The 138,321-nt window shown below is 37.7% G+C and overlaps 3 protein-coding genes across 9 annotated transcripts; 2 read left to right on the forward strand and 1 right to left on the reverse strand.

The window, feature by feature from the left end:
- Nucleotides 1-3,593: 3,593 nt before the first annotated feature.
- On the forward strand, nucleotides 3,594-22,320 carry LOC131524880 (probable G-protein coupled receptor 149). 2 transcript variants are annotated; one of them, XM_058752262.1, is made up of 5 exons: nucleotides 3,594-4,064; nucleotides 4,143-4,873; nucleotides 5,686-5,869; nucleotides 6,102-6,541; nucleotides 19,172-22,320. In XM_058752262.1, exons 1-5 carry the CDS (start codon nucleotides 3,935-3,937, stop codon nucleotides 19,778-19,780), a joined length of 2,094 nt encoding a protein of 697 aa, XP_058608245.1. In that variant the 5' UTR covers nucleotides 3,594-3,934; the 3' UTR covers nucleotides 19,781-22,320. The 2 variants fall into 2 exon arrangements, with proteins under 2 accessions (XP_058608245.1, XP_058608244.1); XM_058752261.1 differs by having other exon boundaries at nucleotides 3,594-4,873.
- A 7,325-nt stretch (nucleotides 22,321-29,645) lies between these two features.
- dhx36 (DEAH (Asp-Glu-Ala-His) box polypeptide 36) lies at nucleotides 29,646-63,305 on the forward strand. Its single transcript, XM_058752249.1, has 25 exons — nucleotides 29,646-30,171; nucleotides 30,570-30,709; nucleotides 30,827-31,073; nucleotides 31,156-31,194; nucleotides 31,378-31,548; nucleotides 32,000-32,079; nucleotides 40,383-40,457; nucleotides 41,251-41,417; nucleotides 41,706-41,787; nucleotides 42,323-42,463; nucleotides 42,806-42,911; nucleotides 48,106-48,193; nucleotides 48,741-48,796; nucleotides 48,975-49,039; nucleotides 50,626-50,769; nucleotides 54,832-54,949; nucleotides 55,660-55,758; nucleotides 56,303-56,476; nucleotides 56,834-56,920; nucleotides 57,029-57,112; nucleotides 57,209-57,308; nucleotides 58,542-58,632; nucleotides 61,022-61,145; nucleotides 62,869-63,021; nucleotides 63,129-63,305. The coding sequence occupies exons 1-25, from the start codon at nucleotides 29,872-29,874 to the stop codon at nucleotides 63,294-63,296; spliced, it is 3,099 nt and encodes a 1,032-aa protein (XP_058608232.1). The 5' UTR covers nucleotides 29,646-29,871; the 3' UTR covers nucleotides 63,297-63,305.
- A 698-nt stretch (nucleotides 63,306-64,003) lies between these two features.
- On the reverse strand, nucleotides 64,004-119,693 carry LOC131524876 (rho guanine nucleotide exchange factor 26-like). Of its 6 annotated transcripts, none has more exons than XM_058752253.1 (16): nucleotides 119,450-119,691; nucleotides 118,896-118,930; nucleotides 117,560-118,754; nucleotides 105,587-105,638; nucleotides 105,267-105,412; nucleotides 95,432-95,488; nucleotides 92,976-93,136; nucleotides 86,630-86,782; nucleotides 85,273-85,402; nucleotides 84,209-84,283; nucleotides 84,020-84,109; nucleotides 78,785-78,939; nucleotides 72,432-72,641; nucleotides 67,011-67,078; nucleotides 66,610-66,717; nucleotides 64,004-64,161 (listed from the first exon to the last, which is right to left on the reverse strand). In XM_058752253.1, the coding sequence occupies exons 3-16, from the start codon at nucleotides 118,724-118,726 to the stop codon at nucleotides 64,019-64,021; spliced, it is 2,715 nt and encodes a 904-aa protein (XP_058608236.1). In that variant the 5' UTR covers nucleotides 118,727-118,754; nucleotides 118,896-118,930; nucleotides 119,450-119,691; the 3' UTR covers nucleotides 64,004-64,018. The 6 variants fall into 6 exon arrangements, with proteins under 6 accessions (XP_058608236.1, XP_058608234.1, XP_058608233.1 ...); XM_058752251.1 differs by having other exon boundaries at nucleotides 118,896-118,925; nucleotides 119,428-119,691; XM_058752250.1 differs by having other exon boundaries at nucleotides 119,428-119,691.
- Between the last annotated feature and the right edge of the window lie 18,628 nt (nucleotides 119,694-138,321).

Raw genomic sequence — 138,321 nt, forward strand, 5'->3', positions numbered from 1 at the left:
GGCCACACACATTCGCTGTTTACCCTTGAATACACAACCTGACCAAACACATTACATGTCAATCTGCTTTGATTGAATTTTATGGCAAATTCAACAATAATGAGCTACTGTAGGCATTTCATGACAACATCTAATTAATTAAATCTCTCTCTCTCTCTGTCTTCCTTGCTCTATTTGTACAATAGTAAACAATATTGGCCATTTGGAGGAACTTTCTTTTTCCCCATTGTGTTGACCAAGGTTAGATTACGATCACATCCTGGTACCATCTCATGCCGAATAATTAAAAAAAATCAATGCAGTCAATGTGTGCAAGCTTTCTAAGTGGAGCCGCTGATCAATTCTGCCCCTTATTCCAGCTGTGCCTGCGGTCTGCCTGTAGAGGTCATGAGACTGACTTTAGTACATACTGTTGCACATGCAAACTGGCATTTGTGTCAATTACTGCATTACTTTAATTGCGGATGAAATAACAAAACATGCAGAGGCTAAATTCAGCTTTAGGAAGGAATGTATTATGCCTAGTTCTCTCACTGCCCCCTCAAACTGATTAAGGGTGGATATAGGAGTCTGTTTGGAAAACAATGTGATGATTATTTGCTTCAAGGACAAAATAAGCGGACGTCTGAGCTTGTATACTGAAGGTGAAGGCTGATCAAAGTTAAGTATAGGATATCTGTTTGACTCATAAACAGAAAGTCTGGTTTTATATAAAAACATTTTGAACAAATATGAGTTTTTTTAAAGAACATATAGGCATGTTTCTCACTAATTTACTAATATTTTATGCTGTTTATCTTGAATTCTGTGAGCTTGACAGGCATTAAATCACTTTTTTTTTCTAGATCCAATGTTTTTTTAGTTTTTTTTTAAAGATATGTTTGTATTTAATTCTGTGTTCAAGTACAACCCAAATTCCGGAAATGTTGGGACGTTTTTTAAATTTGAATAAAATGAAAGCTAAAAGACTTTCAAATCACATGAGCCAATATGTTATTCACAATAGAACATAGAGAACATAAATGGTTAAACTGAGAAATTTTACACTTGTATCCACTAAATGAGCTCATTTAAAATTTGATGCCTGCTACAGGTCTCAAAAAAGTTGGCACGGGGGCAAAAAAGGGCTGAAAAGCAAGAAATTTTGAAAATATTCAGCTGGGAGAACATCTAGCAACTATTTAAGTTAATTGACATCAGGTCTGTAACATGATTAGCTATAAAACAGATGTCTTAGAGAGGCAGAATCTCTCAGAAGTAAAGATGGGCAGAGGCTCTCCAATCTGTGAAAGAGTGCATAAAAAGATTGTGGAATACTTTAAAAACAACGTTCCTCAACGTCAAATTGCAAAGGCTTTGCAAATCTCATCAGCTACAGTGCATAACATCATCAAAAGATTCAGAGAAACTGGAGAAATCTCTGTGCGTAATGGACAAGGCCAAAGACCTTTGTTGGATGTCCGTGGTCTTCGGGCCCTCAGACGACACTGCATCACTCATCAGCATGATTCTGTCATTGACATTACTAAATGGGCCCAGGAATACTTCCAGAAACCACTGTCGGTAAACACAATGCGCCATGCCATCTGCAGATGCCAACTAAAGCTCTATCATGCAAAAAGCAAGCCATATGTGAACATGGTCCAGAAGCGCCATCGTGTCCTGTGGGCCAAGGCTAATTTAAAATAGACTGTTTCAAAGTGAAAAGTGTTCTTTTTCCAAAGTCCAAATTTCACATTCTTGTTGGAAATCACAGACGCCATGTCCTCCGGGCAAAAGAGGAGGGAGACCTTCCAGCGTGTTATCAGCATTCAGTTCAAAAACCAGCATCTCTGATGGTATGGGGGTGCATAATTGCATACGGTATGGGCATCTTGAATGTTTTGGAAGGCACTATGAATGCTGAAAGATATATAAAGCTTTTAGAGCAACATATGCTCCCCTCCAGATGACGTCCATTTCAGGGAAGGCCTTGTGTATTTCAGCAGGACAATGAAAAACCACATACTGCAGCTATTACAACAGCATGGCTTCGTAGTAGAAGAGTCCGGGTGCTGAATTGGCACTGCCTGCAGTCCAGATCTTTCACCTATAGAGAGCATTTGGCACGTCATGACCACAAACACTTCAGCAGCTGGAAATATATCAGGCAAGAATGTGACCAAATTCCTCCAAAACTCCAGAAACTCATAACCTCAATGCCCAGACTTCTTCAAACTGTTTTGAAAAGAAGAGGAGATGCTACACCATGGTAAACATGCTCCCATCCCAACTATTTTGAGACCTGTAACAGGCATCAAATTTGAAATGAGCTCATTTTGTGCATAAAATATTAAAATTTCTCAGTTTAAACATTTGTTATGTTATCTATGTTTTATTGTGAATAAAATATTGGCTCATGTGATTTGAAATTCTTTTAGTTTTCATTTTATTCAAATTTAAAAAACATCCCAACATTTCCGGAATTCGGGTTGTAGCTGCATATTTATTATTATACTAATGAAGTATGTACATCTACTGAACCCTAAATCACACAGCTAATGCATCGCTACCTTTATGTAAACAATACAGCAAAAGACTGATGTCTAACCCACAGTGCATATACATTTCCCCAAGGAGACATTTTGGATCAATGTCAGCATTTTTCCTTTACTGAACTTATCCTAAGAGTGCAACTTATTGGACAATCCAAACTGTATCCTTTTTGATTTATTTGCCTTGAATTCTCTCAGAATCACAGAAATTGAATTATGTTAGCAACTAAGTTAGAAATGTTGTGATAGCTAATTTGGAAGTATCAGCTATTTAGATCACAATTTACACTGAAAAATATTAGTTGATTTAACAGAAGAAAAAACTATTTAAATACGCTGTTCATACCTTACTATGGTGAAACATTGTATTATATTTAACCACATGAAGTCTAAATTACATTTTATACATTTTGATCAAAACATGTAGATCAAAATTTATAATATATATTATGTCTGATTTAGCTACACCATAAAATAATTTGGATGCAAAAAGTATGCAAGACAATGTTTCTTCTTATTTCTGTTATCTTGTATGCATATTATTATTATATTATATTAGGTGTGTCATGTTGTTAATGTTTATAGCATAACTTTAGTGTTTTGTGTGTTACTCTATTATCTATTATTTTCTGTGTTTGTGTAGCAAAACTGTGTACTGTATACATTCTTATTGTAATTTGATATGTAATTGTATGGTGGTTATTAGTACATTTTATATTAAAAAGCAGATTTTGGGTATCACATATTATTACTATTAAGTTTAAAAACGCACAGACATCACCATGGCATACTGAATTACTGTTTCTTGCAACCGCAGTTGCCATATTTTCCTGTAAATTTAACCAGATTATTTTAGAGAATACATTTTGTGTTCACAATACATACTGCACTTCTGTAATACTAATGAACTACACGTAGTCTACTTTGGATGCGAATAATTTGTGGCGCTACCAGTCTATGATAATATATTCCGGTACCTAACAAATGTAATATACAGTGCTAGTCTTTTATACAAAGCGCACGTTCCTCGTCCAGCAGTGACAGATGAAGGAAGGTGGCTCCACCCCTCTACTAACATCTCCCATCTGAGAGCTCATTCATACTGAAGAAATGTGCTGCACGAGCCACGCTCAACCTAAGCGCGCGCGACACATCTATCCACACATTCTCGGAGAAGAAACCACAATGCCATCGTCGTGCAAGTAGCAGGCTGAATGGAAAATGGTTATATTATGCACTACGTTTGTTGAACACAAGTGCGTAAAGACCAACGGATGGGGAACTATAAGCACTTCGTGGCGCGCTGTACCTGGAGGAAACTTCCATGCGCTCGGTCTGATCACCGGATCCTCTGAGAGGGAATGAGACGAGTGAAGTCGTGAAAGTTAGACTGAAGGAAAATGTCGGCGACACATGCCTCACCTTTGTCCAACAAAACCAACCAATATGAGGATGTGGACGCAGTCGAGGGCAACTGGCAGCTTCTCTTTGGTTTATCCTTCGCCATCGCCACTGTCACTTGCTTAGGAGGTTTGTACTCACTTATGTCGCTGCTCAGGATGAGAAGCAAGTCTTCCCTCTGTCTGATAGTGGCCTCTTTATCCATAGACGACCTGATCAGCGTCGTGCCGCTCACACTCTTCATGATCTTGCAATGGAGGAGCGGAGATGCGAACCGGTCGGGAGCGATGTGCACTCTGTCAGGACTCCTTTACGTTTTTCAAGGGTTGTCAAGCAATATGAAAGCCTGTCTCATAGTTGCCTACACTTTCTACGTGACAAAACGCTTTGGAGTGTATCAGACGGCTAACCGACCCCTCGGGGTGTTTGTGGCTGTTGTGGCGGTGTGGACGGTGAGTCTCACGGTCAGCGTCCTGCCCGTGTGTGGCTGGGGTCGCTTCGCCCCCGCTTCTCTCGGCTGTCTCCCGGAGAACGATAGTCTGTACGTGCTACTGCTGTTCGCCGTTTACTCACTGTGTTTCTGCGGGCTGGTAGTTTGCTCGATTCCTCTTATCTACCAGCTCATGTGCTCCACGGAGGCCCTGAGAACATTTTACCCGAGCTATTTTGAAATTGCCGGGTCGGCTCCGCTGTGTGAGATCCCCTCTCTGTCACGGGATAGCTTGGAGAAAAGTTTGGGAGCCTACAATGAATTCCACTCAAACACTGGCAGTTTTAAGAACAAACCGGAGACGTATTCTTTCTCAAACTCTCCAGCAACCGGTCATTTCCAGAAAGATGAAGCTCAGAGTGCACGGCATTCCCCTGTGTTTTTCTCTCAGAAGCGCTTCTCGATGATTCTGGCCATGGCGCGAATGGTTCTGTGGATGCCAATGATGGTGAGATCTATAAAAGCAATGACTTTTTGCTTGAAAAATCATTTAAGTGATATATTGAAGTATTAATTATTGTTACACTGTCAAAATAAAAAGGTAGGCTACTTGATACCTAATTTGGGGGCTCCTCAGACAGACCATTGCTGATCAATATTGTCAATTTTGCAATTTATTTTTTCTTCAGTATAGTCATAATGCATGTTATGGATTAATGTTGTAGTCTAATGATTGTTGCTTATTGTGTGAAAAAGTGGAGAAAATCGATATTTAAAAATTGGTCCTTCATATTAGTTACTGGTCAAAAAGCAATCACACCATAGTTTGATTTCTACATTAGACTGCCAGAATACTCTGGAGTTCATCATATTGTGTAGTCAAGGAACTTAATATTTCAAGTGCCTCAAAGCCTTTGCTGTCCCCTTACAGTGGGTGACTAGGGAAACTATTGACAGCTTTTAGACTTCAAGCAGGAACTCCGTGATGTAAGTTCCTCAGAGAACTGGCCTTTTTGAAAGAGAGCCTTGTGGTTTTCATAAGGATTTTACTAATTTAGGAATCTGAGAAACTGCGGAAAGTGCCTTATTTACAGTGTGCAACAAAAACCTTGCACCAGTCTAAAATGTCATCTTCAACTGTATTCATAGATATATTTTCTGTTCGACATCAGGGAAGGCCTGAAGGCAATGATACAGGCTGACCTTTAAATATAACCTGTCAATGTAAATGTTTCTTTTCATTTCATTTGGTCTGTTTAAATATCCTGAAATGATTGGTGATTCACCTATATTTTTCTCTGGCAAACGTTGCCCTTGCAGACCCAAATCCTGGTGAGTCATGCTGTTCACATGCACAGCTCGTCCTTGGAGACTCTCTGTTTTTTCCTGACCTTGCTCTCTGCGGCGGTCACCCCTCTGTTCGTGCTTTCGGAGCGCTGGATCCATCTGCCGTGCGGCTGCTTCATCAACTGCCGTCAAGGCTTAGGATCCGAGGTTTCCAACGGTTGGTACACTGATTAAAAAAAAAACAAAAAAACATCAGCCTGATATAGACCATTTTGTTTTAATGGATTTTTATGCAGGTTTATTGAAAGAACCTGGTGGTTTGTTTTAAACAATCCATTTAAAATGTCTTAGGTTGTATAAATGGTATATTTTAATATATGTCTTCCATAAATATATATTATTTGTGTGTGTGAGAAATAGCCACATTATCTTTTATGTGTCCTTTGCAGCAAAGAAAAGGAGATTTGAATTCAACCTCTCATTCCAGCAAGGCTATGGCATTTACAAGATCTCCCACATCAAGTCACCTTCCATCGAGAAACCCTCTTTTAACAGTTTATACAGCTGCAATTTCTCTGAGAGCAGAGTGGCGGTGCTGGACAGTGGTCAGATCGGTAAGTTCAGCACCACGGCAGCGGAGGACAGCTCCCTTCACAGCAAGCTGCTGCTTGAAGAGAGAGCAGACAGCCAGCCTCAGAGCTCCACAGAAAGGGACGGACCGTGCAGTGTCTCACCTCATGTTTCTACCTGCGATCATGAGGATCTTCACCTCGACGACTCGTCTGTATTCGATGGTCCCGAGAGGAGACTGTCCCACGAGGAGTGTCGTAAAATCGAGCTGACTGACTGGGAGTGGTGCAGGAGTAAGTCAGAAAGGACACCCAGACAGGTAAGATCACATCTATTTAACAGACATAAGGGATTTAAGGGGAGTTACTCCATTTAGTTGTCAGGTAACAAGAAAACTACAGTAACAGGAAATTATATCTCAAGTCTCTTGAAAATATCAGATAATTTGAGCTTTTTATAAAGATGTTATGTAAGTTTTTCAAAACTATGAATACTTTTCTAAATAATATTGCATAAGAATTTTAAGATAATTTTAATATTTGCCCTAAATCAATTTTGTCAATGCATATTATCCACCTTATTTTAAACGTAATAGTGGACACAACCAATACTGTTACTGTAGTGTATTATTCTTCTAGTTATTTACCTATAGTGGCTAATGAATTAGAAGCACATTCACAGGAATGTGTAGCTCAATTCCACTTTGGAAAATATGTGAGATCTTACTGTGAATGATTCATCCATAATTTATGTGTGTGTGCGCTTATATATACAGTATGTATATATATATATGTATATATATATATATATATATATATATATACACACACACACACACACACACATTTATATATATATTTTTGACTTAATTTTATAATAGTAATTTATAATAGTAATTTTTCCTAATGTTCAGACAGTACTGTAAGTCTGTTGATATATCTACACATTAAGTGTAAAGCAAAAATAAATTCTAAATCTCTAAGTAACAACCAATGTATAAAACCAAGTCCCTGTACAACATTTTATTTCATTTTATTTAATCTGTCACATAGCCTACGTCGTAATATGGAAGAAAAGCTGTGTCTTTACTTCCGTTTCATCACAACTTTTAGTGTTTTCGTGTTGAGTGTTAATGGAACTGATGAGTTTAACAGAAAATAAATTACCTCATGCTTTCCAAAAACAGATTGATCCAGTTATAATAGAGCCATGCAAAAATAAGCCATTCGATTAAAATTACAATAGTGTTAATGCGTAGACAATCCCTCCAACTGGACACATTATTATGTACATTATTTTCATTACAACACACAAACAAGCCATTTATGTGTATTTCCACACTGAATGTATTGTATCAAGAACACAATCCACACTGGGACAGGCAGAGGCTCTTAGTCTGACACATTGACATGATTGACTGCTGTTTTGCTAAGAAATGCATGCTGGTTTGTACAGGCGTGGTCTCACCATTCACACATCCAATTCACTGTTCCAGTATTGGGTCAATTCTATCGTAGATGTAAATAGACAAGGACAGTTTATTTAATTAATAACTGATGCTACTTTGATGTATGCCCATGTGTGAAAGGTTAATAGATTGTGAATAGTGGAATATGAGGACTGGCGTTGATCTGACTTTCTTCCTCCACTAACATCATTTTGATCTATGTATTATGCCGAGTTCACACTGCACGATTTTCAAACTCGTCGGATCGCTGTTGTTTTCACACTGCGTGACTATCTGGGGAAGCATTCAGTCGCTGCTGTGTTCACATTGCACGATGGATCGGCGACAGGGGCTTTCACATTGCACGATTTCACAATAGGAAGAATCGCCGACAACTCTGTCTGATCCGCAAACTACGTTTCACAACAAAACACAGGCGAGAAGTGATAAGGAAATAACGCGAGAACCTGCGTGCGTCAGCCCGTTGTTCTCAAGCGAGACTGGAAGTATTAAAAAATATAGCCCGCAAATGGTCTGTGCACTGATTTCCAGCTACAAAAAACAAAAACAAATTATGCAGGAGGAGATGCAGGGAACAGGGATTGTGTTCTGCAAAGAGTGGTGAATAATAATTTGCAGTAACTGTTATGCTGATGTTGCGGCTGGTCAAGCGTTTGTGCTCGTTTCTGTATGATATAATATTAAAATACTGATATGCTCTATAACTCCTCACCGAACTTCCCTCTGCCCTGTATCTTTGTCTCTCATTGGCTGAAGGTCATCGTGATGTAGTTTTCAGTCAGAAATCATTGCACACAGCGTGATTGTGAATCGCCGACAGCTCCAGATATTTAGCATGCCAAATATTTCGCGGGCGTCGGCGACGTGTCGGCGATTCTCTCTGATCGCGTCTTTGGTAATTCACACTGCGCGATTGTCACTCGCGTGAACGAGCTCCGATTTGCCTCCGATGTCGGGCATTTGTCGGCGATTTATCAAAACCTGTCGGCGAGTGAAAAATCGGGCTAAAATCGTGCAGTGTGAACTCGGCATTAGCCTTGGAGGCATCTTGCAGGCAAACTCTTATTTAAATTCATTTTTTTCACCTAAATGCATTTTTCATCATGATTCTCAATTGTAGGTTAATAATAATCCAAGCTATGCAACAAGCTGAAACATGATTTCATCTGTTGCTTGGTTGTGTTGTATTTTAAACTTCTTTTAATTCTGGCAAATTTGTCTTTGCTTCTGCAAGGACAAATTAGCTGTCCTACCCGTCTCCCGCACTGTCTTAGGCATCTTACATTACAGGCATTGCAGTTTATTGCTTTGGTCACATCTGCAGTCTGCTGCCTCCCTGCAGCAGGTCTATGGCATGTTCATGAAGGTGAGCAGGGAGCTTGGGCATCTGCTGGGAAAATTTAGTTTTCATGTACATTCAAGCATGGTACTGTAATAGGATGCTATCTTTGCAATAAGTCAGTTTCATCATTTCATCTTTGCTAAGTCTCACATCAAGTACAATGCCAAGCATCAGCTGGATTGGTGTAAAGCAGGGGTCTCCAACCTTTTTTCATTCAAGAGCTGATTTTTCAAAATGAAAGTGGATGAGAGCTACCCATGTTATACAATACTTAAATCTCTTAAATAATGTATCAATCCAAACTGTTATACATAGTATAACATAGTATAATACATGTTAAAATGTGCTAGAAATGTTCAAAAAGTACTGATAAACTGATACACTGAAATCAGTTTCATGTCGAAAACCAACAAAAGTAGCAGCACTATGCACGTTTTGTTTTCATGAACAGTGGAATAAAAACATTAAAAACGTGTTGCGCCTGCATGGGACTCTCATCTGATGTTAAAGGTGCCTTAGGTGATTGTCTTCAGAAACATTTTTTGTTATTCTGGTCGAAAGTCTCTTCACATCCTGATAGCAATCATTAAGTTAAGTGGTATATATTATATATTCTGTGGAAGGTGTAGGACCAAGAAATGTTTGTCCAATTAAAACGCTCGGTCCGAGTGTTTTAATTGTCTTTCCTACCTGCCTGTCGACGTATGTATTAGCATACCTCTGCGCACCCTGTTCGCGCAGACAGGATATGTCATCAGCGCGTTCAGGCACGCTGTGCAGACAGAGTCAGAATGGCAGGCAAACATCAACAACCCGATGTTCCTTCCTGGTATTGTAGTACTTTTACTAACTGTGCTGTAAAGTTTTCTCACCGGTGAATGACACATGATGTAGCCCAGCGCTTTTCCCAGTTCCAGTTCTTGCGTCCCCCGCTCTGCATATTTTGCATGTCTCGCTTATGCCGAGTTCACACTGCACGATTTTAGCCCGATTTTTCAATCGCCGACAGGTTTTGATAAATCGCCGACAAATGCCCGACATCGGAGGCAAATCGGAGCTCGTTCACGCGAGTGACAATCGCACAGTGTGAATTACCAAAGACGCGATCTGAGGGAATCGCCGACACGTTGCCGACGCCCGTGAAATATTTGGCATGCTAAATATCTGGAGCTGTCTGCGATTCACAGTCACGCTGTGTGCAATGATTTCTGACTGAAAACTACATCACGATGACCTTCAGCCAATGAGAGACAAAGATACAGGGCAGAGGGAAGTTCGGTGAGAAGTTATAGACCATATCAGTATTTTAATATGTACAATTATATCATACAGAAACAAGCACAAACGCTTGACCAGCCGCAACATCAGCATAACAGTTACTGCAAAATTATTATTTACCACTCTTTGCAGAACACAATCCCTGTTCCCTGCATCTCCCTCCTGCATAATCTGTTTTTCTTTTTTTAGCTGGAAATCAGCACACAGACAATTTGCGGGCTATATTTTTTTAATACTTCCAGTCTCCCTCGAGAACAACGGTCTGACGCACGCAGGTTCTCGCGTTATTTCCTTATCACTTCTCGCGTGTGTTTTGGTGTGAAACGTAGTTTGCGGATCAGACAGAGTTGTCGGCGATTCTTCCTATTGTGAAATAGTGCAATGTGAAAGCCCCTGTCGCCGATCCATCGTGCAATGTAAACACAGCAGCGACTGAATGCTACCCCAGATAGTCACGCAGTGTGAAAACAACAGCGATCCGACGAGTTTGAAAATTGTGCAGTGTGAACTCGGCATTAGTTAACACACCTGAATCAGATAACCAGCTTGTTAGAAGAGAGCTCCGTGCATGAACTGTGTTCCGATTGACATGCTCCCTACACAGTGTTCATTGCTCCCTACTCCCTGAGCAGGGAAAATCCGTTTATTTCACTTCAGAACATTCACTCACGAATTTGCGCTGCTCCTCACACACAGACGAAAGAGAAGTGTGAAGTGTGACATAATATACCTCTGTAAATAAATACAATTTAAATTCAGGTCTGGCACACTTTAATGCCCTTTGTATGGAACATAAATGCTCGCTTCGAACTGGAATCATGGCGGAATATCTGGTGATGTCCACTTCGCAGGGCACTTATGACTTATGGTCGAATAGAACAATCATCGGACGTGATAAGATATACATATGAAATGTGCAGAGCGGAGAGGGCGCGAGGACTGTAATTGGAAACCATTGATGTAGCCTATTGTAGTAATTTATGTTGTCTCTGACTGCTTGAGCTTATGTGCGTTCAGGGGGCGTGGCTTTGGACGGTGATTGCAGGGAGGGTGGGACGTTCGCTTTCAGTGCGATCAGGCTAAAGTTAGCATTTTCCGAGATCTCCTACTGCACCTTTAAGTAGCAGATCAGTGGGCTTAATGTGGTTGAATATCTAAATAAAACACATCCTCAGTCCCAAACGAAACCTAAAATACTATGTGGAGGACGCAAAATAATTTAATAATTATAATATGACCGCATGGTGTACCTATGAACCGAACTCATATTTAAACACAGTCTCCATGCTATGTACACATATCTATCCTTACAAGTAAAATTTTGTCTGTATTATTTGTGTCCCGTTCAAAAATTGCTCATGAGAAATTTTATGTTTATTGTCCCCCCCTACTGTCAGATGAAATTTACACCCTTGCGCTGATCAAATATGGGTTTACAAATCGAGATCGAATACAAGTATAATGATAATTAAAATACTAAATGAGATTAAATTAAAGCCCCCTGTAGTGAACATCAAGTTTTTTACGTTGTTTATTTGTCTATGTGCTGTTTTAAGTTGCTTTTAGACAAACCATGTGCCAATCCATTAATTAACACCATTGCTGAGTTTTTTTTCTCCTTAAAACTAGTTTCCCAAAGGCAGTCCCAGAAACGAGGTTTGAAACAGCCCTCAGTTTTCTACGTTACAAAATTCAATAACCAATCACGTCAAGGGATATATTCCTATCATTAGCATATCCCTCTCTCCACATAGCACGCATAGAGATCGCATGAAAAATATACCAATAGGATTACCAGCACAAAACCAAAAAAAAAAAAATAGAGCAAAAACCCATGAAGCTGTGGTTTAACGTGAATTTAGAACTACTAACTTGAATAATAACCCAAGGCAACAGTGTAAAAGTAGCCCGGAGTCAGACCCACCTCTCCCGCATTGGCGTCCGCACTTCACACACACATATGCTTGTGGGCGCAAACCACAAACTTGGCTGCATTTTGAGGACACAACATCGTCAAGTAAGTAACTTTAACAACTGTTACAGTATCCACTGTAGTTGTCCACTAGTAAAAACATAGTTTTATCAGTCATTATCTGTGGATCAGGAGGCCCTGGCTGGTGTGACTGAGTGGAGGCGGGGCTAATTTTGTGTAGATCTGCGTGTAGTAAGGGTGTAGAGTTACATTGAAGCTATTTTAAGGCATGAGAAAATTATTTTCACAAGAAAAAAAAACATTTAAATATGTAATTTTGATGATCAGAGATGAGTTTTAAGGGATAAAAGTTTTGACTACTGGGGGACTTTAAAATCATTTCACGGCTGATATGTCAAAACAAATAATTTATTTGCATTGGAGGGGGTGGGACACCTGTCTATATTATCTCACTCTGATTAGATGAAAAGTACATCTTGGCCATGAGCTACTGGTAGCTCGCGAGCAACGTGTTGGAGACCCCTGTTGTAAAGCATGCCACCACTGGACTCTGGAGCAGTGGAAACATGTTCCGTGGAGTGATGAATCACACTTCTCTGTTTGGCAGTCTGATGAATGAGTCTGGGTTTGGAAGATGCCAGAAAAATGTTACCTTCCTGACTCCACTGTGCAAACTGTAAAATTTGGTGGAGGATGAATAATGGTATGGGGCTGTTCTTCAGGGGTGTGGGGTATCAGAGAGCGAATCAGACAATTTAAGATTCGATCAGAACATGGTTGAAACATGAGGAGCCAAATTCCACAAACAGGGCCACAAGACAATGTCATAAATCTGTCCAGATCCTGGCGCCAATAGTCTGAAGCAAGTCCACTAACTAGCAGCTTTGAGCATCTCACAACATTAAAACAAAAGAACACTTATTGACAATTCCAACTCAGGAAGGAGATTGTCAAATTTGGGGCAAATAGCCAAGATTAATGGTCAAAGAGATGCACCACATGGCCATCCCATGTAAATCTGTGATAGAAATCACAAGCTACAGACTTTCTTGGATTGGTTTCCCCCACCTAGAAGACAAAGACTTAGACTGAAATTCCTTAGGAGACCTTTTAACCTCTCTGGTCTTCACAGAACATGTCCTTATGTTCACAGAATGGCACAGAAACTGTCTTCTATGTGTAGATGCACCAAAATCATCTTAAAAGGACTTGGGAGCAACTAATCATTTCTATGCATAACTCCATATTATGTATATCACCCACACATGTGACTATCATGTTCTATTCACTTATTGTGTATGTCTTTTTAATAACTATTGAATAGCTTAAGGGTTTATATTCGTTTGGTATGTATGTGTGTGACAATTCTAGCTTGAAACGCTTCTTTCCATTAATTCTTTGTTAAATGTATATCATATTCTGGTTATGGAAATCACATCCGAAAGTATACTTTGCAAGAGCGTGTAAAGTTCGGACCATGTGACTGATAAGATAACATCATAGATTTATGTATTGGGAGGAGAAACACAGCAACACCCCGAGCTAAGACAGTATCTAATTGGTCAAGACACCAGTTGGGATGTGTCCAAAAGCCGAGTTTAAAAACTCAGGACATCATCAATCCACCCTCTCTTCTCTTTTGCTTTTGCTTTTTGCCACCGCGTTTTGACGCTGCTCTTTGAGCGTGCTTCGGCCTGCACACCAGCTGCTACTTAACACCACAATTAGAAGAAAAACCACCTAGTCTCGTTACATCCTTTCTTTCTTTTACTTTAGTTTCTTTTCTTTTCCGTTGTGAGTTTTGTGTTCTCAGTTTAAGCCAAAACTCCGCCTCTTCAGCCATCGCCCAACCATTGGCTTCCCAAGATATCACTTCAACGATTACTGAACCTCCAACCAATCAGCAACCTTGGGAAACCCCCTTTCTGCAAAGATGACAACAAAAGGGAATCCCTTAACACAAAGGCAACGCAAGCAAGTAACCTCCAGATTTTAGCTGAATTGGTGCATTTAATATAAATTTTAGCCTTATTGAGAAACTCAATGCGAGGGTTAATTAAGTGATTGATGGTTGTTCAGGTCTATGCAATAGCACATATTGCTGTAAACTTGGGATTTCACATTTTCATTCTCTTAAACTCATCCTTTCCTCACTTTCTCTCTTACTGCAATGAGTGAATGTGTGAATGCGTGTGTTCATGTGTTAGATTAGTTTACATGTCTTAGAGTTATCCAATAAAGTCTTATTTATATTGAAAAGAGAAGTATCTTGTGTTTTGTGCTTACAAGTTAATGTCTTAAACTGCCGATCTTGTTACTGTGCTATTTAATAGTGTTTTCACTATATTTTGGATTTTAATATCCAGTGCAGAATTTATGTTATACGGCTCGTTCAGTGAATCACTGGCCGACTCAGTGATCAGCCATGAAACAGTGATCCTGTTCAAATTCCCTTTAAAATCATAAATTATTCTTTTTAAGCTAAATTGACCTGTTTCCCTTACAGGGGTTAGGCTAGGCCCCTTACTTCCAGAAGGGAAATGCTTTAACATACCAAGACATTTTGGACAATACTAAGCTTCTAACTTTGTTGGAAGAGATGGCACTTTCCTTTTCCAGCATGACTGTGCCTCGGCACACAAATCCAGGTCCATAAAGGCATGGTTGGATGGGTTTGGTGTTGAAGAACTTGAGCCCTGACCTCAACACCATCAAATGATGTTTTATTAGCAAAGTTCGGGAGGAGCATGATTTTAAGCATGAAATTAACTTTATTAGCGCAATAGTAAATATATAAAGCCAACTCACCTCTGAGATTGCGAGCCAGGCCTTCTCGTCCAACATCAGTGAATGACCTCACAAATGCTTTACTGGTTGAACAGGAAAGATTTCCACAGAACCACTCCAAAATTCAGAGAAAACCTTCCCAGGAGAGGGGAGGTTGTTATAGCTTCAAAGGAAGGACCAACCCCATATGAATGTCAATATATTTAAAGTGTGTCCCGATATTTTTGTCCATATAGCGTATCCGTCCATCCATCCAACCAACCATCTATCTATCCATCCATCTTTTTTTGTGATCTTGATTTAATATACTGTATACAAATTATAAGAGCAGGTTTGAGTACAGTTTGCACTGTCCTATCATTCAGTTAACAGTACACAATTATTGTTGATGGGTAAATGTGGTCAGCTTAGTTGGTCTTTCTATAGATTGTATTTTTGTAATGATTTCGTAATGATAGTACAGAACTCATTTATTTTAAAAGATCGGAGAAAATTTGTTTAATTATATGACCCATTTAAACACATAAAGCTGATATTTCTTCTGGTTTTCTTCCCTTCTTTTGGTACCATTCGGTATGATGAAAACAATTTTCTGTTTCTCTTTTAAAGGCCTTTTGCTATGAGGAATATATGATTTATGACAACAAAAGCAGTTCCTCTATGTGCCCCGCTGCAGTGGGCTCTACCGCAAGCCATCACTTTGAAACAGCGGGTAATTGGGAGTTGCAAAGAGAAAAATACAGTTGGGTTAGTTTAGGCTCTTAGCATGTTTGGTGCCAAAACAGCAGGTTTATAAAATACTCTCTTGTGACTTGGAAACCCTACTGGGCTGCTGCAGCACAGAAGACTATGACTGTCACTGTGTATCTGATACTAAAAGCAGGACGCTAAATCTCAACTTAGACCTTCAGATTCTCTGGTGGCAATGACCCAGAGTAGAAGGACAGGTCAGAGCTAGCACCTGGGGCAGATTAGTTATTGTGAGTATATTGAAAACTCAGATCATACAGTTGAGGGAAAAAGTTTGCATCCCCCTTTCAGAATTTGCTAAATGTTAATTATTTTACCAAAATAAGAGGGATCATACAAAATTCATGTTATTGTCTATTTAGTACTGACCTGAATAAGATATTTCACATAAAATATGTTAAAATATGTCCACAAGAGAAAATAATAGTTGAATTTATAAAAAATGACCCCGTTTAAAAGTTTACATCCCCTTGATTCTTAATACTGTGTTGTTACCTGAATGGTACGAGTCCCTTGTTTGTCCTGAACAGTTAAACTGCCTGCTGTTCTTCAGAAAAATCCTTCAGGTCCCACAAATTCTTTGTTTTTCCAGCATTTTTGTGTATTTGAACTAGTGCTGTCAAAATTAGCGCGTTAACGCAGGCGATGATTTTTTTTTTTTTTCAGTTTAACATGTTCAAATTATTTAATGCCGTTAACGCAGGGGCAGGGCATAGGGTTGGCCACCCTCTTTTTTCTTGACAAGAAATGCATTTATTCATTCGCAGAACGTCTTTACGAGCACATCAAACAAGAGACATTTGAGACGCGTGCTCCAATTTCACTTCAGCCCAGGCGTGAGTCAAATTAGCGCGGAAACGCAGCGCGTGCTCTTCAATTACACGCACAAAGGCGCCGGCGCGCGCATAGCCTGTAATCATTTCATATCAAATCGTAAAAGAAACTACGAGCATGCAATGTTGTGATCAATTAAGTCGTGAAGTTACCAAAAAGGCGATTAAAGCTGCCATAAAACTGTGCATGCATGAAATATCTTATATATGAGTTACATTAAGAACATGTCACCCCCTGGCTTTTAATGCATGGTTTTTCCTTCTGGAGAATCAGTGAGCATTTGAACCTTCTGTGATAGTTGCATGTGAGTCCCTCAGTTGTCCTCAGTGTAATCAGAAATGGTTCAAATACTCAAAAATGCTGGAAAACCAAAGAATTTGTGGGACCTGAAGTATTTTTCTAAAGAACAGCAGGCAGTTTAACTGTTCAGAATAAACAAGGGACTCATAAACAACTATTACTAAACAAAAAAAAAAAAAAAAAAACACAGCTGTGGATCATTCAGGTAACAACACAGTATAAAGAATCAAGGGGATGTAAACTTTTGAACAGGGTCATTTTTATAAATTCAACTATTATTTTATCTTGTGGACTACATGTAAACATCTTGTATGTGAAATATCTTATTCAGGTCAGTACTAAATAAACAATAACATGTATTTTGTATGATCCCTCTTATTTTGGTAAAATAATTAACATTTTGCAGATTCTGAAAGGGGTATGTAAACTTTTGACCTCAACTGTATGTTTGCTTGCTAAATGTCATTTATGTAAGATTAAGATGAGTTGTTCTGTGAATAGAAATCAGTCATTTCCGTGAATGAGTGAGGCATTATATTTGTGTAGGTGTGACAGAAGATTCATGTGATTGAGCGTCTGCAGCAACACTCCTCACTGCATATTGACTGACTCGCAGGGGAATTATGGGAAACTAGGCCACTCGCACACGTAATCATAAACATCATAAAAAGCCTGGGTCTTGTTTGCATTTGCCATTTTTTCTGTCTGCTTTCCTGCCTTGACTCTGATGTGGTTATTATCCTTCATCGCCCCAGTGCCTCTAACTTATCCGGTGGGTGAACTCACATGCAACTCATACCCTTTCCCCAGTCACATGGTCTCTACAACCTCTGATGAGCATTATTTCATTTGAATGATATGCTGTGTTTTGGGCAAAGCCTGCTGGAGGAACACATCATATTGTTGACATCTCATTCCTCAGCCTTTCTATAATATAACAAGAGATCAGGAATAAAAGAAGGTAGAAAGAGATCCTTATCTATGGCTGCTGTGCCGAATGGTCAGATGACATCAAATCAAAATGCTTCAATTATTCGCAGTCCTCAGTCAAGTGTGGCATTTCAATCTATTACGCGCAAGCTCCATGCCGACTGTGTCTCTTTATCGTGAAAGGAGCATATCAATGATAATGACAATTCCACTAAACTGAAATTCTCTGCAGTGTGACGTTACTGTATATGACTGAAGATGCTGACGGGAGAAAGATGGCACAATAGAGCCATGGGTGTTTGTCATAATTTGACCAGAGCTTTTGTTTTCAACGAGCCTGATATATACACAGGGCTGAAAAAATCACAGAAAACGCCTGGCGATAAGAATCACATTTATTGGACTGCTGTTTAAATGTCATTGACTTTGTGTGTTATTTAAAGCTTTGGACTTTCAAAATTTATTTTATTGTATTATTATTTTTTATATCTCCATGTCCAGCATAGTATCATCCTGTTAAGCTAAATTTCATAATCATTAAACGTCATTGCAGTAGACCACATTAATAAAATGTGTTACCATTTACCCAGATAAACTAAAAGCTCATTTAATGATGAAAGAGTGCATAATAATAATATAATTGGTAGTTACATAGCTGGCACAGTTCAGATATTTGTTTTCAGATACTGTATCTGCACTAGAAATGTTTTCATAATATTATAAACAGGTCCATAATGCACTGATTTTTCGAGGGAAGCCTGAAAAAGGATATCTGGGATGATATCCCAAGTTTTCCATTTGTTTTTAAGAAACCAGCCATAATTGTAATAGTACATGAACCAGTGATCAGCATTTCCATTGCATAGAAAAAAAAGCAGCTTTTAGGTGTCCTCTATGGAAAAGTCACAAGTTTGGAGGGTGGGTAGATAATAAAAATTATTTTTGAAAGGTGCTACTCAATTTAACCATCTAAATGTACCTATGACAATCATGCAATTTACAGATAGAGGTAACTTTAAAATAATTATTATAAAATATTATGTTTAAATTGCATAAATTGCTTTTTTTGACTAATCAATTTTAAGTATTCATAGTGTATGCTTGATTTCTATCAATAATTAAATTGATGACTGTTTCCCTGTAAGCTGTAACTTTAGCATTTCTTTGATTTTTGTTCCTTTAATATTTTCATTATTTTACATTTTAAAGCAGCATTTAAACTTAAGTTTCCATTTTGTTTGTGTGTGTGTGTGTGTGTGTCTGTTTTTGTGTATCATACTGTTTGACACTTGACAGAATATATCTCTGCCTTTTCATTTCCAAACAGAGATCCACAGCTGGGTTGGCCATTCCATTATGTGCCTTCCAGGGCACCGTTTCCCTCCATGCTCCCACGGGCAAAACACTGTCCCTCTCCACCTATGAAGTCAGCAGCGATGGCCTGAAGATCTCCCCCAACAACGCCAAGAAAGTTGAGGTGTACCGCTCCAAATCAGTGGGTCACGAACCTAGTGCTGAAGAGCACAACTCTAGCACTGGGGGTGGTGGAGTTGGAGTAGGGGGTGGAGTCGCAGACACCAACGTAAAAATTCACCTGGAGGTTCTGGAGATCTGCGACAATGAGGAGGCCATGGACAGCGTGTCTATTGTCTCCAACATCAGCCAGTCATCCACACATGCACGCTCACCTTCACTACGCTACTCTCGTCGTGAGAACCGCTTTGTCTCATGTGACCTAGGTGAAACGGCCTCGTACTCGCTGCTGATCCCCACAAGCAACCCGGATGCGGACAACATTAACATCCACATTCCAGATACAGTGGAAGCGCATAGACAGAACAGCCGGAGACAGCACCAGGAGGCTGGAGGTTACCAAGAAGAGATACAGCTGCTTAATGAAGCCTATAGGAGGCAGGCAGGTGATCAGGGGAACTGAAATAACCAGAAACACCAGGATAGGTCAATGGGCTGAGAAATCCCTAGGAAGAAGTATAGAAGGTTTGGATGAAATCTTGTGATGAAAGCTCATAGAGTTGCAAGTTCATGGTAGATTAAAGCACCCACACCTAAAAATATTATCATCTAAGCACAACTAGAGTAAGCAGCAAGATCAGATGTCGCAATGTGAAAATCCAGTTTAAGGAATCACAAGAGAGGCATTTGTCTGCTAAACTGTTTGCTTTAGTAAGCGATTGTGGGATAAAAATGCGCTAGTTGCATGATGAGATGTAGTAAATGCCTTTAGAATTCAAATTCAAGGTTAGCATGCCATAAGGAAGAGCTAGATGTTTTGAAAGGGAAGTGATTTGTATGCTAACATGCGACTAAAATGTGATCAGAGATGCAACAAATCTTAAGATGAGACAGGAAGTTGGTTTGTTCAGATTTGCCCTTGATTGCAAGCCTCAGGAATGATAGATCAGGGGGTTATGACAGTAATGGTTACTCTCGGATGGATAGAAGTGGAGATGTCTTGGTTTGAATGAAGCACTGGAGAATAAATCTGAAGCCCTTGAGTGGATGAAAGTGACGTATATGCTGAAATGAAGGTTATTGGGTACAAAGAAGGAAGAATGGACATAACTCGCTTCTCAGATGTTCTGTCATTTATTGAATGCAAATGTAAGAGCATAGACAGAAAAGCTTGAGGAGAGAGTTGAATAGAGAAGGATAAATACTGTCACGAGTATATGCGTTTGTGGTGAGACAGACAAAGAATGGGATTGTGAGGGCGTGTGTGCAAGGAAAAAACTAAAATAAATACATTTTAGTATTCTAGCTCAGGCAGAAACCATATGGCATACTGAAATAAAACATTCCAAATGTATACATCGCAAATCATTATTTTTTGTTTGTTTTTAATTATGTTGTTCTGCATAAAACAGTGTATTCCATCACTGTTTTGTCTAATGTGTGTGTGACTGTTTAAAGGAATGTTCTGGGTTCAGCACAAGTTAACTTGCACTTGTGGCATAATGTTGATTTTGTCCCTCCTATAAAAGAAATAAATTAAAAAAAAAGCAGAGATCTGGATTACGGAGAGACTTAAAAAATAAAAAAAATAAAGATGTGAATGTTAAAATGTAAATGTTAAAATAATCAACCACAAAATTAAGCAGTGTGATAAAACACAGACAAATCTCTTTTGCAATGAAAACATAACACCTAAAACCTATTTATTTATTTATTTATTTATTTTATTTTCTATTTTCAAAGCAGACATAACACACAGTTTCTGTCAATATCATGTTGATCTTGTGTACCTATAGAGTAGTATTGCATTCTTCATATCTCCGAAGTGTCTTTAGTTTTGTCAGATTTATAAAAGATACGTACAGATGTACCGCTTCTCAGTCGAGCAGTCAAGCTCATAGGGGCATGCTGTGGAATCATAAAACAGGAACAACAGCTTTATTGACTTAAATATGGCTAAAAATCAGATCCAGCCATGTATATCCGATCCGGAATCGGATCCCGACCTTTATGATGTCATAGAGGGCCATACTCGAAAAAACATTCTGAATCTTATACAAACCCTGAAGGAGTGTCTTTGGCACAGAAATACAGAAAAACTCATTTTTTGAGATTTTGGTTGATGAGAATCCAACTCTTCAGCACTGTGAATAAGTCAGAACGCATGAAATAGCATTAGACATCCCCTTTAAAGAAAACTAGGAAAAAAGTGAAAATTAATAATTCAACATGTCACATGTGATGCCACCAATGCTGTTGATTACATGCATTAGGCCAAGACTATTCCTTTAATTACAATCTTAGTATGTATGAATATGTAAATGCTGATAGCTGTACGTATGCTTGCTTCTGGTGTGGTATTTTTTCATCTTTTTTGTTGTGCTAAAGCCCTGAAACTTGCGTTCTGCTTTATATGCATTCCCGACATGACTGCTGAGAAAAAGCGAAAGAGATTCTGGCAATGGAACATTCCACAAATGTAGATGTGAGTGTGATGCATGAGCCTATTTTAGGTGTTAATTTGTGTGCAAATGTTTTTGAGCCACTTAGGAATTTTCAGCGCACTGCTTCTGCAATCAGAAACATGACCCTGGCCACTCGCTTGCATTTAGTTCTGGCATATATTCAGCTCTCAAATGGACCATTCATGGACGATTCAGTGGATCCCAGTAAAATGAAGGCATGATTACGCTGCTTTTCATTTGAGCTCTGCTGTATCAGTATGTGAATATACTATTTAAAAATGTGAAAATTAAATGCAAAGGCCATTCGTGGAGGCTGATGTAGCTCTAATAACTCTAATATCTAAAATAATTCACTGTAGATATGATTTCTTGTTATTTTTAAATGTCAAATGTCTCTGTGTGTGTGTTTATATATGTTTTATGTATTCAGAATAGCAGATTATTTGTTGTAGCCTTGTGTTTTCAAGCAGCAAAATAGCTGAGGCATAATGCTACAAAATATTTTCATCTATCCAGTGTTCTCATTAAAGATTTATTTACAGAAAATCGCCTCATTCAAGAGTGTAGATGGGTTTTATTCCCATTTGTATGCAACAGCTCTTCAATGAACCAACTCCCAATGGTCTCTATATAAATGATCCACATCTGCAAATGGGACAGACATACCCATGTCTGGAAACCTAATGATGTTTTTGAGATAGAAAACTACTCTTGCAAAGTTATAGCTTCCATTTTGTGCAAGGACAGAAACAGTTCAATATCCACTAATGCAGTTCTTTTTTTCTTTTTTTCTTTTTTTTTAATGTCTCCATACAATTTACCATTTGCTTATTGTAGGGGAGTATGGGGCTAGTTGTCACAGTCAGTATCTCAGTAATTACAAAAGTTTTTAGTCATTCTCTTTTGAAAAATAAGTGAATTCAATTGTAATAAATGTATTGTATTTTAAATCTTAATAGTGTATTAAAAAACTGCACTTGCAGATAACGTAATACCAATAAAATATAATTTAGTTGTACTTAAAGAAAGCACACTTTCATGACTGTTTCTTTAAAAAGTAAAATTTTGTAATAAAGTCAAATTAAAAAGATTATTTTAATTTTAACATTTTTAAATTGTTATATTTTAATCATCTTTTTGCTTATTATAAAGTCTTGCTTTTAAGTACTCCTATTTTGATTTACATAATTGCAGTGTGTATTTGATATTTCATTTAAAGCTATAAATGCATTTTAAAGTTCAAGTTCATTTATTTATAAAGCACATTTAAAAACAGCTACAAGACTGGCCAAAGTGCTGTACATAAAAATCAAACCATAAACACATAAAACAGAAAAAATAAAACATTTGAATTTAAAAACCAAAAAGGAATGACAGATAAACATTCTGAAGACAGAGTAATAATCAAGACCATAATACAGTGTAATGAGAATATTAGTAGGCCAGATTGAACAAGTGTGTTTTTAAAATGGATAGGGAAGGTGCCACTCTAATCTCAATCGGCAGATTGTTCCATAACTGAGGCCCAACCACAGAAAAAACTCAATCCCCTCTACGTTTAAGTCTGGACTGTGGGACTAAAAGGAGATTCTGATCACTGGATCTTAGGCTTCTAGTGGGAGTATAAAAATGCAGCAGCTCTGAGAGATAACTAGGGCTTGGTTATGTAGAGATTTATACACCAGTAAGAGAACTTTAAAATCGATTCTACATTGAATAGGCAGCCAATGGAGGGCCCTCGGTATAGGGGTGATGTGGTCACATTTGCGACTATTTTGAGGAAATCTAGCAGCAGCATTTTGGACCAATTGTAGGCGAGTAATTTGTGACTTTGAAATACCGCAATATAGTGAGCGTGGACAGCCATCTCTAACCTTATAACATTTAAAAAGTGTTTGATTTTAGACAGCAAGCGGAGTTGGTAAAAACTGGAACCAATTACAGAAGAGATATGTTTATCCAATTTTAATGACTCATCAAAATGGACGCCCAGATTTCACACACGAGAAGATCTGAAGGCCGATAAGCTGCCCAGATCTAGGCTCGTAGCCTGAGAATGATCAGTAGGACTGAAAACAATTACTTCTGTTTTATCTTTATTTAACGTTAAAAAAATTTGAGCTCACCAGATTTTGACCTTGTCTAAGCACCTTCGTAAAGTACTAAGTGCTGAAGGATCATTTCTCTTAATAGGTAAATAAATCTGGGTATCGTCAGTGTAAAAATGAAAAGACACCCCATGCCTTCTTAGAATGGAACCCAGAGGAAACATGCACAGGGGAAAAAGGGAGGGCACCAATACCGAGCCTTGGGGGAGGCCACAGGTGTGATGAGAAACAGGGGAAGACAAGTTACCTAATTTGACAAAAATAATTCTGTCAGATAAAATGACTGAAACCACTTAAGGACCGTACCTTTTAGGTCCACGTCTGACCCTAATCTAGATATCAGTATAGAGTGGTCCACAGTATCAAATGCTGCTGATAAATCTAAAAGAACCAGGACTACAGAATCATCAGAGTCGGTAGCAAAAAGGATGTCGTTTAACACTCTGAGAAGGGCCGTTTCAGTACTATGAGCAGATCTGAAACCAGATTGAAAAATTTCAGAAATACAGTTACGATTTAGAACTTGGTCAAACAATTTTTAAATTTAAATTTATTTAAAATCTTTGAGATAAATGGCAAAACAGAAATGGGATGGAAGTTATTCAGGATAGAAGGATCTAGTGAAGGCTTCTTGAGAAGTGGAGTGACAGTAGCCATTTTAAGAGTAGCAGGAACAGAGCCAGTTAAAAGGCACTTATTGAAAAAAGACACCAAACCTGGCCCGACAGTGTCAGCAATTAATTAAAAAAATTTAGGATGTATGATTTCATAAGGCAAAAAGGTGGTTTAATATTAGCAATGATGTCTTTGAGTGATTGCAAGGAAATGGGTTCAAAAACATCCCAAGAAACAGGATGCCGAGAAAAAGGAGGGGGTTCAGTGTGAGGAGAACAGAATTTGGGTCTCAAATTAGAGATTTTGTCAGTGAAGTGTCTCAAGAAGCTTTCACATAGAGCATCGGAGGCAACAGGCACTGTATTAACGGAAGGATTAACAACAGAATTAATAACTGAAAACGGTTAATAAATAATTTTAAATCAGAAAAATAATTAGCCTTTGCAGATTTGACCGCAGACTGATAAACTGATAAACTGTCTTTAAGTCCTACTTGGGTCAAAACGCACACAATTCAGCTAATTGTATTAAAACTAAAATTAATATTAATTTGATTGCAATTAACATACAATTAAGTGCATGAAAACATTATGTTCAGTGTGCATTCAAGAAAAAGTATATTTAAAATATATTATTTCCATAATAAGGTCTTCTTTTTAAAAGCATGAGAAAGTGTACTTCTTTTAAACAAAGTTATATTCAACTGCACAAATGTCTCTTAATTAGAATATTCTTAGATTTTAATTGTCTTATTTAGAACTGGAATATAGAATTCCTCAAAACTATAATTTTTATACATTGGCTAAGCAAACAAAAACAAACCTACTTTGAGAAATTTGTGTCTCCCCTATTAAATTTTTCCTTGACATTCATTTTTTTTAATTTTCCTGCAAGACTAAACTTTTACAAGTACCTTTATTATCCACAGGCCTCTCTAAAACTTTCATTAATATATTAAATATAACCACGGCTTCAAGGACCGTGCACATTTCCCCGCTGCAGACATTGTTTTCTGCAGCCACAGGGCATTGGGACTGCAGGCTGATGAGAGTCACTCATCTTTCCTCCATTTGTGTTTCATCTCAGCTATTTACCTTGCCCCCTCCAAAATCTTTTCAAGTGCCTGACATTCAGATTGTGTTTTTAAAGCAATTAACTGTGAGTTACATCTAAAGCTATCAGGGGATGTTGTGTAGTGAGAGAAAGAGTGACAGGCTACTGAAAATAGGGGTGTTAAATTAGCAGAGAGTGACAGAGGTGGTGATTAAAGAGTAAAAGTAAGAACAAGATGCTCCACAACATTAATAAAAAACGATTTTGTGGAACAACCTGTCATACTGACTGAGGGACGGGATGTGTTTATTAAAAAGGTAAGGACACACAAGGAAAATGAAAGGAGTAAGAGATGGATGGATATCTAAAAAAGAAAAGAATGCATTTTACTTGTTAATGGGATTTTTGTGATTTTATATGGTTTCTTAAGTGATGGCAAGTCACAAGTTCCTATTACTTCCTGCCTCTGTACCACATTTATCCTAAAATAACACCTTTTAATCCCTCACTGACAGACATGACACAGACACGCGTACACTCTCTCTCTCTCTCTCTCTCTCTCTCTCTCTCTCTTCACAGGCTGTCACATCCTGCCAAAGACATCAATGTCAGAGACCCCCGACTCCCTTGACTGCTTAATAATGTAAAGACTTAAGCTTCAGAGTAATACCATTGGTCTGTGGGTGGAGTGTAAAGCTAGTTAGCCATGCAGCGTGTAAAGCTTTTTCTCAAGTTTGGACTAGATTGAACTGGACTGGGAATTAAACTTTCACATACTTAAACGCATTTAAAAATGTGAGTCCATCACCATCAGTTCTGCCCATCATATTCCTTTAAAGGGTTGCTTTTGTCGCTCTAAACACATGCTAGTATCCTAGCCATTCTACATGTTATATTTTAGAAGGTGATCTTTTATTTATTTTTTGGAAAAAAATAAGTTTAGGCTATGAGTTTACATGCTGTTAGTTTTGTATAGCAACTGGCTGGTTTTTGTTGTGAAGCTGGATGACTAGGAAGGGAGGTCTAGCTGGTTAAGCCAGAGAGAAGCATCCAAAAACAAAACAAAAGCCTGTGAGCAGCTATGCTAATGTTCATTATAAAAACTCCAATTAAATTTTTAGATTTTATGATGAATATACACTTTTATTTGAATAATTTTGTGGAAAAAGTGGGGGCCTTGGAGTAAAAAAGATCTAGTTTAAAACAGATAATTCTGTCAGGACCACTATCATCAAAGATGATTGACAATTAGCATACAGTTTGGATTGGCGGTATGGTTCTGTTCTGGGCAAGAGCAGTGATAACCCCCCAGGGTAAACAGAACAGAGCCAACGAAAGTATGCAGATATCGTTAAAGTTCAGTAATTTTTGTACATTTTAGAATTAGTCTGATTCAAAGGAGAATCGGAAGGCTGGATCCTGACTGGCGATGGAGGAGGGTAATTAGCTATTGAGCAATGCGAAAACTGCTGATAAACTGAGGGACTTTATAGATGGATGCTTAGATAGGTGTCGTATCCCTATAGGTAGATGGGGATCAGCTGAGAGTCAGCTGATGCAACCTTGACTAACGTGACCTGCCAGAACTAACGCTACGCTTGATTGTTATTTTTACTTTAGAGAATTTACATATTTTCTTGAAAATACAATTCAAGTAAAAGATGTAAGTATGTTTGTGGTAGAATGTGTGGACAGAGCCAGAAAGAGAGCAGAAGAGAAATAATGGTGGGTGTAGGTTCATTTAAAAATGAGGACTTGCTGTGATGGTAAAGATCTAATACATATTTCATGACAGGGTCTGGAAACTTCCGCAGGATAATTCCTCTGAACCTTCCCCACACAATTCTCCCATCACAACGCCACAGGGTTCTAATTATCTCCCTGCTTTCTGTTAAAACAGTTGCTGTTACACCTCCCTGTTAATCCCTGCCTCTGCTCTGCTGCCTTTAAACAAGACACTAATGACAATATGTGCATAGGCCAATTACAGTATAAGCATTCAACAATTGCCTGAAGTCTGACGCTCAATAGGAGTAAACAGCTCATTTTGTTAATTCCTTTTTAATTATTATTATTATTGCGATACAGCAAGTCAAGTCAAGTCAACTTTATTTATTTATAGCAGGAAAACAGGAGACAACTTCTCGACTTGAAGATTTATCTATAAGATTACACAATCAAGGTAGATGCTGTGTGAAGGTAATTAAGGTCTCTAGGTCTTGAGATGAACATTACAAGTATTCACCATGACACTGCTGTTTTGGAAAGCCTTTTATTTTGTGTGTGTGTGCATATATATATATATATATATATATATATATATATGTAGCCTATGTATGTATGTATGTGTGATTTTATGTTATAACAAGAACAATTTGTTACATTAATTGTTAATGGACTATATTCCAGATGATAGTGGGATAAAATGGGGGCTTTTTCAAGGATGTAGGTTAAGGTGATCTTGGATAATTCATTCATTCTCTAAGTCACTTACATGGGTGAGTGCAGCCACTGACCTTCAAAAACAAAATGACATCCTTTATAGTGTTTCAATGGTATTATGATGCCTTAGGCAGTGATTTTAAATAAATAAATAAATACTTAATATCTGTTGGCTAGTTTTGGCCACTTTCTGTTGGTCAGACTGGAAGACCTGCTAAAACTAGCTAAAACCAGCAATGTTGGGCTGGAATAAGCAGTTATTTTAATGTAAATAATAAAAAATATGAACAGAGATAATAATAAAAAAAACAAAATTACGTGGGTCATTCTACAGAAACGTCCACTTTTGGTATGGCAAAATGTCTTAAAATTTGTATTTCTTTTTTACATTTAAACTTAGACCACATTATTAGATTACCTTTTGACTTTATGAATACATATAAATGACAGCTTAATTATATTTTTTTAGCTTTTTTGTGCAATTATTTCAAGACCATATGTATCATTTTTTGTCACTGGTGTTACCTTCTTTAGCAATATTAAAAGTTTTTATGAAATATTATTTCTAAAAAAAAAATTTCAGCACGTGTAGTCAGAGTTACAGAAAAATAATGAAAATGCAAGAAATAAGGAGATTATGTTTTATTTATTTAATGTGACGGACAAAAACAGTACAGTAACACAGCACAGTAACACCAGTGACATACATTAGACCTGATATACTGATCGTCACTGGTGTTATCCATAAGGAAAGTAACACCATTGACAATTTTCATGAAAAATGCATTTTACAAAATGTCTGCTGCAAGGTATCAAGCCACATGTTGTCAATCATGGTATACTCACTAAATTAAGTAGTTTAATCCATTTGTATTATAGTTTTTTTTACATTTCCCTAACAATAAATAGGTCACACCAGTGACATCAACTAAAAGCTTCATATGAAATCATGAGATAAATGAGAAAATTTATCATAACTGAAAAGAAACAGTGGACTAAACTTGGGCCTTTTTTCATAGATGTTTAGAAAATAGGAAGGAGGACATCGAGTGATGTCATCAGTGTGATTTTTTTATTCCAAAATAAAAGACTTTTGTTAAGCGGTAACACCAGTGACACAACTCCAGGGGACCACTATTTTCATTATACATTTTATAATATTTATTTGGCATTTTGTTTTATTATGCCATTTATATCATATATTTGATAGTTATGAATAGACTTTTGTATTTTAAATGGTAGAAAATCCTGTTTTTGACCTCAAAATAAAGCACTTTCCTGCTGTACATGGCTGTAGGGACAAGCAGTTTTGTGGTACTTGGAATTCTATATAATTAATAAAAAAAAAAAAATAATAATAATGCCACATTGATGGCTCAGGAAGGTGTAATTGTTCAAATAACATATTGTTTAATTTTAAAATATAAAAAAATTGTAACCCTAATATGTATTTCAAAAAAAGTGGACGTTTCTGTAGAATGACCCACGTCTATTTTTTGTTACACCTCAAGTCTATCTATAATTGATTAGGAGAGGAGAGGAAAAATTGAGAGAGAATTGATTGGGAGAGGAGAGGAAAAAAATTCAAGTGACAGCAGCGTTGCATTGAATTTGAACTTACAGCGCATGCGCAGCCACCACCAATCGCACTCCAAGACGTCATTATTAGTCGCCTCGGCTAAAACATGTTCGTCATGTATGTACGACAGTACAGATATTTGAGAAAATAACGTTATGTTGGAATGTAAAACGTAGTAATACATGACATTCAGTGGCATCTGAGCACTTTATCATCTTTGAACCTGCATCAGAACTACAACAGCGGCTCTGGTTAATGGGATCGTTGTCCGGTGCTTCATCAGTCCAGCGGCATGAATCATGGGTATGGTAATAGACGTGGTCGGAGAGGAGGGGGTCGGCGGTTCGGAGATGGAGGTTCCAGGTGGGATGGAGCGGCTGGATCCAGCGGAGGTGGAGGATACACGAGGAGCTCCGACTGGGACTCAAGGGAAGAGCAGGGACATGGAGGGGGACGAGGTGGAGGTGGAGGAGGAGGAGGAGGAGGAGGTGGTGGAAGAGGCAAACATCCACCCCATTTGAAGGGTCGAGAAATAGGACTGTGGTATGCCAAATGGGGTGGAATCAAAAGATCTGAGGCAGAGAGGAAATCTGTGAGTAGGAGGCGGTTGCAAAGATTATTGATTATATTTTATGCAATATAACGTTAGTTGAATTACAGTACTTGATAACGTGTTCTATAAGAAAGCTGCAACATCAGTCAGTGGTTGGCATAATAAGTTTGTAATGCATGTTTATTAATAGCAAATAAGATGGACACAACAGTTATGAATAATAATAATTTTAAAAAACAATAATTAAAGCATTTAACTTTATAAGATTAACATTACAGAAGGAGGTCGTGTATACTATACCATTGGTATAAGAAATTCATTCTTGAGCACAGTTCCTATTTGTCTACAAAACTAATTTCAGGTGTTTAAGCAAAAGCCTATTAATCAAAAGTATTTTTAAGATCATGGGAGAGTCTGAGAATGGTGTGTCATTTCAGAGGGCTGTTGTTCAGATGGATGAACAACGAGAGCAGCACATTACTCAGCTGCTGAACTCTGTCCAGAGAGATGCAGGCAGAGACGCACACCCGTCTACATCTCAGAGCTGGAGGGTGAAGGAGGAGCCCAGTGGCCACAGGTGCAAATGCAATATTGTATAATCATTCGAGTTCTCACAGTCATGGGAATCATGGATATATCAAAGAATTATAAAATTGTGTTTTCCAGACTTAACAGAATTGTGTCTGCCTTCCAGTTACTTTGATGGAGATGATCCTCCAGAACCTCAGAACATTGTAAAAGTGCCAAAAATTGAGCCTAAAGAGGAGAAAGAGGAGAAACGGGAGAATGAGGATGAGTTGGGAGCAAGTGTGAAAGAGGAACTTAATGACACTGACCTGGAGTACTTATCCCAAGATGTTGGGCGGATACCCTCCCTGGATGAGGAGCTCAAGAAAGATCAGAAGAAGAAAAACGATAATGCTAGATACCTTGATATGCTGGTGAGACAGACTGAAAAATATTTCACTAAACCTTAACGCTTTTGCCTACAACTTAGCTTAATTGTGGCATTTCCTTTTTCAGAAATTCAGAGAGAAGCTGCCTTCCTATGGGATGAGAGAGGTAAATGTCACCCTTTGTGATTGCTGCTTGTGCGTATACAGTGTCTGTATGTGTATGGATGGTATGCTTTAACCTCTTTGAGTCTTCAGTTTTAATGTGTAAAAGAAGCTAGCTGTTAGCTATCACCCGTTGGAAGTTAAGAGTTTTTAGTTAATGCCCCTTTCTGTCTTTGTCTTACTGTAGGAGCTGATTAGGCTAATCAGTACTAACCAGGTACTGGTAATCAGTGGAGAGACTGGCTGTGGGAAGACCACCCAGGTTACTCAATTCATCCTTGATGACTTCATTGAGAGGGGCATGGGCTCTCTCTGCAGGGTGGTTTGCACACAGCCAAGGCGTATCAGCGCCATATCTGTAAGTACAAGATGCTGTCTGTGTATTTTTGATCAAAAATACAGTTAAAATATTGTTTTATAAAATATTGAGTTATTTTTAGAATTTAAAATAACTGTTTTCTGTTTTAAATATATTTCAGAATGTAATTTATTCCTGCTCATTTGGAAATATTTCTTATTGTCAATGTTGAAAAATCAATGTCGAATCAGTTGTGCTGATTTATATTGTTGTGGAAATCGTGATACATTTATTTATTTTTTTTAGATTCTTTGGTTAATGTAATGCACGAAAGAACAGCATTTATTTAAAAATGAAGTTCTTGTGGCCTCTTTTTCTTCTTTCTCCTTGATTTAGAGGAAAACTTAAAGTAAAAAGTGGCACAGTTTATCCCACTCTTCCTAATTTGTAGAGCATCTGTTTTTCAATTTTTTTTTATAGATGTAAGGCTAAGAGTATGTACTTTGCTTAGGTTGCAGAGAGGGTGGCTGCAGAACGGGCAGAGGCTGTGGGAGAGGGGAAGTCCTGTGGGTATCAGATCCGTCTGCAAAGGTGAGTGAATCAGACCTGCAGGTCATTCTTAAAGGGATCATCGGATCTTCATCAATTTGACAGCAGGTGCTGCAAATGCTCACAACACAAACCTATTATGCCCCTTTTTACAATATGTGATATAAGTCTCAGGTATCCTCAGAATGTGTCTGGGACGTTTCAGCTCGAAATACCCCACAGATTATTTATTATATAAAGGCTGCTCCCCGTACCCTTTAGGTCTATACCCAGATTAGGGCAGTGCCTATACAGCTCGTGCTTTAGATATTCTGCCAAAAAACATCTGTTTGGTTTTCTAAGCAAGAAAGTGGCTGTCATGTGAGTGCTAAACTAAACTCTTTCATGTCTTATTGCGCTTAAACTGTCAAATACACACAATTTTATGTTAAAAACACAGATGATTTACAAACAGGCCCGTAGCCAGCTATAAGTTCACCTTTTTCAGGTAAATTTTTCAGGTTCAAAAATAAAATTTGTTCTCTGAATCACTGATTTGCTGTTTAAAACTCATCATATGAATGTCTGCATGTATGATTCACTTTAGACAGTTTGCAAGGATGTTTAGCATCCGTGGAATGAAAATAATTACTGCAAGATGCTGCGGAGTGAACGAGTCTTGAGAGAGTTGTGTGTGAGGGCACGGGCACAACCTCCGTGTTGCCAGATCCAGCTATTATATGCGTTTTCGGATTTGTCTTTTTCACTTAATTTGACACTTTAGAAAGTTAATAGTGGGAAGTGCAGTTTAGGGTTAGCGATATTATTAATTAAAACTGTAACAGTAATATGTATTGTTGCATGAATAATAAGCAACTGATAAAATTATCCACCCCATAGTAAAGTATTAATACATTTTAATGCAATAAATATGGTTTAAAAATGATCATCCCTCCAAAACAGAAAATATCTTTCACAAACATCTACATGCCTGTCTCTTTTAAAGTGTTTATAGTGTATAATGAGTTGTATTTGTAGGGGTTTTTATAGCACCATTCAACCCCCCCACCCACCCCATACCTCACTAATTTTCAAAGCCTGGCTACGGCCATGGTTGCAAAAACAGTCAGTTATATCTGTCATATACAGTAAATATAAAAATCTGAGCGGCTCGTTTTTTCACTAGCTTGCAGAGAAAGGGTTGATGGATGCACTGGGGACCCGATTATACTGTAGCACTTAAACATGGAAAAAGTCACATTTTCATGATATGTCACCTTTAAATATACTTTTGCTTTTCAGAAAGTTTTCTTTCTCAACTGGCCAGAAACCTAACTGATTTATGTTTTGTACACTCAGAAACTCTTACAGTGAGGAAAATAAGTATTTGAACACCCTGCTATTTTGCAAGTTCTCCCACTTAGAAATCATGGAGGGGTCTGAAATTGTCATCGTAGGTGCATGTCCACTGTGAGAGACATAATCTAAAAAAAAAAATTCAGAAATCACAATGTATGATTTTTTAACTATTTATTTGTATGACACAGCTGCAAATAAGTATTTGAACACCTGAGAAAATAAATGTTAATATTTGGTACAGTAGCCTTTGTTTGCAATTACAGAGGTCAAACGTTTCCTGTAGTTTTTCACCAGGTTTGCACACACTGCAGGAGGGATTTTGGCCCACTCCTCCACACAGATCTTCTCTAGATCAGTCAGGTTTCTGGCCTGTCGCTGAGAAACACGGAGTTTGAGCTCCCTCCAAAGATTCTCTATTGGGTTTAGGTCTGGAGACTGGCTAGGCCACGCCAGAACCTTGATATGCTTCTTACAGAGCCACTCCTTGGTTATCCTGGCTGTGTGCTTCGGGTCATTGTCATGTTGGAAGACCCAGCCTCGACCCATCTTCAATGCTCTAACTGAGGGAAGGAGGTTGTTCCCCAAAATCTCGCAATACATGGCCCCGGTCATCCTCTCCTTAAGTCGCCCTGTCCCATGTGCAGAAAAACACCCCAAAGCATGATGCTACCACCCCATGCTTCACAGTAGGGATGGTGTTCTTGGGATGGTACTCATCATTCTTCTTCCTCCAAACACGTTTAGTGGAATTATGACCAAAAAGTTCTATTTTGGTCTCATCTGCCCACATAACTTTCTCCCATGACTCCTCTGGATCATCCAAATGGTCATTGGCAAACTTGGACATGTGCTGGTTTAAGCAGGGGAACCTTCCGTGCCATGCATGATTTCAAACCATGACGTCTTAGTGTATTACCAACAGTAACCTTGGAAACGGTGGTCCCAGCTCTTTTCAGGTCATTGACCAGCTCCTCCCGTGTAGTTCTGGGCTGATTTCTCACCTTTCTTAGGATCATTGAGACCCCACGAGGTGAGATCTTGCATGGAGCCCCAGTCCGAGGGAGATTGACAGTCATGTTTAGCTTCTTCCATTTTCTAATGATTGCTCCAACAGTGGACCTTTTTTCACCAAGCTGCTTGGCAATTTCCCCGTAGCCCTTTCCAGCCTTGTGGAGGTGTACAATTTTGTCTCTAGTGTCTTTGGACAGCTCTTTGGTCTTGGCCATGTTAGTAGTTGGATTCTTACTGATTGTATGGGGTGGACAGGTGTCTTTATGCAGCTAACGACCTCAAACAGGTGCATCTAATTTAGGATAATAAATGGAGTGGAGGTGGACATTTTAAAGGCAGACTAACAGGTCTTTGAGGGTCAGAATTCTAGCTGATAGACAGGTGTTCAAATACTTATTTGCAGCTGTATCATACAAATAAATAGTTAAAAATCATACATTGTGATTTCTGGATTTTTTTAGATTATGTCTCTCACAGTGGACATGCACCTACGATGACAATTTCAGACCCCTCCATGATTTCTAAGTGGGAGAACTTGCAAAATAGCATGGTGTTCAAATACTTATTTTCCTCACTGTATCTAGGTTTGCCTTAAGCCGGGTGCAGACTGTGTGATTTTTAATAGTCCTTTACGATTGTTGCTTGTCAGACTGTATGATCTATCGTGATCATACTATCATGATCATGTCACACTGTGGGATCTCAGTTGTCATTAATGTCAGACTGTACGACAGTCAAGATGGAAGTTAAAAATGGATGCGTGCAAGAATTGCACATGGGGCTGAAAGATATATAGATATATGAATGGCGGCAATACTGGCGTATTTAAGAAGAAAACAGTGGCACAACCGGTGTTTATCATAGCAAAGGCAACATATCAATATGAATTCTGTGGGCAGAGAGTTTATGGTGGTTAGAAAAAATCTCTACCATTAATTCTGTTCATGGCTTGTCTTTAAAAAACGAAGACAGTTTGACGTTCGTCGTAGGAGACGTCACACTGCAAGACTGCGGCAAATCTTCTGACACTGCCAGAATTTCGTTGGCGGTAAAATTTGATCAAAACGGTCATTAATCAGCTGTCGGTGAACATGTCAAACTAACGATCAAAGACTACAGATTTTAGCCTAGGATTATAGGAATCTTTTAGAATTTCCAAATTTGTCTCAGACAACCAAATCGTGGCCAAAATTGCACAGTGTGCGCTGCGCTTTTGGGTTCAACATTTCAGGTGTTTAACAATAATAAGACCACACTTTAATTAAAAAAAAAATTATAATAAAGTTAACAGTAGCAGTTGTGTAACCGCTGTATTTGAAATTTCGTCTGTGGATTAAGATTTGTAGGGGAATGCTGTAGTATAATGTAGTTCCAGACTGCACAGAATGTTTTAAACGGGGTGAAACTAACAGGCTCACAGAGACTGGCTAGACTGAGGCATTTCGATGAATTGAATAAGAATGATTTCTGCAATCGTATGAATACTTCACAATGAACACCGTGAAAGCACAATGTAAATAAGTGTGTTCAATGTAAATGACTGTGTCATTGATTAGAAGGGGAGTTTTGGTGAAAATGCAGAAATCAAATCATTGATCTGTTACCTCTAATGCAGATAAATTGACATCTCCATCAATTATAAAGAGAACCTTCTTTGATTGCTTTCTGTATATAAAATATAGATAACAGATTACCAGCATGCTATTAACTGAAAGAGTGTGAAGTTAATTGTTTTGTGATAGGGTTGATTAACTAATGAATAAACGGCAGTAAACCCTTAAGTCCTTAAATATTATACCGCTCACAAGGTCGTGATGGCCATGAAATGCAGTTTGGGGTTTTTATATTATGTTATGTTTCTCAAGGTTAGTTTAGAAAGATTTTGCTTGATAAGGGGTGTGTTGAGGAGAACTGTGACGTTGTGATTCTCCCGATTTCAAATCTGGGTAGAAAGATTTATTCATATTTATCTACTGTACCTTAAAGATTTCTTTGTGAACACTGTTTATTGATTGACAAAATGTGTTATTTGAACAGTTAAGATCAGGCTGACATGATCAGGGACCTTGTTAAAAAGAATCTACTTTTCTAACTTTGAGAAGGCTATTTGGAGATACTCCTCAGATAGGTACAACCAAGATACAGCGTTTTCTTTATATCTTATTGTTAGACTAAATACCAACTCTAAAAACAACATTGTCTTCTGGTGTTTAGAAGTAATAATATCTGTCCTAGTTTTCTCCTTGAAAGTGCTTTTTTCCAAGTTCACCAACACTGGATGAAGTGTTGTTGATGTGAAAATGTTTGCTGTAGTTTGTATTTATCCTTATGTTGTCACTGTTTTCTGAGTGTGACGTTTATGCAGCTTAGTTTCAATAATTATTTTGGCTTGGGAATCGTATTTTGAGTTCTGAAAGATATGTTGTTGTTGTTGTTGTTTTTTATCTCCCTGTCAAGAAGGGAGAGATGCAGGGTAAATGTACCAGGATTATATGTTTAGTCTAGTGTAGTTATTTATTTATTTATTATTGCGTGTGCGTTTTCATTCGAGCAAGACTGAAAAATGGATTAAGCAGCAAGGTCACTGGAACATGTTGTGTCCAAGAGCAGATAATTGCCTCTTCTGAAGGGGAAAAGAGAAGACTGATTAGAGCTTGCTGCCAAACATCTCACAACTCTTCTTCTCTGTTCTTTTTTCCCCCCATTTCTAGCTTGTCTTATTATTAGTGACATCCGGGCAAGCATTACAATTGCTGAAGAGAAAAAAAAATTTAAAATGGAAATTGTCATCATTAACTTACCCTCATGTTGTCCTTCCATTGAAAGTCAATTTCACCAAAAATGTAAACATAATCAATACAAACTGTGCAGTTTAACTGAGCAATTTAATTTAGACTTTGCATTTACGTATATCCATGGATAAACACACATTTAATTAGCACATCAAATATGGTAATCACTGAAGTTTAACAGTGTTTGTTTGATGCAAAGCTGTATAGATTTTTCATGAAGAAAAAAATAAAATAAAATATATATATATACATACATACATACATACATACACACAGTCATGACCAAACGTATTGGCACCCTTAGTAAATATGATCAAAGAAGGCTGTGAAAATTAATCTGCATTGTTAATCTTTTATTTAAAAAAAAAAAATCACACATCTAACATTTCATTGGAGAATAAGAATTTTAAATGGGTGGAAATATCATTATGAAATAAATGTTTTTCTCTAATACACATTGGCCACAATTTAACTGTACCCTTTTATTCAATACTTTTTGAAACCTCCGTTTGCAAGTTTAACAGCTCTAAATTTTCTCCTATAATGCCTGATGAGGTTAGAGAACACCTGACAAGAGATCAGAGACAATTCCTTCATCCAGAATCACTCCAGACCCTTTAGATTCCCATGTCGGTGCTTCTTCTCTTCAGTTCACCACTCATTTTCTATAGGGTTCAGGTCAGAGGACTGGAATGGCCATAGCAGAAGCTTGGTTTTGTGCTCAGTGACCCATTTTTGTGTTGTTTTTGAGGTTTGTGTTTGAATTATTGTACGGTTGGAAGATCCAAACATGGCCCATTATAAGATTTCTAACAGAGTCAGTCACTTATTGATTTTTTTATCTGTCGGTATTTGATAGAATCCATGATACCATGTGTCTAAACAAGATGTCCAGGACCTCCAGCAGAAATATAAGCCCACAACTTCAAAAATACAGCAGTATATTTCATTGTACACATGGGGTACTTTTTTTATTCCTGTGTGCACCAAACCCATCTTGAGTGTTTGCTGCTAAAAAGCTCATTTTTTTAGTTTCATCTGACCATAGAAGCCAATCCCATTTGAAGTTCCAGTCGTATCTGATAACTGAATATGCTGGAGTTTGTCTTTGGATGAGCTAGGAAAAATTTTCTTGAAACCCTCCTGAACAACATGTGGTGAAAAAGTTGGTAGAATTTTTTTTTTTTTTTTTTAAGGTTTTCTGAACCCGAGACTCAACTATTTTCTGCAATTCTCCAGCTGTGGTCCTTGGAGAGTCGTTAGCTACTCAAACTCTCCTACTCACCGTGCATTAGGACGATATAGACACACGTCCTCTTCCAGGCAGTTTCGTAACATTTTATGTTGATTGGAAATTCTTGATTATTGCTCTGATGGTGGAAATGGGAATTTTCACTGCTCTAGCTCTTTTCTTAAAGCCACTTCACTAATTTGTGAAGCTCAATTATCTTTTGCTGCACATCAGAAATATATTCTTTGGGTTAACCCATTGTGATGGATGAATAAGGGAATTTGGCCTTTGTTTTCCCTCCTATTTATGTTACTGTGAAACAGGATGCCATGGCTGGATAATTTCATGCTCATAATCACGCTGGTGTGCTCAAAATTGTAAATATGAATGGGAATATACTTCAGAGATATTTTACTTATAAGAATTTCTAGGGGTACCGATAATTGTGTCCACCGTGTATTTAAGTAAAACATTAATTTCATAATGAGATTTTCAATTGTTTTAGTTCAATGAAAGGTTAGATTTTGTGAATGTTTTTATTTATTTTTTAAATAAAAGGTCAAAAGGATTAATAATTCAGGTTTATTTTCAGAGCCTTCTTTGATCATATATACCAAGGGTGCCAATACTTTTGGCCATGACAATGCATCTGGATGTTTTTTGTAAATCTCCTTTATTCTCATTCTCTCTTGACTATAGATTCTCATTTGTTTTGTGTTTTTTCTTTTGGGGTTGCTCTTGATAGCGGCAGATGTCTTTAGAGAAGGGCATACGTTTCCAGACAGATCTGGCATTAAATTTAAGTAGTGCACATTTCTATGCAACAGTGCATCTGTTCGGGGACTTAAGCAGTATATTATGGTAGTACTTAAAGTTTTATGTAATGTTTTAATGCTATTTTTTTTTTATCTACTTCTAATTGGATGATTGGTTATCAGCTTCAAAGTTCACACAGGTCACACACATGGCATCCTTCAAGAGATGAGAAAACGGAAGTAGGGAGAAGGGTGGGTACACTGAGTGAGTCAGTGGGGAATCGGTTGCTTCTGCTGTGCCGAAAGAGATGGAGTGATAATGTGAAAAGGTGTGGATGGGGAGAAAAGAAATAGGTTTCTAAACTTGTCTTGCTGTGGTGAGGAAGTGTGGAGTACTGGATCTGAGAGAATAAGGTGGAAGGGCAGAGGGTGGGAGAAAGAAATGGAGGAGGAGAGAGGTGAAGAGAAGTACAGATGTGAATGGCCTCTGTAAGCCATGAGAGGTTAATATGTGCAGGAACTCTTACTTTTTCTTGTTTTTTTTTTGGTCCTCTCTTCCTCATTTATACATCAATCTAAAGCTTTTGGAGCTCACAGACACCTTTCCCTATTTCCCTAAACTCAGTGTCTGTGTGTCTAACAGTGTGTGGTAGCAGGTGAGGAGGTTTAGCATAGTCTTCTGAATGCTTATGAATTGCTTATGAGTTATGTGTTATGTAAAATAGAAAATTCATTTGAATTACAGACACAAACCTCATTGTTAAGCTGATTTTTCCTCCTCAATGACAGAATAACAAGTCTTGTTCGCTCTGTGTAGTAGTAAAGGGGTAGTTCACCTCAAGAAAAATTCAATCATCTTTTGTTCACCATTGTTTCATTTCAGATTACTAATATGACTTTCAAATGTTGTGTGTTCCATGCAACACAAGGAAAAATATTGAAGAATGTGCTAGACTTTTCCATGCAGCTACAACAACGTAGATTTAAAAAGTACACAAAAGCACTATTAATGTATCACAAATGTTTCATATGACACATTTACCATTTCTTTTTTATTGAAAGCATTTCATTTATTTATTTTCATTAATTTAATTCATTCATATATTTATCTATTCATGCATTGATTTATCTTTATTTAAATGAATTTCATTTTTACTCTGACTTTTCCTATTTTAATCCTCCTCTTCTCCCCCCTCATGCTCTGGCACTGCTTTCCAGTCGGTTACCACGGAAACAAGGCTCAGTGTTGTATTGTACTACAGGCATTATTCTTCAGTGGCTCCGCTCAGATCCGTAAGTGTTCTACAACTCTTTTTCTCCACTCCACTCTGCTGTTTCATTACCCGCTCCCCCCGTCCTCTTATCTGTCTGCTTTGACTTTTCTTTACCCCGTGAGAGGAGCCGGTGTTTAATCAGTACACAGCCGGTGTGCAGGGTGCAGCATGCACTTATACATACTCAAAGCAATGTTAAACATATAATTGCACATACATTCAATATGACTGACTGACTCACTCTAATCATCTCTGCTTCAGCAGCTGCAGAGGGGAGATGCCTACAGTAACGTTCACCATGCCTCTTAGCTTGACTCATCCACTCAGACAGCTTTTACTGCAACCCACATAGAAAACACATTATGCACTGTCGTTTTTTTTTTTCTCTGATCCCTTCTGTTTTACTGCTGACATATTCATACACACAGAAGTCCCAGATAAAAGCCTGTTAGAGATCTGAATGCTGTCACTTAGGGTACGCTTACAGAGTCAGTGTTTGGGATTGACAACAGTGTTTACTAACAGATGCGACTCTCAAATTGCCCTGTGCAGACAGAAGCTTGACCTAGTAACTGATATGAATATTATTTTAGATTCTTGCAATATCCATAAAGTCTTTAACCATGTGTGGCCTTCAAGAAATATCATAGTTGTCAGTTATGAGTAGGTAGCTTCAGATCATCAGGGCTTCAGGAATCTTTCTCATTTTTGCTCTAGTTATTTCTTCTCACCCATTCACAAATATGGAAAGTCTGTCCTTTACTCTAGTTCTCTCTTCTTTTTTTTTCTTTTTTTTTTTTTCTTTCCCTCAGATATCTTTCAAGCATAAGTCATCTGATCCTGGATGAAATTCATGAGAGGAGTCTTCAGTCTGATGTTCTTCTCACCATCGTGAATGACCTGTTAACCGCTCGAGAGGACCTAAAAGTAGTCCTCATGAGTGCCACGCTTAACGCTGAGAAATTCAGCAAATATTTCAGTAAGAGAAATAACATATTGTCTTCAAATAATTAAGATGGCTAAATGCTATATGATTGATTGATTTGCTGTTTTGCAGCATTTGTTTAACTCTGTTTATAATATAATATGTATAATATATAATAGCCTAATAAATCTCTCTGTACTCTTCAAAGGAACATGATATGCCTAGTGTAGTGTAATGACCGGGATAATAGCTTTAGCATTCAAGGGGAAAGTCATATTATGAATGATGGAAATCCAACCAAGCAAGAAGAAACATGCATGTGACCGATTCTTACTCTCACAGATAATTGTTCCATGATCCATATTCCTGGATACACATACCCAGTGAAAGAGTACTTGCTGGAGGATGTGGTGGAATTGCTTAGGTGAGCTCATTTACAGTTTTATGGAATATTTACAAAAGTGTCGTTCTAAAATGTGGGCTCAGTAAGAAGCGAGCAATGAATACATTTATGCAGCAAGGATGCATTCAGTTGACTAAAAGATTTCTATTTCTATTTAAATGTTTTATTTATCAAAGAGTCCTTAAAAAATCAGTAATAATAATGTGTTTCTTGAGGACCAAATCAGCATAATAGAATGATTTCTGAAAGAACATCTGCCACTGATATAATGGCTACTGAAAATTAATCTAATTCATCACAGGAATACAGTTAACATGCAAATTAAAAAATGAATGAAAATAAAATTCCGTATTCAAGCAGCTCTTTTCCATACAGTTTATCATTTTGTACTATCTATGACTGTTTGGATTGACATTTTTGGGATGACTTGGTGTTATCTCCGTTTTAGATTTTCCCATCATGTAGCTCAGTGACTGCAGTAGATGCAATAGTGAGCTTGACTGACTGAACTTAGGAGTAGGAGTATCTAATTGGAGTACCTAACTTTGGTTGTTAGGTTCAAGCCACAACATCAGAACCGCAGACCTCGCTATAGGAGAGGATTTATGCACGGCCAGAATGTACGGCCAGAGAAAGAACAGAAGGAGGCCGAATACCGCGAGAGCTGGCCCTGCTTCGCCCGTACGCTCCGAGATCGGTCAGTCTTTTCTGATAAACAATCTCACGGTGTTCTGTTCTAAACAGGCTGTACTAAATCTATTCCCATATTGAACGACAGCAACCACATTAAAGTTAATGAACTTTTTGACGAATTACCCTATGGTAAGGCATTACATTTACAAACCTGCTCGTCAGCCACTATGACAAATTTATTTTGTGCATTTTAAAAATAAAGTTATTGGTGGGGCTGCAGTTATATCATGTTGTTGATGTTTGTCTTGGAGCTTATAAAGGTGAATTCTAAAAGCAAATATTTACCAGTGCTTGTTGAGTCACCGAGATGTGATGTAGCGTGACTTCTCTGCTGTATGATTGGCAGGTATTCAGACAGCACCATTGATGCGCTGGAGATGATGGATGATGATGACAAGATCAATCTGGAGCTTATCGTAGCATTGATCAGACACCTCGTGATGAAAGAGGATGTGAGTGCTTTCACCGTATGCCTAGCTGTTTTTTTTGGTGTGTATGTGAGTGTGTGTCCATGTGACTTGGCTGAATCAGGGACAGATGGTGAGTCTCCTGTAACATGTTGGCATGAAATGTGTGCTAATAGGACTGCTTAGCAGATGCTCTCCTCTCCTGAACGGATGTGAAATGAACTTCTCTTTATACCTCTGGGTTTGCTTCTGTCCACAGTCAGCTCTTTTATGTGGAAAAATACTGTCACATGATTGCAGAGATATGTCAGAGAGAGTGAGATAAAAGCCTCCAAACAGGAGGTTCTGTTTGGTATCTCTCTCTTTCAATACCACATTCTCATTGTTTTCATATCATTACATATTCATACCCAACATGGATAAAATTAGTCTGAATTCTCAAATATGATAGATATTATAAGTACCCACCCCCCGTGGTGTACTTATAATGTCAGTCATGATTTAGATTAAAACCATTCCTATCTCTGACCCTTAGACTTAAATGGGCTGCTGTGCCTTTAAGGCACTGTCTCAAATGACATTGTCAGCCCTTGTGGTTATCCTCCAAGTCACACTTTGGTGATGTAAATCTGTGCAGACCCATTGGGGCTTGTCAGCATGTCTTTGAGGGCGAATGTGTTAGAAAAATGTACATGTGGAAGAGACTTTAATCGGCTTATTTTTTTTATTGTATTACAAGCAAGAGTTATGGAGTGTGTTTTAAACATACACTTGAATCTTTATTAAAAAAGGCACTTTTTAGGGAACAAATAGATGGTACAGAGTATAAATTGAGACATTGCTGTGGATTTCATGAGCCCATTTATTATTATGCATTTTAAACAGACAGTGGTGGTATAAATCAGAAATTATACAAGGGAAGTATTCTCACCTTTTCATCATTTCATTTCATTTCATTTCTTTTTTGTTTGTTTTTGAGACTCACAATCATTCTTCCTTGGGAAAAAAATACATAAGGTGTACTTTTGAGACTTGCATTTATAAATGTAAAACTTACTTTAGAAAATATGGAGGACTAGGAATGACACTTTAAAATAAATTTAATAAATTGAATAATTCAGGCATGCAAATGGAAATAAATCACTTTTTAATGGGAAATTTATAGGCATATGTAGAACATGTTCATGTAATTCATGTTTTAAAATGTAGTTAGAACAAATATATTTTTATTATTTTTATTTTTTTAGAAGTTTAATAACTACATTTTAAACAGGAATCATATATTTGGTTTTAAATGTCAATTTACATAGATCAGCCACAACATTAAAGCCACCTGCCTAATATCATGTAGATCCCCTTTCGTACTGCCAACACAACTCTAATGTTTTGAGGCATGGACTTCACAAGACTTCTGAATGTATCCTGTGGTATCTGGCACTAAGACATTAGCAGCAGATCCTTTAAGTCCTGCAAGTTTCGAGGTGAGGCCTCCATGGCTCAGGATTGTCAGATTGTATGGAATGTGCTGGAAAAAGCACATTATATAGATGCTCAATTAGTTTAGAGGCCAAGATAACACTTTGAACTCTTTGTAATTTTCCTCAATCCATTCCTAAACTATGTTTGCTGTGTGTCAGATGGCGTGTGCCATTAGAGAACATCACATGCCATGTATGTGTTCTGCAACAATCTTTAGTTGCATGTCAAAGTAACATCCACATGAATGCCAGGACCCAAGGTTTCCCAGCTCAGCATTGCCAATAGCATAACACTGTCTCCACCAGCCAGCCTTCTTCCCATAGTGTATCCTGTTATCTCTTCCCCAGGTTAATGATGCATAAGAACCTGGCCATCTACCTGATCTAAACAAAACATGATTCATCAAACAAAGCAACCTTCATCCATTGCTTGATGGACCATGTTGCCATTAAATGTGTTTTCAATAATGGACAGGGGTTATCTGACTGGTCTGAGACTACAAAACTTTGTACATGGAAAACTGTGATGCACTGTGTGTTCAGACACCTTTTTATCATGGTTTTTCAGCAGTTTGAGCTATAGTAGCTCATCTGTGTGATCGGACCAGACGGGCTAACCTTCGCTCCTCATGTCCATCAATGAGCCTCGGGTGCCCATGACCCTGATGCTGGTTCACAAGTTGTCCTATTTGGCCCTTGTCAAAATCACTCGGATCTTTTTGCTTGCCCATTTTTCCTGCATCCAACACAAGAAATTCAAGAACTGACTGTTTACTTGCTGCCTAATATATCCCACCCCTTGACAGGTGCCAATGTAACAATAAAATCAGTGTTTACTTAAGCAGTCAGTGGTTTTAATTTTGTCTGAATAGTGTATAATTTTTTTTTTTTAAATTTAAATATGATTTATTATATTTTTTACTTCATTTTATTAATTTATCCATTTGAAAAGTTTCCAAATTTCCATTTTTATGGTTAATTTAACAAATTATGAATATGACACCAAAATAAAATGGGCGCTTCAATAGGTTCTGCGGGATCTTTCTTGCTGCACAAATAAAGCCCTGCCTTCTGAATAAAAGAGCCAGTCACTTATGGGTAAAGTCATCGTGTCACTGCAGCTGCCGTTAGAAATTCTGGTTGCTATAGAAACAGTCAGCGTTGGCTGGTCTAGCATGAAAAATAAGCTATTTTAATAAAAATAAACACTATTTGAGCAAAAGAAACAACATTTATGAGACAGTTGTTGTCTTTTTATTGGTGATTTCAAATATGAAATTTAATTGTAAGCTTGGCAAACAGTTTTGGACAATTTGATGTTTCCCCATTTCAAAGAGATGGGAACTGCACTTTCATGCCTGAGAGGTGCTTTAAAGATGGCCACCGAGTTAAATGACTTGCCTTAAAGGGACTTTGGAACAAATGAATACGATAAGACCAAGTATAAATTTCTAGTTGAGCCCAAGTGTCCTTAGTCAAATACTGATATAATGTAAAACATGTATATCATTCCTGAAGTCAGATAATTATATTATTGTAGGTCATTTTCCAGATTGTAATCAGTTGGCGATGTGGCCTAGTGGTACATAAACATATTATACATAGTTAACGTTCTATGACACATTGGTGCCATTGTTGATGAACTAAGCTTGGATCGTTTCTCATTCTCTCTACTTCTCATCATTTCCTGTCTTCTCCATACTGTGTTGTCAATAAAAAGTTGCAAAATGTCCAAACAAGTATAGAGCTGAAGAGAACGCACAGACCCTGAACTGGTTTGTCTTGATGGCAGACAATTTTTCCTAGAGTTATGCAGTCAAAAACTTGAGAACATAATTGCTGTATGAGAAGCTTAAAGTCCTCTGACCCTTACAAGAACAGTGTAGCAAGAGAGAAGAGTTTAACTTGTGTTTATTGGCCTCTGTCAGATACAGCAGTGTGGGTTGTCTTTCAGGAGGAAATTATTGCGATTGGCTAATTAAGAAGCCAAACCATGAAATCACAGATCAAAAGCAGTTTTAATTAATGTTGTCTGGAGATTTAAGCATGCTTGTTGACTTCACTATCTTCAGACTGGCTCTTTACTAAACTTTAGAAGGCAGGAATTTATGTGTCTAAGACGAAATAAGGTCTGGTAACCCCTAAAATGGTGGGTAAGTAACTCTCTTTGTATCGTGAAGTATAAAATAGTCCCATCGCATCAGCCTCAAAGTCTTTTTGTGTATGTCTGCTCTTTTTGTTTGGGGGATGAGGATGAAGAGCAGGTTCATTTTTGTAGAAAGGGGTACTTTCATCATCAGTGTCACAGTCCTGGATGTCACAGCAGAACAGGGAGATTAATTATTCTTAATTAATCGTAACATTTGGGAATACTTGGCTTTTTAATGTCAGGTTTGTTTTGCTCTACACAGAGGAATCTGGGTCACAGAATGCGTTCACATACATACACACACAGTTTCCTTTTGGCATGGACAACCAGCGACATGCTCATGTGCATGCACACATTGCAAGAGTAAGTAGATTCTGTTTAATTTGTCATGTACCCTTGATGTGACGTTGCTGGGGTGTTAAATATAGAACCAGGGCCGCCTGGGAACACTTCATGTTTTATCTCCCCCCTCCCCTCCGTCAACACTGCATTTTTATGAGGGTAAACCTCTCAGATTGCTTTTGCTAACGTAAAAGATTTGATTCACTTTATCTGACATTGGTGGGTGGCCCCGTTTTTAGGACAGAAATTACCTCTCAGATCACAGTGTGGGAATGTAATTTGTGCTTGTGGTGATTTAAGAACTGTCGGAAATTTTCTCTGAACTTGCCTAATGACACAAAATGAAAACACTTCATTAATTGTGTGTTTGTATGCAAGTATGTTTGTGTGGAGCGATTAAGTGGTTAAAAATCACATGACACATGGAGCTGCGGAGCTCATGAGATGCTAGGCTATTGCGGATGCCTGCCAAGGTGTTGTTATGCGGTTGCTAATGTGTTCTTAATGGTTTATAGTGGTTGGTGAGTTTTTGTTTTTAATGCTTTTGAAAGTCTCTTATGCCAACAAAGGCTAGATTTATTTGATACAAAATGCAGTAAAAACAGTAATATCTTGAAATATCATTATAGTTTAAAATAAATGCCAAGTTCTGTCATGAAACTCTAGATGGTTTGCAGGCTGGCGAGTCGTTAACGCAAATTGATAATATTTACAGCGTTAAACTGCTTGGCACAAGCTGGTTGGTTCATACGCAGCCAATGAGCTTACTGCTTTACATTTAAAGGTGCACTTAGCAATATTTGAAAAACGCTTTTGACCACAGTGTCAGACTGAGTCCCGAAACACACTTCAGCGCTCAATTTGAGTTGGAGATTTCAAAATAAGGGCGAGGTACTGTTGGGGTATGGACGTGTTTGTTTTGGTGCTTTCAAATATCAACATTGTTCAGAAGAAAACATTTAGTGCACCTTTAAATGGCTGGTTAGCATTCGCCAGAGATCCTTCATTGTTCAAAAACATATTTTAGTGGATTTCTTTTTTTTTTCTTTGATTTAATAGAAAGTTTATTAGAACAGCATTTATTAAAAATAAAAATCTGTCACATTATTAAGGTTATTAGTGTAACTTTTAATCAATTTAATGCATAGTTAGTTGTTGGATAAAATTATTATTTTTTCAAAAAATCTTACTGACCCCAAATTTTTGAACTTCTGAAAAAAAGAATGTGTATGTACATTTATAGAAACATTGACACTGCTTTTTCTTTCAGGATGGAGCGATTCTAGTGTTTCTTCCTGGATGGGACAACATCAGCACCCTGAATGATATTCTCATGGCTGACCAGATGTTTAAATCAGGTAGATGTTTCAGTCTTTTAGTCACTTAGTCCCTGTTTGTACTATGAAGTTTTACCTGTAAATAAATATGAGTAGATATTTTTGTGTGTCTACATTTCTTGGCTGAGTCTGAAATTAGTCATACCAGACATTGCCCGAGCAGTCGAAGAAAATATGCTAGAAAACTGTTGTCAAAATCGAAACGTGGATGGATGGTGATTGGTGATGAGCATTACTGAAAAGGCTAAACTATTGATGATGATAATTCCAAACAAACTCGGTCGTTTAGACAGTTAAAAAAAAACAACAACAAAAAAACTATTTACATATAGCACATCAATTCTATGTGATAATTAACCCTCTCGCTTTCTTTCTCTGCTTGTGTACATTAAAGAGATAGTGAGAGCACTTTAAGCCAGGCTATGATTGGTTGTTACAGGAACATAAAAATGAATCTACATATATCGCAGCTACATTTGTCTTTACACCGATTTAACAACAAACACATGTATGCTAGTGGCCACATCACCTTGAGTTCTGACTTGCTCAAATCTCGACTCTCTTTCAGATCGGTTTATCATCATCCCACTCCACTCTTTGATGCCCACAGTGTCTCAGACTCAGGTAAGTGTAGACAGCTGTGGCAAGCTCTCTGCCTCCTGCAACAGCTCACAAATGCGATCTTTCCCTCCCATCTGACTGCTGAATTGAATTGGCTAAGCTCCATGTGAAGTCCAGCGCTTCAAACTTTCAATAGTGCTATTATGGTCATGAATGACACCTAGCTTCTCTCTCCCCTCAGGTGTTCAAAAAGCCGCCCTTGGGAGTGCGCAAGATCGTGATCGCTACCAACATCGCAGAAACCAGGTGGGCTTGAGTGTGTGTGCGCTCATGTTTGTACAATTGTTTTTCTCTCTGTGTTTTGTGCTTTTCTGTCTCTTGTACTGTATGATGAATCTCTGTCAAAATTCAAATAACCATTTGTCAGTTTTGTGTGATATTGAATAATTAACACGGTTCTCACTGTTTTTCTAGCTAGCGCCATCAGTATGCAAAAGTTGAGACCATGCGATGGCCAAGTGGCAATAGAGCCAGCTAATTAAAACTGAACTGACTAGCACACAGCTTTAAAACAGACTTCAAGCATCGTCTGTACAAACAAACTCAACAAAGAGTTGAAAGCAGCCAGAATTTGATGGGGTTTCATAAATAAATTCATGAGTGAATCTCTTTTTAATTGCGCTCAGTATCATCATGCTGTTCTGCCATTGAAATGTTTGGTCTCTGGTAATAAACATCTCTGAGTCTATAATAGTGTTGGATTTTCATCAGCTATTAGAGATTCATTATAGTTATACATATATATATTTCATTATCTGTTATAATTTGGAAGGATTCGTTTTGAGCAGCTGCCTCAGTGCATTCAGCATCTGACTTATATTTGGGATCTGAACTATGTGATATGTTACTTTCAAAACAATTGTTGTTTTCAACATCTTCGAAATTAATGTTTTGTTGGCTGACAGCTACTTCATCAGATCCTTCAAACGAATATTTGATTATTTACTTGCTCTTCAGTAAAACACTGAGCCATGTCAAGATGTGCTGTATACTTTGTATTATTATTATTATATTATTATTATTATTATTTATTAGATTTTCCAACATTGAGTGGTAAAAGGTGAATTACACTTAGTAAGACATATGGCATTTAATATTTTTTAATAATAATAATTTAGTGCTGTCAAACGATTAATCGCATACAAAATAGGTTTTTGTTTACATAATATATGTGTGTATTACTGTGTATATTTATTATGTATATATAAATACACACACATACAGTATATATTTTGAAAATATTTACATTTATATGTTTATATTCATATAATTTATATTATATATAAATTTAATATACAAACATTTTTTTCTGAAATATATACATGCATGTGTATATTTATTTATAAATAATAAATATAAACAGTACACACACACATATTATGTAGACAACTTTTATTTTGGATGCGATTTAATCGCGGTTAATCTTTTGTGTGTTTTTTTTTTTTTTTTGGTTTGTTAATAATTAGAGAACAGTCATTATTTTACAGTTGTCTTTTTTTCTTGTTATATTGTTGATAATGAATAGATTGAGGTATGCTAAGAAGATGGAGGTCTAACTGGATGGGTGACATCCCGGGCTGCTAAAGTCAAAAAATAAAACAAGAAAAAAATGAATTTAGTGCACAGTCACATTGAAATGTTCACCATAGTGTAGCGCAAAGCAACGTTCAGTTATCATTTTGATAAAATAATTTGAACTGATGAAACAAGACTAGGGACAAGACCAGTTTTTATTTCATGTCATCTTTAGAGGATATTTTTGGTCATCTATTTCTGTTATATCATTAATTTGTTGTAATATTTGTCATACTTTTAATCCCTGTCTCTTTCAGTATCACAATAGATGATGTAGTGTACGTGATAGATGGAGGGAAGATTAAAGAAACTCATTTTGACACCCAGAACAATATCAGGACCATGACAGCAGAGTGGGTGAGCTTAGCCAACGCCAAACAGAGGAAAGGCCGTGCTGGCAGGTACAGATATTTCTCCCTCTCTCCCTCCTCTCACTCATCCTCTTTTATGTGTTATTCCTTCCATATATCAGCAGCTCTTCCTCAATCCATTCACAAGTATCAAAACCAATTTCAGTCAGAGGAATTACACCCTTTGGAAGAATATCAAACCTCTGAGAATATGCAGTGTATGCTGGTATCACAGGAATGCTGTGGGATAAAACAAATAATTTCGTCCCCCATTTATTTATATTATTTATAAATAATATTTATTTATTTTATTTAGTTATAAATAAATGAATATTTATTTATTCATTCATTAATAAATAAATAATATTTATTTAAATTAATAATAATAATAATAAATAATATAAACTTAAAATAATAAAACAAAACAACATAATGATAGGATTCATGTCATTTCAGTCCTGTATTACTTTTTTTTTTTTGTGAAAAATAGCAGGTCTATGCTATATAAAATTTTTTGAGACTTGACACTTCTTTGTGACCAAAACCACTAAAAACATTTTAGGAGTAGGTCATTTGACGATGACCTAATATCACAATATAAATAATTTTATTTGACAACAACTATATATACTGTATAGGGCTGGACGATATTAAACAATATCATATTGAGATTGCAATAAAGTTTGTCAATAACAATGATAAGCTCTGGACATTTTTACTCAATATGAAATAAATGTGAAAACAGCCAGTTAGTGCATGTTGCATGCTCTCCGTATCTCTGTGTGAAAGAGTGGTGTAGTTTCAGTTACTACTCACTCACGCTCACTGTTTTCAGCATCTGGCTTCTCAATAAATGAGAACATGAACACACAAACCTCTTCTCCAGAGCTGTTCTGAGAGTTCAGTTCACAAGTTTTTCACAATTTCATGTGAGGAAAAACTACCGTCAAATACAAACTGAAACAGAAAGATATTCACGACAGAGCATCAAAATAAAAGTTTGATTTAACTTGAAGAAATTATGACAAATTTATAACTACTGACCTCTGAACCTCTTGTCATTTTGTGTTCTGCAGAATAAGGAAAGCCATGTCATTTTTGGTATATATTAGCACTAAACTGTTGTTGTATTAAAAAGACCTGCACTAAGATTTTCCTTTTTTTTCTACTTAGGAAAAAATCATGCAGATCATATGTTGTTTTGAACAACATTAGGCAACATGAGTAAATAATGATAGTATTTTCATCTGGAGTACAAACAAACATGGTGAACAAACATCAAATATATGTTTGTCTGAATCTAAAAACACTTTTGTATTCATGTCTAGTATGTGTGTTCATGAAAGGTCTGTCTATCTCTGAGCCGAGACTGCTTTTCTCAAGGTTTCACTCTATTTTTTATTTATTTTTTTTTTTTGTAAATCCACACAGAGAGGAAAGATGTGGCCTTGAATAGCTTCATTGTTATCTCAGTCATTTGATAGGAAAGTTTAAAAAAAAATAAAAATAAAAAACTTTCTTTTCTTGAAGTTGAAGGCCACATACAATATCTCACATCTCGTCTCAGATCCTGTTTGGCTCTCTCACTTTGTTCTATCTACTGTAAATGGATGATGCATTTGTGTATATGTAAAAAAAAAAAATAATTATATTGTGTATTGAAATGGCAAACTAAACTGATTTCAGGTATGTTTGTGAGTGAGGCAGAGTGCTTTTTTGTCTGGTGTCTACGTGTTGGGGGTTAAATTGGCAGAGTGACTCATGCTTTTTAGACAGTGAGTGAGTGTGTGTGTTTGTATGAAAGAGGGAGGATAATAAGTCAGGCACTAGCTTCTACATGAATCTACCCTGCTGCTCAGCACGACTCTGACACACCATTCCAATTTCATACTCATTCATGAACGCCCAAATGTATGCCCCCTCTCATTGTACCTGTGCATATCCACACACTGACACGCACACTGCTCCGTTGCCACAGTAACTCCATAGCTCTGCATTATTCATGGGAAAGCAAATTGACTTTCACATCAGCAAGCTTTGACTAGTCTTGCGTAGACAAACCTTTGACTTTTGGCATAAAGTGTGATCCACAATTGCAGCTTAGGATGGCCAAGATACGGAAAAATCATTGTTTCTCCCTGTCTACCTTGCTTCTTTCCTGCCTATATCATCCTTCCTGTCTACATTTCTTTTTCCTTCATATCTAAGGGCTAATTCCAAACAGAAGTGAGCATCCCTATGCCCTACTCCCTTCGAAGGGCAGAGCCCTTGAAGTGTGTTCTTTGAAGGGTGTAGGACATTACTCTCTCGTATAAATGTTTGGAACTTCTTCGTGGAAGGGAGTGACTGACCAAATGTTACCTTGACAACGCTGCGCATGCATGCAGCATTCAGCACTCAGCATGCAGTTCAATCAGTTGCAAATAAATATTTCATATTTTATTCAAATATTGTCTAATTGTATCTTATTGAAGGGGCCTTTTTTTTAAATTTTTTTTTTTATTTTGTACTTGTCTCTGAGGAGGTCTTATGTTAAGACTTTTACACCAAAAAAAATCATAATTTTGAAGTAATAGGCTATTTTCTGTCCTGTTTTTGACCCCTCCCCCCTCATCTAAACGCTGTTTGAATAGGTGTGACGGATTGTAAACTCTGAAGTAAACACCCACTGCTATGATTGGCTAATGCTTGTGTGTACTTCTGACAGCCTACGTCCTTCACAGATGGACGTTGTTGTGATTTAGGTTAAAACCGCATAAATACTCATCTCAAACATCTGATCAACATCATATCAAATATCTGTTTAACAGGCAAAGAAATAGTGATGACGTAATAAAAACAGTTATTCACACTTGTGTGTTGTGACATTACTGTCGGACCCAATATATTCGGCACAGCATTGTCTTTTAGTTTCAACCTTTCTGAAAATCCCATGTCGAAGTGTGCCTTTTTTTTTTTTTTTCATGAATCTGCAGTAAAGTGAAGTGAACAAAAGACCGAGTTCTTACTGACGCAGTCTGGAACTGTTCAACCACAAATAAAGTTCATTCACTCTTTTCTAACGTTGTGATCAGAAGGAAGGAAATGCAAACACGGTTTTTACACAACTTGGCACTGAACAGCGTCTTGTTGTCTTCAGAGTCATCTTTATTGTTTGGTTTCTGCATAGACCTGCACATTCGCCTCTCCCGGAAACACTACATGCGTGAATCAGTGGGCGGGGCTAAACAGGCAGCAACGTAGAAGCAGGTGTTGATCATCTTCTGCAGAGGTGGTGTTTAGTCACACTGTTACATCATAGAGTGGTACATTCCACAAACTGACATTTAAGCAGACTGGCTTCAATATAAGCTGTTTTTAGACTAACAAAGTTTTGAGTTCTGAAACTCTCGAAACTGAAGATTACATGATCACAAACGGAAATTGCTTCCTTGAAGTGACCATCGCATGTTCCCTTCACTAACGGACTTCTGGAAGGGCATTTCGTGAAGGGATTCAGTGATTCACTTTCGTTTGGAATGTCCCTACAAATGGCGTCCCCTTCCCGAAGTGTCCTTAAAGGGCTCAAAAAGCCATTTGGAATTAGCTTTAAATTCCTTCTTTGCTTCCTTCCTTTGTATCTACCTTCGTATTTGTCTTCCTTATCTAACTCATTTCCTGTCTTTATATATACTATCTTCCTGCCTTCATTATATTATATATCTAGTTCCATTTTTCCTTTATAACTTTCTGCTTAATATGTAGTTTCCTTTCTTCTTTCATATCTTCTATGTTTCTTGATATCTACCTTAATTCCTTCCTGCATATCTATCTCTGTTACCTTTTATTTTTCTCTTTCCTTGCCTGAGATTGGAGAATTCATTAAACTGTTAATTGAACATAATGAAATACTAAGGATTTTATTTTAAACTAATGAAGTATGATTTGATTTTTAATGTAGAATATAGGTGAGTCGCTTCAATGATATTGTCTGCTAAATATAGGCCTGAATTCTCAATTAAATTTAGCCGGTAGCAATTTGCATTCATCAAACAGACTTTCCTTAATGTAAGTGGCATGACGTTGTTTCCTCTGTCTCACTTGTTTTGTGTGTGTGTGTGTGTGTCTGGGCAGAGTGTCTCCTGGGAAATGCTATCACCTGTATAATGGACTGAGGGCTAGCCTCCTGGATAACTACCAGTTACCTGAGATCCAACGCACTCCACTGGAAGAGCTTTGCTTGCAAATAAAGGTATTCAATCGGACACTCAGTCTGAGCATTTCTCTGCTTACTTCATTCACTAAAATGCATGGTTGAATTACCCCTCAGAGATCAACAAAAGTATCAATCGATCTAGCTATGTTTGAGTCACACTACACAGGTTTGCTGTCAGCAGTAGGTGTGTATACTGTTAAAATGCAGAAGAATCATGCTTGTTGGCAGTTCTCAGAGAGAGAGCTTCTCACTGCTTTGGTTTTAGGAAATTGGACTGAACATTTCCACCGGTGACTCATTCATGCTCTCCAACACACACACATTCTCTTCATTACACACACAAACTCTCAACCTCTTTCCCCTGAATCTGTGTGGCTCTAATGGGGCCTGGAGGCATAGGTTTCACAAATAGTCTCCGGTGACTGTAAAAAGCGAGCCCACAAACAAACTAATGGATTAAAAGGGACATTAATCACTGTCATTGTATTTGAGAGGCAGTGTAATCGTGTAATGAGGCCTTTTAGCTGTGTCAATTACTGCTTATTTTCACCTCCACATGGCTGCCCAGTCCCAGTTCTCTCTGATGCTCAGCAGTACAGCGGGCAATAATGTAATAAATATTCACTCTCATTTATGCACACAAAGCCTTGGGGTTCATATAATCATTTGTCTGCTTAGATTGTGAGAAGTTCTTTATAACAGTGTGGTCTATTTCTCTCTCCTTTTCTATATATTTTTTCTGTCAGATACTGAAATTGGGACCCATTGCGTCTTTCCTGCGAAAAACCATGGACCCCCCGTCAGACAAAGCGATAGAGCTGGCCATCACACACCTGGTGGACCTGGTGAGAGGCTAAAGTGATGAAAGGGAAGAATAATTGATAGAATTGAAAAAGAGGGTTGGATTCATAAGTAAGGGATAATTTACAGTCAGCCATTAACGTAAAATAAATTGGGTAGTCAGGAACCCAGCGTGAAGCAGCTACATGACTACTTAACGAATAAATTAAACGAACATGAAAGATTACTTTGAGCGTTGCAAACTAGGTAAGGCACAATCTAAAGTCATTATCACGAAATAAACCCTGACATGAAGGTTCCTGGAAACCACTTATTACCAATTCACTAATTAAATGTACATGAAATATTGATTTGAGTACTTTTTGTAAGAGGAAAGAGCAAAGAGTGCTATAAGAAGTGTGAAACACAGGGACATAGGAAATCAATGGCCTGAGACAATGATCCATTACACCGTTATTATGCTAAATTATATGACAGTAGCATGCTGTGATTGATCAGAATCGAGTATTCCAGAAAGCTGTGTAATGACTAAAATCAAAGTACTAAGCAGCAGCACAATATTTTTAAATGTCTTTTTGTATCTTGTAGAATGCTCTAGACCGGAATGAAGAGTTAACTCCATTAGGATTTCATCTCGCCCGAATGCCTGTAGAGCCTCACATAGGAAAAATGATTCTGTTCGGGGCTCTTCTGGGCTGTTTGGACCCTGTGCTTACTATTGCGGCCAGCCTCAGCTTTAAAGATCCCTTCTTCATACCGCTGGTACAAACACACCCTTTTACATGATCACCAGCCCTACACAATTTCTGGCAATATTGTCAACTTGATTGTCCAGCTCTTTCAAATAGTGTCTGTGCAATGACATCACTGAATCAATGATAACTGACTTTAACTGAAAAAACTGTTTACTGTTGTCCTCTTGTAATATCAACACACCTTTTTCCTGTTTAACACTGTAAAGCTGCTTTGACACAATCTGTATTGTATACGGCGCTATATAAATAAAGGTGACTTGACTTGACACCCACCAATCATCAATCCCCCAGAGCATTTAGGGTAATCCCAGAGGGTGTTCTCTAATAAAGGCTTGTTTTTGACTGATGGATTCATTTATCTCAGGGAAAGGAGAAGATTGCGGACCAGAGGAGGAAAACGCTCTCCCAAAACTCTAGAAGTGATCATCTCGCTATTGTCAATGCGTTTTGGGTAAGACTTAAAGAGTTCATCTTCATTAAGAAGTCACTCTTAGATTAGAAGACTGTGTGTGTATTTGTGACAATCTGCTTATTGTTTTTTGTGTGTAATGCATATAAGGGCTGGGAGGATTCTAAGAAACAGGGCAGCAGGTTTGAGAGGGAATACTGCTGGGAAAACTTCCTTTCTGCCAACACGCTACAGGTCAGTCTTCACTCTCCACAAATCAAACAGTTAAACATAGAAGACTCTTTGATATGCACTTAATAAACAAAAACCCATTTTGCTTGTTCCTACCAGATGCTTCATAATATGAAGGGTCAGTTTACGGAGCATCTTTTGGCAGCTGGCTTTGTGAATAGTAAGGATCCTAAAGATCCCAGCTCTAATATCAACTCAGGTAACTCTGACTACTTGTCCATCTAATTAAATATTTGCCTGTTGTCCCAGCTGTCCACTTGCTCACATGGCTGTCTGTCATTTTGACTGCTATTACCGCTGGGACCTTTAAAGATTTGAGCAGTCTGAGTGTGATGACTTGGTCAGCCTAGCTTTGAAAAGAGATGAGCTATTTTTCTAAACCAAAAATTATTTTCTAAACATAAGGTTGACACACAACTGCTCCCAAAAATACATGCTTTACAAATATTTGACAACATTACTTAATGCATTTGGCATTTTCAGCTAACATTGTACAACACTTAATGATCATTTAATTTTAATTTACTATACTATATACTTTAATTTATAATTTACTATTTATTGTTAGTTTTTTCATAACTAATGTAAATTTATACAACTTGTTATAAAAATTAACATTTATCTAGAGTAATAAAAGCTGTTAAAGCATGGTTTATTGTTAGTTCATGATAGCTAATGCATTTAAGAGGTCATTGTACTATAAAATGCAGAATGCAATATTATACAACTTTATAAACGCTGGACCTGTCAATCATTGAATGATTAAAGCATTCGTGAGAGTGCCGAAATCTAGTTGCAGTATCACTGCAATCATCTGGCCAACAGACTGCGACTGTGATTGACTACAATGCTCAGCACTTTAACCTTTTATGCAGTAGTAGTAGATCTAAATATAATGCTGTAATCAGTACTTTTCATGATTAGTTCATCTCTGTAGGTGTAATAGTTAAACATAGCAAAGTCCCTTTAATGCAAGTCATTTCCATCTTTAAAATGCCTTTTGGGCAGCTATTTCAGTCATGCGAGTACAGCTCATGTATCTTTGAAATGGGAAACATCAAATTCTCTAAAGCTGTTCACCAAGCTTATGAACCACTGCACCAAGCAGCTGCAGTGATGCAATGACTTTACTAATTAGCGATTGGCTCGTTTATTTAGAAAGAAGGACTAGTCCGCCATATTACTTGCAGTCTTGCAAGTAATATGAGTTCACTGTCTAAAGGAAGACATACCCCTTTTAAATGGAGTGTTTAAATCAGAGGACTACCGTAAGGGTAAAAATTAGACTTTTTCTATATTATGACCATTTTTGATGTAAAAATTCCTTTGTAAGTGCACCCTAGGAAACATTGTCATTTTTATTTTATTTTTTTTAATTCAGTTCTTGACCCCTGTAACATAAGTAATATTCTCCCTTATTTATGTTACTCAGAGAATGAGAAGCTGATTAAGGCTGTGATCGTTGCGGGTTTGTACCCTAAAGTGGCCAAGATTCGCCCCAACCATAGTAAGAAGAGACCAATGTAAGTGGCAGGTATTTCTCTTATTGCTTGTGTTTCTGGTTGTTTTGGATTATGTGGCCTCCATTCTGTAGCTAATTGAAACGCCTGAGCCCCAACTGAATATTTACTGACTGTCACTGATTACATTATCCCAATTAAGACATCTTCACAGACTTTTGTTCTGTTGGGAAAGATAAAGGGTAGAAAAGCTAAAGAGCAATCTCAGATGATAGAAGCGGCATGAAAGACCTGTATGTATTATTTTCAACCATATTCAGTAAAGAAACCTTGATTTATGTTTAATTTTCTTGTTTTTAACACTGATATTGAGACTAGTTTTTGTCTGGCTCAGTTGTTAGTTATTTTACATTATCACTGGTACAGTGCTGAGGTGGTGTATTCTAGTAAGGTGACCAGTCCCAAAATTGCTTGCATTTTGCAGGACGCAGGGACAAAGCTCACAGTGTCCCTCATTTCAATTATGTTTGTATTTTTTTCCCCTGAAATTACAATACCACAATAAGAAATATAATATAAAATGTGATTGCCATTTGATCTACTGTCCTGCAACAGAGCAATAACCAAGCGGTCACCCTAGTCCTCTAGGGACATTTTGATTTCAGCTTTTACACGCACAGAGTGCATCAGCGCTCTTTCATGGCCCCAGCACTGTGCACATTGTTCACGCCACTCAATCTGTCCATTTTTCACATGGATTCCATTCAGCCTCATTCTGTCTATTATTCTTACACTGTTCTGTTTGAAATTCAGACCTTTACATTCAGCCTGGCTCCGTTCGTTAATGCTCTCCATTCAACTGCACTGCACAGCTTTATATGAGTTGCAGAAGACTGCAGAAGCAGATCTTCATTGAATGTGTACAAATAGGCAGCTGCGCCGCAGTGTGTGTGAATTGTCACACTGAAGCTTTTGTCTAGTTTCTCCTAGATTGAAATATTCATGAGTTACTTCATTTAGCATGAGTGTAGTCTCGCAGACTTTTGTCTCTCTAATCACTCTTAAAATAAATGGTGCTATATAGCACTAAAAGTGGTTCTTTGGCTTGTAATCATAGGGGAACCACTTTTGGTGCTGTAATCTTGGTTCTTCACCGGTTCTTTGGCATGACTGAGGGGCTATATAGAACCGCTACCATATACAAAACCTGTTAAGCTCCTGTGTGGTTCTTCAGTGGTTCTTTGGGGTGATTAAGGTGCTATATAGCACCACTGCCATACAAAGAACCTGTTAAGCCCCTTTTAAAGGTTCTTTACGAGCCAAAGAACCACTGTTGGTGATGTGCCATATTGCATTGTATTTCTTGGTGCTAAACCTCTTATGGTTAGCACCATTTGACAACGGTGCTATATAGCACCTTTAAAGATATGGTGCTATATAGCACCAAAAGTGGTTCCCCTATAACTACGAGCCAAGAACCACTTTTAGTGCTATATAGCACCATTTGTTTTTTTAGAGTGCAGTGTAAAGTCTAACAAAAATATATATTATAAATTTTTACCGTTCAAAAATGTGACCACGCACCAAGGCTGCATTTATTTGATCAAAAATACAGTAAAAACGGTAGTATTTTGAAAAATTATTACAATTTATATAAACTGTTTTCTATTTTAATACATTTTAAAATGTAATTTATTCCTGTAATGGCAAAGCTTTCTTTTTAGCAGCCATTACTTCAATCTTCAGTATCACTTAATCTTTCAAAAATTATTTTAATTTGCTTTAATATTTGGTGCTCAAGAAACATTTCTTCTATTATCAATGTTGAAAACAGCTGTGCTTTTTAAGTTTTATTTATTTATGTTTTTTCCGCTCTAGGCTTATGTAAGTACCAGAAGATACAGAAGTATAGCATTTACTTGACCCCAAACTTGAATGGTAGTCTAAGTCTGTGATCAGGGGAAAAAAAAATAAAACATTTTCCCTCCTCCCCCGAGTAGTTTATTATTGTTTCTGTTATTTTAGATAAACCTGCCCTTAAATGGCATATAGGACCAAAATGAAATATGGTTTGTTGCTTTACATATTGGTCAAAAGGTCACTTCTAAGTGGGCAGTTCAGGTTGAGAATAATGTGCAAACTGGACCAGACTGTATGCCAGTTGTCCAATTGAGCAAAAGTAATTCTAGCCTAAAACTGCCCACTTAGACTGGAATGGACGGGAATGGAACCAAGATGTAAAAGTGACTTACATTTTTATTTTTTTTTCATAAGATACTTGGGTTGATGACACAACAATAGCCCCAGTATAGATTCATATTTAAATGATGTCAAAGCGATCTCTGAGAAGAAATGTCTTAAAATTGTGTATAGACTTTCCATTATTTGGTCGGCTTTATCTGTAAAATTGCATCATTTTTGAAAATTCAATCTTGAAATTATGTTTTTGCAGGCCAGTGAAGGTGTACACTAAGGCTGATGGGAAAGTGTGTATCCACCCTAAATCTGTCAATGCAGAGGAAACTCAGTTCCACTACACATGGCTCATTTATCACCTGAAGATGAAGACCACCAGTGTACGTACATTTTTAATTTACTCCAAAGTGAGGTTTTGTCAGCTTTACCTAACAAAATTGTCCCCAATAAACTCACACATATACACTCATGCAGTGTGTTCATTCACTCATTTCAAAGGGAAGGGCTACTGTATATCATTTTGTTGAAGTGCTCTGTTCAGTTGCGAGACAGGATGTGCGTTTGCAAATGAATGCCACTTATAGTTTAAGTCCATCTTTTATTCAGTTTCTGTGTGCCTTTTAACTGACACCCTCACAAAAGAGATCAAAGCTCCTTACTGAATCGAGGAGTACCTCTCTACTTGCTCAATGACTCTCACGCACTGAGAATGTGATACTGTAGAGACTAACGCTAGAAACAGAGAGTGAGACCAACCTGTTAACGCTATAGTCAGTCTGTGGTTTCTTTCTATTCAAATTATAATAATTTAGACTAAAATGAATATTTCATGCTAATTTATTTAATAGGTTGACCTGTAATAAATAACCCAGGGAGTCTTGCTCAACTCTGTGACAACATTATTGCTTAATTTTTTCGTCTTTGCGTAGTCTTTCTCAGCAGTTGCGGCGCTCCTGCATAGCGATGCAGGAAACACTGGGAGAGAGAGAAGAAAATTACATGTAGAAGGAGGAGAAAGATTTTCAAGAGAGTGCCTGAAGCAAAGTGGCAGATAGTAAGATTGAAGTGTTAGAGAGAGTAATAGTGTGAATGAAGCTTGAATAAACCAGCGTATGGAGAGATTGAGGAAGGGGGCAGAATGAGACTCTAGATTGCAACAATCAGATTGGAAGCTAAAAGGTATGTGTGAAGATTGAGAAAGATTGATTCGCGAAAGTGTTTTGAGGTGAACTGAATTTGAATGTCTGCATTTGGTTCTTGTCCTCATCTCACGTCAGTCTTTACCTCGTTCACTCTCACTCTCTAAGGACACCGTGTCTGGTCAGAACTAACAATGTCCACAGAGCTGACCTGTGACACCTCCCCACTGGGTAAACCTGTGCGGCTCCTGATTAGGATTTAGTACAGTGTTAAGCCAATAAAGAGGCAAGAAGTGCCGAAGAAAAGCTCTTCTTCCTCTTTCTTTTCACACACATTAACACTATTCTGTTTCTGTGTGTGTGTGTGGATGTAAAAGTATTACTCTGCCATAGGACAGGGTGACATTTCCAATCACAAACACACATTGTCTCTCTCCACTCACTGCCTTAGGAAACAGTACATTTAGGGATTGAGACATCCTTAGGGAATCTCAAGATTGCAGGGGTATTTATTTTTCTATTTGCATGTGTGCCTTTGCATGCGTCAATTCAGGGCTAGTTTTACAAAAGCACAAACGGCTTTGAGTAATGATCAACAAGGCTGGTCAGTGACAAAGTCCATGATAAGTTAGTAATGTAGATATGAATTGTAATGTATTAGTCTTGATTTCATCTATTTTGAAAATGTATACACTGCTTTTCTAGAAATGGTTGTTTTAATGCCTTGTAAACATGTCAAGTGGTGTAACCATCAAGTCATATTTCTTCATAAAATAATTCTTTATTATTAAGGTCATGACAATAAAATGATTTATTGTTATGTTGATTAAATGACTTGGCAGACAAATTATACTGTTATTAATATTTTAAAACAAAAACAAGTAATTTTACTTTGTAAAATATTTTCCATTCAAGGGTATCAGCCTTTTGTAATTTTATTTATTTTTTCTCTTTTTTTCTAAAGATCTTCCTCTATGACTGCACTGAAGTGTCTCCATTTTCATTGTTGTTTTTTGGAGGAGATATTTCCATCCAGAGGGACCAGGAACAAGAGACAATCGCTGTGGACGAGTGGATCGTGTTTCAGTCCCCGGCACGCATTGCTCACCTCGTCAAGGTGAGCGTTAACTCACGATTCGTTTCGTTTAAAACTTACGATCATATGCTGCAGAGCACTCAGTGATGGGTTACAGTTATAGTTTGAGTTTATTTTTTTAAATTTAGGATCTGAGGAAGGAGCTGGATATGTTACTGGAGGAAAAGATAAAGAGTCCAAGTCCTGTGGTCTGGAGTGACCGGGGGTCTAAAGATTGTGCTGTTCTCTCCGCTATAATAGACCTCATCACAACTGAGGAAACCCCTGCTGGAGGCCCCAGGAGAGGCAGCCAGTGACCAATAGGAGCTTATTTATTTGAATGACATTCAACTGTGACATACAGAAAAGTGATCTGCTGTCACAGCTGTGTGAACGCAGTGATACTCTTTCTCTGTACTTGTAGGTGTTTGAGTAAATACCTAAACAGCATTAGAAATAAGAAACAGATTTTTGGTCTTTTTTTTTTTTTTTTTAATTTTAGCATTTGCTTGAGTTATTGTAAGCTTTTCTTTACAGTAATTTATTAAATTTGCCATGATGCAATCAATTTGTCTATGGAGCACTTCCATTCTCAATCTTGCTATATACACACATATAGGTTAAAGAGACATAATAAAGTTTAAGCAATGAAATATATTTTAATGTACACATATATATATAATCTCAAATATAAATTGATATGCTGATTATAAAAAGTTTACAAATTGCAGATCTCTAATACATATTTACATTTGGCATAATTCATGTTTACATTTTCCCTGAGTAAATTCAAAGAGTGTACAACGTAGTTGAACATCTCTGTGCTGCCATAAAACTTTCCTTCACTTTAAACAGGGACTCCAATTCCACAAAATGTATTGAGCCCTGAGCTCACATAAAAGCTATTGGATAAAACATATGGTGTATATTTGTCCTTTGTATGAATCACTAAAGTTGTTCCTGTTCTGTAGTGGTTAGATTCATCCAGTCTTCATGTGTTGTGCATTCCTCAGAAGGAGGCAGAGCTTCAGTAATGGCCTCAGACATTGGTCTCTAGGCCTTGCAGACGGTCCATCCTCTGCATGTTTTTCTCGATGGTTGCCTGACAGGTGATGAGTTCGGCGCACTCGGCCAGGAACCAGCCCCACTCTCCATCCCGCAGACGCTCGCCTTCATACCAACCTGAAACCACAACCATATATCAATTCACCTTATGTACACAAACCAGTCACTGATCAAAGCAAAAACATTTAAACTACAACGAAACACAATCTGCTGTCAGAACCATAACTTAGTGGTCACTAACATAAGCTTGTGCCATTTCTTACTCCCCATTCCCCCTTCATTTACATAAACATACAGTGCATTCAGAAAGTATTCAGACCCCCTTATTTTGCAACCTGATACTACAATTGTTTAAATAAATTTTTTTCTCATTAATCTACACTCCTCGTACCTCATAATAACAAAGTGAAAACAGAATTTTAGAAATGTCTGTAAATTTATTAAAAAGAAAAAACATCACATTTACGTAAGTATTCAGACCCTTTGCCGCAACACTTGAAATTTAGCTCAGGTGCCTGCCATTTCTCTTGATCATTGCCGAGATGTTTCTACACCTTGATTCCACCTGTGGTAAATTAAATTGATTGGACATGATTTGGAAAGGCAATGTCCTAGAGTGGCCCAGCCAGAGCCCTGGCTTGAACCCTATTGAACATCTCTGGGGAGATCTGAAAATGGCTGTCCACTGATGGTCCCCATCCAACCTGATCGAGCTTGAGAGAATTTGCCAAAGAATGGCAGAAAATCCCCCAATCCAGGTGTGCAAAGCTTGTTGCGTCATACCCAAAAAGACTCTGGCTGTAATTGCTGCCAAAGGTGCTTCAACTAAGTACCGAGTAAAGGGTCTGAATACTTATGTAAATGTAAATTTATTAAAAAGAAAAAAATCCTGAAATATCACAGACATTTCTAAAATTCTGTTTTCACTTTTTCATTATGAGGTACGGCGTGTAGATTGAGAAAAAATTTTATTTAAACGTAACAAAATTGAAAAAAGTGAAGCGGATTTGAATACTTTCTGAACGCACTGTAAAACTAGCAAAAACGACTAAAAGCACCGTACAAGAGTCTTGAAATTTTAACAATGTGATAAATTGAAGTAGTGCTGAAAAAAACACTGTCCACTTCAAACCGCTTTTCCTTTGATAAGTATTGTGGAGAGTTTATCAAAGATCTCTTTAGAGCAGAATGACATGTTCAAAAATAAAACAGCCTGCTTTCAACTGTCTTTTGTATATTTAATGGCCATTAAAAGATTCACAGGGTCTTTGAAGCCTTATCCTATGAGCCCTGGCCTTTCAACATGAAAGCCAGCCAACAAGAAACAGCCAGAGCGAGACCACTGCTTGACCCTCTGACCAGCACCATCAAAACTGAGACCTTCAGCTGAGCGTCACATTAAAACACATCCCTGTGGTTATAGGACGACTCGTTCTGGTAAAATAATCATAACGCATCAAAAAAAACAAACACAGAACTGTTCTCTGGATAACTTTAACAAGCGGCGAAAGGTCAGATTTGTTTAGAGAATTTGGAAAATAGAATATGCCAAGAATGAGCTTCTACTAAATACTGAGCAAAGGGTCTGAATACTTAGGACCATGTGATATTTTTCTTTTTTAATAAATCTGCAAAAATGTCAACAATTCTGTGTTTTTCTGTCAATATGGGGTGCTGTGTGTACATTAATGAGGGGAAAAAAAATGAACAAATGATTTTAGCAAATGGCTGCAATATAACAAAGAGTGAAACTTTTAAGGGGGTCTGAATACTTTACATACCCACTGTATATGTATATGCGATAAAAATGACGGTTATTTTCGTCTGTATTACTATTTAACTGTAACTGTATGTTACTATGGTTACCAATGTTTATAGGAAGCGCATTAATATAGAACGTGATTAAACTGACCTGGAACTACCTGTGCGGTTCAACGAATGTAATCAACACCTGTCAGCCAATCAGAATCAAGTATTCAGACAGACCATGGCATATATATATATATATATATATATATATATATATATATATATATATATATATATATACACACATATACATATATATACACACATATACACATATATATATATATATACACACACATATACACATATACATACATATATATACACATATACATATATATATATATATACACACACATATATATACACATATACATATATATATATATATACACACATATACATATATATACACATATACACATATATATATATATACACACACATATACATACACACATATACATACACACATATACATATATATATATATATATACACACATATACATATATACACACATATACATACATATATATATATACACATATATATATTTATTTATATTTATTTTTGCCAGATATTCCTTTGTCTGAATTTTGTATTTGTTTCACTTTTTTCCCAAGGTTTTCAAATATAATGGAAAAACAGCATTGGCAATTTAGACAAATCAAATGTGAAAATCAAACTTAATTTTCATGTTGGTGTGAACAGTCCTTTACAGTGAAGAATGTGAAAAAAGGAGGATGTTCTTACCGTCTACGGTCTGGGAGTGTGACACCAAGACCACATCAGCCACCTGTAGAGAGAGCTCATCCGGCTGCCTGGCTGTGTACGTCCTTGTCACCTCAACCTGCATGGTATCTAATGAAGGAAAAAATAAATGAATAATTCACTAAACACTATGACGGTCTGGAACCTAAAACTGCTTTCCCAAGTGTAAGCATTATCATTTTATTATCCACAAAAATCATAAGCTTATAGCAAAACTACACCTCAACATGCAGCATGGCTTGAGGTATCATTCACATTCATGTGTGTTTAGGGTTATAAGCTTAATAATAGTAGTATAGTAGAGTAATAACAATAGTAGTGTTGATGTAATACACTGCATGGCCAGAGGGTGGTGCTGTTTCGCTGAGGCTGGTTGTACTTACTCATTCTGTCATTCTTGTCCTTACTGTTGTTCTGTCCCAGAGCGCTGATCCAGCGGGCTCTCTCGTTACTGTCACAAAGAAAACATACAACACTAACTTATAGCCACTGAAGCAGTTTTTTTAATTTTAATTTTTTTTTTTGACTCACACAAGTGTATGTGATGTCTGTTAAAACCAAACAACACAGAAGCCATTCCTTTATTGTTCTGGACATTCACAGACGCACACCTCTAGACTCTTGTATAACAGCAGGTAAAGTTACTAGGAGAAACTTGACCTTGGTGCTGAAGCATTCATTACATTCAGGACAAGAAGTGTCTGTTCATTCTTGTAAGCTCCTTTGTGTTTGTTCAGTTTCATTGAGAGCATGCCACCAGTTTTACAGAAAGAAAGAATGAAAGGAGAGATGCAGAGGGAAAAGAAAGAGATAGGGGATTGCATCAAATCCTTGACGATTTGAGCTGAAGTACTTGAGTCAAATTCAGCACAAATATCCCACAACAAACACACCAGAGTATTGAGAGAGTAACGACTGTGTCATCTGTCTGAAACTACTTCTCTTTTGTTAAATTAGATTTTCTATTAAAGGGTTACTCCACCTACAGATTAATTTTGTCATTAATCACTTACCCCCATATCGTTCCAAACCCGTAAAAGCTTCGTTCATCTTCGGATACGCTGTTTTCGTTCAAATCAAAACATAAACGACGTAAACAGCATATCCGCGTGACCATATTACGCTGTTCTCCAAAATGGCGCTACGGTGACGAATTGTTGAATAAAGTCGTTATTTTTGTTTTTGAACGACATGGGGGTAAAGTGATTAATGACAAAATTTTCATTTTGGAGTGGAGTAACCCTTTAAGTTGTGAGAGAAAAATACCGAAAATCAGGGCATTTTCAGAGCTGACCTGAAGTGAGTCAGTCGGACTGTGTGATTCTCAGCCCGACTGTGGTGCACACAGACGCCAGTCTGGTCTTACAGTCTGAGCAGACAGCCTGAGCTGACCAGCTGCATGAGTCACGCTTGGCTCATTCCTGTCCCATTTAAAGCTGAAGGGGTCACAAAGGCCTCTCGGCCTGTTCTGTTACTGGGAACATTAATGAGCTTGAGTGCGGTGTGATTCATTCATTGACCAATTAGTGTTTAAAGAGTAATTAGTGTTTAAATCTAATCTAGTCGTTGACGAAGAGGGTAGGAAAGAAGATGAGAAATGCTGAACTCCAGTTACACATGTAATATAATTGATTACAAATAGTAACGTATCTAAAATGACAGACCAGTTTCTTGAGCAACAAATCATATTAGCATAAATTCTGAAGGATCACGTGATCCGCAGAAATATCTGCTGAAAATTCACATTTTAATGACATTTTAAAATAGAAAACAATTATTTTAAATTGTAATAATACTGAACAATATTACTGTTTTTTTATTGTTTATTTTACTGTAGTCTTGTGAGAATAAGAGACTTCTTACATCAAAAAAGTGTGATGTTTTTTTTTTTTTTTTATTATTATTATTATTATTATTATGTATAAAACAGTACTCAAATCATTAATATGTGCCTGAACTGTTGCAATGAGGAAATGACAGGACAATGACACGTGACAACCACGTACACACATCCCTTACACATTCATTGTGCATGTCCAGATATTAAATATACGTGAAACAAACTATGAGAACAAGTATGTTCTGCTGAACCCATCTCCCTCAGCCTCGCTCTGCAGGGTGTGTAGTTAGCATGGGAAGGGCAGCTGTCTATTCACATCCCTGGAATCTGAGCACACATGATCACAACAGGTAGCAAATGCCTTCTTGCTGGTCTGCATTACACCAGCTGAATTACTAGCCAGTGAAAGAACAGTATAGCAAAAAATGAAACATTGCAGCTTTCACTTCCACCCTACATAATGCTCTTAACATTAATTGAACAGTGTGGTTAAAAACAATAACTTGAACAATAACTTCATGTTCGTTATTGGTCAAAAAAATGTTTCTTGGTCAAAAAAGTCTAGTCTTTTTAGTGGTAAAAAATACTGTAACTAGAACTATGAAGTTGACTCTAAGACTAGCAAAGTCCACACTACAACTATTGTGATAAAAACCTCATAAAATCAACATTAACGAAAGAGCTGCAATTGCTAAAACTTTAAAATCACAGACATGATCATAAAACCTGGACAGTTAGACCTTCAACATGAACATCATCATCTGCCCTGGTCAGCTTAATCACCTGACTTGAACATATCAAACCACTAGGAACAGTTTTGGAGAGAAGAGTGGGAAGCAGATTGCTTCCTTCATCGCTGAAACAACTGGCAGATGTTTTGATACTAGACTACTCAAAAGTTGTATGAATGTATTCTAAGGTTGGAAGCTTAAAACACCACAACAGTGTCTATTTCCCAGTCCCGTAACATGCAACTTCAATAACGTGAATCTACCAAACACCAGAATGGCAAGCAGCACCTGGAAGACCTCATATCTCCACTGTCTGGTATCCTGCATGCTGCACTGCTTCAGCACGCTCTCACATGTTTCCTACAGCCGAAGGCCAAAATTCCACACCTATCACCTTTAAAGATTATTTTACATGAGGTGAAAAGTCAATGAAGGCATCAGAGCACCAGTAGAAGGCACGTTTGGGAGTAAATATTCAAACTTGCCCCTGAGGCACAGTAAGGAAACAGAGGAATATCTAAAAAAACATGAAGATGCATCTTGAAGGAGGCTTATTCAGACAAAACCAATGCATTATGTTAACAATTTATACTGCCCGCTTAGTGGGCAGAGAGAGGCCTTTTCGAATACAATATCGATGGTTACTCCTTCGGAATACTAAATGAGGCACTTAGTGAGTCTGCAGGGGCCACTGCATCGAGACAACTCAATTTCTTGAAAAAGTGTTTGGCCGCCTAGCAAAGGATGGAACAATATACCGTTTCTACAATCGACCGAGCATACCACAAATAGACGTAGCTGATTACGTCACAATGGACTCCAAAATCATTTTCTCAGAAATGGAGAGTCAGGAGCTTTCCATAACAATAACATTCATGCATACCCGCCATGGGGGAGAATCGTGCCACTTACATTCAAGAGAAGAGTTGGTTAAGCGGTATCGAGCTGTGTTATTAGATACTCAACTGGGTGGAGCCTGACAGAGGTCCAGAAATGTGGGAGAACTTGTCTTGTGTTGACGAAGTTTACTCAGAAGAACTACAGTCATGTTGACTCTTCACCAAGAACAACAGTAGATAGGCATCTCTGTTATGTAAGTGGATCGGCAACATACTAAGCTATAAATACACTCTCAGCAACAGATAACATGTTATCTCACTTACATGAACAGTCACAATCTACGGCTGTGTTTCGAAACTTAGTGAGCTGCCTATTAATACAGCATCTTTGGGCATTATAAAAGCGATTCTGCATTTAAATTTGCATTTATAAATGAAAGTAATGATCTAACTTCTGCTCAGGGTTATGTGATCCTCAAAATCAAAAAGCTCGATTGAAAACAGATTTAACAGAATATAATGTCATTGAGAAAGTGAAAGAGAGGGAAGAAGAAGAGGGAGAGAAAGAGAGAATGAAAATAGAATAGAGAGGCAAAAATAAGATCTTAGGCTGATGATACATGGGGCAACTTTTTGAGCAAAGTTGCCATCAATGGGCAACCAGGTGAGACAAGGGGGCCACAACCCATCTAAAGTATCCAGATAGAAATTTGTTCCATTCTCAGTGGGAAAGTGTCCAAGCAACACTGCTCTAAAAAGTTGCCCCATGTATCATCAGCCTTAGAGACTTAAAGTAAAATTTCTGCAGACAGTGCGGTGCTCGCTTATGCAAAACTCGGCATTACATGTTTAGAGCATTGTGAGTGGTTCCCGAGGGGGAGTTATATGGTTGATTAGGTGTTCTGAGTGGTTTTCATGTTGCTATGCTGCTGCTAGGGTGTTCTGGGTGGTTGCTAGGTGGTCACTTACTGGCTCAAGTCAACAGAACTGTCCAAGTCTCTCTGAAATTTTGGTCTTTTGATAATGACTCTTGTCTTTTTGAACTGTCATTTCTAGGCCTTCTTCTGTCCAAATGCAGCACTGAGAACTTATCATAAAATTGCATGGAACCAAAGCATATCACTCATTTAACTGGATGTCAAAGGTCTTTAACTGCTCTTTAAAGGTCTGTATCATAAACCTCAGTATCATAGGTTTACAGACACAGTGGAGCCAGACAGACTATATTTAAGTGAACGGGTTATTTACATTATGTCTTAAAGGTACAGAAGCTATGATGGTCTTAATTTCTAAAGGTCAGAAAAGGGGAGGAAGATGATTATGTGAAGATCTTATTTATTTATTGAGAGATGGAGAGTAAAGGGATGATACAAATGTGCAATTCTCTGTTAATTTTTTCATCCCCATTCTTCAGACCTCAGACCTCAAAACAATAGGAAAAACACTGTTGAAGTGTTGTAATGTTTGTTCAACATGATTAATGTATTTAATGAGCAGTTCTTGGCACTAAACACATCACCTACAGCTACAGTTTTAAACAAACCCTGATTCAAAACCACCAACCACTTATTACAAAGGGTAAAGTAGATCTGGAAAGCAAATCAGTACACTGGGCGAATGCCTGAAAAAGGATTACTTTTTGATAAATCTTGTGCTGGTACATTCACTCCTGCAGTGTGATGACTGATGGTGTGGTAAAATACATGGAAACTCCCTTTGAAGGAGCAGTTCAAATCTGTCATTTCAATTAAAGGGTATGTCAGTACATGTCTAGTTCAGTAACCTCAGACATATACAGAATCACATAACTTAAATGACAAATGAATGCGTAAGCATATTGATGTGAGCATAAGCAAACTAAATGCAACAAGTCAGGGTTCCCAGATCTTTGACCAATGAATTTACACAACCACTCAAAAGTTTAAAAAATAAATAATAATAATACTTTTATTCAGCAATGATACATTAATAAGTGACAGTAAAGTCACTGATGTTACAAAAGTTTTCTATTTTAAATAAATACTGTTATTTTCTATTAGTTAAAGTATCCTCCTGTTTTTTTCTTTTCTTTTATAGCACTGATAATAATAATAAGTGTCATCATCATCATCATATAATGACATCAGATTTTTATTTTATTATTATTATTTATATATTTTTATAAATTTATTTTCAAAATTATATTAGTATTAGTAACACTTTAGTTTAGGGACCAGTTCTCATTTTTAACCAGTTGCTTATTAGGATGCATATTACAAGCATATATGAAGCACACATTAATGCCTTAAAGCACATATTAAGTTAATAATTAGTTCGAATAGTGAGAACAGATCAACAAACTAAAGTGTGACCTTTTTATTATTATTATTATTATTATTAAACTGCTGGACTTACAGTAGCTCCACCCCCAAGATCATGGTGACTTTGTCTCCAGAGTGGTTGCTGTGGAATTTGATCTGGAACAGGTGGCTGGCAACGTTCTGCCGTGACGTCAGCATTCCCGCAGTGCCACGGACTGGAGAGAGATTCAGGTCTTCTGCCTGACATGACCCCACATCTATCTGATGTCTCAGTGCGTAGTCTATAACTGTATAACTCTCCTCACTGAGAAAAGACAGACAGAGATAGTCAGAGATTTAGATTAAAGAAATATTCAAGATTAAATCACACAATTTTACTTTCTAATTTTTATTGTATAAAATAAGTGATCATTTCTAGAGCATGGTGGAGAATATAGGTGAACAATACGGAAGATATTAAGTTATTATTGTTATCATATGTCCTTTGACACATCTGTACAAAAACTGTATTTCTGTCTACAGTAAAGCTAAAATATTTTTCTGTTAAACAATGATCTAAGACCAAGTTTGTTCTCTAACACTGACTGTTGACTGTTTGAGTTAGCATGTGCTATTTATAAAAGCATGCACGTGCTATTTATAAAAGCAAATAAATGCTAGTGGTGTGGCATTACTCAGCATGTCTTCAGCTGATAATTAACTGTGTTTGTGTATAGATAATTGAATAAGTGGAGTCAGATCCTCCTGTTCAGTTCCTGGACAACCTCTAGGCTCTGCCCGACACAATAACAATACCATTTACATTCCACAGGCAGAGGATAACAGATTCTACAGACAGAGAGGGACCATTACAATTAAACTGAAGTCTGGAAGAAACACGCTGACCAAGAATGAGTCAGTGTGACAGAGACCAACTAAGATAAGCTATTAGGAAGCTGAATGTTAAAAAGCAGTCCAAAAGTTGTATGTAGATAGATAGATAGATAGATAGATAGATAGATAGATAGACAGACAGATAGACAGACAGATAGACAGATATAGAAAGATAAAATACAAATGCCACGGGATATAGAAAGATAAAATACAAATGCCACGGGAGACAGGAAGTGACATAAAAGTCCAAGACAAGGCACAGAGAACATGTAAGAAAAACAAGAAATCACCGATTTGTGAGAAGAGCAATCACGTTTCTTTTCTTAAACCAAAATAAAACTGAATACCTCAAAATTGCAAAAAAAAAAAAACAAACAAACAAAAAAACAATATCCTTCTAAAAGGTCTCTTCAGTATAACTGATAAATAAAATAATGTTAAATTAAAAAGTCAGTCTAATTGCACTGGATGTGCTGTTTCAGCCTCATTGCTAGCTTCAGTCATGTCCTCATCTCATATATAAAACACCTGTGATTCACAACTACTTGCTAAGGAGCTTGCAGTCATGTAAAGTAGCCTTGTTGACAAGTTTGGGTGAGTAAGGGCAAAACGCACAAGATATAGTATTTTCAGTGCCCTGTAGTTGGTGATATCACATCTTTTGTAGCACAAATAAACTGCTGCAGAAAAGCTAGGTGCTGCACAAAATGTAATATGTAACTGCAACACTCATTACAAATGTAGTGGAGTAAAGAGTACAGATACTCATTCAAAAATGTAGTGAAGTAGAGAGTAAAAGTTGCTAATATCTTTGATACTCAGTAAAACTACAAAGTATCCAAAAAGATACTCAGGTACTTTACACCTCTGATGATTTGTGAACAATGACTCAAAAAATGTTCACTGCAAACTCTGGGCTCTTTCTTTTCAGTGCTGCTAGTCAGCGAAGCAGTACTTTTACCATTTCAGCAGCAATTTATGAAAATGTACTCTTTTGTCCTTTGCATTAACTATGAAACAAATTTTTAATTCATTATTTGTGCAAATAATTCACAATATGCAAATTATGCTTTCAAAGGTGCATTAAATCAATACAAAGTCCAAAACAAAACATGGAAAACAATAGAAGTTTAGTAACTAACTGAAGTTTAATTATGTTTCCCCACAAAGACAATACTACTCTAAGCTTTGAGTAGCTGTGGGACACGAGCAGGACAGAGTCCATCACGTCTCATAGCTTCTTTTGTAGTTCTTTCCCTCACTGAAGCCATTAGGTACACGGTCTTGTACCTCTCTCTCTTTTTGTCCGATTTTAATTTACCTTTTTGTTTCAAATGAAAAGGTTGTAATGTTGTCATTCTCCTCGTAACTGGTTGACTTTGTTCAAGACATTTTTAAAAACCCTATGGAAAAAATAAACACAACAAAATGTATCCACAACCTGCGCTGTTGAAAACAGTGAACACTATGCTTTATTTTACATTTGATTATTCAATTTCTGTAGTATTTCTTAGCTGAATGCTAGACTTACTGTACCTGAAAAACTTATAGCAATGTTTTTGTAATATGTATCTTTGATTTATTGTATCTGTCCAATTAAATAAATAAAATAACTATACTGCGATATATTATTGTGAATTATACTACGGGGCCGTTGAATGCTTGAATCTGATTGGCTGACGAACGTTCTAAGGTGTGCAATTATTTTCAGGGAAACGCACGGCGAACGTAGTTCCAGGCAGCTCTTGACCGCATTACATGACCATAACACTTCGCCAAATGATTTCTGTTATTTCAAAAGGTCTTACAACAGCAAAATAAACAAATCCCACAACGACACTGGCCAAATAAATAAATACAGTAAACAAAAGGATAAAAACGACAGATCATGTCCATGTTTTTGCCACAAAATTAAGCTTTATTATGTACGGAAAGCACATACTCCATCTCTCCCGCTCTCTCTCCCTCACAGACCGTACATACATAACAGTTACAGTTTGCACACACTAGACATCGCGCTAATGTTGTTAGCGCTACTCTGACGATTTTATCAGTAAACAACTTAAAAACTACATGATTTCTCACAAGCGAGGTAACAACAACGGCGCTGTTCATGAACAAAAGGAACTAAGTTTCACTATAACTAGAGACATTGCTGCCGAACACTATTGAGAGACGCACAGAGGCAATTCTCTCTCTCTCTCTCTCTCTCTCTCATAACTTAGTTATTAACTGTATTAACTGCATCAGTCTGTTATCAACGGCTCAAGCCTCCTTTACTAGGTTTAAAATTACATTTTGGAATTAGCTACGGAGGCGTTGGATGAGATGCGGAAGAAATAATCCTACTCACAATAGCGATTTAAGTAAGAATGCCTTGAAATATATAATCTGATCGATGTCTTGAGGTGTGGCAACCATAGTATAAACGGAATAATTGACTTCGGTCCGTTGAATTATTAGAAAAATAATGCACACCCGAGGTGTAACGGGCACGACGCGAATCACCACCTCGGGTGTGCGTTATTTTTCTAATAATCCAACAGCCCGTCGTCAATTATTCCTTACATAAGATTTTGATCAAATTGCCCACCCCTAGGAGAGGGCATGTGTGTCCACACATTCATCAGTTTTTGCTGATGTGTACACACAAAAGGCATAACCATCCTGCTGTCTGCCAATTTCTATTTAGCTTAGGCCCTGGCAATCTCTCAAGAGACACCGACCATATGTGCCTGTCTCAGTCCACCTGGACTGGCACTAATCAATTTTAACCAGCTTTCCAATCAGTAAACTGAGTGCTGGACAATTACACTACTGTCTTCTCCCGACATATCACATATTACAACTACATATTACAGGATCCAATGGGGAGTTTCTATCAGTTGAGCAATCAGATGTTCCTACCACTGTAATGACATCCTCTCCAGCAGCCAAGAAATGTTCCAGCACCAGGACAAAACATTCACACACTTTCAAGCAAAAACACACACACACACACACACAGGCCCCTGTGCTGGTATGAAAGGAATGCTGTATTTAAGTAATTACAAATCTGAGAGATGATGATGATGATGTCTTTGCTGTATGATACTGAATCTTTTGTTAAACTTTTTGTACACTTACACTTTGATAACCATCCCTGTGTACTTGTACATTAATTTAATCATTTGACACCTAAAAACAGTGTGCTGAACATAATGTCCTTTTCTATTGTTCCTAACGCTGATAAACATTACTGTTTTCCAAAATGGATATGGCAAAATAAACTTCTGCCCACACATGTGTGAATGAGCATGTGTGAGAAAGAAAGATTCAAAAATGAAGAGGAAAGGAGGGAAAATAACCAGCTGCTTTTAAGAGCAAGTTACATAAGCAGAGAAAATGAGTAAAAAACAGTGGAGCGGAAAGAGAGAGTGAGTGAGAGAGAGGAAATGAGAAGAGGGACAGAGTGGAGACCGTGATGGCGTGCACGGGTTTGTTTTGCTTCAGATCTGAGCGAGTAGCGTGACTCCCCACACATACTATACAGACCGCATATCAGAATGAACGTCACCCGTTTATTGAATAAACCTTTTCTTTTTCCTTTTTCTTTATTTTTCTGTTAAATTCCAAACAGAGTGTTTGTAGGCCGTATTTGCCAAAAATAGAGTAGAAATGAAAACCATCTTGTTTTCTTGGAGGTCGTCCCCTTTGTCATAACATGCAGAATGTTCCCAAAATTTACTAGGAAAAAAAAAGTGAGCTCTGCTAACTAGATGACTCACTCACAGAATGACTGGCACTGTGTAGCAGCAGAGAGCAAGCACTATACAAACGGGCTGAAAAACCTTGTAACACACGAAAACAGATTACTCGCACCATTTTTACTCTATATATTGAAATAATACCATTTGATATATTCTCAAATGAACATGCAAACACCGGACACCACTATCACTGCTTCACGATGAAGATAATGTTTGATCACTTGGTTTCTATTTTAGTTGTTTGTGCCACGTAGCACAAAACATCACTTGTCTAGGATAACCACAACAGAAGCTTAAAACTGAGTCGCAGTGGCAGCTGGAAACTTCGAGGGAAACTGCATATCACAATCTTAAATGCTCACATGAAATGTACAAAATGCAAAATGAGGAGCACTGCAAGTTTAATGTGCCACCTGCTATAGTTTGCACCAGAATGAAGTTTGACCTGCAAAAACGAAGGGTTTAGCCGGAGAATCCTGCTGTGCCCGGTGAAAGTGATGAAATCAGGAGAACGATATTTTATTTTATAGTAAGATTCTAAATCAATGTTGAGCATTGGCCAACAGTAAAATATCAAAATCCTGCTCAACATTGTTGTATATTACACTTGAAAGATGATCACAGATACAGTTTGGAGGGTAGTGCAGATGCTCTGACATGTCTTGTGGTGGGTTGTGTGATGGCTCTCATGCAGACAGTTTATGCTCTAAAAGGACAATTCTCATCACGTGTTTACCTCACGTTATGCTATGAAGGCTCTCATAACGTGAGATAAACGTTTTGTAAGCTAGTTTGTCACTGCATCTTACTGTTTTGTTGTTGTGCTTTTTAATTACAAATAACAATGAATCCATCTTTCGTTTTAGTCTTAAAAAGTGAAAGGTGTATGTAAGCAAGCAAAACAGACACTTATCTTTTCTTGTAAAACGTGACAAGATCAAACTTGTATTTATATCATTTTTTACCTCTGATAAACCTCAATGTCCGACTGTCACAACATTCGGTGCGTGACGCGTCAACCTGCTCTGGCATATATATATATATACATAGATGCCTCATTAGCGACTGTTTCTATGGGCTGCGATACGCAAGGATCTACGTATATATATATGTTCCAGAGCCGTTGATGCGTCAACCGCCGGATGTTGTGGATGAGCTCAGGAGAGTTGGACATTGCCTGTATCAGAGGTAAAAAAATTATATAAATGCTGTTCAGTTTCTCGCACAAACTGATCGTTTCGTGTCTTAGGACATCAATGTATCGTCACGAGCCGCAAGGTTTAATATGGATTTGTGTGTGCATGTGTTTTTTTCTCTCAAAGATTGTGTGCCCATTGACTGGCATTATAGGACTGACAGACTGCAAAGGTTTGAGTTAAAAATCTTCGTTTGTGTTCTACTGAAGAAACAAAGTCATCTACATCTTGGATGCTCTGGGGTAAGCAGATAAACATCAAATTTTCATTTTTGGGTGAACTATGCCTTTAATCCCATGCTGTAGCAAAAAAAAAAAATAATAATAATAACCGCATCATGTGCTCGTGCGACAAACTGAGAAAGTTATTCCCAAAAGAGCGACCAGTGGGAAGAATGAGTCTGGAGCCCTGTTATAACAATTTTTGGGTTCTGTTTTTCTTTGATATGAGTGATGTAGCTAACAATCCACACCCACATGTACATGCAAGCTTTACCTCCACATCCATTTACGTTAGCCCAATAATTTCCTGTTCTCTATAGTATTCCCCAGGGCACAATAACAGCAGGGAAAGAACAGAGGTACATTTGGACACAGTATGAGAGATCTCATTTGCGGTCTCCAGCTCACCTTTTCTTTCGCGTGACAATGAGGACATCATTGAAAAGGAAGAAATAGACCTGCTGGCGAGACGTTCTTTTGGAAAAGATGCCATTTTCCTCTACAAAAGCTGTTAGCTCACCACGCTTCACCATCCAGCGTGAGGACGACACCAATGGGAACGGCTGCAGAGAGAAAGTGGGAAAGGAAAAAAAATGTGAACCAGACAGAATCATTAATGTTTCAATGCATTAACAAGACCTCATTTTTAAAATAAATAACAGACATTAAGAACAGTGAAATAAATAATTAGATAGGGATGTGCATTTTGGTCATTTTTAATTGCTAAACAATAAAAAAATATATCTGCTTGCTTTTAAAAATCTGTCTCAAGAGGAAATACAAGGCTAAGAAGCTTGGCTTTGGAGGCAAGAAGAAGGGCAGGAAATGGAATAGGGCTGCAACAACGAATCGATTAAATCGATAAAAATCGATTACTAAAAGCGTTGGCAACGAATTTCATAATCGATTCGTTGTGTCGCGCGACGCGGAGACGTTTGATTATTAAAAAAAAAAAAAAAACTTTAGTTGAGCGCGGAGCGGAGTGAACACACTCGGTCTCTCTCGCGCACGGATGGTAGCAGAGTTTGGCGCCTCATAAATAAAAAAAAAAAAAGTAAAAAAAAAAAACGAGCGGAGGTAGAGGAAAGATACATGGCGGAGGCAGAGAAATCCGTGCACCCAAGTCATCCGAGGTGTGGGAGCAGGGCGGCGTTTGCATGGCAGTTGCCATACTCTAGCCCAGTCAGGTGCTGTGAAAAATTATCCAAACTTGAGTCGCTTATAATTCGTTTTTATTATTTTAAATCAGAGAGTTTTAAAAATAGTAAACCAATGATAAGCATTAAAATAACTTGTCAGTAAAACGCCATTGGATCATCGAGCTCTCAGCGAGACCTCGTAACTTCACCCGCCTCCGTTCAGATTGACGCCGCGCACAGCCTGGAGAAGATGAGATCTCTGCTTTTTCGCAATGCAAGGGTGAATAAATAATTGGTGTTTGAATAGTACAGCGTTTTCTTTACTCAAACACTATGTCAGTAAAGGATAATGTTTTTGTGTGTTTGAAGAGTGGAGAAGAATTAGTTATTTGCTGTCTATATACGTTTTAAATATCCTGTGCATTATGTGCATAAGCGCTTAATTTGAGATTTTGGCCAAGTGTATTAAACGACAAGAAAAACTAAGCGCCCATATAGCTACAATCAAAGTTATATAACCTGTAAAAGTTGATGAAAGCATAATGCACTTGCTGCTTCAGGTAACAGTTACAGCCGTTCTAATGACAGACAAAACACTCCATCTCCTCATTCTCTGGTCAAAAACATTATTAACTCCATTGAGCTTGATTTTCATATAATGTTAAGTGCAAGTGTCTGATACAATACCAACGCTAACGACGCAGTGTTGTTAAATTATTTAATTTTTTGCACTCCCCCCCCAAAACGTCTATATATTTGGCAGATGTAAAGCATACATGTGTATGTTTTTTGTGTTAGTCCATTTTTATTTTATTTTATTATTATTATAACAGCTCAGGGATGTTCAAGGAGCAACATGTTTGTGCACTTTCTAAAGATTTTAGTTCTGTTTTTGAAAAAGGGTTGGAAATGAATGCTTTTCTTTTTTCTTTTTTAATCCGATTCATCGATTAATCGAAAAAATAATCGACAGATTAATCGATTATTAAAATAATCGTTAGTTGCAGCCCTAAAATGGAACACCAAAAACAGCTGTGATTGCCTTAGTTTTGCTCCATCTAGGACTTTTTAAAGCTAAAAATGGTACACAATATCCATACCTAGTTGTTTTTACAAATGTATCGTTGTCAAAATATTAAAAGTGAAATGTTTTTTGTTGATAAAAAAATGTTTTCATAATTGATCAATGACGACATTTTTTCTTCTTCACAATTTGTTATTTTAATTTCATTCTAATGTTGGTTAGCAACCATGTGTTAATTTGCACAAAACATGGCCAAACCATTTCCATATAAAGGGTTTTCACAAAGCCTCTTGTTGTCACTCTCATCAAACTTACCACGCTCTCACTTAGGACACCTGAGAAGATATGCAAAAATATCTTTGAGCAATGGCAAGTGTGCCATCTTCAAAGCAAGTTCAAACACAACAAACATTTCAAAATTGGCATTGAAACTGCAGCTGCAGTTGTATTTTCTTGTCTATTGCGATGTATAAACAAGTAAAATGTTAGAAAACGAGAAGAAGCACAGCTTGATTTTGTTCATCAGGAAGTGATTTGTTTATGAGATCCACTGACCGCTATCTATGGAAGTCTGGTAATTGTGAAATAAAGTGTAAAATAAGCAATAAAGTCACACTATGACACGTACTACTGAAACTGCTAGAAATGAAGTCACAAAGAACTCTGAGAGCTACTGACCTTCTAACAGCTTGACTCGGCAATGACCCTCTAGACAACTGCCTGTACCAAACGTGCCAGCAGAACTTTCGCACAGTGCTCAAGCAGCAGGTTGTAAATATGTTTGCATTATATTAGTGAGTGTGTCCAATGCATTACTGTGTGCATGCAAAGTAAGTTTAAACTGCACATGCACAACACGTTTGAGAATAACGTAGGGAAAAATACATCATGATGAACACAAGACCCACAGCGAGTGAGCAGCATGTGTGTATCAGGTGAGAATGTGTGAACAAGTTTTACAAGTAAAATAAACAGCAGCAAAAACCCACAAGTTTACTTGTTTGTTGTGGTACAAGGTACTACATGAAGGTGACAGTCTAAACTCTTGCTAAAGCTATGAGATCAAAATTTAACCAGATCCAGATCCTTTCCCTCTTGCAGTGTTTCCCCTGACATTATATTAGGGGGTGCCCTGCCCCAGAAGTCATTTAAGGTTACCTTCCCTATAGAACAGGTCTATACCTTGTTCTTTTATTAAACAAACGAAATAGTCTTATGTTATTTATCTTATTTACATGACGGCATGCCATTTCTTTCTCTACATGGTCGCGCATTTACAATTTTCCTCTGCTCTCTGTATCACACAAGGCAGAGTCACACCCTGATGCGCGCACACGCACACACACACGTCTGGTTTGCTATCCTTGTGGGGAATCTCCATAGGCGTAATGCTTTTTCGACTGTACAGATCGTATATTCTATTGCCCTACACCTAAACAGGAAACTTTCTGCATTTTTAGATTTTCAAAAAACTTCATTCTGTGTGATTTATTAGCTTGTTTACCCGTGGGGAACTCAATTTAGGTCCCCAAAGTGACACGAGTCCCCATGAGTCTGTGTGTATTCAGGTTTAAGTCCCCACCTGAATAGAAAAACAGGTACACACACACACACAGAGACACGTGTACACAGGTGAGCACACTCCCACCAGTGGACAGAGAGCTTGCAATGGAAAATATGTCACAAAAATATCTGCATTTTTTTAAAGCTGCACACTTTGTGGATAAAAAGAAATGTTCAGATGTTTAGTTCAATGTACAGTTCAAATAATTGTTCAGTTGTTATATTGACTGCTGTCATTAAAAGGAACACATGGTTCCTGAACCTCATGATTTCTTTAAGTGTTTGTGTCGGTGTCCGTCTGACAGTAGACCAAGAAAGCATTGAGCGAGCCAAAAAGTTGAGAAAGGCGCAACATTATACAGATGAGGAGCACAAAACAGCTGTGATGTTCAGGTAGTGATGTCTAACATTTAAAAATATATAAATGCTGGGTTTCTGCTGGGTCTAGTGTGTAAATCATAATGTTTACATAAAGGATGCTTTGCACTTGCTATATGTTAAATATTGCAGTTTGGACGCATTGATTGTGAATAGATTTGGTTTAAAGTTTATTAAACTGACAACATATTACTTTGCCCAACAATACTGCATTTATTTGATCAAAAAAAGAAAAAAAAAAAAAACGGGAAATTGTGAAATCGAAATCACGTACTACTTCTTTCCCCGCTGGTTGCATAATTGTAATTTGAATTAACTTGAATTATCTCACTGACTGAACAACTCACTGAATCAATAGGCCCTTGACTTACCAAGATGGAAGTCATTTTTGTGTGCAATAAACCAAAAACTGTTACTGTTATCTGTACTTAAGGCTCACAAGACGTAAATCAGTATAATGATTTAATGGTTGTTCATTTGACAAGATTTGACATAGGTGTGTGTAACTGGATTAGCAATTGAAATGGAGATTAAGCTGGTATTAAGATGTGTTTTTGTCAATTTGATCATAAATGGACAATGCTAAACACAGGTGTAAACAGGGTCCGAAACTTTTGAGCTTGTCCAATTTTTCTGATTACCACTTCCAGAGGTAGTCAAAATTACTTTAGACCAGAAAGCTTTTGTGGTGTAGACACTCATGTGGTTGATTGCTTTTGAACGGCCACTAAAAACCACCTCCTCTCTGCCTACTGACCTAATCCTTAAAAAGCGTGGGACACGTTGTTGAAGTGCACTATTCAAACGGGATTTAAAATTTGTTATTTAATCCATTTAAAATCATCTGAAATCGTAAATTTGGTGTGAAAGTGAAATTTTTTTTTTTAAAAGCCCTATGTTCTTATACCATTCCTGATTCTAACACAACCCTTTCAGAGCAAAACTCCTGCTCTCTGTATCATTTTCCGTTGTCTACTTTCACGTTCATAAGTAAATTGCAAGAGCTTATTTAGCAAAATTAGATCAAAAGATCAGAAAAGGCCCATACATACACTCGCCCATAGACCCTCTCCTTCATAGAACTGGAAAGGAAAGTGGTTGAAAGTAGACAAAAGAGATGGATTAAAAAAATCAGGTGTAAACAGGAATGTCTCCATTCTCTACTTGTGATCCGATCGACCAAAACACATATTAATGACTGGTGTAAACAGGGCCTTAGACCAAAATGTTGACTCAACCAAAGCGTCTGTTTGATCGGACCAACAGAAAATGTTTGAAACTTGCTTCAAAATTATATTTGGCACAGAAACTCACATTGAAAATCACACATTCAGAAGACCTCTTTGTTGTAATAACTTTATTTTTTGCTTTCATTAATAAATCATTAGTATATAGTCCACTATATAACCCAGTATTACTATACAGTGTGGATCAGTGGGTGCTTTCTTAAAAAAAATTATTAAAAGAATCAAGGCAGTGATATTGTTCAGTAGAATGGTTAAATTCCTTTCACAGGTTCAGGTTGTATTATTCTCTTACCTTGATTTTAAACTCCAACTGGGAATTGATGGTGTACATCATTTCTGTTCTCTCCATTGTACGAGCACCCTCATTACATTTCCTCACAAGCTGCATATACACACATACAGAAAAAAAGGTGATTATTAACTAAGGTGCTCTCAAACAACACTAGAAAAACTTACAGTGGTAATTCTCAGAATTTCTCACCTTGCTGACAACATGAAGAGCTTTTTTACATGCCTCATAAGAGGCTGAATCTTTGGGCGTCTTCTGGCATATGGTCTACAAGACAATAACATTTTGAATCAAAATGATCTTTGAACTGTTGGTGCTTGAGTACACAGTTTAATATGCTATAAATCTAAAATAGACTTGCATCAGAACTTGTTTCCTGTTTGTACAACAGTTTTTGGTTTATTGTTTCTGAAGCTTTTCAAACATTTTATCTCTAATGGAGGGCTCTCAAAATTTTCTCACGCTTGTCTGATATTTTCCAGCTAGAGTTTCACTTGCTTCTGAGCTGTGGGAAGAAAGAGAGAAAGGAGGAAAGAAAACCAAACCCAGCATTCTCATGCTCAGAGTCAGCCAGCCAAGCTGTCCTAAACTAGGAAACCAACTGCCAAGCTCAGGGGACCCACAAAGCGACAAAGAGATGGAAAGATGAGAGGGTGAGAAAGCAAGAAAAGGTCTACAGGAAGGATGGCAATAAATGAAAACAAGAGTTGTGAGGATAGGGACGAAGTGGTGAAGTTTCATGGTGCAGTTTCTAGGTCATCTTTAGTGCAGCTCACTTCATTTTACAAACACAATCCTCTCGAGAGGAAAAAGACGATGAGGAAACAACACCAGCCCTTTTAAACCATGCATGAAATACAGTAAAAGGGCCTCAAACCAACTCAACCCCTTTGTTTATACTGAAATACTTTAGAAAAGTCTCAAGCAATAATAAATACATCTAAACAGAATTGCTACTGTTAAACAGGGAGGCCCTGAAAGCTAAAACCTGAATGAAACTGAAAGGACAGAAGACGAGCAAAGTACGAAGAGAAAAGAAAGAAAAACAAGTAGCAGCAGGATATTATAACTGGCTTAATTTGATGTGTTAACAGTTAACAGTGAACGTCCTTCAGGTCAAATAATCAGAGCACAAGATGCATGTCAGAAGACTGAAAATGTAGTTACAAGAGAGCCAGATGTTTATGTCAGTATTAGAGATGTTAGCAGAGCTCAGGCCGAGTCTAAAGGGGAAGTCGAGGGATAATGTCACTCACATCCATCAACAGGGGCAGCCGTGTGACTCTCTGCATGGGAAGGATGAGGAAGGAGATCATTGGAAGGTTCCGGCAGTCTGGGTGGACCTCGATCCTTGTCAGTACCTCCTTAAAGGAGGGGCTTTTATTTCTGAAGGGATAAATGGACTGTTAAACTAGTGATTGACTGCAGAGTGTCATGTGATCCCTATGATATAAAAAAAACAACCTATATCACTATGCAACAAATACAAATCTAACTAAAACTTAATTTTTAGTAATTGCCACTTTTATTCCCTATAATTGCGACTTTATATCTTGCAGTTTGACTTTGAGACATCACAATTATAAGAAAGTGATTTTATAGCTCAGATCTGTGACAAAATCGGTTGCAACTGTGCCTGTTCCTCTAAGTCGCACCTCTATCTCACACGACTTTATATCTTACAATATATCTGCGAGTTTACATCTGGGAGTTTGTTTCACTTAATAGTTAATAGTAACTGTGACTGATTCCCTTAAAGGGGTCATGAATCGAGAAATCTAATTTTCCTTGATCTTTTTGATTTGTAAGAAGTTATTGCACTATAAAAAACATCCTGTAAGTTTCAGAGCTCAAAACATCCTCATTAGTCCAAAAACAGCTTTAATTAAAATCAAGCTCAGAAAACGAATTATTTCAGATTTTGTCACTTTGTGATGTAATAGTGCAACGAAAGCACTGCCTCCGCAGAATTATATCAACACCTACTTCTACATTATCACGTCTTTGGCCCCATGCACTGGTGTGTTAGTGAAATAAAAAAGGAGAGAAGAGAACTACAGAATCACTGGACTAAAAATAACATTATCTTCCAAAGGATTTTATTTCTAGGAAAGTGGATATTTATTTTCAACTATGTGGATGACTCAGTAGAGATTTATTTGTTCGGTACTTTAGGGTCTGGGAACATTTCAGTTGCATTGCTGTCTATGCAGGGTCAGAAAGCGCTTATATTTCATCAAAAATAACTTAATTTGTGTTCCAAAGATGAACAAAGGTCTTACGTGTTTGGATCGACATGAATGGGAGTAATTAATGACAGGATTTTTGGGTGAACTATCCCTTTAATATCTCACAATGTGATCTCGTAACTAACACTTTCATTTCTCGCAATGTGACTTTTTAATTTGATCTCTTATTTAATACACTTTTTCTCATTTTAAAGTTAATTTCATAACTACCCTTTTTATTTTTACTCTGAGGCAGAAAATACCTTCCACAGAAATCTGATCTCTGTGTAGAAAAAGCTTCATATCTTCAGGGCTAAATGATAAAAGCCAGATGTGACTTTCAGTCGAAGCAGTGACAGTCTGTGTGTATGTGTGCTGTACTCACAGCAGCCTTTGCAGGGTTCTCTGCTGGTACACTTCATTCGAGCAGTATGTCACATAGGGGTCAAAGTTTGACTGGGCATGCCTTAAAATGATGTCACTTATGTCATCAATTACAATGTTCTGCTGGTGCCGATCCTCAAGTTCCTTAAAGAACCTGGAGGGAGAAAAGGGAGGTAAACAATTGCATGAAAGCATTAACATGTATGGCATGCCTCACATAACATCAACACGAGTCAAAGCCGATGCAGGGAGCACCCTGTTTTAGTCATTACACATGCACAAACACGCACACACATACACATATGCAACACAAAGCCAGGAAGGTGTTCTAACACCTCCTTTGCCAGGCCTATGATCACATCAGAGCACAGGATGTCCCAAAGCCCCTCAAATGTCCAAGCAGGGATGGCAGCATGAAAATCATACACACATGCTCTTCCTGACAGTTGCAGGGTATTCACGATTTAGTAATCCAGAGGATGCAGCTCAGAGCCATCTGTGCTGGAACCCAGCATGACCTCTGGTTCACAATCTCACAATAGACCAGAGGAAGACACAACCTGAATGCTAAATCTGGAAGTGATGTCAGTCAGGTTGTTAGCACAAGGGCCGTGACCCCAGGACCTTCCTACAGGTGTTTGGAGCCCTAGAAGCTTTACAGGGACAAGAGTTAACCGATGCAGTCCAAATGAACAGGACTAAAAATACATTTGTACAAAGGGCAACTATTAAACACATTCTCAGCAGCAAAATCAATGTCTGGAAACAAACATCCATTTCTGTTCTTGGGGGTTTAAACAGCAGTTTAATGCCTACAAAAATGGCTCGTAGGGACTACAACTAGCTACTTCGCGGGTTCGTGGCATCACAAACCCAGACATTTACATAAACCCCGCCCCCAGGAACATGCAACTAAGTGGGCGAGGCCATTTTGCGCTGCTTTAGAGAAGAGCAGTGGTTTAGCGAATCACAACACACTGGGCACTTTCTGAGGGTGGGGCTTCATAAAACCAGGAAATCATCAGAGTGTCCATGAGAGAAGGGAGGGACAGAGTGGTGTAGAATATTATATGAAGAATAATGTTTTTTTTAAATGAAGCATTAACACATGTTAGACTGCACCCCATAAACACAATCAAGCCCAGAAAAAAAAAGGCAGTCAACCACCCCTTTAAAAGTCCTCATGAAATCAAAATGTAATTTTTACTTTGGTAGCGCACATTGCAAGTCTTGAGGTGAACAATTACTCCCCTAAAAAAAAAATCATAATTGTCTTGGTAATCTTTGATTACCAAGAAAATCAAAATCCATCAAAATCTGAACATTTACTTCTGCTTTCGAATGGCATTCCTTCTCTGATGACGTCAGTTTGACGGCTTGGGCAGAATATCCTTAACCATGCCCCTCCAACCATTAGCTTGCTGTGAGCGAGATGAAGAGGAGGAGTGCTTAAATAAAATCCTGCCCTCTATTTTATATTACATTTCAGTTGGAAATACATCAAATTACTGAAGTAAAGTTGGCCTCAACTTCCGGTTCACGCAGACTTTAATGAAAGCTAATTTCAGCTGCGTGTGAATATTTTTGAGGGGCAAAATCTTTTCTTTTTTTTTTTTCCACTTATAAAAGTTTCTCTGTCCACAGCAATACAAGGAACCACAGCGGAAGAATCTGAGCAATCCATCACACAATACATTCCACACGCACACTCACACGGACACATATGCAGCAGGGCATTTCAGAGATGCTTTGCACTTTTGCTCTGGCGCAGTATCAAGGCAACTGTGCATTTTCATCTGTGCGTCTGTCATTTATAGCAGGCCCAGTGTCTATTCAAAGCAGACTCATTTGTCATTTTTTTCGGTTTGGGAATCATGGCGGACCAGAAAGATTGAGGGACACCGTAAATGACATCAATATCACATCAACTAATTCCTTCAAAAGAGCTAACTCTTGGTTGTCCTTGTTTTTAGGTTTCCACCAATGTTTGTTTGTAAATGAGTATTTGCGTTTGTTTATTTGAAACGCTACTTGATGATGCTTATTATGCCAGTAAAAGAGGAAAGCAATTACAAAACAGTTCAGTATGTCTCTCTGTAAGCGTGTGTCTCTCTGTTTGCTGGGCCTAATTTATTCTTAATCAACATCATACCTCTGAATGGGAGAAAATAGCTTTTTAGGACATAAGCATCAGATTTATTGCAGTGTGCACACAGTTCTTCAGAAGCACAGCTTGAGTTAAATGAGCCTTATGGTGAAACATCCTGCCAAACCAGTCCTTCAGAAGAAAACATTGATCCACTGACTAGAAAACATTCAGGCGGGGAATTGCTGTTGTGTCCGAGAAATGATCAATGGGGAGGTGATTTTATTTTACAACCTTCAAGGCAGATATGGACACTGAAAGAGACAAATTCATGTAGTGAGCAAAACTGACTAACCCAAGGTTGCAAGTGTCATTGGGTAATTCTTAGAAAACTGTGTAATACCCGTCCCCCCATTTCAAACCTGATGGCTGAACTTTCAAGGAATCATATCTTCCTACCTTAGGCCTAAGGGCTTTAACCATTATGTTCCTAAATATGTGGTAACAACAATTATTTATCATTTGTAACCCTCATTGTAATATTGTAAAATATTAGCATGGGAAAAAAAAAAGGTTTTCTATTTTCTATAATATATTCACACACATACAGTATATATTTTGAAAATATTTACATGTATGTATTTATATTCATATAATTTATATTATATATAAATATATTTCATATATAAACATAACATATTTACATATTTTTTCTTAAATATATACATGCATGTGTGTGTATTTATAGATACATAAATATACACAGTACACATATTATGTCACCAAAAACTTATTTTGGATTTTTATTTTGGAATTGTTTGACAGCACTATATATACACATATACATATATATGTATGTATGTAATATATATATTAGAATTTGCATCATGCAACACTGAAGACTGCAGTAATGGCCACTGAAAATTCATCTTTGTTATCACAGGAATAAACTACATTTTAAAGAATTGTAAATAGTAACAATATTTTACAATATTACTGTTTTTTTGTTTTGTTTTGTTTTTTCCAGTATTTTTGATCAAATTAATGTAGTATTGGTGAGCAAGATATCTTAATTATTCCAAACTTTTGGTGGGAAGTGTGTATTTTATGTTACTGTGCTGGTGACATATGCATTGTTGAGATGAGCTGGTGCTTGTTTTCGCTCGGCTGTGTGTTTTCATGTGCCTTTCCTTGCCACTCCTCCTCCTATCCATTCAGCAGGTACACGTGTGCCACCTGATGTCAATTCCATAGCTATTCCAAAGACATAAGAGGTGTGTTCAACTTGAAGCGGCGCTGTGCAGAATGATCAGTGTATGATCCGCGAGAGCGATTCGAAAGGATCCATCTGCTCTCTTATTGCTCTTGCGGTACTTTGATGTCATACACGGATCATTCTGCGCAGCGCCACTTCAAGTCGAACACACCTATAGCCTTGTGGGCCACCTCAGGTGACCCAAGTTCGAGTTCCGACTCATGGTCCTTTGCCAATCCTGTTCCCTCTCTCTCCTCCACATTTCTCATCCATACTATCCTATCCAATGAAAGGTATAGAAGGCCAAAATTATAACTTTATTAAAGACATTATGTTTTGAGCAAGGCATTTAAACCTCAGGTTGCTCCATAGGAGATGTACCTGCAAAAAGCATACTGAGAGCTCTTGTACAATAGTCAGATTACTGACTATTAAAATCTGCACAACACATTTCAAAAAGGTCAAATGCATTCTGTGGGTACTACACTCTTACTGATAGCTGAAAGCACAACAAAATTAGCCATATGATAAACATCTGAGCATGTATACAATGTGTAGATTTGCCAAGGCATTCAGCGCAAAACTTATTTTAGTTAGACTAAGAATCCCACAACACCTCTCTCAAACACAACACAAGTTTAATAAGCTTAAACAGTATGTTTTAAATGCAATTATCCCACAAGTTCATTATGGTTTACTGGAGCAGTACTCACTGCCAGATGTCTTTAAATGTGTAAGTGTCCACGCAAATGAGCCTGACCCATTTTCATACTCCTGTTTATTGAGTCTGCTGAAAGCTCAACCTTACGACACCCCTCCACTGAGTACAGCTAGTGAATATTTAATCCATGTATGTGGACACTGGGTGGTTATTGCTGTCATTCCAGCCAGCTGGACTTTGATTGCAGGGTTTGGACGTGCATTGGCCACAGCTGTGAACAGGTCTAAGGGATATATGTGAAGACAAGTATACTGTCATCAAAATCAGAGCTCAGGACGAGGACATCTCTCTAACACACACACACACAAACACACACAGCTGTTCACTTAAGCTAGCCCATAATAATGGATGGTCGTGCAAGCAGACATGCTGTTCCTGAGTGAAAAGAGAGTAGCATGACGTAACTCTCATAAGGTATGTGGAACAGCAGTACTCAGCCCATATGTGTTGCTGAAAAACAGGCAAAGAAAATTGTATCATGTGACAATCGTTCTTGCCAAATTTACCAAACTCAATCTTTATTAATCCAGAATCCACTATTTTTCCCCATTCTATATGAAAGCGGAAAACTGAGCAGTATTAGTGTGGAATGAGTGTGTGTTCCCATAAATGAGACTCTCCAGCTGGACAATTCCTTGCAGATGGAGAGCACACTAAACTCAGTAAATGAAACCATTTCTTGTAATACAGCTCTGTGCTCCTCGCCAGGGGTCAGCGGGAGTAGATTCTGTCTGCAGGGCATTACGGCTCAACAGAACATTTGTTCATGAGTGAGAGCACCAGGGATCAGGGCCATATGAGTGTCGGAATGTGACATGGACAACACTGATGGGAAGAACATATGCACAGGCAAACACAAGTTTTATCATTGTATTCCTCTTCCTCCACACTGACTGGATGGGTGAAGTGCTGAGACAACGGTCCCAAAGAAAAAAAAGACAAGGGTCGGCTCAATGTTCCCTTGTGGAACTATGATTATACAATGATGGATCTATGGTAAATGGAGGTTTCCAATCTTGGATGTGCATCTAGTTATGAATTATCAGTAATGTGACATATTTGAAAGTGAAAAAGTTAAAACAGAGAAATTAAGAGAAAAGCCAATCTACAGATGAAGTTTAATTTTTAGTACAAGGGAAAGCTTAATGGCATTAAACATGAAAATGCCACTAGATGCCACAAACAATAACCCAAGTGCTGAAAAAGTTCACAGAATAGCAGATAGCTCATTAAATTTTCTGTATTAACAGACAATAAGTAAACTAAATAAAATAAAATAAACTACCAAAAGGCAAACTGAATGTGCAATAGAAATGAAAACTTCAAAACTTCTATTGGTGGCTGCCTGTGTTTCTTTTATCAGCACTTTGCGGAGTTATATCACCATATAAACTGAACTTTGTTCAGAGCTACTTACCGCTCAATTCAATCAATGTTAGCATAAAAGTTTAAACACAGTTTGCATTAATCATCACAGCTCTCAGCTGAGCCAAAAGCTTCCTAAACCTGCACAAAAACCCAAAATCCCCACAAAAACACAAAATCCAACGTTTCAATCAACAATCCTTAAATGTGGCCCAAAACATTTGAGCAATGATGACATTAGGCAGCCATTATGCCTTTAAAGTAAACATGGTATATATCATCCAATAGAAAATGACCATGAGCGAGATAAAGTAAGAGGCTCCCAGGAGATGCATTCAGAGCATAAGACTCTTGGCACAGCAAATAACATCGGTCTCTGCAAATATGATGGTTTCAAGTTTCAGCTTCCTTCATTATCTGAAGCATCAGATGGACAGGACGTCTCTCCGATTTACAAGCAGGTGTTAATTAATAAATAATTAATACTAACATTTTGCACTGATGTTAAACCACGCCAAACCATCCCAATAAAACCAGTAACCTAGTTCAGGTTCTTACAAACTCAGTGAGAACAGTTTTGAGCATTTCACATATCAAAAATCAAAACTTTCATATATTAAACATGCACTGGCAATCTTCAATTTCTCTTGAGCACTTTGAGAAACTCCAGTAAATTGTGAGGTAACCTAACATGCCAGGACAAAACTTAATACCCAACTAGGCAAAATTATCAGCTCATGTCAGTATATGATGTCAGCACACTCGGGTTCAACAATATTCATTGAGAAAATGGCAAATTTAATCTTCCAAGGCCCTATAACAGCAGCACCATATCAGAAAACTGTCAGAGCTAAAAGAGATGTCTTTCAACAAACTTCACAAATTTATCTCAGGTGAGGTCAGTCAAGAGAATCTCTTACTTTTTGCTGGCCTCACAGACGTCAACAATGTTGGAGAAGAGGTGGTGATGGTCTGTTTTGTTAATGATCTCGCTGAGCTCGTTTGAGTTCTTGAAGAGACGGACAAGGATCTCTAGACTGTGTAAGTAACTGTGCTCTGATGAAATGACCTCAAATATGGCCTGAGGAAAAGAAATGTCATTTAGGCATTGCATTACAACTGTCCAGTTTCAATTATTACACATATCATGCTCATATTCCTGAGGATCTCTCCTAGCTGACAAAAAGCAGGATAATAATAGGTGACAGCTGACACAGAAGTAAAAGGAACTGTCAAATTCTCAGTACCTTTTACATATCTGGAACTTTTTTTTTTCATATCTAAACTGTACTTGCCAATAAACATTTACTATAACAAACATGTATTTGCAAAAATACAGTAAAAACAGTAATATTGTGAAACACAACATTACAATTTAAGATACCCGTATTCTATTTTAATATATTTTCAAATGTAATTTATTCTTGTGACTAATAAAAATTCAGAAGAACAACATTTAACCAGCATAAACAGCAATAAGATATGTTCTGTAACAATGTATTTTTCTGTCACTTTTCATCAATTTAATGCATCCTTGCTGAATGAAAGTATTAATTTCTAATAAAAGAAAAATCTAAATGAAATCTTACTTAGTAGAATAATATATGTTTTTTTTTTGTTTGTTTGTTTTTTTAATGTCTATTTTGTCCAAGTTCCTTTATGATCAACCTTTATCAGCCTAATGTGTTTGGAACAAATATGACTTGTGGAATTTAATGCAAAACCAACAGAAAAAGTTCAGGGATACGCCTGTGCAAGGTCATATTTCAATGGTTTATTCAAACTGGCAAGTGACAGGCTCCAGAGAAGCAGCAGAGAATTCCATCCAAAATAATAATGTCTCTTATTTAAAGGGGTCATATGATGCGATTTCAAGTTTTCCTTTCTCTTTGGAGTATAAACTTTTGAACTGCGGGTTTCGTCTGGCCAGAGGAGAACTGGCCCCCTGACTGAGCCTGGTTTCTCCCAAGGTTTTTTTCTCCATTCTGTCACAGAGGGAGTTTTGGTTCCTTGCCGCTGTCGCCTCTGGCTCGCTCAGTTGGGGACACTTAATTTCTAGCGATTATCGTCGATTTGATTGCACAGATACTATTTAAACTAAACTGAGCTAGACAATGACATCTCTGAATTCAATAATGAAATGCCTTTAACTGAAAATTGAGTGTTTAATCTTATCATTATACATTACTGACACTCTATCCTCCAATTTGATACTGTTAAGTGCTTTGACACAATCTGTATTGTTAAAAGCGCTATATAAATAAAGGTGACTTGACTTGACTTGTTACAAGCTGTTTGTGAAAAGACTAAAGTCTCAAAACCAAAGAGATATTCTTTATAAAAGTTAAAACTCGACCACACTCTCCTAAAACGGCTCGTTCAAACACGCCCCCACATGTCTACGTCACGGTGTGGGAATATTTGCAAAACACTGCCCAAATGTATACGCAAAGAAAGAAGGCGGAACTATTATTCTCGCTGAGGTGTTATTGCTGCCGCCGGCGCCATGTCCTGGAGACGCTGTTTCTTGTTGTGAAAGAGAAAGTACTTTGTTTGGGCTTCCAAAAGAGGACACAACTAGAAATGTGGTTAAGTTGCATTTACAACACTGTTCCAGAACAGTTTAACCCAAATATTAGAGTGTGTGCAGCGCATTTTACGGAGGACTATTTCCTGAACCTGGGAGCAGCACAAAGCTATGCACAAAGGCTGTTTCTATAAAGTGGGGCAATTCCAACTTTGCAAGGAAAGTCTGGCGCTTCTGACTCACAGCCTGTAAGTACGTTTTCTTATTTAAAGAATTTGCCACTGACGATTCAAACGTGAGTTTTGAGCAGTGTAGAGTAGTGCTTGTTTGTCGTTTCTCCGATCACAAATGCAGACATGGTAATGTTTAAAGACAGTATAAGTCATTATAATCAGTAATAATGTCGCCACCTGATACAACAAATGCCTTGTTTATAATGAGTTTTATTGTTTTTGTGTCATCGCACCGGGACACGGCATCACAATATGGTAAGGGTCGTAACATTTCCATCATACGCTTGAGGTATTCGGCCAATCACAACGCACTGGATAGCTGGCCAATCAGAGCACACCTCACTTCTCAGAACGATGAGCTTTGTAAAAATCGGCGCGTTTCAGAAAGGCGGACCACAGAGGAGCAACATTGATGTACAGTATGTGGAAAATTATGTTTTTTGAACCTTAAACCACATAAACGCATTGCATTACACCAAATACACAAAATAATGTTCTTTTTAGCAACATCATATGACCCCTTTAATACAAGCAAGATCAAAAAAGATCTTTAATATGAGCAAGATCATAAAAGAGAGAATGAAAAAGTCAGGAAGGCTAACATGTGGAACCTTACCTCTTGTCTCTTTCGTTCTTCTTGACTTAACTTCTCAAACTTTCCACTTTTTTTAACCTGTAATACAGAGTTGAGGATAAGCACCTCACTTAGTAATTAAAATTAATTATACATAAAAAACACCTTTCAGAATGTGTTACACTGAGGGCCAGATTTACTAAAAAGGGCAAATTAATGTGAAATCTCAGTTCCACAATAGTGCAGATGGTAGTGGAATGTTCTGCGAGTGATCTACTGACAAAGCATAAGTTAAAGAACACAGAGGCTGCCAGATCATTTCTATAATGAACAACACAATATACCAAGAGCAAAACAAATTAGCATAGGGTCTCAAACAGGCAAACTGATAATAGTCAGTGCTGGTAATCTACTAACAACACAGGCACAAACATGATTAAGAAGACATGATTTTTTGGGCATTAAATAATGGTGCAAATACCTGAAAATTACCGCAAACCTAAGTAAATGACCTTGCATAATTTGTTTAAAAACTCCCTTCCCGTAAAATTTGTGTCTGAAAGTCCTACATGCATGTCATTAGCAAATCCTGACAGTAGTATTTTAACATCAACAGAGGGTTTGTGCTGGGGCAAACTGATAGTAAATCTGGTCCTAAGCATGAGATGCAAGGTTAATCTTCTTCCAATGGTTAGGACAGGTTGGTTTATAACAACTGCAAACAACATGGCTGAGTTCACAGTCACATGCTGCATCCCAATTCGCATACTATCTGTCCTAAATAGTATTTGAAAATAGAATTAGTATGTCCCAAATCATAGTATGTTTAAAAAAGTATACCAAAGACTCCCGGATGGTCTACTACTTCCGGTTAGAATTCGAAATGCAGATCGATGCACATTCTAACGGCTAATATTGCCCACAACAATATGCGCGACTGATGGACAGGTAGAGAAAGGGATTTGAGTGATAAATAATCAATGTCTAACTCAGGGATGGGCAACTTCGGTCCTGGAGGGCCGGTGTCCTGCATAGTTTAGCTCCAACCCTAATCAAACACACCTGAAGAAGCTAATCAATGTCTTCAATATCACTAGAAAGTTACAGGCAGGTGTGTTTGTATATACAATATATATAAATATAAATAAATAAATAAATAAATAAATAAATATACACAGTGGGGCAAAAAAGTATTTAGTCAGCCACCAATTGTGCAAGTTCTCCCACTTAAAAAGATGAGAGAGGCCTGTAATTTTCATCATAGGTATACCTCAACTATGAGAGACAAAATGAGGAAAAAGAAATCCAGAAAATCACATTGTAGGATTTTTAAAGAATTAATTGGTAAATAACTCTGTAAAATAAGTATTTGGTCACCTACAAACAAGCAAGATTTCTGGCTCTCACAGACCTGTAACTTCTTTAAGAGGCTCCTCTGTCCTCCACTCATTACCTGTATTAATGGCATCTGTTTGAACTTGTTATCAGTATAAAAGACACCTGTCCACAACCTCAAACAGTCCAACTCCAAACTCCACCATGGCCAAGACCAAAGAGCTGTCAAAGGACACCAGAAACAAAATTGTAGACCTGCACCAGGCTGGGAAGACTGAATCTGCAATAGGTAAGCAGCTTGGTGTGAAGAAATCAACTGTGGGAGCAATTATTAGAAAATGGAAGACATACAAGATCACTGATAATCTCCCTCGATCTGGGGCTCCACACAGGATCTCACCCCGTGGGGTCAAAATGATCACAAGAACTGGGAGCAAAAATCCCAGAACCACACGGGGGGATCTAGTGAATGACCTGCAGAGAGCTGGGACCAAAGTAACAAAGGCCTCAAATCCTGCAGTGCCAGACGTGTCCCCCTGCTTAAGCCAGTACATGTCCGGGCCCTTCTGAAGTTTGCTAGAGAGCATTTGGATGATCCAGAAGAGGATTGGGAGAATGTCATATGGTCAGATGAAACCAAAATATAACTTTTTGGTAAAAACTCAACTTGTGTTTGGAGGAGAAAGAATGCTGAGTTGCATCCAAAGAACACCATACCTACTGTGAAGCATGGGGGTGGAAACATCATGCTTTGGGGCTGTTTTTCTGCAAAGGGACCAGGACGACTGATCCATGTAAACGAAAGAATGAATGGGGCCATGTATCGTGAGATTTTGAGTGAAAACCTCCTTCCATCAGCAAGGGCATTGAAGATGAAACGTGGCTGGGTCTTTCAGCATGACAATGATCCCAAACACACCGCCCGGGCAACGAAGGAGTGGCTTCGTAAGAAGCATTTCAAGGTCCTGGAGTAGTCTAGTCAGTCTCCAGATCTCAACCCCATCGAAAATCTTTGGAGGGAGTTGAAAGTCCGTGTTGCCCAGCGACAGCCCCAAAACAGTACTGCTCTAGAGGAGATCTGCATGGAGGAATGGGCCAAAATACCAGCAACAGTGTGTGTAAACCTTGTGAAGACTTACAGAAAACGTTTGACCTCTGTCATTGCCAACAAAGGGTATATAACAAAGTATTGAGATGAAATTGTTATTGACCAAATACTTATTTTCCAACATAATTTGCAAATAAATTCTTAAAAAATCCTACAATGTGATTTTCTGGATTTTTTTTCCTCATTTTGTCTCTCATAGTTGAGGTATACCTATGATGAAAATTACAGGCCTCTCTCATCTTTTTAAGTGGGAGAACTTGCACAATTGGTGGCTGACTAAATACTTTTTTGCCCCACTGTATGTGTGTATATATATATATATATTTTTTTTAAGAAGTTATTTTTATGTGACATCATTTGAAAGCATATGTATGAAAATATGATACGATATGATATGAACTTTAATAATTAGAACTAAAACGTTACAACTTTATGAATGAAGACGTTGAAATGCAAGTTTTATAGCTTTAAGACATTGTATTTATCTTAAAGTATTATTTTTTTCCTTTAAGTTTACATTTTTATAAATTTCATTAATTAACTTTTCATGAATTCACAAACCCCCTGAAGTTCTTTCACAACCCCCAGTTTAGGAAAGCTTGTTTAATGTACTTCATGTTGATAATAGTAACTTCACGCTGTTAATAGTAGTTTTTTTTTCTTAATAGTTTTATATCAGTGAATGTGGTACATAATAATTATATTAAAATGTATGTGATAAACAAGTTAGGACAAAAGTAATCTAAAAGTAATTAAAACGTAGTTACATTATATAACCAATGTGTAAAGTAATAGATTATGTTACTAGCTACAATTTTTGTCATGCAATTTGTAACTGACTATAATTTGTAAGTAATCTACCCAGCACTGCTCACACTGTAGAGGGTTGAGTAAACATTGAGCTTCCATTTACCATATTTCATGATCTATTGATCAATGTTTACAGTATATGTGATTAAAAGCATAAGGGTCATTACACAAAATTGGTGCCTTTTCCACTTGGAAAAATTAAAAAATTAAATAAGTTTAATAAACATTTTTTTTTTAAATATTTTTAACACAACAATAACACAAGTGTTAATAGATACTATAGTTTAATTAGAACTATTTGATAGTTTTCACATATATATATATATTTATATACAGCATCTCACAGGAGTGAGTACACCCCTCACATTTTTGTAAATATTTTATTATATCTTTTCATGTGACAACAGTGAAGAAATGACACTTTGCTACAATGTAAATTAGTGAGTGTACAGCTTGTATAACAGTATAAATTTGCTGTCCCCTCAGAATAACTCAACACACAGCCATTAATGTCTAAACCACTGGCCACAAAAGTGAGTACACCCCTAAGTGAAAGTGTCCAAATTGGGCCCAAAGTGTCAATATTTTGTGTGGCCACCATTATTTTTCAGCACTGCCTTAACCCTCTTGGGCATGGAGTTCTCCAGAGCTTCACAGGTTGCCACTGGAGTCCTCTTCCACTCCTCCATGACGACATCACGGAGCTGGTGGATGTTAGAGACCTTGCTCTCCTCCACCTTCCATTTGAGGATGCCCCACAGATGCTCAATAGGGTTTAGGTCTGGAGACATACTTGGTCAGTCCATCACCTTTACCCTCAGCTTCTTTAGCAAGGCAATGGTCGTCTTGGAGGTGTGTTTGGAATACTGCCCTGTGGCCCAGTCTCCGAAGGGAGGGGATCATGCTCTGCTTCAGTATGTCACAGTACATGTTGGCATTCACGGTTCCCTCAATGAACTGTAGCTCCCCAGTGCCGGCAGCACTCATGCAGCCCCAGACCATGACACTCCCACCACCATGCTTGACTGTAGGCAAGACACACTTGTCTTTGTACTCCTAACCTGGTTGCCGCCACACACGCTTGACACCATCTGAACCAAATAAGTTTATCTTGGTCTCATCAGACCACAGGACATGGTTCCAGTAATCCATGTCCTTAGTCTGCTTGTCTTCAGCAAACTGTTTGCGGGCTTTCTTTTGCATCATCTTTAGAAGAGGCTTCCTTCTGGGATGACAGCCATGCAGACCAATTTGATGCAGTGTGCGGCATAAGGTCTGAGCACTGACAGGCTGACCCCCCCACCCCTTCAACCTCTGCAGCAATGCTGGCAGCACTCATACGTCTGTTTCCCAAACAAAACCTCTGGATATGACACTGAGAATGTGCACTCAACTTCTTTGTTCAAGCATGGCGAGGCCTGTTCTGAGTGGAACTTGTCCAATTAAACTGCTGTATGGTCTTGGCCACCGTGCTGCCGCTCAGTTTCAGGGTCTTGGAAATCTTCATATAGCCTACGCCATCTTTATGTAGAGCAACAATTCTTTTTTTCAGATCCTTCAGTTCTTTGCCATGAGGTGCCATGTTGAACTTCCAGTGACTAGTATGAGAGAGTGAGAGCGATAACACCAAATTTAACACCTGCTCCCCATTCACACCTGAGACCTTGTAACACTAACGAGTCACATGACACTGGGGAGAGAAAATTACTGATTGGGCCCGATTTGGACATTTTCACTTAGGGGTGTACTCAATTTTGTGGCCAGCGGTTTAGACATTAAAGGCTGTGTGTTAAGTTATTTTGAGGGGACAGCAAATTTACACTGTTATATAAGCTGTACACTCACTACTTTACATTGTACCAAAGTGTAATTTCTTCAGTGTTGTCACATGAAAAGACATAAAATATTTACAAAAATGTGAGGGTGTACTCATACTGTATGTGTGTGTGTGTGTGTGTGTGTGTGTGTGTGTGTGTGTGTGTGTGTGTGTGTATATATATATATATATATATATATATATATATATATACACACAATAAATATATATTTGTCATTCAGATGACCAAGAACATCCTAATTTTGGAGGGTGACCACATGTCAGTTAAGAAAAATATATATTTTTACAAAACAGACATTAAAAAGGGGCTTTGTCCAAAATAAAATATAGTTTTTAATATATTTTTTATGAAATAAATGACAGTAACAGAACTGACGTCATAGTCACAGGACTGACTAGACTAGAGTAACAGGGATGACAGGACACACATTCTTCAGCACACTGCACATATTTGCTTACATAATACTGTAGAGTTTTTAATTGCATTATATTGTTTTGCACATACTTGGCATAGCTCTATGACAATAGTAAACAGTAAATTTTTCGGTTTTTAAGTCAGTTTAAGTCAGTTTAAGTCAGTTCATTGTAGATTTAGCACATTACATTTCTAAGAGATCTAATGTCTTAAGGGTATTGCAATTAGATCATGTGCCCATCTGTTTGTCTGTGTCCCCTCATAGAACTTAAAATATAATGATCTGGTTCATTTATTAGGGAAGGAAGATGATCAGATCTTGGTCTTTCTGTGATCATCTGAAACCAGACCTAGATCTTGACTTTCTTAAACATGGCAAGACTGGGGTGAAGTTCTGCAGTCACCTTGCTGCTTTTTTTGTAATTTAATTTACATGGATGTATTATTGACAATGAATTATAGAAAAAAATAATGAGTTTTATTGAGACTGATCATTCTATCCTGGTCATTAACAACAACAGTAATAGTAACAATACCAATAATACAAAAATGTAACTCATGTTTATATGCCACTGAATGATATAGGCATTAGCTTAAATTTACCCAGGGTGACCTTTAAAAATGTTTGCATTTTACACAGACAATCTTTAAAAACAGGGTGACACCTAATCTATAGGGATCTGTCAGACGAGACCGATATTGTGCGTATAGCCTACTATTCTGTGTTATTGTTAAGCCCCACGAAAGCACAAAAACATTATAAAGCACCATAAAGTCAAAGTCCAAGTGTTTTGAAGCCATTCCATAGTTTAATGTGAGGTACAGATGAATATTTAAGTCGTTAAATTCAAGTTCAAGTAAACTCTTCTCTCTGCCGCGGCTGTCTGTCATCCTCCATTTGGCATTCAAACTGCGTGTCGTGTTCAGTTACGACAGTCAAGACGATGAAACTCTCTTCAACAGCGCACAATAACTGAGATTTAAAACCATTAAAAGAAAAGGCTCAATAAACTATTGCACAGATTAAATAAACTATGCATCAATATCTATTTCCTTTGTGCTTTGAACTTTTGAACTTCTCTATGCGGAGCGGTGCGCGCTGTGACTCATGCGCACGGGATGCACATAAGCACTTTGTGCTGTTCTGTATTGGAGCTTTTCGTATTATAATACTTTTGCGCAATGAAATATTATTTATAGCGTTTCTTATGGAGTCAATTTAATGCCGCATATATATGCAAAATAATTTTTGCAAACGAAAATGAAAGTATTGAGAAAAAATAAATGTGCTTTTTGCAAACAAAAATAAAGAACTGCAAAACATAAATGAAACAGAGCAAAAGCAATGATTTTGCAAAACATATTTTCCGTGGCCATATCTACTAATTTATTTGCAACGCTGCTTTTATTTTGCATTTCAGTCAAGTTTGAGCTTGCAATATCGTTTTCCCCTTTGCGCTTCACGTTTCTGCGCATGATAATACACATTTAGTTAACCAAATGAGACAATACACATTTTAATGCTATAAAAGTTTGAACATTGAGATAAATAAACAGCAGATGCTCATATTAACAACTTCTTTAACTTGAGCAAATGCTGCTAATACACACATATATTTGTTAATAAAATGAAAACATGCATGTTTTAAAGCTAGTGAATAAAAGGAAACGATCCACCCACATGCCTCTGCTCAATGACGGTGCCTGGATCAGTCGTGATCTGCGTCTCGGGCCAATGACGTCACTTCCAGGGAGGCATGCCCAGGCCTGTTGGACACGCCCCCGTCCCTTGACTCCACCCCCACATCAAAACAGCGCCACAAAGTGAGATGCGCAGAAACGTGAAGCACAAAGGGAAAACGGTATCGCAAGCTCAAACTTGACTGAAATGCAAAATAAAAGCAGCATTGCAAATAAATTAGTAGATATGGCCATGGAAAATATGTATTGCAAAATCATTGCTTTTGCTCCGTTTCATTTATATTTTGCAATTCTTTATTTTTGTTTGCAAAGCTTATTTTTTTCTTGCAATACTTTCATTTTCTTTTGCAAAACTTTATTCTTTTGCATATGTAAGTGGCATTAAATTGACTCCATAGTCTCTTGTTCTGTCCTATGATAGGACAGATAAAGAAAGGCTATTAATAATATAATGTATAGCACAGTAATGGAGGCAGCAACATATGATAGATAAGACTCTATCATATGTTGATGCCTTCATTACTGTGCTATAGGCTACATTTAAAATAAATGCCTTTTAATTTTATAGTTTATAGTTATATATAAATACATTTACTTGTTTTCATTAATGTATTTTACAAAAATACAAAGAATGTGTTTTACATTTTACCAGATTTAGTCCTACACTTATTCACTTTTATTTGCTCCCCACTAAATAATGTTATTTCACTAAATGTTTAGATTTTATAAAATTGTGCACTCATGACTTTTCTAGAATAACTTTTGCTGCTAAATTATCCACTAACCTAGTTTATAATAGTATTTTTATGCAATAGCAATCAATGTATGGGAATGATTACGAGGCCATGATGGTCAGAGGCCAACAGGTGAATTTGGCCAGGATGCCAAGGTTACACCTCTACTCTTTTTCGAAGGACATTCTGGGATTTTTAATGACCACAGAGAGTCAGGACCTCGGTTTAACGTTTCATCCGAGGGACGGTGCTTTTTGACAGTATAGTGTCCCTGTCACTATACTGGGGCGTTAGGACCCACACAGACCACAGGGTGAGCACCCCTTGCTGGCCTCACTAAACACCTCTTCCAGCAGCAACCTAGTTTTCCCAGGAGGTCTCCCACCCAGTTACTGACCAGGCTCAACCCTACTTAGCTTCAGTGGGCAACCAGTCTTGGGTGATATGGCGTTATGACAATTTCAAACTAATTTGCTAATTTCTAGCTAATAGTCAAGTTCACAAAAGCATGTTGTACACTTTGAAAGGATTTTACTTGTAGATATTGATTATATTAACTATAATAATTAAGAGTTTAAATTTACATTTTAAAAATGGTAACAGTATTGACACTGCATGACCCCCCTCCCCCATATGAAAGAATGCATAGTATTGCTATGTTTTTAAATTACAAATTTATTCGTTGTTATATTAAATCTATGTTTATTTCTTAGGGACGCAAAAGGCACTGATTTCATGGAATGGCCCATAAATTAAATATGTTCAACATATAAAGTGATTATGTCTCATCAGAAGACTTGAACTATATCAATTGATTCATTTGAATTACGGTTTTGGTAGTGTGGACTTTCAATTGAGGGAAAAAAAATCTCTCATCTTTCATTAAAAAATATCTCTATTTGTGTATCACAGATGTCCTATGGGTCTGGAATGAAATAAGGGTGAGTAAATGATGTGTGCCTATTTCCAACACAACTAAAAATGGCAATAAAATCACATAATAGCTCGTGTGTTTATAGTTGTACTAATATCAGTATGCATCTAAATTCTTATCTGCACTTGTATGTGATGGTGGTTTTACAGTAGGGCTGTGCAAATAATCAAATGCGATTATCACGCGCATCTCATCAATAAATATATCACCTGCAATAATGAACGCGATATTGCATAGCTTGTCAGTGAACTACGGCTCTGTGTATTAAATGCCACTCCATCTGAAAGCACGTGATGGAGATTTACTACTAATCACAGAACTGGCTTTACTGATGAGATGTGCATGATAATCGCATTTGATTATTTGCACAGCCCTATTTTACAGATGGATACATTTGCACCACCATACTTTAAAAGCGCATGTCCTCTTGCCAAAGCCGGCAGTCCACCACACAACCCCTCTACTCCAGCCTTATACACTTTCCCTTCTTCCGTTTGTACACTTTGTCCTCTTTTTTTTTGTCACTCCACAATATTTCAGTTGTTTATTTTGTATTTATTTATTTATTAACAAATGCACTGGGGAACTGAATGCCTCAGTGGAAAATAGCATTAAAGCTATCCAGACTTGATTACATAATTCCATAACTGGAGTCACTACACTGTTTCATCCATCTGCATTTTACATTTTTCCATAGGGAAGAATTCTCCAGTATTTGCCAAGGAACTGGCACACTGCCTGACCATTTCCCAAAAGATGAGCTTATCCCAGCCCACTCTTTCTCTTTCCCTCCCACATTTGGATAAAAACCACCTGCTTTCATTCTCTCATTCTCTGTGAAGCAAAACTGGTGCTGGGACACTCAGCAAAACAGTTGGATGACATTCCTTACGATATCAGCATTCCTGAACGCTGATAGAGTGTGTTGAAAAAAAAAAAAAAAAAACCTTGTGTCCATCAAAACTCAAAAAAGGTGTGCCTATGTGCCTCTATAGTTCCTCACCACACTGAGTTGACTCCAAGAAGTACGGATGGGTTTGTACTGGACCACAATGCTTTCATCTGGCTGAGGTTCTTTGTGTTCAGCGTCCTCATCAGAATCGTTGTGAAGGGCTTTCTCTTGGTAATTCTGGTACAGAACTTCTTCTTCTAAAAAAATAAAACACAGAGAAACTGTGACTATGAAAACATCCATGGAAACGGTCATCTTACGGGACAGTCTGAACTAAAACTTTTTTTTTTGAGGATGTTCACCTAAGTCTCTGTTGAGTGTGCTCTGTATAAATAACACACAGAAAGGTCTGGAGGATGAACAATGCTTACCCTCACTGTCAAATGTCCGCTGAGTCGGGAGGCCTTTCTTCCTCTCCACATTCTGCAGGAAGCACAGGTGATTGATTAGTTGGGACTGACAAATGAATTAAAAATATTAATTAAAGCATAAAATATACAGTATATACACCCTTTTAAGTACATCTGTTGATCTGCTTGTTAATGCAAATCTCTAATCAGCCAATCACATGGCAGCAGCAATGCATTTAGGCATGTAGACATGTTAAAGACAAACTGATTCAAAGTTCAAACCGAGCATCAGAATGATTTTGCACATGGCATGGTTGTTGGTGCCAGAAGCGCTGGTTTAAGTATTGATCTATTCACATTTTCACACACAACAAACAGGTTTACAGAGAATGGTCCAAAGAGGAGAAAATACGCAGAGAGCGGCAGTTCTATGGGGGCAAAAATGCCTTGTGGATGCCAAAGGTCAGAGGAGAATGCCCAGACTGGTTTGAGCTGATAGAAAGGCACCAGTTACTCAATTAACAACTCAGTACAATCGATGAATGCATAAGAAGTTACAACATGTTACAGCAACAGAAGACCACACCGGGTGCCACTCCTGTCAGCTAAGTACAGGTTCTATGGTCAGATGGATCTAAAAAAAAATATAGCTTTTTAGCAGCAAACATTCAAGTTGGGATGGAGCACATAGGGATAAAAAAGTACCCCATGTGTAAAATCAAACAGCATCAGATAAAAAAATAAATAAAAATCAAAGCCTGACTGTTCCTGCTAGACATGGGTCAAGGCTGGATCTTCCAACAGGACAATGATCTAAAAACATCAAAATCAAAACAAAAATGGGTTGAGCTGAAGGGTCTGGAGAGATTCTGGATAAAGGAATGGTCTCTGATCTCTTGTTCGCCAAACTCATCAGGCATTATAGGTTAAGGAGGTTGCAAAAAGTATTGAATAAAAGGTTATGATTAATTGTGGTCAATGTGTATTAGTTCCAGGATGTGCAATGCCGAATTGTCTGGCGAATGTGAACCACTGAATTTGTGGAAGCGAATTTGTAAAGTGAAATAAAATGGACTGGAAATTACCTGTCGAATATTATACATTGCATTTTTAAACAGAATATTTGGAAGTGAACTCTAGAAGGTGAATATGAATTATTGAATTTTTAATCATGAAAATGTGTGTGAAATGTTTTGAATTGAAATATTCACAGCTTAAATATACAACTATGATGGATTTCAGCCCCCTAAAAATGCAAGGCCTGAAAATACAAGGCATTAAAATGCATGCACTGTTAATTATGCATTATTTTTTCAGTTAGTGCAATTCAACGTGCTTTTTTGTTTCAAAGACATTTGTCATTATTTTTCTTCCATATATTAGAGAACAACTGACCAATTCATCAGACAGTTTGAAAATATTTTAAAAAAATCAGCTGCATAAATGACTCCGTGACTTTTCATATTTTAGCTAATTTTATTAAACATTTTTTTGCTACTGTCACTTTAAGACTGAACACATTTTTACACATCCCACACACGTACGTCTAGCCGATGTCGGCCCGATATCGAAACGTCGGCCTCATTACCTAAAACATCGGCCAGGCGTAGGCCGATATAATTCGGTCAGTGCTCTGTTTTCTCAGCTCATCAATAGACCTATCGGTAAGCCCCGCCCCCCTTAGTTAATGTTGCTCTCTCGGACAAACAAGCGGAGTTGCTCACTGTCTTTCAATGACAGCTACAGTGTGAAAACCTTGTCCCACAATGTTTTTGCACAATTTTGGACACAGAAGGCCACCAAATGGGAATTAAATATTCCATGGAGGGATTTATAAAATATTTAAAAATAAATACAGTGGGTAACTCGAAGCGAGGGTTTACAGATCACAATGCAAGCGGGAGAAGTCTCATATTACGGTCGTTCATCACGATCGCCGATGACAACATGCAGGATCAACACTGTTCATGTATCGCAGGGTACGATTAAATTAATGTACATTTAACCAGTTTAATATGGAGAGGCACTGAAATGTAGACCTACGTTTGTGTGTTTTTGACCAACACTGTACAAGACGTGAGAACAGTCCGCTATTTAGGTTTGTACGTTAGCATCACTAACTTTACCGTTAGCTAATTTTAGCCAGAGATACCTTGCTAAAGCACAAGATAACATTAACGTTCTGTTTGAGCAGATGAAAATTGTAACTTAATGAGTGTATGACAACCAGAAAACGAACGTTTTTATCTTCATTTGAATTGGGGTGAATACTTGGGAACATTTTGCTGTTTTGTTTGGATTCAGGAAATGTAATAAAATAAATTCCATTGCCCATCCTCTCCAGATATCTCGAATCAGTATTACAAGTGCCCCAGGCACATCGTTTTACCATTTTTGCGGCACAATCACCACAAAACCGACGAGAACTCGCGATCTTCCAATGCTTTTCTATGGAGCTGAAACCTAAAGATGTCCGAGTTCCGGTCCCCGTGCAACTGATACTCGACTGCTATTGGCTCATCAACGTTCTAGGGGAGGGGCTTACCGATAGGTCAATTGTTGGCCCTGAGTTGGCTCACGACAGCAGGCGATGCCATGCTTATCTATTTGCGCGAGCTCAGTTATTCGTTTCTTAGCAACCCACAGAGAGAAGAGACTCATCCTGGCGACATCTGTGGCTTTGAGGTAAGATTTCACTTGAGCTAAATTAGAAAAAAATAATAAAAATACTACGTTGTTAATTCTGTGACACTTAAAAAGTAATAGTAAGGCACTCTGTGTAACAATTTCTCTGAGGGGAAATGTTAAAGCGGATTATTAAAGAGAAGTCCAAACTGCTTTTTCGCCGTGTTTTTCACTCTTTTACAGGCTGCCAGAAGGAATCCATCTCTACGGTAAGCTATTGTTGCTGTTGCTTTTTTAACTACAAAACTGAGTTTTAAATTAATTATTGAATAATAATTGAATGAGACTAATTTATTAACGTAATGTTTTAATTCTAGATGTTTATTTGTGTAAATGCTGTATGTGCGTTGAGCTCTGCAGCGGGGAGCAGAGTTGCCATGGAAACGGGGCGTCAACACAACAAGGTCAGTTGTTTTAGGTAAGTTTAGTCCTTAAACTCACACAAATATTACATACAAAAGTTCCTGACACGTTTCTTACTTGTAATTGACATGTTTCTATTGAATATTTATTTTATAGAAATGGTTTAGTGTCTTCGAAGAAGTCTGTTAGCATCTCAGTAGTTTTCAGACCAGGTATACCAACTCTGTAGATTGTGCCCTTGTTTATGAAATTCTGAGCTTTTAATCAGATCGTTGTGTTTATATGACAGGTTTTTATAGCTCTGTAAAGGTTTTGCTGGTGATTTGTCAATGGTTTATTGGAAATAGGCTAATTTACTTAACCTAAACAGATACACTGTACTGTGAATCGATGACGTCACTTACGTGGAGAGTGTAATCTGCTGAAAACAAGTTAAAACACATTTTGATCTTTCATGGTAAACAAATATTAATAAAAATTGTTCTGTGATTTCAGGAGGACAGAAAGAAGTTCTCCACAACAGATGGGGAGCTCCAAGATTTCAACATTTCTGAAGGAGTTGCTGACTGAGAAGTAGGAAATACAGGTGAAATGAAGAAGCTTATGAAATAACTTAATATGCTTTTTTTCCCCCCCACAATATATTTCACCTATATCCCCATGCACCTGTTACTTCCTTTGGCAAAATTATATATAATAGTAACTTTAAGAAGAACTTGACATCGAAACTGAAGTGACACTTGACCTAAATCTAAAAACACAGATTCAGTTAAGATTATATTATTATTACTAGTATTAGTAGCAGTAATATTTTTTTGTATATTATGTAATTATGTTATTATAGTATTATATATTATTCTTTCTTTTATCTGCATTTTACCTCTGCTCTAGCTTGTTTCTTTCTAATAAACCTGGAACTGCAAACTAAATATTGCTGGCTCTGTGACAAATTGCTTGTTTTGTTCCTAGATCCTTCAGTGATGATGGCCTGCTGCACCCCAGCAGAGTTGGAGTGAACCTCCTGCCAGACAGCGTCTCCAAGATGCTATAAACCATAGGACTAGTAAGTAAAATCTCATACATACACTACTGTTTCATAAGTTTGAAGATGTGCGCATATTACACCTTCTTGTGATTAAACCAGATACATATAGCAAAATAAGCACAAATTCTGGACTATTGATAATACCAAGGATGTATCAAAGTCCACTAAAGGAAGTAGAGCTTTTTGTTATTTTACTTTGAAATAGCGTTCCTGATAATGTTTGAACACGCTCTTTTAGTTTAAATTAGATTAAAATACATATTTTTAGCCAAGTATTCACACAACACATCTGATAACCTTGCACTCCAGTTATATGTGATAAAATAAATCATCTTTTGTGTGAAATAATATGAACAGCAGCTATGCTAAACTTTCTCCTTTTGATTTCCTGTTTCTATCTCAGGATTCCCAGCCCAAAGTTACTAGAGATTAGGATTGAACAGCTCCAGATTGGATCCAAACTCACTTGTGAACTGTGACTTCAGATGACACCAACACTGTCAGACTTTGTCTCTACGTCTTGACAGTGAATACGACTATCCCACAAGTACCCCTAGGGTTATTGGTGGAGTACAAGGGGGATGTCGTGGACTCTAGTGCCTGCCCCTCGCAAGTGCCCGCCAGTGCTTGCTCCTCGCAAGTGCCCGCCAGTGCCCCAAGAGCCCGCTCCCCCTGAACGCCAGCCTGGGGGAGCCAGCCGAGGTCTCGGAGGCAGACCCGCTATGGCCTCCCGAGTCCCCAGACCCGCCATGGCCACCCAAGCTTCCTGCTCTGTTATGTCTGTAGATTGTCAAATAAAGTCCTTTGCTCCGAAGCTCCACGTTTCCTCGTTTCCCTGGCCCCAACGACACGTGACAAACACTCACAAAGACTTCAGATGATGGCAACTGTACGTGGACATGCAAAACTGACAAATATTACCCTTATATTGCCTATAAGGGTAAGTCTTATGATTTTCAACCCACTTTGTATCATTGCAATGTCTCTAATATCTGTAAATGAACAATAGTTACACTTTGAGTTATGAGTATCTATATATCCTCTTTTATTTGTAAGCAACACTGCACAGGATGATGCAAAATGAAATGATGAGTTTTGACTAAATGACAAAAAGACACTTTTTGCAGCATCAAAATAAAAAAAAAATAAAAAAGATGTGTTTTGTATCAGTTTTGCTGGCAAATAAACTGTGTATCTCGGAGAAAGAATAAACATTGTTCTTTTACATATATTACCAACATTGTAACAATACAAAATGGATTGAAAATTGTTGAACTTACCCTTTAATAATGTTGAAGGATAGTGTTTAACTGAACACATGGCTAGAGACTTTAATAAGATTTCATCAAAAAACATTTTAACTGCTGTAATTAGGGCTGTGCGATATGACGTACATCGAAAGTATATCGTTTCATATTATGTTATATCGTTTATTTCATGGTGTCGCAAAATACATTGTTTACAGTAATACTACTTCATCATTTGGATGAGTGCGATCTTTACATGCCACCCAAGGGACGTGAAGGGGAGGCAGAACCAGGTGGAGAACGACCAGAACAAAACGAGGAGCTCGTTCCTAAACGAGGGACTACATCAGTAGCATGGGCACGCGTTTTTAAGCACTGCAGTTTTAAAACAACCGATTTTAAGCCGTTGTGTACGCCGTCTCTGCTTCTGTGTGAAAGGACCGCTTTTTTTTTTTTTTTTTTCGCTTTATTGGCTTTGAACAATTACATAAACGGGGATTCAGACTTGTATGCATCAGAATCCCCGTCTTTGCAAGTATCCTCATAAACACAGCGATTTAGGTCTTAAGAGAGCGTAAACTGCTGAAAGAGAAAACAATGTAACAATGTAACAGTATATTGGATCCGGACTTTGGTCTTAAAGGGGAAGCTGTCCAATATTCGTTCTGTCTGCCATTCATATTAATCATAGCACATTGCTAGAAAATCTCTCACTGCTCTTGACTAAATCACTTTTGTAACTTTAATAAGAAGAAATAATAAAAAAAAAAATAATAATAGCCTAATAATATATATATTTATATTAGGGGTGTCAACGTTAACGTGTTAACACATGCAATTAATAAAAAAATTTTTAATGCGTTAATATTTTTTAACGCAAATTAATCGTTTGACAAGGTTTAACCCCAACTTCTTCACGTCATCGCAGTGCGGAAGGTTATCTATCATTGTGCGATGAGGGTGCAGTGAACCAGTGTTGCCAGGGTAACGGCACAAGTGGGCTATTTTGAAAATACAGTTGCGGGAAATATTACAGAGCTGTGGGTTGTGGTTTTTTGGGCTACTTTTACAATGTACCGCGGCCGCCCAAAGTGTATATAGACAAATAAAAATTAAAATAGGTCCTTTTACTAATGTGTATTATACTTGGAATGTATACCTGGCAACTTAAGAACGGAGAGGCGGTTGTAACATAACAAACAACGTGAGTTTCAGCCAGAGCAGCAGAAATAAACATGACAACAGCCACTATAGATTATATAAGATAATAAACACATGATTACGATAGGATATTTGTATGTGATTTTCTTGAGAGAATGTGTGCATCTGAAATGCTAATTTGTGCAGCGATATAAAAGGCTATAAATAGCATATTTTAACATCAGTAAATGACCAAATTCCACATGTGATCGTAAAAAGGAAGTTATTACAAACACTCGATGGTGGTTTGAAGTGAGTTCTGAGTAAAAGTGTACTATTAATCTCATAAATTGTCTTATGAAGCATGATGCTAATATTAGCTCTAATGCAGCTGCAGAACAGGTCCAATTCTTCTTCATAATGCATTTTGTCATAATACTTCATGTAGGGTCGCAAGAAAATGTTTTGTTGTATTTATTTAGAAATACTTTTGATAATAGTTGGGTAAATGTATACTGCGATGTGGCTTGGTAAACGTTTTATTGCCAGTATAAAGGCTGATAATGGCTGAATAAAAACAAAAGAATAATGATAAAAGAATAATAAGGATTATGTCTCATACCTGGCAGAAGTGTGAAAGATTATGTTTCCTTACACTAGTTTGTCATGCATTTCTTTTTCAACATATTTCCAGGTGAATCGTAGTATTTTAAATTTGCGATTAATCATGATTAATCACAGTTCATGACTGTGATTAACGCGATTAAATTTTGTAATCGATTGACAGCACTAATATATATATATATATATATATATATATATATATATATATATATACACACACACACACACACACACACACACATATATACATATACATATATAAATATGTATAGAATCTATACATAATACACGTTAATTATATCTATCATAGATAGATAGATATAATTAACACAGTAAATACTAATTTACACAATGTATGTAGCGTTTCTTATTTATTGTAGTTTTTTGTCCTTTTGTCCTATCCTAATATATCTTATATCTTGGATAATTAATGCACTGATTTGATTCTCTAACAATGATTTCATGACAGACATAAAGTCTATCTTCTCAGCAACAAGTAAATTATTAAAGGGGTCTCCACCTGTGTTGTTTAGTTGAGCTTGTATTAAATTGCACTTTTTTTATTGGGTTAGGGTTAGGTAAAATGAATCATAATCTTTAAAATAATTTAGGGCTGTCGCGATTTGTCAAATTTAGTCCACTAGTCGATTTTTAAAAACGTCAACTAACCGGCAAAATACCGGAAGTGGCGCATTTCACGGACGAGAATCCATAAAACACATTTTTAGACTATTTTCCAAGGCTGCATGATATATTAAACCCAATTAAAAATCATAATTAAGCATAATTGTGAATTCACAAACGCTATGATTTAATAAAATAATTATATGCGATGCAGTTCTAATATATGCGCTTTAATTATACATCCAGGGTCTAAAAATAACACTCGCCAAGCCCAAATGAGAGTAAAAACAGTGCAAGTCGCCAGTTGGCGGGTAAAACTTTTACGAAATATAACAATGCAAAGTAGTGAGAACAACAGCCATCATCAAGATTATCGTGACTAGCTCTGTTCTGTCATAAGCGACAAGAGCGAATCAAATAATAGGATACAAACGGGCTGATAAGGTCAGAGCACTGTGATGGCCAGCTTGTCCACACGGTTCTAATAACTTTTACCTGAGAAGATATTGCTGCTTCGTTTCGGAAGATTAACTTTTCCCTTCTTTATTCTTCATAATCCGAGAATGTGGCGACACATACACCGAGCCGCTTTAGACAGCACACCAGTAACGTAGCGCTTCAACGGACGAAAACACACATAATTATGTCAAAATATGCTGTTTTGACGAGTTACCTTGTAAACGTAGTCTTAAATTAGTTATAAAGTCTTAAATGACCGTAAAGACCGTAAATGACCGTATTGGAGAAAATAGGGTATGTGTCAGATTCACGTCATGTGCATCAGGTTTTAAAGAGATAGCGCTGCTTTTAAAGTAAAACCTGCTGAAGTCTATCATTGATGTAAATCAAAGAACAAAAGACAAAGAGAAATCACTCGACTGCTCTAGTCACTGATTGAGTTTTTTTTTTAATAAAGATTAATCTGTATAATTTATGCATATACAATTTATAATTTATGTGAAGATTGTTTTAAAATCACTTAATATTTCAGAGCCTATTAAATTTTAAAAATAATGGCTTTCAATTATACTGTAAATGTTGAATGGCTATAATTAATAGGTAAAATTGAGGGAAAATGCATTTAATAGAGACACCAGTAGCAGTATTGGTATCAATACTTCATTAATAATAGGCTACTTAGTAAATAGATGCCATTAAAAGCATATTTTAAAATATGCTGTTTCTACATTATAATTTCGAGGTTCAATGTGAAATTATGACAATATAAATATGCGATTAATCATGATTAATTACAGAAATGTGTGTGATTCATTATTTTTTTTAAAGGGGTCATATGATGCGATTTCAAGTTTTCCTTTCTCTTTGGAGTGTTACAAGCCGTTTGTGCACAGATAAGATCCCTGAAGTTGCAAAGTCTCAAAACCAAAGAGATATTCTTTATCAAATTTAAGAGTCGACCAAGCTCTCCTAAAAGGGCTCATTCAAACATGCCCCCACATGTCTATGTCACGGTGTGGGAAGATTTGTATAACACCGCCCAAACGTATACGCAATGAAAGAGGGTGTGATGTTTATTCTCGCTGTAGTATTGTTGTTGCGGCCGCCATGTAGTAGAGATGCTGTGTGTTTAATTGTGAAAGCGAAAGTACTTTGTTTGGTCTTCCAAATGAAGTACACAACTAGAAATCAATGGTTAAGTTATATTTACAACACTGTTCCAGAGCAGTTCAACGCAAATATTCGAGTGTGTGCAACGCATTTTACGGAGGACCATTTCCTGATCCTGGGAGAGAGTGGCCTACAATATGAACAGAATGAATGGCTTTGAACACTATAAAGTGGGGCAATTCCAACGTCGCAAGGACAGTCTGGCGCTTCTGACTCACAGCCTGTAAGTACGTTTCAATATTTAAAGAATTTGCTACTGACTATTCAAACTTGAGTTTTGAGCTGTGTAGAGTAGTGCTTGTTTGGCATTTCTACGATCACAAATGCAGACATGGTGTTGCGCGGCGCGTTGCAACACAACGCGTAAAAAGACTTTATGAGTCATTATAATCAAAAATTATGTCCTCACTGAATGCAACAAAATGCCTCCTTTATAGCGGGTTTTATTGTTTTAGTCTCGTCACGCCGGGACCATAGACTGTAAAAAGGCCGGGACACGGCATCACAATACGGTAAGGGGCATAACATTTCCGTCACACGCTTGAGGTATTCGGCCAATCACAATGCACTGGATAGCTGGCCAGTCAGAGCATACCTCGCTTCTCAGATTGATAAGCTTTGTAAAAATCGACTCGTTTCAGAAAGGCAGAGCATAGAGGAGCAACAATAACAATAATTTTTTAATTTTTTAAACAATAAGTACAGTAGGCTATGTGGAAAATAATGTGTTTTTTGAACCTCGAACCGCGTAAACACATTGCATTACACCAAATAATGTTCGTTTTAGCAACATCATTTGACCCCTTTAACCTTTTATAGATTTTAGATTTCAATTTAATGTCTAATTTTATAGGTCCCCCTTTTATAGGTCCCCCCACCCCCTTGGCCCCCTTCAAATTTTCTGTTTGATAATCTGGCCTTCAAATGAAGCTAACTCAGGGGTGGGCAAATTCGGCCCTTCCAGGCCACTTTCCTTCAGAGTTTAGCTCCAACCCTAATCAAATGCACCTGAACCAGCTAATCATTGTCTTCAAGACTACTAGAAGGATACAGGCAGGTGAGTTTTATCAGGGTTGGATCAAATCTCTGCAGGAAAGTGGCCTGGAAGGGCCAAGTTTGCCCATCACTGAGCTAACTGAATAGCCCTGGTCTAATCCGTTAACATGGGTGTGGGGGAAAAATAGGCACTGAAAACGGAGTAAAAAAAGAAAAAAAGAAAGATAAATCAATAAATCTTGTTGTTTTTTAGTAAAGGGCAAATTAAAAACATTGTAAGTAGGTTTAGTCATTGCAATAGTAAGAACTGCCTGTTTTTGCAAAAAGAGTTTCATGGCCGGTAAAAAAATATAAAGTCCATCTGGGAACTCAATGTGCGCCATTTCATTAGATTTGTAAGGTAAATCATTTATAAAACCACACAAACACAGGAGAATACATCGCGATTTCAAAATAAAAGCTCAAACCATGTCCACATATTAAATTAATTACAGTGGCTATAGCATTTCTGTCCTAAAGAAATGGTCAAATATTAAAGATTAAGTGGACATTTAAATTAAATGGTTCTTGGTCAATATTAAACAAGGATCGCACAGTAATGTGTAAAAATAATCATGCAGGCCTTTGTTGTTATGCGTAATGTACATTAGCTCTATTGTTTATAATACTTTATGTATTTTAACAGTTTTGTTCAATAAAACCATGATTTCTTGTTTTTGATACTTTATTTGAACTAATTATTATCTAACATAGGGCCCTATGAAATCCAAATTTCCAAATTCAGGGGTTTTTTTTTCCTTTTTTTTTTCTATACTCTTTCTTTTAATAATCAAAAGCATCTCCAATTAATTGATTTTATATTTTAAAAAAATATTTTTATTTTTTTTACTTCTTTTTTTCAGAAATACTGCACATTTACATTTGTCACCTAAATAAATTCTGGTAAATAATATTTCTGGCGACTGGTGACAAATAATATTTTTTAAAAAGTGTTTTTTTGATTATAATTTTATTAGTAGTAAACTAGAACACGTGGGTGTGTTGTCATTCTTACACTATAATACTGAACTTTGATTTCAGTAATTTGGACTATGAGATGGACACTTGCTTCTTGCACTCTGTTGCACATTACTTTTGCTTTTAAAAAAAGGATTTAATAGAAATTTGAATTTCATTTGGTTTAATAAAATATTCTTAAGTAAAATTGTTGACTTTTTGTGGGAAATTAATCATTTAGATTAATCGATAAATTAGTTGATAGATTAATCAAAATAAAAATAGTCGTTAGTGGCAACCCTAAAATAATTTACTCAATGCGTGTTAATAGACCATTGATCTGGGGAACTTAGGGCCCTTTTTCATGTGTTCGTTATGTGCCACCTAACATAGGACTCCGGGAACATAGGTATGCTTCCCATGACAGGCTGAAACAAGAAAAGGAACCAGCACAAAAACCAACAGCAAAAAAATATTGTCTAATTTCCGTTATTGACAAAATCTCAGTATCATTTTTTTGGCAATATCACACAATACTATTAGCCCGTTATCTCAAGTTTAACCACTACAGAGACATCATAGCCATTAGCCAGTGGCAGGAAGAAGTAAAATAACTTTTTACTCAACATTTAGTGTTCAACTCACTTTGCTCTTGGATGGACTCACACAAGACAGACTCTCCTCAGCGACTCCTTTCAGCACAGGCTGGGACAATCGTTTGGCCTTTGGGTCTAAAGATGGCACATCTATATCTACGCCACTGACCATTGCTCGGCGATACGATTTGGAGCGCTGGCCTCTTGTCAGCAGTCCTGCGTTCTCATCTCCATCCAGCTCATCCTTACTGGTGGAGAAAGAAGACCCAGTCTCAAACATGCTTCGTGGTCGGAAGGCACTTTTACCGGTGTCCAAAAACTTTTGAGAGGGCTTGCTGAGGCGTGTGTCGGAGACCAGACCTCTGGGTATGATCTGCTGGGTGCCGATCTTCTGCGCTGCGGGACTATGGGTGCTCAGTATGATTGGGGAAGAGGGCTGCTTTCCCTCTAAAACCTGAGGTGACTCTGAACTCTGCCTTTGCAACAAGATGCCCACTGGCCTCTCAGCAGGGGATGGGGTGCGAGGTGTGGGGGGGTCTGAGGGGAGGCTAAGGTTGGAGGAGATGGAGGGGATGCTGGAGGTGGAACTGTGGGATGGGGAGCTGCGAAGGTTGATGGGAGACCCATGGGCATCCTGCGACTGGAGTGGAGGTGAACGTGTGAAGTTCTGAGGTGATACAATAGGTTTTGGTGAAACAGTGTCTGGCGGTGGAGATGCATTCCTAAAAACAATCTGATCTCTTTGAGAGGTGAGAGTGAACTGACTGGAGAGACGTTTGAAAGGCTCTGTTATGTCATGCCAAACACTGAGGCCATTCCCATTCTTGGTGGGCAATGTTGTTTTAGGGGAAGAAGCAGCCTCCTCATCCTTTTCATCGTCCGATTTCGAGAACTTTGACAGCGAAAACCGTCCATTTGATAAATATCCAATACTGATGCTCCGAACAACCCTAGTCTTCCTCATGGGTTTGTTGAGAGTGTGTTTCAGCACTGCAGTGTTTGATGCAGTGGTGCTAATCTTCTCAGCCGGCTGAGTGAGAGTGAAAGTACACCTATCATCCACAGGAAAGTCTGTCATGAGAACTCCATCTATTTGGTAACTGAGCGGTCTGGGCTTGGGCTTCATGTCATTTTCATTCCGTCTTTTCCAGAGAGGAGTGATATTGTTATTGGAGAGGTCCACTTCATTGCCAAGATCCATAATGAGTCCATTCATATCACTCAGCAATCATTATGACCCTTGTCTGAACCGAAAGAGAGAGGAAAAAGTTACATGATTGCAAGTTGAACTGTGCCCTGAAACTATACTGATCACTTAATAACATCAACTTTTTTTAAAAAGACTTATAAGGATAGTTCACTCTAAAAAATAAACATATACTCACTCTCACGTATTTCCAAACTTGTGTGACTTTCTTTACTTAAAAAGAAGAACATGAGATTAGTCCCAGTCACATTCACTTTCATCGTATTGAAAAAAAGACTTAAGTGATAAACTGTCAATCACTAGCATTTAGCATAGCATGTATCTGTAACATAGATTAGAAGAAAATCATACATGTTTGGGAAAACGTATATATATATATATATATATATATATATTTTCTTTCTTTGACAATATTTTTACTTTACGGTGAAATATTCCTTTAAATTGTGAGCGAGGATGCACAGTAGGTACCATCCACGATTATAAATTTACAGGTTAATAAGGTTTTAACTTCGTTGAATAATCAACATTGCCGAGTATTGCTGGTGGATTTTTCTAAGTTTTCTAAGTATTTGGAAAAATAGTAAAAACAAACACCCGACATCGCGTACACAAGATTCACCACGCACGCTATTACCGTAACTCTCTAGTAGGGAATAACAAGTGTTCGTGCCTAAACTTTAAAAGATTTATAAAGAAATGCAGCATACCTCTTTGTGAAGATTAACTTACTATAATCCTGCTCTCTACTCATGTTTTCCTGACTGCATAATTCCAGCGTGGCCTTTTTTTCCCTCGAAAAATAAAAATGAAAATGCTCTTAAACTCCAAAAACCGTGCCTTTTGCGGTCTTGCAGTCGTGTGTGTGTTCAGATCGAGACTTCAGTAGTGTAATAAGTGAAGGTTTGGCAGAGAGGGCAAAGAGCGCCCAAGTTCACGTGACGTCATGTGCTCGAGGATCGAGCTAGTGTGAGTGGCTTGCCTCAGCTCAGACACTCAGTGAACTCAGAGAGAGGAAATACTTAATAAGAGGAAATCTTAATAAACTAAATTAGTTGTAGTTTATCCTAGTCATTCTTAATAAACTAATTTGTGTGTAATAATAAGTGCTTCAATATAGAGATATAGTCCTGAATAAGTGAATTCTTAGCGCCATCATGTGGAGCTAATTTGGCAATGTGTTCAAAGACTTAACATTTCTGCATCGTATTTGATTTAAAATAACTTTTATTATTATTATTATTATTATTATTATTATTCATTTAAGGTTAGGTTATGGAGCAGGTCAATTTGGCCTCTCCTCATGCAAGCTGAGAGAAACTGTATGTACAGCGCCTCACAGGACCATAGTGAATAAAGGTCGTGGATCATCACGTTGATGTGATGGAACAACCAGGCTGCACTGTAGATGATGTAGAAGAACATGAGGCAAAACCTTAGGAGAGTATCGAGGCAGGGGGGTCGCTGCTAGTGGCAGTGATGACCACAAAACTGTGGAAAGTTACAGGTAGCCAGTGAAGTGAGACCAAGAGGGGTGTGATGTAGGCTCTTTTTGGTTGATTGAAGATCAGATGCATAGTTCTGAAACATCACTGCAGAGGTCTAATTGTGCTAGATTGAAGGCCAGCCAACAGAGTATTGTAGTAGTCCAGTCTTGACCAGTTGTGCAGTGAAATTTCTGTTTCTTGTCGTTTTGATTGGTGTTTGTTTTGTAGAACCTTGCGCAAAGAAAATTTCCTTAAATATTAATGATCAATATATTAAATTACTCAATGTATATTGAAAATACACCGAATAATATATTATGTTAACAAGGAATTGCTGCTCATATATTAAAAATATACTACTATATTTACTTATATTTTAATGAATGTAATTTTTTATTCAATAATACACTTCATAATATATAGATGCATGTGATATATTATATTCTAATATATTAATGTGCATGTAATAATATTAACATTGATAATACAGGACAAAGGTATGGTGGCCGAGAGAGCTCAATGTGCTGCAACTTCAGAAAACACATGCAAATAGAAAAAGCACCAGCAAATCAAGAAAACATCTTCATCAATTTGACAGCAGGTACTGCAAATGCTCACAACACAACCAAATAAAGAATTTATTTTGTTTGGTTGTGTTGTGAGTATTTGCAGTGCATTTCTTTATTTGGTTGTGTTGGGAACATTTGCAGCGCGTGAGTTGTCAAATTGATGAAGTTGTTTTCTTAATTTGCGGGTGTTTTTTCTATTTGCAGCACGTTGAGCCACCGTACAAAGGACTTATATACAAATTGGGTAATCAAAGTAGAAACAGAAGAGGTTTGCTAATAAAAAAAATCTAAATGATATTCAAAAAAAAAAAAAAACTTATTGTAAAGACAAATTAGAAAGAAGTAATTAAAATGAGCAAACCTGTTTAGATAAAGAGTAGCTGCATGTCCAGACCCTTTCTCTTCTTCACTGCTTGACTCCAGACCCCCCAGGCTGCACAGTTAAAAAGAAAGAAATAAAAAATGTACTTGTACTCTTACACCACTAGATGGCACAGGTGGCATAATAATTGCCTTGTTTGGAGAGGACAAGGCCAATACTACTGAATAGCGAATGTTCAAAGGGGGCATTCCAAAACGCTTAACGTTGCTCAATGTGTTAAGAGAGTGTTTTTAAAAGACAGTAAACACATTATTAATAAATTAAAATAGCCTATGTACAGACAAGCAGATGAGTCCAGGATGCGAACAGAATGCATTTTTCTTATAGCCTAACTGTATTCTATGGGTAAAACGCTTAACGCGTTAAACGCATTGCGTTCTTATTATGGGCTTATTTGTTTGTCTGTACATGGAATGCTTTATTAATGATGTGTTTACGGAGTTTGGTCTTTTAAAAACACTGCCTTAATGCATTAAGCCTATTCTATGGGAGGAAAACGCTTAACGCGTAATTAAACAAATTGCGTTCTTATTATGGGCTCATCTTCTTGTCTGTATATATATGAATTACTATGTATATATACTGAGTTTTGTCTTTTAAAAACACTCTCAATTAACACATTAAGCCAGGTTAAGTATTTTAGAATGTTCCTGTCAAGGTTGTGTTCGTTACTATAGCAACAGTAATGTCAAAATCACAAGAAAATTAAGTCGTGATCACGAGAAAACAAGAAAGAAAAATGTATAATAATGTATGGCCGCTTAGAACTTCCGTAGATTTTTGAGTTTTCAACTTTTTGTTGTATAAACTGAAAACAACAAATTGAGAAAATTCAAAAATCTCCTGAAGCTGATTGCCTTAACCTTTTCTCAACTTTAGATTTTTTTTTCTTTCTTTTTTTTACAGTAGTCAACCTTCAATGTCAGCTACAAGATCTTCTGTGAGAGAATCATCTGCCGTAGAAAAAATGTAAACCAAGAGGTGCTGACAATGATGCAGTTAAGAAGGATCTTTTTAAATCTTGTGAAAAAACATTGTAGCAAATTAGCTCAAAAGGGAATGTCAATATATAATTACAATTAATTATGATTAATTACAATTATTTATATTGGCTGCCAGTAGTAACTGTAGCAGAATTAAATTGCCATCAACCAATCCAGTCCAGCGAACATTTAGTGTAATTTCATATCAACTCTAAGAAAGGATATTTTCGTGGCCACAGAAATCAACCTTCTTACAGTAGCCTACTAATGCATTAGAGCATGTAGCTTGATCGGTATCGTAAAGGGACATTAATTTACAAGGCAGAATCAGACACTCATGTAATTTGTGCACAAGAGTTTTATTAGCTAAACACTAACACAAACTAGTCTAACAAACAAACATACAATCACTCATACATGGGGAAAGGGCAAAAGAGACTTGGATGAAACCATCAGGAAACCCAGAGAATGAAGCTATGAAAAGAGTCAGTTAACCACCTGAGTAAAACCATCAGTGCTGTTTCCAACGGGGTCTATAACTTATACTAAACCTCTGTTTCGTTTAGTTAAATGTATGATACTTACATTGCCTTGGTCGTTGACAAGTTTCCGGATGCAGTCTCGGATGAATGTCTTGATGGTTTTAATGTGTTGGACTTGCGATCACGTTCTTCCGGGTTTGAAGAGTGATGAATTGCAAAGATGTCCTGACTCGATGGTGATTGGGAGTTTCTTCCCAGGTGGAAACTGAAGAAGAGCTAAGAGAGACATCAGCTCAGATCCGAGGGTCTTTGTTGAATGGAAAGACAAGGCCGAAGCCTGGCACACACTTAAAGGTCCCATGGCATGAAAATTTCACTTTATGAGGTTTTTTAATATTAATATGAATTCCCCTAGCCTGCCTATGGTCCCCCAGTAGCTAGAAATGGCGATAGGTGTAAACCGAGCCCTGGGTATCCTGCTTCGCCTTTGAGAAAATGAAAGCTCAGATGGCCCAATCTGGAATCTTCCCTTTATGTCGTCATGATACGGGGAAAGGTTACCTCCCCTTTCTCTGCTTTGCCTGCCCATGAGAAAATTAGCTACTACCGTGCAAGGCGAGCGCAAATTTTTTCCCCTCGAGAGACATTATGGCTTGCAAACGAGCGAAGCATGGCAGTTGCTCAGTGTTTGGATGTACAAATGAACACCGAAGTATTTTTTTAGTTCCTTCATCCAAGCCTATGGCTAGCATTAGCTACATGATAATAACTGTAACAGCATACATAAACAAACCAACTAAAGTACCGTATCCAGACACAATATTTTAAACTAACCATTCGGAGACGTCCTGCTGTAGCCGCTGAGTTGCAACTTCTTCATCCGGTGCTTCTCCATCCCGATCAGATTCTGGGTTAAACTGAAAAGCTTGAAGGACTGCGTGTCTACAAGCCATTGCGACACATCCACTGTCAACATTAACGCATGGTACCTTGGCTGCAAGCTGGTTAAGGCCACACATCCACCCTCCACCTTGCCCCGCCTCTCTCCTCCTCATTAACATTTAAAGCTACAGACACAAGAATGGCATGTCCTAAGGAAAGCTCATTGTTGGACTGGCTTGTAGTGGCTGAAATTCTACACCAAGGCTGAATTTCAGGAAAGAGACTTCAGATACAGTACTAGGGACCACTTAGGCCTATATAAAAGCATCCAAAAAGCAGCATGTCATGGGACCTTTAAGGGTTCCAGGAGAGTTGTAGCTCAGCATCCCCATCTTCTCAGAATCTAAAAGAAGCTAGACTGCATGTGTCAAGGCCTGCCAGGCGCGGTCACCAGAAGACAAGAAGGTGATGAGAGACGAGTGAAGAGACTAAAAGCAAGGCGGGTCACTGAAGTGAGGCCTTTTAAGTTCTGTGGAGGTCACACCTCTTGGGGGTCAAAGAGCCAATGGTGACTTGCACTTCTGGAGGGAAAGTCTACTACTCTTTGTCTCCGAACATGGTAATTTGCATATGTAATTGGATTGGATGTTGATTCTTGTTATTCTTAGAACACTAATATGTTGCATAGGTATAAACATATAATATACACTCTCAATTAGATCATCCGAAGACAAATTCATAGAGACCAAACATGGTACAGGTAAGGTTACGTGAACGAGTGTTTCAATCATATAAGCATGCATAAAACAGTATACAATACAAAAGACAATATACAAGAACAGTAATAATATACACAATGACCTGAGGATATGTGATAGGAAGGTCAAAGAAAGGTTTGTCTGTGAATGAGAGTCCATTTATATGGCACTGTGTGTCTTTCCTATGGGTAAATGAATAGAGAGTTGCTCTGCCCGCATTCCTTTGGGCAATAAACCAGTGTTATCAGCATTGGTTGCCATGGAACCAGAGGCCTGTTCTGCCTTTTTGAGGCGTTAGCCACATTTCGCGGGAAGGGTCCATAGACCCTCATAGTTGGCTTGTTGATTGAGGGGTGTTACGGAGTATTTGTTAAATATAACAAACAAATTTGTGTTTCTGATTGGTCCAGATGCTACAACATGAAGATCTTGATTCTTCAAATTACAGGTAATTTAAGTACCATGAGTTTCTTTGGCAGCTTTGGTTAGAACATTTATGCAACATCTTTATTTTTTTCTCACAACAATGGATTTCATTATGATAGTCATAATCATATTTTATAACACGTAGAAGCTGATACACCGTGTATTTTAACTTTCACAGTGATCCATACCTTCTCAGGTTGTGTCCCTACAAGCGCGTTTTATGGCAAAGGCAAAAGAAAGAGGATTACCTGACTGCATTTACAAATCTGGGTAGCAGTTTTACCCTGGACCAGTCGCCTTTGAACTACAAATATGTGAGCCACCAGTATGGCCAGTCATCTGCTGAAACTGTGAACGATGCAAAATACAAAGCCTTGCTCCATGGTATTGTCAGCTTTGCCAGAACAATCCATGCCCCCGACAAGTGATACCCTTTACCAGGGATAGGCAGCATTGGTCCTGGAGTGCTGCTGTCCTGCAGAGTTTAGCTCCAACCCTAATCAAACACACCTGAACGAGCTAATCAATGACTTCAGGTTTACTAATGTGGCGGAACGCTGAGGGATTAGGGATTTAGCACGACTACGCCACCCTGGGTCTAGCCCAGGGACCTATAATAAATAACATTTATTTTTAGGCAACACAGGTCAGCTCATGATAAATTGGCAGGAGACATAGATATACAAAAGATAGATTATTACAATAAAAAAGGGTTTGTTACAAAAAGTAGAAGGGAAGTAGAAGCGTAATCACTGAGCGCAACAGTTCACATATAACAGACTCAATTCCACACCTCACAAAATACAACGATGGTCAACCTGGTTCATCAAGGACATCCAAGGATCAAGGTACAGGAACCGAGGCTTGGCAGCAGGGCATAAGGGCACAGTCGGCCTACACAGCAAAACACCTGTCACACACACGTTTGTTTTTGTGAAAAGTGGGGACATCTCATAGGCGCAATGGTTTTTATACTGTACAAACTGTATGTGCTATTGCCCTACAGCCTACACCAGGGATCGGCAACCCGTGGCTCCCGAGCCGCATGTGGCTCTTTCATCCCTCTGCAGTGGCTCCCTGTAGCGTGGTGTACAATATGCAGGGGGAGGTGTCCCCCCAACTTTTAATACAACCTAAACTCTTCCCCTGCTCTTTTTTCTCGGTCCAGTGTGTTAAAGTAGTGGTTTTCAAGGGCCAATGTGAATAAAACATCATTTAAATTAAAAGAGAAAAGATAGTCACGTTGTTTTTTATACGTTTTATTTGTATCCAAAACGATGTGAACATCACGGAGCGCTGAATGCTCTCATGCGCTGTATGTAGGGTGACCACCCGTCCCGCATTTTGCGGGACAGTCCCGAAATTGGGAGCTTTGTCCCGCGTCCCGCAAGACGTAAGCAGCGTCCTGCATTTCAATTATGTATTCTGTATTTTTTTTTTTTTCATCCCAGAAACTGAAATACCAAAATAAGAAATACATTAAAAACTGTGACTGGCATTTAAAAATCCATGTGCGCAGCCATCATGTTCTAACTGTGAAAATAACCAACCGACACAGTGGTAGAGAGGGGTTTTACCGCTGATGACGACTGAGTGGATGGCGCAAAAAAGGATGTGCGGACCTCATCAAGTGCTCGAGCACCACCAACGGAAATGGTCGAGCGCACATGGAAAAACACGATATTCTCCTTTAATTAAAAAAACAAAAACAAAAAAAAACACAGTTGCAGCTTTCAGACACGACTTTCTTCTCATTTTAATAGTTCGTTTGAGGTGGTTTCTATGGCCTTATTTTAATGACAAGTGTCCAGAATGCATTATGCGAGAGTGCAACAAATGCACTCGCAGAATTCTCTTCACTCTCACACAAAACAGATGTGCTCTACGTGTTTACATTAGGCCTACGTGTGCGCGCTCAAAACTTATAGGCTACTCTCTCCTGGATATAATGTTGCCAAAAGCGCAACCTGGAGTGTGGGCATCCACCGGCAGAAACATAAAATGGCGCATTAAGACAACGGACATAATATAAATCAGTATTTAAATAGCATAAAATGTATCGGTCTTACACGTGTCCCGCATTGTCCCGCAAAATCACATCTACTGTCCCGCAACAGATCTATTGCCAGGTGGTCACCCTAGCTGTATGTTTCATTCATACTCGAAGCCGGAGGGCGCTCTCGTGCAGAAAGTCCAAAACGGACTCATATGAGAAGTAGTAATAACTTTTGACAGGCATCCCGCTGTAGCTAAGCTGAATAACATGCATAAAACTTAACGGATGAAACATGAAGAGGATATGGTTTATGTGTGTTTTTCAAGTCTTCTCCAGGTAATAAATATGAATTATACAGGACAGCATTAATTACAGTACAGAAGCTATAAAATATATGTTCTGCCTTATTCTGTGATAAAAATTGACAAAGTATTTGTATTATATATACATTGATTGTACAATCATAACCATAAAATTGTCATTAGTAAAATATCAAAAATATTATAGAAGACAAATTATTGGTTATTGTCCAGCAGTGTATTTTATTTCTTAGCCAATTGAAAGTAAGAGATAATAGGTTTTTTTTGTCAGTTATACATACATAAATGTAGTAGTAATAATAATAATTATAATAATATTTATTTGACATTTCTGTCCCCCTCACTTCTGAAATGATTGCTACTCCCCTGCCCTGTAACATAACGGAATATAAATCTTTAGCTATATGCCATGTTATCTTATCATTTGGACATGAAATATTTTGTGGCTCCACGTGAATTTTATTCGGTGGGAAAAGGGCCAAAATGGCTCTTTTGACTTTGAAGGTTGCAGACCCCTGGCCTACACCAACCCTACACCTAACAAGAAACATTGTGCCATTTCAGATTTTCAATAAACTCCATTCTGTGTGATTTATAAGGGTTTTCAAAAGTGGGGACATGGGGTAATGTCCTGAAAAGTCACCTTCTCCTTGTAATACCAATGTCATACCCTTGTCATTATATAAATTTATGTCCTCATTTGTCACAAAACACACAAACACGACCTCGTGAAAGAAACACCAACACCAGGAATCCGCCCCTGCCTTAGGAACTCAGCTCCTGTAACAAACAGAAATCAGGTTATACACTTGAAGAAACACAGTCACTCTATCACAGATGGCTTACAATAAGAAGAGTTGCCCACCCACACAGCTGACCCACAAATAAACTACAAAAATTTAAATCCACCAAAATAACTAATACAAAACCAAAGATATTTGTTGCTACTACGACAACACAAAACAAAACTCAGCCAAAGAGCACAAACATCAACAGACTCACAACACCACAATCACTCAACATAGCACAAACACAGTACAACAACAAAAGGTAATTGAGCAAAATGAGACCAAACTCATGTTAAACACACAAGCAAACACTAATCCAATCAATTACATACAATCAAAAAAAGGAAGAGAAATAAAGAAAAATGTTTGTAAACCAAGAAACACGCACACATACCGAGCCTTCGACAACCACAACGAAAATGAAATTACAAAACAAATTTAACCCAAAACAAAGCAACAGCGTCTCCAGATAATAGTTCCCACGTAGCACCAACAGGGAAGCCAAATCACACGTAGCGACGCCACTAATCTGTCTGTAATGAATTTACAATTTAGACAGATCAGACAGATCCTCAGTGAATAGCAAATAATAATAAAAATCTGAATATCAACTATAATAAATAAAAAAATAAAAAACACATACCGTACGAGTTAGTTCTGAAATCCAATCAGTCAGGCAGACAAACAATGTGCTGGGAAGCTGAGAGCTCCTTCAGTCTATCTGGAATGGGTTTGACGGAGGAACAGAAAGCGTCCGTAATGTTAAGTGAGCCCCTGTACCCTTTGCCCTGAAACAGTCTTGCTCAAAAATCTGACTATAAATGAGTACAACAAAAAAACACCACTACAACATGAACACATTATTAAATAAAGGACACATCGCGACTGACACCCTTACCTGCAGCGGGGCAACATCAGCCAAATGCCAGCCGCAGGGTTTCCTTCAACATGCCATTCTATAAGAAATTACACTAATAAGAGCTTCAGTGTACAACTAACAACACAGCCAACGTTATCCAACATACCTAAATATGACGCAGAAAGCAAGGGGGCGTGACTCGTGACCCCATACTACCTTACCCATGAATTTATATATTCGCTCAATGCCCGATGATAGGACAATCAATGAGAAACCAGCCAATCAAATGTAAACAGGAAGAGCTTCACTAGTCCTGTTTTTTTTTTTTTTTTCAGGGTTGAAGCTAAACTCTGCAGGACATCGGCACTCCAGGACTGATGTTGCCTACCCCTGCCCTGTACCAACACTGCAAAAGGGCGAACTACCAAGCAGCCATAAAGACACAGTGACCTGTATGACTAGAAATTTTGCCCCTGAAAATGTGTTGCAGGTAGTCCACTGCAGTTGCAAGCAAGGCAAATGTGAGACTGAAAGATGTTCCTGTCTCCAAGACTGTGTTGTACTGATTTATGTCAGTCAAGGTGAACAGACGTGCCACTGTCCAGGGACATGTTCTGCACAGGATTTCTAAATTGCCTAAAATAACCAGGTGTTGGTTGGTTGCGCTGCGCAGAATGATCGTTGTATGACAAAGTACGTCTGGCACGACTGGTCACCTTAATGTCAGTGCCAATATTGTGCAAATGTTTCCCAGAAAACAGAGGAAAGAGATACATGGGATGACGCTCTGATGAGAGTGATGGGGATGATACTAAAGATGTGCTGTGTCATATTTTAGGCTGATTTTGAGCTGTAATGAATCTATTGTAGAGTTGTCCATTTTTGGCATTATTGAAAATTAAAGGGGGCGGGGTAGCATTTTGAGTAATTTCAGCCAACTTGGGCCAATTTTATTTATTTTTTTTGTATCTTTCTGTGATTTTCACAGTGCCTACTAGAACTGCACGATTAATCGTTAAAAGATCGCGATCTCGATTCAAACACCCACACGATCTCAATTTTAAATGACAACGATTCGCCCGTGTCTATTAAACCTTTGAAAAAAAAATCATACAACGTTCAAATCTGCGTTCGCGCTGCCACTGACACACAGCAGACGCCATTTAACATGTTTGGGTAATAAACAGCTTCACAAACAGTCTTTTCAACTGCACAGTATTATTTCTGTCTTATATTCATATCATCACAGAAATACTGGGATGAAAGTTTGCAGTTCAGATATAAACAGCGTTTACATGCACCCTCTTAATGCGATGAGATTTTGGCAATATTGCGATTTAAACTTTATCTCATGTAAACGCAATACTTTGATTTAAATAATGCGATTAAGCTCATAATCGCAGCAAGCATAATCGTATTAACATAGGTGGCGTACGATGATTTTAATCTAAATATAGACGGTTTCAACGGCAACAACAGAAACAAACATTACTGCGCATGCACGCTTTTGTGGCCCTAACTTAACTTCTGGTAGACATCCAAATACAATCAGTAACAACAGCTAAGTCCCTCTAGAGTAGATTATGTTTTGATAACAAGCAAAATATGTTTGCTGCGTAAATCAGACGGACTGAGATGCAGCGATAACTACTTGGACGGACTTATCAAAAATGCAAATTCATTCTCTGCCAGCAGGAGGCGCTTTAAAGCAGGAGAACTAGAGGTTCCCCCGGAAACGGCTGTTGGGCTGTACGTTACACAAAGTAGCGCTGAGCTCACAAACACTGCTTTATCAGGCATAACTTGCTAGATTAAATGAAAATGACATCGAACATTTTCTAAAGACAGTTGTCCTTCAGTTGTAAAATACATCTATGATGCTAACATACACCCATTTCTAATGGATGAAGCCTCGGCCTGGAAGAGAGATCGTCAGGTGGTCCCCAACCTTCTCTGGGTGTTTCGACCCTTAACCACAACACCCTCCAGTTGGCGGGTCAGCAGTGACTGGCCCGGTCACTGCCCCTCTCCTCCAGGCTTCCAGCTTATGCCCTCTCTCTTGTGCCAGAGCCAGCAGGAGGCTCTCTCTGACGCTTCTCCCAGCCTCTGAACAGCTGCTTTCCTCAAGTGGCCTCTCAGTCCAACCTTTGTCAATAGATTCCACACAGATTGAGCTGGGAATCCTCGACATCCAACTTCCACCGTCATCAGCCATGTTGTCCACCCCTTGTCCCGGCAGTCTTGGACAAGTTGCTGGTATTTGCCTTTTTTCCTTTCTGCAGCTTCCTCACAGCCCTCCTCCCACGGTACCGTCAACTCCACCAGGACGATCTTCTTTCCCTCTGGAGACCACATAATGATGTCGGGCCTTAGAGTTGTAGACAGTACCACCTCGGGGAAGTGGAGTTTCCTCCCGAGGTCAACTTCCATTTCCCATCCCTGGGCTGACTGTAGGAGATTCTGCCTGACTTGGCTGTGGACGACAGGTCTTTGGCCCTCTTTCACAAAGGCGATGGAGCTTAGCAGTGGTCTTGCTTTGGCTGGTTGTTTCTTCCTCCTTTCCTGCTCCAGAATATCTGCGAGCACTGCCAACACCTTATCATGGCGCCACCTGTATCTCCCCTGTGTCAATGCGATCTTACACCCTGACAGAATGTGCGCCATTGTTCCTTTCCCACCACACAACCTGCACAGTGGGTCCTCCCTCTTCCCCCACCTGTGCAAATTGACTGGGGTTGGTAAGGTGTCATACACTGCCCGGAGTAGAAAGGATATACGGAAGGGCTCCAGCCGCCACAGTTCACCCCATGTGATTGTTCTCTTGGGGAGGTTCCACCTCGTCCAGGCGCCTTGAGTTGCAAGCTCGATGGATTTTGCTCTTCTCCCTTCTTCCTCAAGGTTTCGAACTTCATCCTGGATCATGGTTCTCTTCTCCCTGAGGGTGGATTTTGACCACTGCTGGAAATGTGCTGTTCCTAGACCCTGTCTTCCAGTGCAAGGGTTTCCAATGAGGTCTTTAGTCCTAAGAGAACATTCTGCCTGATTAATTGCCGTGCTAGCGGCCCACTTACGACCAGATCTTGTTCTAATTCCTGCTTCCCTGGTGAGTTGGTCTTGAGAGTCCCTATATGTCAGGGACAGTCTGCACTTGGCGACTTTAAACTCCTCCACCACTGATGACAGGGGAAGTTGGAGCTGGCCCGACCTTATGTAGAGCCCCAAGGATGTAAAGCTCGGGGGTATTCCCAACCATCTTCTAAGGTGCTTGTTGAACTTTCTATACAGTCAGTGATATAAAAACACCCGCGCCTCATTTTGATTTTTAAACGTGCATTACGTGCTCATGTTTATTCAATGAAGCCATTTGGAAAATCGGTCCGTTTTGATATCGTGGCGGGTCGCCACACATAAATAAATGTATGTGAAACACATCCCACAGCACAACAACCTGAGCCCAACTTCATTACTCATCACTTTAACTTTAACTGTGTTTGTAGCTGGCGCCGTGCACTAACAAGACCAATAAACAAACACAGACCGGAAGTTAACTTCGGTCCAGGCGCGTGCGCCCGATAAAACCGTCTATACAGGCATATAAACACATAGATATATATATAAACACTAGATCTCTTAAGGCGGAGTCACTTCCGGCATCATAGGGCGGCCATCTTGCCACAGGGAAGCTTTCTGGCAAGTTCTGAGGTATCTGAGGTAAGATGAGTGATCAGCACGAACATAAATCTTCTTATCTCGCTGAAATCTTGACGGATTTACAAACGGTTTGGTTTCTTACAAACGCTATTAACGTGGCTATAATTCTGAATGCTGTAAAATGTTGAAATTGCAGATTGTTATAATTATTCATATGTATGCAGTGTCATAACTACATCTCTGACAGTTTTGAAAATCGGTAGATAATTGAGCAAGTTATGGTTATTTAAAAAGTACATGCTTCATAAACACAATGTTACGAGTGAGCGAGCACCCTGTGGCAAGATAGCCGCCGTGTGCGGACGTCGACCTCCATTGGCCAACAGCGCGTACGAGGTATCTAGTGTTTATATATATATCTATGTGTAAACACCTCGGAGTATTGCCGCTCTGACCAAAGTGCGCATGCGCTCGTGACATGAATGACGCGACACCTGTAATAATAGGCAGATTAGAAACGATGGCGGGGAAGAAAGCATCGCATTTCTCGGGAAAACACAACTCGCTGCCTCTCTGTTCCTTACCCTCATCCAGAAACGGCGAGCAGAACGCCACAGCAGCTTAAGCAAACGAATTGCCGTCGCATTTCTATGGCGCCAAAGCATGGAATACAACCATATAAAAGTGTGTTGCATTAGACTTAAATAAATTAAAACAGCGGCCAGTAACACACCTGCTCTTTCTGAGTCCATCATTTGTGCTGTGCAGTGGGGTACCCGAGGCAGTAAAAAAAAAAAATAAATAAAAGTAGAACTATTAGGCTAATAAGAATAATGGAAATTTCATGTAGACGGGATTGAAGAGCTTTGCTCTCGACATGTAAACATCATAATGCGATTAAGTCCTTACATTATTCGTGCGCATGTAAATATAGTAAATAGAGTAAATCCCTTTTTGAAAGTAACTGGCACTTCAAATAATGTGTCGATTGCATTGTTTTGCCACCTAGTGACTGTTAAAATATATTTGTCATTGAATCATTCAAGAGATTTGTTCAAAAACGCTGATTAATCCATTAATAAATAAAACAAGTGAAGTATTTATTAGTGAGTCAATCATTCATTCAAACAAACCATTTTTTCAAAATTGTAATATTACAAATTGGTGTATTTAAATATATGTTGAACATATATATATTAACATGTTTAGTTATTCATTCAAATTAATTAAACACTTTTAAATAGACTGCAGCAATAATATTGTCACACACTATTTTGTTTAGTTCAGAATCGTGGGAGAATCGTGATCTCAATTCGAGACAAAAAAATCGTGATTCTCAATTTATCCAGAATCGTGCAGCTCTAGTGCCTACTGAAAATTTTCATGTATAAAATCACAGTTTTGTTAAATTTACAATGTGTACGAATTATGCTTGGTGACATAGTGTTTTTTCTATGAATTTTCCATATTTCATGGTCTGCATTCACACTTGAGTATAGTAATGCACCAATACTGGTCTCAAATATTTAGGTACATGTTTAAATGTCAGTTTGAGAGATCTTTTGCATTGCTAAAATGAATATAAACAAAGTTACAAGCAAAACCAGCAGCATAAGAGTTTCCTTTTTTTTTCAATTCACAATTATATACATTTATGGATTGTGACAAAAAACTGCAGGATATTTTGCAGAGAACTTTTAACCTTAGGTCCAAAAAGGTGTTGTCTATGCAAAAATGCATTGAAAAAGTTGTGCCCAGGTGTGGGAACGAAAATCACTTTCTAGCCACTTTTTCCTAGTTCACCTTATGGCCTACTACCATAAGGTAGAACAGAATATGGGATTTAGGTGAGAAACGGTACATTCTCTTCATACTCCATCACAGTAGGTGGCGGTATGCACCTATGAAGTTGGTTTGCAACCCGCCATAAAACCAAATGAAGAAGAAGAAGAAGTTGTTCATGTCAGGGTACTAACCAAGCCATGAAGTCCAAGGAATAGGCCCTTTTCACAATGTCAGCTAACTTCCGCTTTCCCGCAAAGCAGTGTATCTGTACTTCTGCTATACCTTTACACTGGAGACTTCTCGGGAGAATGTGGGAAACACTTAAAATATGAAAGGCGTTAGTTAAGAGTTAAGACTTATAATGTTAATGTACTTACAGTCGGATTCTTTTGCGAACGTTTTTCTGCATCTGCCTTAGATGGGAGGCTTGCTTGCCGCAACTGCTTACTTTCAGATTTGTATGACAACGATTATGTATTATATATTAGCAAAATATATATGGGTCATTCTATGGAAATGTCCATTTTTCTGTCCCTAGCATTTACAGAAATATTACACTTGAAAAACACTTTAGGGTTACAATGTCTTTATATTTTAAAATGAAACAATATGTTATTCGAACAATTACACCTTCTTGAGCCATCAATGTGGCAATATTTGTTTTTTAATTAATTATAAAGAATTCCAAGCACCACAAAACTGCTTGTCCCCACAGCCATGTACAGTGGGAAAGTGCTTTATTTTGAGGTCAAAAACAGGTTTTTCTACCATTTAAAATACAATAATGTATTCATAACTATCAAATATATGATATAAATGGCATAATAAAAGAAAATGTTGAATAAATATTATAAAATATATAATGAAAACAGTGGTCTCCTGGAGTTGTGTCACTGGTGTTACCGTTTAACAAAAATCTGTTATTTTGAAATAAAATTCACACTGATGACATCACTTGACTTCCTCCTTCCTATTTTCTAAACATCTATGAAAAAAGGCCCATGTTAAGTCCAGTGTTTCTTTTCAGTTATGATAAATTCTCTCATTTATCTCATGATTTCATATGAAGCTTTTAGTTGACGTCACTGGTAAAAAATATATATAATACAAATGGATTAAACTGCTTAATTTAGTGAGTACATGATTGACAACATGATATCTTGCAGCAGACATTTTGTAAAATGCATTTTTCGTGAAAATTGGATAACACCAGTGAAGATCAGTATATCAGGTCTTATGTATGTCACTGGTGATTCATTGTGTCACTGGTGTTACTGTGTTAATGTACAGTTTTTTTCTGTCACATTAAATAAATAAAACATAATCTCCTTATTTTGTTCATTTTCATTATTTTTCTGTAACTGACTACATGTGCTGAAAAAAAATTGAGAAATAATATTTCATAAAAAAACTTTTAATATTGCTAAAGAAGGTAACACCAGTGACAAAAAATAGTACATGTGGTCTTGAAATAATTGCTAAAAAAATTAATTAATTAATTAATTAAGCTGTCATTTATATGTCAAGTCAAGTCACCTTTATTTATATAGCGCTTTTAACAATACAGATTGTGTCAAAGCACTTAACAGTATCAAATTGAAAGATAGAGTGTCAGTAATGTATAATGATAAGATTAAACACTCAATTTTCAGTTAAAGGCATTTCATTATTGAATTCAGAGATGTCATTGTCTAGCTCAGTTTAGTTTAAATAGTATCTGTGCAATCAAATCGGCGATAATCGCTAAAATATGTATTCATAAAGTCAAAGGTAATCTAATAATGTGGTGTAAGTTTAAATGTTAGAAAAAAAATACATTTTAAAACATCTTGCCATACCAAAAGTGGACGTTTCTGTAGAATGCTTGAAATCTTTTCACTTGCTATTTCGGTTTATGTCATTCCTTGGATAGTTTATTTGTGAGTACACTGTGTAAATTAAATTCCCCGTATAGTTCGGCAATAAAAAGACAGACAGCGTGATTATGTTTTTATTTACTATGGGAAAATGACATGGACACAAATCATATTTTTATATTAAATATTTTTACTACATGGCAAATTTCACATCCATAAATGCAAGTGGTCTGAAAAGAAACCCATTATCCAGTTCAAGAATAAAATGCTTAATATTGAAACAATGCAAAAAGGACCGCCGTGTAGTGCTACAGAACTTTGAACTTCTACAATTACTTAAATTCCTCCCTTCACCTTCACTTTAACTACATGTATACCCTGTTTTTTCTTTGTGAATTATTATTGATTAATATGATCGATTGTATTTTATTTTCGTTATATGATATGTGCAATGTGATGTTAAAAAACAGCTATGACGTGCGTTTTATATTTATTTACACAAATACTCGCATTTGATTTTTTTTCAAAAAGTAAAAGTTTTTTTATGTAAACTTAATATATTTAATATTTATTTCTGAATTACATTGATATAAAAATAAAATAGAAAATTATAGACCCCATTTTATTGATATTTAAATAGTACAAGCTTGTTATGTTGAACTATTCTTGTCCATACAAGCGCTGTATTAAGCAGGACATAAATTACTGAATGAAAAGGCTTTCCGTTACCACATGTAAATGTCTAAAACGTTTGTTTATTTGACAAATATATCTAACCAACTTCATCTAACTGCAATAAAGACAGTAAACATTGTGCCAGAGTGGCGGGAATCAGAAAGTATGACTTCAGTGCTGTGTTTCCAACTCCTCCTTCGACTTCAAACAGCAAATCTCGCCGTCCGGTATTCGGTAAATTCGTTTGAGATGCCAGACGCCTCGCCTTGAATAAGCGGCAGTCATCCTCTAACCATATTTTTGGCAGATGTACAGGTGCATCTCAATAAATTAGAATGTCGTGAAAAAGTTCATTTTTTCTTGTAAGTTATTTCAAAAAGTGAAACTTTCATATATTTTAGATTCATTGCATGTAAAGTAAAACATTTCAAAAGTTTTTTTTTTGTTTTAATTTTGATGATTAGAGCTTACAGCTCATGAAAGTCAAAAATCAGTATCTCAAAATATTAGAATATTTACATTTGAGTTTCAATAAATGACCATCCCTACAGTATAAATTCCGGGTATCTCTTGTTCTTTGAAACCACAATAATGGAGAAAACTGCTGACTTGGCAATGATCCAGAAGACGAACATTGACGCCCTCCACAAAGAGGGTAAGTCACAGAAGGTCATTACTGAAAGGTGTGGCTGTTTACAGAGTGCTGTATCAAAGCATATTAAATGCAAAGTTGACTGGAAGGAAGAATTTGGGTAGGAAAAGGTGCACAAGCAACAGGGATGACCGCAAGCTTGAGAATACAGTCAAGCAAAGCCGATTCAAACACTTGTGAGAGCTTCACAAGGAGAGAACTGAAGCTGGAGTCAGTGCATCAAGAGTCACCACGCTCAGACGTCTTCAGGAAAAGGCCGCTTCGTCAGAAGCGTCTTACTTGGGCTGTGGAGAAAAAGAACTGGACTGTTGCTCAGTGGTCCAAAGTCCTCTTTTCAGATGAGAGTAAATTTTGCATTTAATTTGGAAATCAAGGTCCCAGAGTCTGGAGGAAGAGTGGAGAGGCACAGAATCCATGTTGCTTTAAGTCCAGTGTGAAGTTTCCACAGTCTGTGATGATTTGGGCTGCCATGTCATCTGCTGGTGTTGGTCCACTGTGTTTTCTGATGTCCACAGTCAATGCAGCCATCTACCAGGAAATGTTAGAGCACTTCATGCTTCCTTCTGCTGACAAGCTTTATGGAGATGCTGATTTCATTTTCCAGCAGGACTTGGCACCTGTCCACACTGCCAAAGGTACCAAAAGCTGGTTCAGTTACCATGGTGTTACTGTGCTTGATTGGCCAGCAAACTCGCCTGACCTGAACCCCATAGAGAATCTATAGGGTATTGTCAAGAGGAAGATGAGAGACACCAGACCCAACAATGCAGATGACCTGAAGGCCGCTATCAAAGCAACCTGGGCTTCCATACCACCTCAGCAGTGCCACAAACTGATCACCTCCATGCCATGCCGAATTGAGGCAGTAATTAAAGCAAAAGGAGCCCCTACCAAGTATTGAGTACATATACAGTAAATGAACATACTTTCCAGAAGGCCAACAATTCACTGAAAAAATTTTTATTGGTCTTATGAAGTATTCTAATTTGTTGAGATAGTGAATTGGTGGGTTTTTGTTAAATGTGAGCCACAATCATCACAATTAAAAGAACC

Source organism: Onychostoma macrolepis, chromosome 18, assembly GCF_012432095.1.
Source record: "Onychostoma macrolepis isolate SWU-2019 chromosome 18, ASM1243209v1, whole genome shotgun sequence".
Classification (NCBI taxonomy): domain Eukaryota; kingdom Metazoa; phylum Chordata; class Actinopteri; order Cypriniformes; family Cyprinidae; genus Onychostoma; species Onychostoma macrolepis.

Excerpts from the sequence above, each read along its gene's own strand:
- LOC131524880 (XM_058752261.1), top strand. The coding sequence starts at position 3,935 with ATGTCGGCGACACATGCCTCACCTTTGTCCAACAAAACCAACCAATAT. Across the intron at positions 4,874-5,685 it reads TTCTGTGGATGCCAATGATG|ACCCAAATCCTGGTGAGTCA; the intron begins GTGAGATCTATA and ends TTGCCCTTGCAG. Across the intron at positions 5,870-6,101 it reads AGGATCCGAGGTTTCCAACG|CAAAGAAAAGGAGATTTGAA; the intron begins GTTGGTACACTG and ends TGTCCTTTGCAG.
- dhx36 (XM_058752249.1), top strand. The coding sequence starts at position 29,872 with ATGAATCATGGGTATGGTAATAGACGTGGTCGGAGAGGAGGGGGTCGG. Across the intron at positions 54,950-55,659 it reads AGCTTTGCTTGCAAATAAAG|ATACTGAAATTGGGACCCAT; the intron begins GTATTCAATCGG and ends TTTTTCTGTCAG. Across the intron at positions 58,633-61,021 it reads CATAGTAAGAAGAGACCAAT|GCCAGTGAAGGTGTACACTA; the intron begins GTAAGTGGCAGG and ends ATGTTTTTGCAG.
- LOC131524876 (XM_058752254.1), bottom strand. The coding sequence starts at position 118,726 with ATGAATGGACTCATTATGGATCTTGGCAATGAAGTGGACCTCTCCAAT. Across the intron at positions 105,413-105,586 it reads GCGGACATTTGACAGTGAGG|AAGAAGAAGTTCTGTACCAG; the intron begins GTAAGCATTGTT and ends TTATTTTTTTAG. Across the intron at positions 84,110-84,208 it reads CTCTTCATGTTGTCAGCAAG|CTTGTGAGGAAATGTAATGA; the intron begins GTGAGAAATTCT and ends GTGTATATGCAG.